This window comes from Aphelocoma coerulescens, chromosome 4 (assembly GCF_041296385.1).
Source record: "Aphelocoma coerulescens isolate FSJ_1873_10779 chromosome 4, UR_Acoe_1.0, whole genome shotgun sequence".
Taxonomy (NCBI): Eukaryota; Metazoa; Chordata; class Aves; order Passeriformes; family Corvidae; genus Aphelocoma; species Aphelocoma coerulescens.
In genome coordinates, this window is record NC_091017.1 from 65,870,363 (window position 1) to 65,990,316 (window position 119,954).

General features: G+C 38.5%; 2 protein-coding genes across 11 annotated transcripts; one reads left to right on the top strand and one right to left on the bottom strand.

Moving 5' to 3' along the window:
• The first annotated feature begins 15,056 nt into the window (after nt 1-15,056).
• CLNK (cytokine dependent hematopoietic cell linker) lies at nt 15,057-71,850 on the top strand. Of its 8 annotated transcripts, none has more exons than XM_069014441.1 (19): nt 15,057-15,132; nt 19,643-19,691; nt 41,468-41,539; nt 42,515-42,564; nt 46,264-46,298; nt 48,716-48,875; nt 50,588-50,664; nt 50,961-51,006; nt 53,182-53,210; nt 53,558-53,577; nt 55,020-55,148; nt 58,118-58,145; nt 60,940-60,958; nt 61,979-62,042; nt 63,163-63,203; nt 65,598-65,731; nt 66,048-66,125; nt 66,257-66,412; nt 71,308-71,850. In XM_069014441.1, exons 2-19 carry the CDS (start codon nt 19,657-19,659, stop codon nt 71,437-71,439), a joined length of 1,305 nt encoding a protein of 434 aa, XP_068870542.1. In that variant the 5' UTR covers nt 15,057-15,132; nt 19,643-19,656; the 3' UTR covers nt 71,440-71,850. The 8 variants fall into 8 exon arrangements, with proteins under 8 accessions (XP_068870542.1, XP_068870543.1, XP_068870538.1 ...); XM_069014442.1 differs by having other exon boundaries at nt 71,311-71,850; XM_069014437.1 differs by lacking the exon at nt 71,308-71,850 and having other exon boundaries at nt 66,257-66,638.
• Nucleotides 71,851-72,553: 703 nt separating this feature from the next.
• Nucleotides 72,554-86,145, bottom strand: ZNF518B (zinc finger protein 518B). 3 transcript variants are annotated; one of them, XM_069014435.1, is made up of 2 exons: nt 85,982-86,145; nt 72,554-78,532 (listed from the first exon to the last, which is right to left on the bottom strand). In XM_069014435.1, the coding sequence occupies exon 2, from the start codon at nt 78,316-78,318 to the stop codon at nt 75,091-75,093; it is 3,228 nt and encodes a 1,075-aa protein (XP_068870536.1). In that variant the 5' UTR covers nt 78,319-78,532; nt 85,982-86,145; the 3' UTR covers nt 72,554-75,090. The 3 variants fall into 3 exon arrangements, with proteins under 3 accessions (XP_068870536.1, XP_068870537.1, XP_068870535.1); XM_069014436.1 differs by lacking the exon at nt 85,982-86,145 and adding an exon at nt 85,614-85,829; XM_069014434.1 differs by lacking the exon at nt 85,982-86,145 and adding an exon at nt 85,571-85,829.
• Between the last annotated feature and the right edge of the window lie 33,809 nt (nt 86,146-119,954).

Consider the following 119,954-nt stretch of genomic DNA (forward strand, 5'->3'; position numbering starts at 1 on the left):
GCATTAATAGGATAGACTAATTTAGGAACTACATGGCCAAACATGGCATTGATCATTGTATTGGTACAGACCTTGTCCAAAAAACTGTCAGGGTATTCCTGGAAAAATTAATTCCTGATGAGCCTCTAAGGCATTTTAGAAGGGGGTACTAGTTAGTGTGTTATATATGAACCTTTCAGTACTTTGAAATAATTATCAGCCATGAATTTGAGGCATGGATTTTTCAGGGAAAGAGTTAAATCTCTGTCCCAAAAAAATCAATATTAAATGTCATATGATAACCTGACCTTAGGCTTATCTATGCATCCCCTTATCCCTCTAACATAGGTCTAGCCTATACCTACACCTGGATCCAGGCCAGTTTTTTATCCATCATTAAAACTGGTATTTCCAGTATTTTTAATAGCTGTTGACTGTTAAAGTGTTTGTTTTCCACTAATGCCTGCTCTCTAATGGAAATAATTTAAGCTTTAAGCTTTTTCCAGTCTGGTTTTTAGCACATGAAAGCACGCTCAATTGTCAGTTTTCTTAACATAGATTTTAAAATAGAAAATAGCCAATATTTATTTGTAAATAATAAGAAGTTTACACCTAAGTCTGCCTTGCTTCTTCTACAAGTCCAATGCATCAGCTTTGGCAAGTATCAAAATGAGACAGCAGGATCAAAGAGTTCTGCACAGGTAGAGTCAGAGAAGTGCACCTTAAGACCCAGTTTTCTAACACTAAAGTCACTGATTAAACAGCAAATATAGTTTCTGAAAAACTGGAATCAGCTTCCACTACTATAAGGTACTTTTTCTGCAAAAACGTGGTGGTAGGAAGGAATGTCCTCATGAGAACATTGTGTCACTAGGGTGTAAGAAGCATAAAAGTACTTTTTTTCCCCATATATGAAAGCCAAAGTGAAAAAACAACCTTTAGGAATTACATGATCTCCTAATTACTCGATCAAGGGTTTTCCTTCTGGATTTACAATTTCCAGATGTTTCATGATTATAATGCCAGCCTAAATTCTGATTTGACATCAAAGGGAGAGAAAAAGAATGAATAATAAGTTTCAAAGGGAAGCAAAGGACAAAACATGTTTGTTGGAGAGTTCTTCATACATTTTTAAAAGCAATTATTGCTTTTAAATGTCACACAGACGTCCCTACAAAAGTGACTTCTCCCAAAGCATTGATACTTTGCACTCCCAGACTAGACCCTGAGTAAAATCACTCAGCTATTTATGTCTTCATTTTCCAGCTATAAGGCTCAGGAGGATAAGAGGTTTTCCAACTTCAAACCCCTTCAGTTACAGAATGTGCAACTGTTTAATTGGTTTATTCACAATTACTACAAGTTTACACAGTTTTGATCCTTTGAAAAGTTATATCTGGGCAAGTAAAGTTGCTTCATTTTCTTTGACCCAGCACACGCACTCTGAGTCAAGGACACCTGGAAAAAGAAGGCAGCTGAGGAGAAACCAATGGGAAGAAAGGGATACTCAGCACTCTGGTGGTATCAGATTCCAGAGTGATTTCTTGGAAAAAAACCCACCCTAAGCAATTCATCAATTTTTAACCAAGCTGGGCATATACTAACTCTCAAAATAAATAAATAAATGCATTAACATAAATAAATACATTTCGGAGCACTTCATTCTGTATTATCTTCTTTTACTTGGATAACAATATTAGATTTTGATAAAAATAACTGAATTTGGGATCTTTTGTACAAACATGTTTTTTACTAAGCCTTTCAGGGATAAAGCAATAACAATGTGTCACAGCTGCAAGGCACTTTTAGTCAGTACTCTTCCACAAATTCTCCCAAGACTTGTGTTTTTATAGTCACAGCAAGTTTTGGCATCTTCATTTTTTCTTTCTGTGCTCTGGCTTGACTTTGCTTCTCTCCAAATGCCCTCCAAATAAAAATAAAAAACATTCCACCTAAATAACTTCAACCTTTAAGTGATTATACATGTGCCTTTTTTTCTGTTTGGAAAATTTTATCTCATGAGTTCTGCAATCATAAGTTCAGAGCAGGGCCAGATCCTCACTCAGCCAGGCTTTTTTAAGATTTATTAGCTTAGTACTAATAAGTATTGAATTTATTTCCTGTTTTTTAAAGTACACTATTCTTTTACTCACTTTGAGCTTTCTAAAAAGAAACTGGATTTTAAAACACCTTTTTTACCTCAATATACCAGATGATCTTGAAGGTCGCTTCCAATCCAAACCATTCTGTGATTCTAGGATTCTAAAATAAATATATAATAAAAAAAATAATAATAATAGTAATAATACTTGCATATTTCAAAATTGCTTAATATTATGCCAAATATTATATATATAAATGGTTTTTTTAAATGTATTTGTCAGAGTTTTTTGTTGGTATTGAGTCATATTTAATGCAGTGCCAAAAAACCCTAATTTTTCTCTGTGATAAATTCTTTTATTCCTCTGCTTCCAGCAGGTCTCCGGGTAAATTTAAAGAGTTAAAAAATGGTAAAGACTGGTGATCTCCCTCCTATGAAGTGCAATATATGGCTTTACTTCTTCTGCCTTAGAGGATGAATTTGGGTCTCCAACATGTGTGTGTCCCCAGCACCTAAGCACTTCATAGCACTTCTCTGGTATTTTTTTCCCTCAGAAGCAGGTAGCTTATTCTTGTGAAACAGGATTTTTTCTTCCAATTTAAAAGAAGACAGCTTCTCCCTCCAACTGCTTTCTTCTTTGACACTGTTACACAAATTCTTTTCATCGATTTATATAACCTTCTAACTTTAACATTTGACTAAATTTAATCAAATGTATGTTGTCATATACACTTGTTCCTGTGACAGTTTTGTTTAGTTTAAATAACTCTTCTCTCCCTGTTACTTTCACTCCTAGTATGGAGAATCTCTCCCCAGACTTTGTTATACAAGCTGTTCCTGTTTATTTTCATCAAATATACATTTTGTTCACTTTCTCCTTACATTCTGCATTTCAATTTCTTATTTTCAGATAAGATTCTAGAAAACATTCTTGCTCCCCACTACTCTGCAACAAGACTTACTTAAGGACCTTTGCTGGGAAATAATTTAATGAGAAAGAAGAAGCTGAGCATTGTAATTCTTTTCTTTTGAATTTCTGAGAAAAACCAGACTTGATCACTCAAAAAACAAGCAGATAGTAATAGCAACACAAACACACCCACTTCCACCCTGGGCCATATTTTGGAAAGAACTGTCAATGATGGAGAAAAGTTATGGAAAGTTAAATCTTGTGGACATTGTGATAAAAAAATCCATAGTGAAACTGAGGATTCTCTAGAATGATAAAGTAATAATCCTCTATTTTCTATAGAAAGGTGAGCATTTTTGAAATCTTCTAGCCATAAACATGTAATCTGTGGTAAAGAAACTTTCTAGATTTTTCTTCCAAACAATGAAGACAAATAGACATCTCCTAAAAGGCTTTTTTATGCCCAGTTTGACATCTGTCTTCCTGTTTTACAAGCAACAAGTTATCTGCTTCACGTTAGTAGTTAAAGAGGTACTTAACTTTTCTGCTGAATGAGCAGCTATCAGGAAAAACAAATTGTTATCATATAGCCCACAGTTTGTAGGATAATATAATATGCCTAAAACTTTCCAGTGATGGTGCAGCATTGCACTCAAAGTTAATGAAATTTCATGTAAACACAAAGATGTGTCTGTGTGAAGAGTGATCTGAGACCAGGACCACAAACTCCAGGAATCTAGATCTATTACAGAATAATGCTCAAAAGAAGTTAATTTTCCCTGTGGTATTCAAATAGACTGAATGTGCAAGTATTTCTTGGTCAGCCTGAGTCCCATTCATGTACAACTAGTAAGAATGCTAAAGTTGAAAATTATTGTTTCCATATAATCTTTCTAGATACTTCTGTCTCTCCTGGGTGGGGGATATAGGTTGTTTCTATCCTTACTATTCATTTCATGTAAACTTATTTGGCAGCTTTGTGGGTGAAGGCATATCTGCATTAAAATATTTAAAATATTAGCTTTTTTAATCTACAACTCTTTGAATTTGTTCTCTATCAAATTTTCAATTAGTTGTCCCCCTTAAGTCAGGCTGCCAACAAGAAATTATTCCAGTACAGACACTCCTCAGCCAAAGGAATGCAAGACCATAAGGCTGGCTCAAAAGATCCTCATTATTTTCTGACAACTCCTTAGGAACTGTTGTTTGAAAATACTGTGAAATAGGTTCCATTTAAATAATGTAGAGGTGCCTGTAAATGCATCCTGATTCAAAGCAAAAGCAACAAAATGTCAAGGCTGGCTAATTTTAGTAGGGGTAAAATGGAATAGTTTTAAACTTATCTTTTCAGGTTTTTGTTTCCAGCTCTGCCTAGATCCATCCTTCATCCTCTTTTTCTCTCTCCAAACCTTTATTCCTGCTTATCCCTGTTCTTCTATTTAAAAAACACTAAGAGCAACCCCGCTGTAACCTCAGCTCCTCAGCTCCAGCTCTATGCTCAAGCCCCCACGCCACCCCTCCCTTTCTTGACGTCTACAAAGGCCCAGATGGGAGGATGCAGTAGGGGTCAGTACCTATGTAGGCAACCTCACTGGTCTTCAAATCTGGACATTCAAAGCAGCATTGCTAAATGAGGCCATTCAAGAGCTGAAGTACTTAGAACTATTTTGGGGGGTGGGGGGAAAACACATTCATTATTTATTCCAGGAGTGTTTGAATATATACATTTTTTTTAAGCATAGGCTTTATGTATTCATGCTTTTCCTCTGAGGGTTAGAAACATAATTCCCTTTTAAAGGAAAGCTGAATCTCACATAACCGTGTGATTTGGGGGCTATGGCCTGTTAGAGACAAATATAGTGTATTACAAGTCTCACCCATGAGAATTGGCAGAAGTGAGTGCAGTGCAATCATCATAACAGAATGTTTGGAAACAAATATATAAAATCAGAAAAAAATGGGACAAATATTTCTTCCAGTCTCAATTGTATAAAAGTTTGTTTATATGCAGTGTACAAGCCAAATCTAAGTTGGCATAGTCCCCGTAAGCCAGAATGAGGAAGAAAGGTCTAGACAAATATGAATAATACTTTTTAAGAACAAAAGCTTATCTGAATATCAATAAAAGTATTTCTCTTGAAGACAAGATAAACATTACTTCTTGTTTTATTTCTCTTATGTAATGTACCGTTAGTGATTATTTAGGTAGTTGTAGAAAGGGATTTTTAAAGAAAGAAGAATTAACATGTAAAAATGAATAAGAAATGTGAGGCTTTTCCATGCTTCTTTTCATAATAGAAAACATAGTCACACCATAAATTAATAATCACAAGCAATAACTTCTAAGAAATTGATAATCACAGTCTATGCATTTGTCTATAAGATGTTGTTTTTCTCAAAGTACTGAACCCAGTGATGCCTTATTGTCACACACAGCTAAGGAGTTTACTTTTTGGTGACTTCAGTATATTCGAACTAGGTTCCAGTTGAGAATCCCAACAAAATATATTACATTATGTGAAACAAATATATCCATTGTTTAAAAAATTCCAGCCACTTATAAAAATTATTATTTGAGTATCCAGAATCACAGTTTGGAAAAAATATACTGAAGAAAGTTGGTATTATCCAAATCAGTCCCTTGCATAAGCATAGCAGTAGTGGTGCAAAGCATTTACTGGAAGGCAGCCTGTGATCAGCCTTCCTCCAGCAATGCTGTTCATGGCTGTGAGTCAGTTCTCACGCTGCACACTATTTCAGAGAAATCTCCATAAAACCATATCTCTTAAAACACCTTCTCTTTTCTATTACTATTTCATTACAGGCACTTTTAGAAATTATTCTATATGCTTTTTGAAGTAACCATCTGCATTTAAGCTATATATGTACTGGTAAATTACAGTGCTGCTCATTGGTGTGTGCTCCTGACACACAATCATAAACACAATTAGTGGACACAATCATTCAATTCAAAGCATCAAAGTCCTAGAAAATATTTTCGATAAATTTGTCTCCTCAGTCACCTCGTGAGGTTCAGAAATTGCTTGTTATTTGTAAAGGGTTGGCTTTTGTTGGAGGATGGATTACACCTAGTCAGCAGGATGGACCATGTATACAATGAGAAGCATGTGCCAAGATGAAAACTGCTTTAGTAGCTGCCCAGAAGTGCCTTGAAGGATTAAATGTATAAAAGGAATATGAATAGCAAAATAAAAAGCTGAAACCACACATGTGACCTCAGCATAAAAAGACACGGACACACTTCCTTTTCTGGTTTACACTGAAAAACTAGTTCTCATTTGGTTTGCTAAACATTTTTTATCTCATTTAATATGATGGTAGGTGTTTTTGGCTTTTGTACTCCCATGTTAGAAAAGTGACCTTTTCTGTAGTATACAGGGCAGAATTATATACTGGAGATTAAAATAATTTAGAGATACACTTTAACATATTAGATATATAATGCAAATATTAGCAAAGCAAATATAGAGAAATAATAAATATACAAAGTTCACCTGTAGATTTGCTTGCAAAATAATGGGTACATTGTATAGAGCTAGAGCCCTAGAGGGATATGTCCTCTGCATATTATAGGAACATTATAGAAAAGTTAACATGGAAATGATTGTATGTAGCACTAACAGTACATAATAGACTCTGCCAACAGTGACAGGCTAATTAGAGGATCTGTCAATGGACAGCTATGGACTCGCATCCAGTGTTATTAAGACCAGTGCAAGCAATGTTGTATCTTCTCTGTTGTCCACAGATGAAGGATGTGAAAATGCAAAGGCAGTTCAAAGGAGAGCCAAAATAATGAACTAAGGCATAGGCAAAATAAACCCCATTATATGAGTCTTAAAGAGCTCAACTTGTAAAATACGTGCTTGATCATGAATACATGAAATAGTGGGAGGCCTTTGAACCTTGCTGACACTGACATAACGAGATCCAATAACTAGAAATGGAAATTAGGCAACTCAGTTTCAAAGTAGCTGAAATTTCACAAAAGATGAAATTTCAGAGAAATGAAACAGATTAAGTACTTTAACAATTTAGCTTTACTAACACCTTGAACCTGTAAAATGAGATTAGATACATTTCTCCAGAACAAAATTAATTCATCTTTTGGAAGAAATTCCTTGGCTTGTGATCATGGTTTGAAAGGAAGAATAAGACTGGAGAATCTTCCTGGTTTTGAACTCCTTGAATTGGATTAGTATCAGTCATGTCTTTTATTTCTGATCCCCAGGGAGACCAGGACTTGCATGCACATTCCCCACAAGCTCTGTAGTTCTGCCTTAAGATAAGGATTACAAATTTCATGCTTTGGGATTTTTCAAAATGCCTGTAAAGAATTGAAAGTAAATGTTTGGCCATGACACTTTTTGGTGCAGAGTGGGGCAAAGATTCTTATCTCTCTCGGAAGCAACAGAGCCTAGCTATGGGGAAGGGTAAGACATGGAGAAGTATCACCCTTCAAGCTTCCCAATTAGTATACTTTATAAATAAATTAATTAACTATTAATTTAAACTGATGTAGGGAAGTAAATTTCCTCTCCAGTGAGGATGGCATAAACACTCATTTTTCACAATTTTATAACTTAAGAAGAGTAATTCTGCTTTCTCCGTGTCCTTTTCACTCCAGAAAAATCAATTCATTGTTACATGTCATAAATATTTATCTTCCAAGTACCAAAGTCCTTGGTCTTGTATGCTATGTCTGATAATCTGTAATATAAAACAATATCAAACAAGTTCTCATGGACTACTAGTCTTTGACCTGATTAATTAAATTAATTTAAATTAATGTAAAAATCTTAAATATTGCATTTAACATTTGGCCAGTCAGTGTAAGCAAAAGGCGAAACACAATACTTACATATATATATATATGCAAATATGATTAATTGCCTAAATAGAGCAATTTTAATAACAGAATCTTCCTTTCCCTGGTGCTACTAAAATCAGAAGATCAGATTTCTGTATGTGCTATTACTAATCTATTTCTTATAATTTTTATATTCCTATTGCACTTAGAAACTCAGAGAAAACCAAGAAAAACATTTTAATGATTTCCTGCCTTGGCCCAAATAACTCAGTTATTTCTAAGGTGGATACTAAGGATTATTATAATACTTTGCCCATGTAAAAACAACTTTAAATTCATTTTAACCATGTAAAAATAATTTTCACCATTTTTGAAGAAATTTAGTATTCCAGCCCTCAAAGTTTAAAGAAAGTCTGTGACAGAAAAATGACATTTATATTACAGATATTTTTTTCTACTGGAAAAAATATCCATATTTTGAAGTTTTCTGCAAACTAAGGAGTCTCATAGATCTATAGGAGCTTAGACAACCTGAGCTGCAAGATTTCTGAGTGACTTCTAGAAGAATCTTGCCAGCTGTGACTCTGAAAAGTCCCCTCCTTGCAGAGTACTCCAGGGTCCTCCATTGTCCTAAGTCCCAGCTTCATTACAGAGTCTAGAAACAGGGAGATGTGACTCATGCTGAGTGGACTCCCAAAATTAATGGAAGTCTTACCTGAATCCCTCAGTTCCTTATCAGTCAAATTTGGATTATAGCATGCCTTCACCTCCCAAGGGGGCTGTGGAGATCTATTACTTAATGCTTATGAAGCACTCAGATGCCACAGCAATTATGCCACAGGAGAGCTGTCAAGTAAATACTCACTCTTCAAAGCAGGCCTCCAACAACATGAAACAAAAAGATGAGGGACAAAGTGAAGATCAAGGAAAGAATAAACTATTTCTGAGCAAATCCCACTCACAGTATGTATTTAGCAAGGCATCTTAATGCTTTCTGGTTTTTTTAATCTAAATAAGAAATTAAATTGCAAAAAGATAATCTGAATAATTTTGTGCGCACAGAAATTACAGCATTTCTTAATTCTGAGTACAGACTATGCAACTTCCAGAAAGCTCTTCTAAAGTTGAACTTTTGTATAATATCTCAGAGATTAAAATACATTGTTAGATGTAGTTTACCTTATATCTTTAATATCTTTCACACATCAAGTGATGTGTTCTACTTTCTATTTTTTATGTAAATGAGAATCTATTTGCTAAGCTCTACAGTGAACATCTGTTCACCAAGTAGTTTTATTAAGTGAAAGATGAGTTCTAGTAACTTGTTCCAGGAAATATGGCCAACCACAAAAAGGCTAAATTCAAAAAAGAGTACTTTTAAAAAGGATGAGCATATGCAGAGGTCTTCAAGTTTTTCAGCTTAGTGTGAGTTTTTACTGACTTCTCTATTTCTAAAATTGGTCAACTCACATTTGAACTTGTTCAATTCAAAGTAAAATTTTGAAGTACTCAGTCTTGGGTCAGACACAAACACGGGATATTTAATTCTAAAATTAAATGTTAGTCTTGCAAAAGAAAAGCATTGTCCAGAAATCAGTCTCACCTATTGACTTGTCTTTCTGAGCACATCATCAGCTAAGTGCTACCTCCAGTAGAAAACTGCTGAACAGGGGATGTGTGCAGGAACCCAGTGAGAGATAGAGTTCTCAACTAGACAGGTCAGCTCAGCTCATCAAGCATTACAGTTAACAAAGGAAAAGATAAGTGATTCTCTTTTCCACAGTATCTTGGCTTGGTTCCTGACTTGTGCTTCGTGTTGAGCTTTGAGCTTAGCACTGTCAGAAGGTCTGTTGTGCCACGGGTGGACAGTGCCTTTTGGACAGGCAGCAAGTCCTACTTAGCCCTTTTTTCCAGCTGCATGTCACATCAGAAGTCCAGTCCTCTTCAGGGTGGCAAAAAGTCCTTAGCCTTAGGATCAGTGTGATCCTCTGCACTGCAGAGGTTAATGCAGGATGAGAGCTGGGCATCTGTGATGGACAGTGTTAAATCAGTGCTATATTGGTAAAATATTGAATTTATGTTTTCAGTACTTGATACAGAGGTACACAACATACGGGTGGGCTAATTTTAACTGCTTGAAAACCCTCCATATGAAAACATTTCAGAGCTGACATAAGAAGCAAAACAATAACAACAAAAACAAGAAACCAACAAAAAAAATGTTAAAGAAATCATGCTTCTCCTCTCTGGAATTTGGAGTCCAAGTTGAATCTATTCTATGAAAATAGAAAGGACATAATATGACATGTAATGTCTGGGGAGTGCTATTGTGATTCTGAAACATAAATTAAAGAGAAGAGACAGGAAAGCAACTTCCCCAAAAGCTCAGTTGCTCCTTCATATACCAGTTGGATATAAGACACTGAATGTATCTCATCATATCAACTGAATTGGAAGAGGCCAAAATAAAGCAGAGGTTTGGGTGTTTTTTGAGGCAGAGGAATCAGTTGTGCTTTGCTGATCCTTTTGACAATCCCACATTAACACCAGGCAGCCCTGTGATAGGGTGAATTCTGCTCTGAAAGCATGCTCATGCTGTTGGGGAATTTCACAATATTTCACAAAGGTGTATTTGGGTTTACTTGAAATGTACTATTGAACCTTTCCCCAACCTCAAACTTGATTAAAGAGATATTCTTGCAATTTACACAAACTAAACAGAACACTCTTCTTCCACAAATGCATGATGTCAGCAACTTTTACCCAAACCCATATTTGATAACTCTGCTATTTAAACTCACAAGCTGAGTACAAAAAGCTACCTAAGTTGAAAGTAGCTAAGCTCATAATGATTTGTGCTGGTTTTAATTAGTATATTCTATAGGAAGCTGAACTGGAATAAAATATTAATAGATACTATTTTCATTGTTCAGCAGGCCTGATAGGTTTTTATTTCTTAAACAGTGCTAAAACTTTCATCTGATTTAAGTCACGCTTCTCCACAGCACAGTATGCAGATTTCAAAGCCTGTGTCTTTGGAAAAACAAAGTAAAATAAAACAAAACCCATGCAAATGAGCTTAATCAGCATAATATCAATGAAAACTTGATTTATTACCAGTCAAAACCTCTATCATTTGTTTCAGTAAATTTTTGTACCTCAAAGACACATTTTTGCTATATGCAAATATCATATTTCTAATTAACTTGGAGAAAAGGGGATACCTGAAATGGAAAAAAGACCAAAAATATTGATAAATTTGATCAAAATGTAATGTCCTATTCTAAAAATAGAAAAATTTATTTTGCCAAGAAAAATAATACTTAACTGCAACCTCACCTGATCAGTAATTAAGCAAAGGCTCCCATAAGGCTTCCCTGGAATTATGGCCTTTTAATTTAGCTTTGAAGAAGAATACATTTGGATTAAAAAGATATGTTCTAACCTCATTTATATTGACAGAGTTGATCTATTACTGTAGAGTCTGTGACCTTGATAACGCATAGAAATTTTAATATGGACATGATCTCAGTTCAAAAAATTGCAGAGGCACATTGTACACAGAGCTTCTCCATCAGATACACCAGCCTTATTTATATTAGCATTATTTACAGGAGGATTTGGCCTTGTAAGTGACACTGAGGAATGTATAAAAAGAAAATTCAGAAGTCAGCAAAATGCATTGTAAATAGGGAGGCATACTTTGCTTTTCAAAGCAGCATTACAGGCAAGAGAATGGTGAGAACAATCTATAAGCGATTGAAAAATAACCTTCCTAGAAAGGTTTAATTAAAATTTTGTAATGCTACAGGCACCTTATTATTGCTTCAGAGAACAGATGCAGAATATACATGTTCCACATATACTAGAAATTCCATTTTGAATAGGATTTATCCATAAAACTATCCATAATCAAAACATAACTCGGGGAAAAAAAGGATGGGCAAATGTTGTGGGTTTTTTCATTGTCCAAAACACAAGGACAATGTCTGTCTGACAGCATGTCATCTGTAGGGCACAAGCATAAATAGTGTATAAATAATAGGTCTTGCCCTGCCACTTACTAATTCCTTTCCCCGGCACAGGGCTTGGATGAACCCAGGTAAGACAGAAGGTTCCTGCTAAGCATTCATACTCATAAACATTTTTATAGCCTTTCACTGAAATTGGAAAAGCAAAAAGTTTTTATTCTGTTTATCTCAAAGCTGAGTTTATTCATCATTCAAATTGTGTTGTAAAAGCTGTCTTTCTGTGTTTACTTTCTCATCATAATTGTATTGTTAGAAAACAAATTTGGTGATTCTGGCATTTCATCCTGTTCTGGTGGCTACCTGTAGTATTTAAGAATGTAAGGGATATTCCCATGCTGTCATGACTGACAAGATAATTGACTAAAAAGAAAAATAGAAGATGTAAAAATTAATTGAAGTAAATTGGAGATGCGAATGTAAGGCATTTAATTATTCATCCAAGAACAAAAGGGGCTAAACAGAAAAGAGAACGTCCTGCAACACAGAAAAGTCAATATTCTCCAAACCATAAAAGGCAAAGTACAACCCATTCTTCTCTCTGCCTCACAGAGAAAAATTCTCTTTGTCTATTGAATTCATGAAAGGGCAATTCTATTGGCCCTATTAAGCCTCAGCTCTTCAGTATGGAAGGCCTGCAAGAGTGGCTTTGCCTGGGACAGGAAGCCTCCTCCCCACTACAAGAGAACTTGCAAGTCCAAGGCTGCCCAGAATGCTCATGTGCATTAAGCCTGTCCCACAGGCAGCCTGCAGCTCTACCAAGGCAGCCATGCAGATGGAAAGCTTGCAGGAGGTGAACCATGCTGTGTTTACATCTGTCCTGGGATACTGCACTTTCAGAGACACAAAGACATGGCCATTAGAGTCCCTCCACTGTAAACAAGACATTTTCTCAGAGTGAACAGCTTGGGAATTAAAGCACTAATGTACCATTTACTAAAGGCAAAGTACTATTGATGTTAACTATAAAGATAAAACAACTTTTTCTGAAGAAAAGAGAGTTTGAGGGAATTTAAATCTAATCATTTTGAGATGCTGAGAAATTTTCTAGGGAAGTAAGGTTTTTCAAATTCCCCTCATTGAAATAGGATGTCAGTGCTTATGGGTTTTAGCTTTTGTCAATGTCTGTTGCTGGAATAATGGTTACCAAAAGAAATTCTGAGACCGGTCACTCCACAGCAGTAGCATGTACCTTATTGTTCAGCCATAAAAAAGACACATATTTGTTGCAAACATTTTGCATGATCCATAATAATCATTAAGGAAGGTTTGTTCCCTTGGAAACAAAGAGTTCTTTTATAAATGGTACCTTTTTGAACTTTCTGAACTTAGTCTAACAAATGTTTAACTCCAAAAATTTCAAAACTGTTTCAAAATGGCTGAATTTTTCCCCCACTTTTTCCTCAGTTGAACTACTACTGGGTCCCAGTGGTAACAGAGTTTTCAAGTAGATTTAGATAAACTGAAATTATTTTTATCAACAACTTTTTACAAAGCAAGTAAGTCTCAGCAAAAGAATACCATAGTCATAGTCATAAACATAGCACAAAAACACTGTCCCTCAGAAACTGTCTCACAGCTCCAGAACTTTCTGCAGAAGTTTCTGTTCTGTAAAACATGAGCAAGAACAGACTTCTGGAACAAAACCAAAAGTCACATTACTGCTTCAGTCAGGTGAAACCCTGACCTGAACAGAAAGCCAGAGATGATGAGCTGCTGTGGTGGCACTTCTGCAATATACACTGCAAAAGTCCATCCTGCAATAGACAATACTGGCATCATCAGTGCATCAAAACTCTTCCTAAGAACTCCTGAAGTTACTCATCCTCAGCAAGATGGCAAGGACTGCACATAGCACAGCAATAAAAGAAAGAAAACTGCATTTTCAGGGGTGTTCTACAAAGAAAGCCGTAGTGTGCATCTTCGTTCTCTAAAACAACAATTCAGGAGAACAGTGGGACTCATGATGAGACCATTTTATGCTAAACTGGCACTCTGCAGTCTTACAGACAATAATCATAAATGTGTTCATCTGCCATTATGTAACATGGTTCCATGCAATATATTAATTATAATATTTTATTTATGCACGGAGTACTGTCAATGTTATGGCTTCAAATGTTTGCATTAAAAATCCCAAATAAAAATACAGCATGCTTTCCAACCACAGAAAAAGTATCAATTGGTTTATGGGTCATAGGCTGATCTGATCAAGAACTGAAAATACCTATTCCATTTTTGACTGATTTCCTGCATGGAAAGCAGATTGTCAGATAAAATACCCTTTTTTTCCTGAGAAACACAACAAGCCTGCAGAAAAACTACTGGAAGGGGGGTCAGCTTGCAGCAGAAGTATTTGTTTTGGAAATTCTATTAACAAGATTTATTGGGGCTATATTGTTAGTGCCCCATTCATGCTAGTTTCTGGGCTCTCTAAAATGCTGCCAATGCTCTTGTTCTGGGAAACCATTCCTGTGTACTATGGACTGATGTTTTCAGGATATACAGTTTTCTCCCACAGCAACATTGCCTTTTTCTACAAAATGCTATTATAGTAGAAAAAAAATATTTACTAAAGTATATTTTTTAGAAACCTCATATATTTTTTTCTATTTACATATTTACATGTCTTAAAATACAAGGAAAAACATTCATGTTCTCCACAGTAGTCCTATACATGGGTACAAAGATTTACTGAAACCCCTTGAAACCATGGTGTAAGAATAAGCACATTGTTCCCAAATTATTGATTTTGTTCTGAGAAACAGATAATAAAAATAGTTAAACATACCTTGAAATAATGTGTAAGCTCTTTGAAAAGCTTTAGAAGATGAGAAAATTTAAAATCAGGAGATATATTTTTTCCCCATTAAAATTAAGCCGCAGCCTATCAAAACAAAAAAATTTTCTCTGTGTTAACATTTGAAATTACTATTTCCACAGAGACAGAGCTGCTGAATATGGGTTAAGGTAGGCGAGAATGAGAGAGCATCTTGCCTGTCTTACTGCACTTTGAGGTATATTCTTAGAGCAGAAAGGCTGAATATCTACCAGCCTCACAGAGCTGATTGGTGCCTGGACTGTTGTGGCCATCCACAGGAAACTTACCAAAACCCCACAGAATATTTGTCCACTGGCACCATTTCAACCTACCAGTGCCTCTGACCTTCAGACAGCTTTGTTTTTGTGGAGCATATAGCAAGACTTGAAAGTTTGCTTTACAGAGGAAACCACCTGGGCATTGTGCTAGCTCCAAACCCACACACCGTGAAGGAAGACCTCTGTGAGTTGCCCTTGATTCTTCCTATGCTCTTCTGATTTTAAAAGGTTTCTGCTGAAGAGTTTTATCCAAGGGGATAATTTGTGTTCCACAGTCTGGTTTTGCTCCAGCAGATGCCTACTATGTCTTGAAACCTTGAATTTCATGGGATGAGGGTCCTAGAAATAGCCTGATGCCTTGGGTGGTAGCATAGAGCAAAACCTTGTGCCTGCCTTGTTTAACTGTTTTCTTCTCTAGTAAGAAAATCTATAGAGCCCCTATAAAGCAACTGTACTTTTTTTGCCTAATTCCACTGCATGTTTTTTCTGCATTGTTAATTATGTTTCTGGGTAAAAGTTCTGTATTAGAACTGCATTACAAAGTTACACTTAATAAACTGATGCAAATAGTTTCCTAAATAACTGTCTTTACAGCGAGCTTTGGCAGCTCCTATTAGAGATATATTTTGTTACTGTGAAGCTTCTGGTTGCATTTCTGGCAAGACTGGGAATCGAATTAGTGTGCTATTTAAATAAATTGAGCAACATGCTAATTATTGCCAGAAACAAATTAGTGAAACCAGATTGTATTCATTTAAATCAGATAAATAGGTACTTCTTCCTACAAGTAACTGTTGTTGCTGTAAAGACAGTCTGAAAAAATTTTTGACAATGCCTTTTGACAACTGCTTTTCACTTGCTGGTGAAATGACTGTTTTCATTTCTACCACTGTTCCCTATTGTACCGAATACAATTGGCCTGGTGCTGTAAAGAGCTTCAAAAGGAGATTGAGCAGCATAAAAATTAAGCTTCCCAAGAATTCCCACACCTTAACTGTAATCTCACAACTGATTTTCTGAACCAGGAATATAGTAGTGTCTATGGCAACTTCTAGCTGTTTCATTAAACTTTAATGTGAGAATACAGACGGCCAAACAAGAGAGGATAACCAGTGAAAAGTTTACACGATGCCTCTGCAGTGCCACAGTCTCTGCATGAAGATCTGGCTCCTGGCAGACATTTTTAGCTATTTATAGGTTGAGTTAATTATTTGCAGAACTGAAAACCAAACTCTTCAGTTCTTCCTTCTGTAGTACTTGACAAGGAATCTGGCTATGCTGTCAGCAGGATTTTCAAATCCAGTTTTCAAAGGTGTCTACATGGTTTTAGAAGTTTATATCCCATTTTCAGAAGCAAACCACTTGTTTGTTAACTCACACTTGATTGTGAGAAGATGCCTTTTTTTTCTGCAACAACTCCATGTAGGTTTTGTTTTGGTTGTTTCCTGTTGGATTGGGGTTTGTTTGGGGTTTGTTTGGGGTTTTTTAAGAAAATTTAAATGTCCTGAAGAACTTCATATTTTCTTCTTAGTGAAATAACAATGGCAAAAAAACCTTAAAACACTATCTAGGATGTACTGTCTTGCAAGTTGTTAATAGAACAAACTTGCACTAACTGTACAAATGAAAAGACAGGGACCTTCTTGGTTATAAAATGAAGCATTTTAAAATGCTCAGCATTTTAAAATACTGGGTCACCCCAAGGATACTGCAGGTTCCTCTGATTTTCTCCAGTCTGATGTTTGGACAAACAACTCATGAAATTTCCTGCAGGGGCCTGAAATTTGTTTGCATTGCACATCCCTCTTCTGAAAGTAAAAGCCCCAGGAAATCTGCTGCCTTTTGCGCAACAGAGCTAAACCAAAAGCAAAGCTACACATCTTCACTTTTCCCTGAGTCTCACTTTGAAATTTCATTTAACTAACAATAATTGAAAGGTTTTGATCATTTTTTATTGTTCTTGGCAAATAGTACTTGGCTGGATTTTTAACCGTGCTTCATATGTTGACTAGTCATTTTTTTAGACAGCACATAAAAGCTAATTCTCATTTTCTCATTACCCTTAGTTATGCTTTTTACAGACTCTTGGTGGCTTGGGGCCTTTTATTTTTCTTGCTTCTTTTTAAGTTGCATAGAAGCACCCCTTCTGAGCCTAGTTTATTGGAGACTGGAATATATTTTTTTTGTTATTTTGACTAAGATGGTCTTTTAAGGACAGGGGCATGATTGGCATGTGCCCTGCTTCAGTTTGCTTGGCAAGGGGCCTCTGTACCACAGCGATTTAGCCAAAAGAAACAGCCAATCTCCTTGACTCCTGCACAATGTGCTGCATGTTCCTGTGTTCCTGTGTTTGATGGGCAGAGGAAGAATGGCAGTGCAAAGCACATCATGAAGACCCAGCATTTTTGTTGTCTGCAAAAGATTTTTATGTTTTTTTTAGTCCTCCTTTTCTCCATGGAACATCTACATCTACAATCTGGGCCAAGTTTGCTAGTCTAAATGATTGCAAACCCTTTTCTTAATCAATAACAGACATGGTTGGTAATTTTACTAGTTGTATTTATTCCAAGGATTTTATTTCCAAAGGCCCCCATGCCCACAGTAAAGGCAGCCACCCAAATTCAGTAGGTGTAAAGTGCCAGAAAAGTGGCTTATCACAACACCTGTGATGAGGAACTTCGTATAGTGTTACTTCTGCACTCTGAGTGATTTCCAGCTAAGTTAAGTTACAAGAAATGAGGAAATATTTCTGTGATTCTGCTGAATAGGGTTCTCAGTTGAATCTGCTAATGTATCCAAAGTTTTCTTCCTACTGCATTTTACATCCCCACTACTGACAACTTCAGTCTTTTAATATTCTCAAATCAAACTTTAAAAAAATAAGGGGTCTTTTTTTCATGTGAGTTTTCTCTTTTCTTCCCCCTCTAACTTAGACCTTGTATTTTAAGATCCAATCTACATCAAAATGCCTATAAGTTTTCCAAAAAAGAGATTATTACATAACTATGTAATTATGAAATTCATAACAACTCACTCATTTGCAATACTGTGAGTTATTACAAGTTTACAGTTTAGCTCATGCCATCTTTGAATACTTTGAAATAAGTTTAACAAGTGCAAAGACCCGAAGAAAATGTTGGCCAAACTGCGTCATAAGGCATTTCACATTTGATAGCTAATTTTCAGGCGGCTTTCTTCAGAATATTAAGGACTTTTCAGATGATTGGAGCATAATGTTCAATATTTCAGGCAGGAAAAAATGGCTTTTATTCTTGTAGTATGTGGTAAGAGAAGTCAGCACTCTTTGGTGAACTTTTTAAAAAGAAGCTGTTTAGAGAAAAGTGCTGTTTCTTGCACATCTTCCAAAATTTTAACCATCTCTTAATTTTAAAAAGTAGTTAAGGAACTCTTTTTCTAAGATGTCCATCTGCTTCTACCAATACTGCTTACTGTAATTCACAAGCCATCATTGGCAATGTCCACTATCACAAACCCATTATTGTGATTTCAGAGAAAGAGCAACCTGCTCTAGAAATCTACCAAGAATACCACAAACACAGAGTAAATACAATCTGTACAGAATAACAGCAGGAGAAAATCAACTGTAGAAAAATAAACCAGTTTGGTTCACTACCAATACCATTCAGCAATAGCTAAAACTGGGTCAAAGTATTTTAAACTAAACTGAATGTGCACACTCATGGGTCTATAGAAAGCTTAATAATTTTTATCTGTGAATTTATGGCCAATTTTAAAAGAAAATGTAAAATAGAGTGAGGATAAGAGAAAGCTCAGAAACAGCCGGTTTGCAACATGCAGTTGCAAGTCCATGCCATTTGACAAGTTGCTGCACATTAGAAGAGCAGACAATAAGACTGTTTTTACTCTCACTGCAGTTATTAAGCTAAGAGAAAGTAATGGCAATGGACAGTGATAGAGACAGAGTAAATGGAAAAGTTATAAATTCCATTTTTATGTCTAAATTACGTGACTACTGATATTAGGAAATATCAGGCAGAGAAAAGCAGACAATTGGAAAATTGATTGAGTCATCAGCTTAAAAGTCTTTGCAATGCAAGAGCTGACAATTCTGAAACAGGTTTTAGAATTCTAGATTTCTTCAGCACAATGGTAAAACCAAACTTTTGAAAACTTTGTTTGTCTGACAATGTGTGTGTTTGTGTGTGTGTGTATGTGCATATTTTAATTCCCTCTTTTGTGACCAAGGAGTTTCACAGACCCATAATGTTTAGATTTGTTTTTCAGAGATACTTTTCGAAATTCGTGTTTGGCTTTTAAAATTTAAATTTCACTTCCCAAATTCTCATATAAACACAGATCTGTATGTACAAATTTCATTACTGATTGCACAGATGGTAATGGTAGAACAATGTGTACAATGAATGGAAATTTGTCCATGTATAAATGGAGATATCATTAAGGCCACTTTTAAAAACATGATCCTGCTAAACACTTTCTGACGCTGCTCATAGTAATTGTCACATCTTCAAACAGATTAACACCTGCCAAAACTGAAGCATTTTCTCCTTAGAGTAGAGGATAATTCAAGATAAGCTCTTTTCTAGTTTAGCAAAAATTATTCTGAAGAAAAAAAAAAGACAAAAAAGTACTGAAAATTAATACATCTAGATTTAAGTCCTTAAATAAACAGTATATTTATTCTTTCATCACAGACTCTTTTGAAGATATGCATTTCCCTGACTCAGGAATCATGAGCAAGGAGTAAGTACTGTACCTGAATGTTTGCCAACCTCTCTTTGGTACTCAATACTTAGTTGTATGTGCATCCAATTATTAATGTTCATTTTATTCTTCACTCATGCTAAAAGGCTAAATGGCAGGCTCACAGTCTTTCCACATCTTCTAATCTGTTACTGCCTTCTACTTTTGTCCTTCCTGAAACTGCCATGTCCTACTTTATCTCCTAGATCTCAAATCACCCCTCAAGGATGATTTCTGAAGGGTGACTTTATTTCCACTACACTTGCCTCTATACAAACCGAGTACAAACCTCTAAATACCAAGTACATTAACCTGATCTGACTTTCTAGGAGGGCATTTCAGGTTTTTAAAGAAGGCTGAAGAGCCATCAGCCCCATGCAAATCCTGCCAGTGCTGAGGGGTTCTGTGGGAGGAAATGAAGTCACAAAAAAATCACACATGAGCAACTAAGGATCTTCCAAAACCTGGGAAAAACAGATGTAGCACTCTAGAGTCAGCTTGTAGGAACTACAAGGGCAACAAAGCTGAGGCTTGATTTTGAATGCCAGTTAAAATACGTTGAATGCATGGCCAAACCCAAGGTCATATAGGGATTCAGTAGCACATCCTAGCAAGGAATGCAAGCTTTCCAAATCCCACTCAGATGTCCTTCACTGTGAAACACTGCCTCCTGTGTTTTTTTACAACTGGGGCCTTTGAACACAAAGTTTTTCAAAGCAGTGCCAGAGTCATATATTAGTGGATAGCTCTGAGAATATGTTTTAAATAATCTGGAGCCAATGGATTTTTTCCATGGGTAATAAATGGAATTTAAAATTATTATTGTGTCAAATTATCCCTAAAAATACTTCTCTTGTGTAAGCATTCAAAGTGAACAACTCATGTGGGAGATGGATTCAGTAACTTTTCACTTCATGTGTTTTTCTTCTCTTGCACACTTCTCCAAATTTATGTCTGCTTCTTGAAAAAATATTAAGAGAGAACTGAAAGGCAAAGACTGAAAGGGGCTTCTGTGTTTTCTGTTGAGATATTTTCCCCAAAGGAAACCTGATTGTCTAACAAGGTGACCCATCTTTCTTTTACTATGAGGCATCTTGCCTTTTACCCATAATGAGTACCTGAACTTCTGCTCAGGTTACCTCACACCACTTACACTGCTGTTGCAACATTGTACCATCTATGTAATCCCTTTTTCTTCATTTTAGGGTGGCTTTGCTTCTGTGTAGCATCACAAAATTACTGTCCATTTGCTGCTCTTAGCCATCCCCACCCTCTTCTCTGTAGCAAACATCTAAAGCACATTGACTCATACCAGCTGCCTGGGAGTGTATGTGTTGCATCAGGATTCAACAGCACACACAGAAAGGAAATACTCAGCATTGAAATATATTCCCTTTGCTGCAAACCAATTCAGTTATAAGGAACAGAGCAATTCATATGCTGCCAGGAATGTGTGTTTTATTTCAAAACATGTCTTAGGTAATTGAGAGCAATTACTAAAATTGACAAAGGGAAATAACTCCCCAAATCAGTCTTTTGTTTTAGATCCTTGTGTGTCAGACTTTAAAGCCTTACCTTCTTTCTCCTTTATATTTCTCCCTTTGACTGTCTTTCCACATTGCCTCTTCCCCATAGGTTTTTCCATGTTTCCTTCAGTGCTCCCAAATGATGGGAGCCACCACATAGGGCATTCCTTTAAACACAATTTAATTCCTTTGACAGATCCTCTGATTACTAATATGAAAAAGTATTTTTGACAGTTGGAAAGCTTTGATTTCATGCAATATGTAAGGGAACAAATCATGGAATGGTCGAGGTTGGAAAGTATCTCTGAAGGTTACCTCGTCCAGCCTCCCTGCTCAAGCAGGATCATCTAGAACAGGTTGTCCGGGGTTGTGTCCAGTTGAGTTCTAAATATCCTCATGGATAAAGACTATGAGAAAACTGTGCCAGTGTTTGACCACCCTCAGAGCAAGGAATTTTTTTTCTTGCATTTAAACAGAATTTACTGTATTTGTATGTGTCCATTGCCTCTTGTTCTGTCACTGCACACTACTGAGAAAAGCTTGGCTCTTTACTCCTTCCTGTCAGGTATTTATGAACATTGATAAAATCCCCCTCAAGCCTTCCCTTTTCAAGAGGGAACAGTACCAGGTCTCCCAGGCTCTCTTGGCATGAAAGATACTCTGGCCCCTTACTGGACTCACTCCAGCAAGTCCCTCTCTTTCTTTTGCTGGTTAGCCCCAAGTTCCATACTCAAGATGGGGCTTCACTGGTGCAGAGTCACTATCCTCAGCCTTGCTGGCAATACTGAGGATGCATCTGGCCTTCTTTGCTGCCTCATGCTCAGCTTGGTGTCCACCAGGACCCCTGGATCCTTCTCTGCCAAGCTGGTTTCCAGACTCAGCACAGATTGGTGAATGGAGTTGTTTCTTCCCATATACAGGAGTCTGCATTTCCCTTTCTTGAGTTTGTGAGTTCCCTCTCTGCCCATTTCTCCACCCTGTTGAGGTCCCTCTGAATGACAGTACAACTGACTACTGTATCAACCATTCCTCCAAGTTTTCCACCTCCTGAAATCTGGCTGAGGCTGCACTGTCACATGGGTCACTAACTGAGATATTAAACACTATTGGCCCCAGTATCAACCCCTGCAGTACACCACTAGTGACTGGCCTCCAGCTGGAGTTTGTGCCACTGATCACAACCCTTCAAGCCTGGATATTCAGCCAGTTTTCAATGCTCTTTACTGCCCACATGTCTAACTCACATTCATCTTGTCTATGAGGATGAATCATGCATGTATATGCCCATTCTATTATGACTTTTTCCTATTCTTTTCCCATTCTTCTAACATCACATTAGAAGGGATGTTATCACATCATGTACTTGCTTTAATGTCCCTTACATTCCCAGAGTGGGGCTGGGTGGAGCAATGCACCCTGTGATTGGGGTAGGGAGTGTGCAGTTCAGGGAACAGTAATTTTGCTTCAAGTATTGAATTTTGCTAATTTGTGGTTTTCGTCCAGGGGCACAACTACATTTCACTTTTTTCATGTGTTGGTTTCAGAGAAGAACTCAAATTCAGGGAACATAAAGGAGGCCATGTAATTTCCTGTTTGAAAGTTTGCAGAACCCTCAGGTTTTGCATGTCACAGAGGATACAACAGAAGCCACACTCTGGAAAATGTTATTTTTGGCAGCAGCAAGAGGTCACAGTTCGGGAAGGGGGTGAGGTTAGTGAGATTCCTTCAAGGTATGGCACTCTTTTGTTCAGACTTGGATCCATCAGTAGGGATCCCCTCACATTTCCACAGAGAGCAGGGGACCTGCAGCTTCTGCCTACCGTCCCAATGGGAATTATAAGGATCTGTGAAAACATTTTTTTTTTTCTGTAGAAAAGCTCAGCTTCTACTTCATTTTCTCTTGTGATTATTTTTAGGCACCCCAGACACTAAGAAAATTTCACTGCAGAAACATCCTACAGCTACCATGACCTATAAAGAAACAGCTAACTCAGCTTAAAGTAGTCAGCTTACTATTGAGAGTAACATACCAACAGCAGCTCACTGCTTGATGAAAGCAACCTTGGAGGATTTACCTCCATGAGCAGGAAAGGCTCTCAGTTCAAAACTAGCTCTAGCAGATTCATCTTGACTGAAGTCCCTCTAGTAATCCAATTGAAGACATGGAGGCAGGTTTTATGCATGAAGTCGAATTTGTGTGTGTGTAGGAGCACTGACAGAATAACCTAGTACAAAATTGTGTTCTGGCAGATGATGCCAGGCAGCTCTTTCCAGCAAAAGAAAAGTTTTGTGTACAATACCCAATATCAAGTCATTCTGTCTGAAAAATGGTACCTATGCTGCACTTGCAGATTTTTTTCTTCTTCAGAAGGGAGTGCTCAGGTTTAGCTAAATGAGAAGACTTCACTAATACCCATTTTATGAGCTATCACAAAAACACACTTCATTTTTAAGGAAGTTACACTTTCATGGGGTCCTGGACCTACAAACAAGAAGGGGCAAACACTAATTAGAAAATTAAGAACCATTTCTGAGGTCCTGACAGGTTTATATATACTTTGTTATAGCTTTTATAGGTGTCAAATACATAGACAGCTCTCCATCCAAGCTTATGCTTGTTTTTTAAACTGTGATCTTTGTGGGTCACTTCCATCATAGGATATTCTATGATTCCATGATTGATCAGTGGCAGGACTCACCCAGTGTGGGTCTCTAGTTTTGAATGCTTAATAAAATCCAAAAGAATGGCCATGTGTTAATTTAGACCATGACACCCATTCTGTAAATACAGAAATCCATTAATCAGTGAGTGAAATACTGGCAGCAAAACACATGCCTGTGGACCTGTGTGTAACTTTTGTGGGAAAATCCCATGTGTACAAAGTCACTTAGCATTTATCATATCACAGTTATAGTAAAATAATACAAAATAAGATATGCACATATTTTGTCTCCTATCATAAGAAAAATAAAGCCATTTATTCCCCTAACATGAAAATCTATTCAAATAACAGCTTTAAATCCATGGGCTTAAATTATGTTATAGTCAACATTCTCTTTCATGCTCAAGCAAAAGATATTCCCAAAATCTCTCAAAACCTTGCTGCAGTCAGTCATCTGGTATAAAAAGCAAAGCCATAACCCATTATTCCTGATATTTTTAACTAAGACCACAAATGAGAATAATATCTCATATGGAACGCTCTCTGTCCATCACAAAATAACACCAAAGAGCACAAACAACCTTTGTTGTTCACCCTTCCACATACTCTCACTCTTGGAGTGCAGTGCAGAAATGGGTTTAACAGAGTTTCTGGCACAGGGCACTCATCCTCCTTTCTGTTTTTTAATTTCATTTTCTCACAAAGCTGACCAGAGGGAAGGAACACGCAGCTGCAATTGCTCTCTTCAAGGTCTAATAACAGCCATGCAATATATCACTTTAAAATACATTTTTTTAAATGAACAAGTTGCCCTCGAGGCTGAGGACTGGTGAAATCTCCCATGCTAGATCAAACCACTGCTTTTGGTTTCAGCCACAGGCCCTGCTGTGACTGCTCCTTTGAAGTGCTCACAGGTAGGGGCAGCTCAGCAGAGAACGTCCTGCTGTGCTAAACCAAGGAGCTTGAACCCAGAGATCTTATTTTCTGCTTGTTCTGGAAAAAATCCTGCTGAGCTGCAGGCATAGGTATTCAAATAGGAGGGCTATAGGTACATTAGAAATATTGCAATTGATTAAATGACATTTTGCATGGGAAAGGAGCTCAGATTTAAGCCAGGGTCTTTGAGCCTAAGTGTAACATAGCTATAAACTGAATTTCAACCTGTATTTTAATGCTGGTGGCTTACTTTTGCTATGAGAGTGGGTTTTAACTACATCTGAGACTGAAGATGTGGTGTCACCTGCCTGTAAAATAGATACAGAGATATCTCTCTGCATTGAGAAACAACTCTTCAAGTTCCAACTAAGCTACAGCAAATTTAAGGGCAGCGTTTTAAGACAGTATGTTTCTTTGTCTGCAGAGAGGAGCTTCAGCCCCAGCTGTGAGTACTTCAAAGGCATAGATTCCACAGCTGGTACTAGAGCTCGAATTAAGATGCCAGCTTCAACATATGCTAGATTTTATGATCCAGAGTTTTTCATCATCAGTTTTATTAATGTATACATTTTAATAAATTGGAAGTCATCTATAACACTAATTTGCAATTTTAAATACAGCTACACTCGAAACTATTATTTAGATGAAGGAGACATTTTAGAATTTGTGAATTATTTACATTTTTCACAGGTTTTCCTTTTTAAAGGATCAGACATATACCTCCTGTAGTTTGGTAAGGTGCTGAAAGTAAGAATTGCCTTTATTAGCATGTCGAGGTAGAACTTTCCTATTATCAATCAAGGCCTCTGAAATATTTATACAGTATTCTGAGGAATGACTCCATAACCTAGCCAAGTACAATGTTCAAGCAACAAAAAGGCCAGTGCTACTACTTGGAAAGATGGCATTATTTCCTAGACTTTTTTCTGAAATAACTAAATCACTTCAAGCACACAGCTTGGCATGTGAAGGGAGAGTTTTTGCCACTCTGTAAGTGTGGCAAGGCAGGTAAGAACAAGCTCCTCATCACAGAGATGCTGTATCCAGGGGAAGCTTGGCTCACCCTGGGGTAAAGCACAGATTTCATAATACTGTTTAAAAAAAATCCCACTGATATACATGTAAATAGTATTTCCTAGATTAATCCACAGACCCCCCCCATCTTATCCCTGATCCACAGATAATGTGGTTCTGCCATTCTCCATCTCCTGAGTTTGGAATCTAAAGATAGGATTTAGAGGTGGGCAAGGGACACAATAGGAAAACCCCTTCTGGTCCATTGTCTACAAGGTGTATTGAGCCAACAGGACTGGAAAAGTATCTTAAGAACAGGCTTTTTGGGGGCTATCAATTCCATTTTTAGTCATGGGGTTTATTTCATCTGAAATGAAGCCTACTTTGAAGAGCTTGCCCTTTTAATGAAAAATCTAAGTCAATAATTTACAGCCTTGCTGTCAAAAAGGTCTCTTTAAAAAATCCTTAAGATTTTCTCAGTGAAATAGCTTTTTTCTCATTGACTGAATTATTTGATAAACAAGGCATTCTAGTGTATTTGGCTTTGTTTATATGTTTCCTCTCCTTCAAAATGAAATGAAAAAAGACAAAAATGTAGAGAATGAGATGAAATCAGGAGTAAAAGCTAAATTAAACTGGAGACAGCTCGAAGCTTCCTGAGATTCCTTTTCTGCATACTCATTACACCTCCCATTTCCTCCCTCCCTTCTCTAGGCAAGAAGCAACATTGCATTTTATTAGCCCACGATGAGAAGCAATACAATGTTTGCTATCTGGCCAGGCTGGAATTACTGTCAATTCAGCTGCTCTGTGCAAGAGACATTAAAGAGTATATCTTGTTCCATACTGGGGTTTACATTTTGTCTGCAGCTATGAAGCTTTTTCAGTCTTTTTAACAAGGACAGTACAATGTCTTTGGAGGGATTATATCGTTGCCCTTTTCTTACTGCAACTTAAAGTATAATAGAGAACCATGGAGTAACTATAATGCTGTAATTAACTGGAGTGGCTCTGCTGATGTTATTAACCATGAGCATATAATTCAAGTGGCTTCTAAATAGCCATAAAGCCCCAGGAGTGACATACAGCTCCATATTCACTTCATAACCATCTGTTATTATCAAAATATGTTGGATTTTCCAGTTTATGGTGAAAGTTTTAAAGTAAAGCCTGTGGGAAACACAAAAGGTGGAAAGGCTCTTAGATGTGAGAAAAAAGCACAGGGGGAGTAGGCAAAAATTATAACACATTTGTACTAAATATTAGTTTTATTTTACTGTATCAGGTCCAAGACATGCTTGTAATTCTTATTGTCCTTTTTTCTCCCCAATGCAATATTCTTTTTCATTCTAATTCTTCATTCTGAGCAATTTATGTACATCTGACATATTTGTAGCCTCCATTAGGGAGAAGTGGAAAACATACAGTTCAAAGCCATTATGACTTTCCCTGCCCTGTGGTGCAGAGCTCAGCTTGTGTGAGTTGTCATAGCTTTATTAAGGTCAACGTTCCAGCAACTAGTAGAGCATCTGATGCTCCTGTGGTTTTGATCTGAACACACTCACAATTTCCTTCCCATCTGCTTTCCTTTACATGCTAAACATTTCTATTTCAAAAAATGTGTTCTTAGAATTGCACCTTTTAATTCACACACAAGCACTTAAAAGTTTTTAAGGTGCATATGCCATCTCTGGCTTCTGGGAGCACAAGACAAGAACCATGGCTGGCAAAGCAGAGTTTTAGCAGGCATCAATCCTTAAGTTTTTGGCAAAGAATTTGAATTTCCTGATTTTTTTTTTTCTGCTTCTGTTATTATTATATGCAATATCATTCAAATTCTATTTTTAAAAATCAAATTTTCAGGACAAATTATTAAAAACATTAAATGGGTCACAAGGAGCTAATAACTCAAAGGAATCCAATAAGCTGGGCAAGGTGAACTTTACCCCTTCCCTTTATCAGTAGTCTGGCCAAATGTCTCAAGTACAGCCAAGCATCCATGAATCTCTGCCAGGCCACTGTAGCTGTGTGGAAAGAACTGGAGGCTGAGTTGAAAACAGTCAAGAGATGGGTGAATCCAGTTGTTGATGTGTGGGGTGGGGATGGGGTTATGGAGTACTGTTTAAATTTGGGACACAGTCAGATCTGGGACTGGAGTTTGAAACTAAAGTAACCAGAGCTTGTTTATTACAAGGCTCTGAAAGGCATTTGAGGTTGCGTGAATGCTGCTGCTGCTATGGACAAAGAACCTCTGTTGGTTTGAGGCTGTATTATAATTAGTACTAGAATAAGAGTTAGTGTAAAGCTGTCAGAGAGTAAGCAGTGAGAAGGCGGTTGTGTTGATGAATGACAGTGAGACCCATAGGGACAGCAAATGCACATTACCAAAGGTGACTTTATATATGTTTATGGTTTGTTGAGACACAGTAGTATCTGGAGCAGAGGTGAGGGAATTAAATGAGCATGAAGTGAATTTAATATGATGGTGGATTTGATCGGACTGGTAGAGCTCAGATAAAAACTCTCCCAAGAGATGCAGAGCCAGGACTCAAGGGAATTGATAGGACTGTCAGAGCAAGGGCTTTGCCAGGCACTGATAGCAAGATTCAGCACAGGATTCAGATCAGACAAACTCATGGCAGTGAGGCAGGGGCAAGGCTAACCTGGGAAGTCAGTTTGCTGGTCAGGGTTCTGGCCTTACCTAATGGGGGTAGTGAGGGTCGGACATAGCACTGTGATTGCTGGGCAGGATCAAAATCATGCTGGAAGTCCTTTGTGGACTGGGGTATCGATCAACAGGGTCCATGGACAGATGTGGACATGGCTGTGGCTGATCTGGAGTCTGGAACTTCTGTGAATTCATTGGGTAGGGTCTGACAGCCCTGTTGGACTGAAAAGGGGATCCTGGGCCAGGGCATTGGGCTGGGCCAGAGGCCCCAGGGGTGGGTGGTCAGAGCCTTTCAGGACTATTAGTGCTCTCAGGGTCCTGGCAGTAGATGATGAGCCACTGACCTATCTTTAATGTTCAGAATTGGGGTTGAGGCTAAAGGCATAGATTTATGAGATAGCTTTAAACGGCATCAGATGTACCCCACAGAATTAGGATGTGGGCTAACAACAGCAGTATGGTGGTTTGGTCTATGAAACGTTTCACTCAAGTACAGTTAAGGCTAAGTTCTACTCAGTGAATAAATAAATACAGTAGAAGGCACAGTTTATTTCTGGATCAGAATAGGCTAGGATAAGAGCTGTGAATAAGAGCTTTGCTGCCTGGTGGGTTAAAGCACAGCAATGGCTAAAAAAAATGAAGATGGCTTTCTTGAGTTTTTTACTTCTGGGCATGAACAGAAATATGTTGCAGATCAACCTAAAGCAAGGACAAAGGGCTTCCTTCAGAAAAATAGACGGGGTTTTGTGCATGTGTCAGTGGTCAATTCAGCATGGGCAAATACTGAAAATGGATCCCACTTCCAAAGAGGTTTTGATTGTAATTAACATTATCGATTGTTAGATATTACTAATATTATGTTTGAAGCTGAGACCAAAGTATTGGCTTTAGCAGTTCCAGTGATCTGTTGAACTAGATGGAAAATTTTCCAGTCTTTCACAGGACTTTTCTGAAGTCACCCCACTGGGCACGCCATCATAGTGAAGCTGGCTGAGTACAGCACCACTGATCCTGGCCTTGAAAGTAAATCAGCTGGTAGCATTTTGAACACCCTCAGGGACAACAGAGCCTGCACTGATACTGTGCCAATGGGTTTGCTGAAAGTATGAGGGCACTATATAGAGAGTGAAGAACCTCTGAGTCTGATGTCACTACAGCAAAAAAAAAATCACATTATGCAAAACATTCTATTTTAAAAAGCATGGTTTTAAACAAATACATTAATGCTCTCTTCAGTAGGAAAGGATGAAGTAACTCCCTAGACTCATCTAGCCTTCCTCCGGTGGTATCTTGAAAATACATTTTGTTGGGTTTTTTTACTGTAATAGATATTATAGAAACCTTAAAGACAACTGTATTACTGGACCGTGTTACAGGATTAATGGTGCAAAAATGTACTACAATGAACCAGGTCTCAGATTGTGAATTCATGTTTGTAAATTAAAATAATTTTCCCTTCTTCCAGTACATGCTCTCATTTGACAGCCTTTAAGTTTCTAAAGTGCTCCTCCCCTCTTGGTAGCATCCTGATGATGGTACCGGTGATATTGCAGAGAAAAGTACAAGACTTTTGCAGCCCTCCTTCTCCAACATGAAATTTCTGATCTGTCAAAAGAGAGTACCTCTGTGGCTATCACTGACATCTTGGCAGCAAGAAATTTTTAAAAAGACTTATTGACTCACATGAATACCAATGGAAAATCAAAATATTTTATTAACAGAAAGTATTTCCTTTGTAAAAGTGCATACACATACTGAACAAGGTATGGAATTCCTGGAGGAGGTTTGTCGTAATAGCCAAGGCAGAAGGAGATAAATGATGCCTTCCTTTTGACCTCTCCTGAACCTCTTTCTCTAGGTTCTGTCCCGTATTGTAATGGGAGAAAGAATACCAACAATGGTAATTTTGGACATATAAGTTATATTGAATGAAACTTTCATTTGGTGTAAATGGAGTAAGTTTGACTTAAAAACCCAGCATAACTCTTTTCAGCTTTCACCAAAGACACTGCTGAAGTATCTTTTTTCCTAAGTGGAGCCTACCAGTTCTCATTTGACTGACTTTCCCAGCGTGAGTTTCTATTTGCAGATATTTTGCACACACTTTCTTGACATTTAACCTTGCATTGTTTAATTTGGGACTGGAGGTCAGAGTTGGGTTTTGCTAGGCATATAATCTGAACAGTGGACACTAGGGATGGCATTATTTTAAGTGTCTTCTGTTTGTGTTGTCAAACTTTAGTTCATTTTGCTGAATCCCTAATTTGTTTGGAATGTACATCTACACATTAACATGTCCATACTAAAGTATTCTGCAGTATGCTAGAATAAGGGCATGCAGTAATGGTACCACTACTGAAAACGGCAAGTTGGACAAGCAGTTTGCTTACATTCCTGTTTTTTGACAAACTTCTATTGCAAAGAACAGCATTATAGGAATCTGATCAAACCCTTTGAAAGTTGGTGAGAATTTTCCCATAAACTTATTTGGTATTCATTACATTATGAATGAAATTGATGATGGAATGATGTAATATTAATTTTCTGCCATGAACTGCAGAAGTAGTAGAGGTGAAGGAGATTTTTTGAGAAGGTTGTGACATTAATTTAGTACTGTTGGTTTTTACCAAGTAGCCTGATCACTGTGCTCTCCCCAGATACAAAAGCAGTATGTTTGGCCTCTGCTCCTCTAAGCAGTATCTGATAGCAACTAAAGATGCAAGAAACAAATACAAGAATAAAAAATAAATTATTACAGTTAACTGGAAGAAATTAACTAGCCCAGTGTGGAGTCAAGTCCCATTCCCAGTCTAATTTCAAGATTGCTTCAAGCACACAGGATGGAAAACTGGAGGACTGTTCAAGTTTTATCATGTTCAAATCCCCAGGCATCACAGACAAACTTCACCTAACAAATTTGTGTTGATCCTTTATGAAAATCCCATTATTTACAAAATAGTTTGTTTGGGGTTCCTGGACTCTGTTTCTGTTGAATGGCCCTCAAGGACAGCAAAATTGAGACAAAGATTAAACACCAGGCTGCAGTTGAAAGTTGACAGATGATTTAAGAAACCTTTCCTAAAAGTAACATCGTGCTGCTTGTGAAACGTCTGGTTTTCATCTTTGCCAGCTACCAAAAAGTCAGGCACTTATTCACAAAGGCTTCAGAAACAACAAGGTCTATTCTCCTCCAGTCCCTCTTCTTTAGTAAGCTTTTCACACAGACACCCAGCCTTTCCCCTAAGAGCACGTCTGCTGCTGTCAGGCGGCGTGAACTGAAATCCCACGGAGCCACGAGACCAGACAGCTGGCAGTGCTGAGCAGGCATGCAGCCGTGACTTCTGCAGAATTTATACCTCCAGAGTGGGGCACAACTGTAGAAGAGTGGTCAAAAGCTAGAAGAGGGTTAGTCTGGGATTAGTCAGAACAGACATCTGATAATTGCAGTGTAGGACAGGGCAACATGAGCTTTTACGCCAAGATGGATAATTGAGAGAAGAAGGGAGAATTCTTCTGAAGTGGAGGACTTTTGGTGATTCTTTTAGATTTTCAGCGGCACTTAGATACAGCCAGGGAAAAACTACTCTTTTCAAACATGAATGCTGACACTGAGTCAACAGCAGGTTAATTCAACCATGTAATTTACATTTTAAGACCCAAATCTGAGTGATGTGAATGCTTAAATAAGCAAACATAACCTATTCAGCAAAGCCTCTTCACTTTCTCCCAAATGAAGCACTTCTTACATTTGATTTTTCAGTGTGAGTTCTACAGATGGCTAAATCAAGACATCAAAATATTTTGAAATTTACGTGTAATTAATAAATACAGTTTTCTAGTCAGAAATCCCCAGAAATAAACCAGAAACCACTGGTTTACTATTTGTTGTTCTCCCTGAAGAACTTTGTGTTTAGGAAATGCCAGTGGCTGTTTTCCTAAAAAGAAAAAAAAAAAAAACAATGAGGTAATTAAAAAAATGAAAAAATAATAAAATTAATTATTTTTGTTTGTGTTTTGCTGATGATTCAAAAACTCCATCCATATGCTTATAAATGAAAGAAGCAGCTACGAAGGTGCTTGCTTGCTTTCATTTTTACTTGGAAGAATTACCTCTATACTTACCTCTAATACAGCATGGAAACCACTCCTGTGAGAACACTTGGAGCAATCATTTTCATCCTCCTATAAACTGGATTTCATTGGCAACCTGTAAATACAGTGTGACACTAAGGATGTAGATATAGGTTTAGAGGACAGTAGCTATGAACTGAGTGCTTTAGTGTACCCTGCTCTTTTCACCAGATACATATTTCTCTCCAACCTTGGGCAGGGTAATTTTATTCTCCCTGGATACTGAAAGCCATATTTTAGGCTATATTCTATGTTTGAGAGGGAGGGATCAAGGACATTATTACATTTATATACAGATTAGTCCAGCTTGACTCAGATAGAGTGAAATTAAATTAAAAGCTGCTTACCTGCCAGCTCCTTCCTGTCAGCAGGCAGCAAGGAAGAATAGAAATGGCATTTTCTTCAAGTTCTACCTTGTTACTTACCTGTCATATGCAGTAGGTAGGCTCAGGTTGCTTTATGATTTGCTGTTGTAGAGAAGTGGCAAACCATTGTCATAATGGGAATAAGGAGGGAATTTTGATCCAGGCACTTAAACTCTAAGTCAAATGTTTGCTGAAAGAGTAGGTTTGCCTAGGGCTGTGGGGCAGACTGCCAGAGTCTGGCCTCTGGTATGTGCTAGAAAGAGCTATACACCTAATGACAACACCTCGAGCAGTGCTGAGTCTCACAGCACCCCTGAGGCTCTCTGGCGAGGAGCTGTAGCCAGCACTGCACCTGCTGAGACACAACATCATCTGCCTGACTTCTTGTTTGCTCCCAGGATGCTGCTCATCCCTGGAAAAGGGAGATAATAAACCTTCAGCTCTTCTGACCACTGAGGCTGGGATTCCTAGGTATTCCCTAGGTGAGAGGAAATAGCGGAAAACTAGAAGGCTTTGGCTTCATTTTTCACATGAAGCAGTCCCCAAAATGTCTGGCAGGTAGCAACTCAAAGATTCAAGGACTAGTGAGAGATTTAAGAAGTTAAAAATTTTTCCCTCTGCCTTCCCCAGGTGAATAGGGATTTGCACCCTTCATTACAAGATGCAGGGACAAAGATAAGCAATATATTCTGATGTATGAACTTAAAAACCAGTAAAAATAACTTGGTAGACACCAACACAGAAAGTCTGAAAACTGTACTGCTTATGAAAGGGACAAAAGAGAAAGTAATTTAAAATATATATATGAGCATTCGGAAAGACACGCACTGTAGGTAGAATTATCTTTACATGGCATGCTTTCAAATTCTGTGTGTTTTCTGAGACTGCTTTTGTTACAAGGATCCTAATGAAAAAGTAAAACACATTTGTTGCCCATTCATGCCTTTGCTCCTCATTCCAGAAGAAACCCTCTAGATGTGAAATATCTCACGGGTTTGCACAGAAGCTAGAGAATGTAAAAATGAGTGTAGCTGCAATGATGCAACCCTAAACCTCTACAAAGTGTTAATATCGTCCCAGGAACAGATTCAGATGAGGCATTGTAATACAATGACTTCAATTTCTATGATCACAAAGCACCAGTGCTTCAGAAGCATCTTTTTTTACTGTTATTTTGTGACTATAAAGCACTTCACCTGCACAAATTCCCTCAGTCATGTCCACTCAGTTTAGTACTTACCTGCTTGGACTGGAAAATGTGAAAATCCTGTCCACATGATAGATTTGGTTCTTTTGTAGTCTTACTCATCTTCTCATTGAATACATGATTTTCAGTGAGTTTAGCAAAACTTACTGAAAGACAATTTTTATTCATTCTTAATAAGCATTTCTATTTCAGTCCACTGCTTGCCTAATCTCTCTGCTCTATACTGTGCCATGGCAGAGCTGTTATTTTAGATAAGAAAGTGCTTGGCATAAGCAAGCACTGTAATATGAACAGTAATTACAGGTACCCAGGCCTCCCAGCAGCATTCATCCAAGTGCCAAATGTCTGTGGTTACCTTCCAGGTACCCACAGCCCCTGTCTCTCCTGACAGCATCACTTCAGCCAGACAGTCACTGCCTAACAATTTATCAGTAGTCCAAACTACAGGAACCTGACTAATTGGGGTTTTCCTGCAGTCCAGGAGTTGAACTGGATCATTCTTGTTAGTTCCTTCCAATATGATGTGGATTCTATAAAAGCAGGTTGGTCTCAAATGTATGGACTTGAGGTGAGAGATGCTTAAACAAGTACATATTATGAATGAAGCTGTGGTACTGCCTTGTGCAATGTACATACCAGTAAGGAAACATACAGGAAGGGTAATACAAGGAGGGGGAAGGATCACTGTGCATGCCACTTTATTCAGAGGCAAAATTGTCATGACACACCTCCCCAAGAAATCTTTGCCATGTGGTTCAGATTATATTGCAACATTTGGCTTGAAATGACCCATACTACTCTGTTGCTGTGTGAATATGTTTTATCTGATTGAGTACAAAAGTTGTGGGAAGAAAACCATGCCAAACACTGAATCTTTTCCAGGCATTTCTTTGCAAGGCGTGGTGTCATGCACAACAACAAAGACCAAACCTCAGTTTCGGAACAGCAATGGCTTAAAAGGAGAAGTCTCTTGTCAGTATTTGCAATTAAGACTGAGTTAAATATTTTCTCCTCTTGAAAGATTGCAAGCTTTTGACTTGAAACATGCCTTAGTAGAGTGTCAACCTTTGCTTCAACCACAATGGCCTACCATTTGTTCTCTTTTTCTCTCATTCCATGCAAAGTCACCTGGCTAGGGTTCATTACAGCTATTCCACATGAGATGATACTGTAATACAAATAAAAGTGTATTTTGTGTATCCTAAGTGTCAGCCTGAATACCTGTACTAACCAGTACTAGAGAAGTGGCATTCATAAAACATTCACCAGGGACTTGATTCCCTGATAAACTAGTTTCAATATCTTCTATGATTTTGTATGTGGAACTAGAGTACTGCATCCAGTTCTGGAGTCCCCAGCACAGGAAGGACATTGACCTGCTAGAGTGAGTCCGGATGAGGCAACCAAGATGATCAAAGGGCTGGAGTACTTCTCCCATGAGGAAAGGCTGAGAGGATTGGTATTGTTCAGCCTGGAGAAGAGAAGGCTTTGGGGTGGCCTAATTGCAGCCTTCCAGTATCCATGGGAGCCTACAAGAAAGACAGAAAGAGACTTTTTACAAGAGCATGTAGGAACAGGATGAGGAGAAATGGCTTCAAACTGAAAGAGACCAGGTTTAGATTAGATATTAGGAATAAATTTTTTAGTGTCAGTGTAGTGAGGCACTGAAATACACTGAGTATTTGTGGAAGTGTTCAGGGTCAGGCTGGATGGGGCCATGGGCATCCTGTTCTAGAGGAAGGTGTCCCTGCCCACGGCAGGTTGGTTGGAACTAGATCATCTTTAAGGTCCCTTCCAATCCAAGCCATTCTATGTTTATATGGTTCTTCCAAAGAGCTGGCACTTTGCAGCTTGTTACTGCAGTTTGGTACTACAGAAATGTTTCTATTCAACATTTCTAAAATCTGCATTTAACCAGAACAATAATTAATTGCTGTTCATAATACTTGTATTTCTGTGGGGTTATCTGAACTGATAGCGTGCTGATTGGTTTCTGTATTTACACATAGCATTTTAAAGGTTGCCAGGGAAACCTGGAGCACTCTTTTTGGAAGAAGAGAATCCAAATTAATTGTGCCAATCATGATTTCTAAGTAGCTTTGCAAGTGATCAGTTACATAATTTTGCTAAGATAATAGAGCCTTTAATATTTATTATTATGTTCCTGGCATTTACTTTAGGTAAAAAGAACAAGTCTCCTCCAACACGGCACACTTGGAGGACTATTGCAGTTTAAATGTGGTAATCAAAAGAGAATGTTTTATAGAGTATTTTTCGTAAGTCACGACAGCAAGTACAATGTTGTTATGGATGATTTTATTACTGATTCATAAAACTGACCTTTAAAAATTAAAAGAACAAAAAAGCTCCATTTTAGGGCAGTAGTTGGGATTATATAAAAGTGGTCAGGCCTTTGCCTTGGACCCGGACAATATTAATATGCCACTATCAAAACTGTGATCCTGAACCCCCTGTGATCTGCTGAAAGGTCAAATGGCTCTTCCCTGCCTTCCTGTAATCCCTACCTGCTGATGTGTCTGCAGCAGGCTACCCCTGGCTGGGGAAAGATGGAAAGCAAGTAAGGAAACTTGTAGGTTGAGATAGACACAGTTTAGTAAGCAAAGGAAAGAAAAAAACTGGAAACAAAACTAGTGATGTGAAGACAATCACTGAGAAGTGGCTGTCTTCCAAAATGAAAAAAAAACCTCACTTGTTTTTTTTTGCTGAGCACATGTTGTGCAGTGTGGGATATCCTCTGGGGTTAGCTGGGGTCGACTGTGCCAGCTTTGTCCACTTCCAGCCTCTGCCCACCCCCAGCCTACATGCTGGGAGGGCAGAACAGGAAAAAAAGAAAGCCTTGGTGCTGTGCAAGCACTGCTAAAAACAGCCAAAACACAGTGTGTTGTCAACAGTGCTCTGGTCACAGATCCACAGCACAGCACCCTACAGACTGCTCTCAGCACAGTTAACTCCATCCCAGCCAGAGCCAGTACAGCAAAAATATCTGACGTGTAGGGAGGTAACTGTGCCTCTCCAAAACTCTCACAGTGTCCTGCACATAGTAACAGCATTCAGGAACAGGAATATTTGGGCTCACCTTTAGAGAGATCCAAGCCCTCTTTGTGGATAGCACCCACAGGATGAGGACTGCAGGGTATTCTGGTGAGAAGCATTCATCACCTGCCCAGGCACCGTGCAGAAAACCTCCCCTCCTTCATGAGCACGTAAGCAAATTGTGAGGGAAGATCCAAGGGGTGTTGGTGCCCAGCTGGGGCACATGAGCCCACACTGGGTTCCTGTACATCTTTTCAATGGAGAACAAATATATAAGCAAGATACAGTAATGGTCACAGTACAAAGTTACATACCTTCTCTGACTGCTAGATTATTTCATACAAAAGATGGTGGATAGCTATCCCTCACTTTTCCTCAGAGGAAAGTGTCTGCCCGATGCTCCCAGCTGTGTAGTGCAAGCACTGGCTGCACCTCCTCTGCAGCCTGAGCAGCCACTAAGACTCATTTCAGGCAGCTGCTCTCTGCTAGCTGGCGGCAGCTCCCTGTTCAGCAAGCTTGAGATTTCAGACCCTGCTTTGAGGTGTCTAACTCAACAGACACCAGCCAAAGAAGTTCAGTCCAAGATCTGTAAAAGACCTATAGCCCTCTTGAGCAGCATCTGAAGGCCAGGCAGGATATACCCAGACACCCAAAACAGCAAGGCACACCTGTGTTCAGCCAACTTTGAAATCCAATCTTACCTTCAATAGTGACCTAGCCCAATCAAGCCAGGTTATAATCTCTCTTACAGTCAGGTATCATTTCCAAAAGTGAACTCTCTTCTATGCACTTCCCTAGAAGTTTCTGACAATGTTAATTGTTGTTAGATTTAAACTGTTTCAAAATGACTTCTGCCCTCCTGACTGCAGTTTTGCTCATTCCAGGCCACAGCAGAAGTGGCTAAGCCTCCTCCCAGCCCAAACCCTGCTATTAAGTAACAGCATCTACAGACATAGATGCGAAGAGACGACAAAATAAACAGTACAACACACTTTCAAACTACCATGTAACTGAAGGACCTTGTGATTGCCAAGTCCCCCGAAGTTCAATCACACTGACACATGCAGTGCATATACCACCTCTAGTAGCTGTTTCAGGAAACAGGATGGTTTCTGAATGAGAGCATCCCTTAATAGTCACCCTAGCAACAATTTATTCAGAAAAAAGATTTAAGCCATGGATTTATAAAATCAGAGTGTTAAATCTTTTGTTGTACTAAGTAACCCATAAAATATAATATTGACCTCTTTCAATAGTAGGAATTGAAAAGCAAAAATTAAATACAAATGTGGTTTTCTCTCCTCACAGGCCTGACAGGTGCCCACTTTTCAAACTAGGGACCGACTCCCTTCAGATGTCTACACTCAGCACAGAGTTCCATGCTCCATGTTTTATTCCTTTCCTTCCAGAAAAACTCCTTCTTCTTTCAGCTTGTTGTTTTGTCCCCATTTTTCAGTTGCAGGCAGCAATTTTCTCTTGGTTTATACATCCTTTGGACTGGGACTAATTTTACAATTGTGACTCATCTGTCACAGGAGGACTGTTCTATGATAGGAGCTCTCAAACATATCTGCAAAACCAAATATATATGATAGGACCTCTCAAATATTTCTGCAAAACCAAATAAATATGCAAATAACTATGAAAATAAGTAACAACAAAATCAAATAACCAAAATAATGTTTAAGCAATAAGCAATTGCTTCTGGATATTTTGGGCCAGATTAGGCGATTTACAGTCTGTCATGAAGAAGGATTTGACATGAATACTACATTGCCTTTGAAATGTAGTAACTGATTGAACAAAACATCAGGCAATATTGAAGTGTTACATTCAAAGCATTGCAGTCAAAGGAGAGCTAGTGAATATGAGCACTACTTTTCTTCTTGTTGGTTCACTGTTGAAACAGAAGAAAAGAGTGACAATCAAGATAAGAGGAACTGGACTTTTGTCTCTTTTAATCATCTGTACTTAGCCAACTTTCATTCCTAGTAAGTAAAACTTACCCTGGTAACAATCCCCTTAAATGCTGTGAAATAAATAAACTTTCAAACGGAGAATCTTAAAATTTCCCTGATAATTTCATGACTCTTGGAAATTTTAAGATCTTTGAAACAGACACTTTTATACAACCACTTTTATACAACCATAAATTAATCATAACTTATCACAACAGAACCCATCAAGATGAATTCAGTTGACTTTAATGTAAATGTAATTTTTGTTTCTGTAGGTGCTCCATTACAATTGCTCTGCATTTAAATATTAGTCAATCATCACTTCAAATGAAGTCTACCCTCACTTTTTCTCCCCAGTATAAGTTCTGGCCATACATAATGTGACTTGAATGTTGAGAGGAATGGGTATTGCTGCTCTGTCTGTGCCACTAGCCTGTACTATCACAAACACACAACTTAGGATTTCTTATCTGGTCAGTCAGATATGAGTATCATAAGCAGGAAAAGTTACAGAACATAACCAACTAAAAGAAATTCTACATTTTACTTAAGTAAAAAGAGGTGTAAGTGTCTTAAAGTACATTTTTTTAAAAAAATCCCACCCTTTTGCAGAAGGAAATAATGTTGCTGTAGCATTGACCAGAGAACACAGAAAATTCTGTGAAGGAAAGATGCTTTGGCCCTATAATTAGACTTGGGGATTTTAAAAATAGCATAGCTGTATTTTAAAGCAAAAATGGCAAAAAGGACTTCTTTTTAAGCAAGGTCAGGATTTTATTAACATAGAACATTCAAAAGGTGCTAAATATCCTCATGATCTCAGCCATGATAAGTTTCATGACAAATCCTGAGCCATTTATGCTACTAGTTACCAGTAACGTGTCTGTAGTTCTGATGGACTCATAGAGATATCAGTAAAACCTCAGTACTGCATCTCACACAGAGACAAAAGCTACCTAAACAGACTGAAATAGTTCCCTGCTGCAGGCAAAGGAGAACCTGCAGAAGGTCACTCTGCAGGTGCATGTTGGGAAATTTACCACAGGAAGGGGCAGGGAGAAATGAAGGAAATTCAAACACACAGAAATTATGTTCACTGTATGTATTATACTCATGCAACAGCCTTTTGCATTTGTAATACAGACTGCCTTGGGGAAGTTGGGAGAAGAGTTTTGAAAGGAATGAAGTTGTTCTTTTAAAAGATAAAAAAATTACACATCAATGATAAAGAGCATTGAGATGACAGAAATCAGTTACTTGTTCATATTCCACATGCTCCAGAGACATATCAATGCAGCACAGATTTAACCACTTAACCAAAATTCTCTATAGCTATAGCAACTGCTCAAGCATACCTCTCCTGCTAAATCCACAGCTGAAAATATGTTTATCTTGTCATTCTTCTAAAATTTGCATCTTTGCATTTGTGCCCTTTAGTATTTCCATAATAAACTAACATGACAGTTAGAAAAATTCATTAGCAACGTGTGCATTTAAATATTGATTAACATGGGGGGGGGGGTTGTTTGGTTGTTTGTTTCAAATAGGTTTTGGGGCATGTTTATAAAAAAAACCTGAAACCTGATTTGGCAACACTGATTATAGGATCTATGAATTTAAATGACTGAGTAGGACTAGGTCCAAAAGGACATGACCATCTTTTCATCTGTAGGAATTATTTATGAGATAATCCTAACTCTTTTTTCTGAAAACACTGAAATGTCTGGTAGTCAAAAGGTAAAAGTGAAAATCATCTCAGTTTTGGTTTCAAGGATTTATAGATCAGTATTATTTAACATGAGAAAGATAAGGAGCTCTAAGAGAGGCTCAAGAGCAATCAGAAGTAGAGAGGCCAAGAGGACCGAGCTCTGTTGTTTTGGTAGCTACACCACTGCTGTTTAGCAACTATTTTACCAGCAATAGAGATCTTGGATAGGTGCCCCTGGGTTTTAATTCTTCAGTTGAATTCAATAAGTACCCTATTCTAATGTAACCAAAACAGTGGCTGCAGGAATTCAGTTTCCAGCTTTTCATTCCCCTGCCAGGAAACTGTTTTTCTTTTTTCCCAAATAGCTGAAAATAAAAAAATCAGGAAAATATTCAGAGAATGAAAATGGTTGAGGTAGAGAAGAAGGTAATCATTTACATATGTGCATTGAAAAGTTTTGAAAATTAGTTTTGGAGCTCTGCTTGCGCTTGCATTTCTTCCCCACTCATTGTTGCTCTCTAACAGTTAACTTTGTTCAATTGTCAGAGCCAACAGGAAAACAGTAGAATATCACCCAGCAGATTCAAACAGCAGGAAAACAGCTTTGCCAAAAAATAAGTAAGTGAATAAACTACTTTTTAAGTCACTGATAAGTAATATAAATAAAAGTTTTATTATTGATGTGTCCATGCTATTATCACACAGCCTACTCTAGTACACTCTTATGTGGTTTACAGCCTGCTCACTGAACAGGAAACCACTCAGCTTCACCCTGTGCTCAAAAGCTGCTGCTAACTGAAATTATTTTGTAAGAGTGGGCTAGTTGGAACTCAGAGGTTTGTGTTGGTATTTCCCAAACTTTAGGCAATTCCAAGGGTGGATGCTTAGATGTAGATAAAATGAGTGTGTATTAATGCAGTCTTAATGTGATCCCTGGTCAAATCTTCATTACAAAATAACTTTTTATGTTGCTTCTGAATACTAAATAGTGCTACTGCAGAGATCCACAAATGTTGCTGGACAGGCTGATACAGAGCTATGGTCCAGTGGGTAAAGAGAGTCATGGTGAGAGAATCAACACCAGAGAAAGGGTTATATGGTTCTTCCACACCCAATACATCTCATATATTCTCTATGGGAGAGTAATACCAGGATGCAAGAATACCACAGCCGGACTAGAGGAAGTGTTATACTGAGTTGGCAGAATGGGAAGGGAGCCATGTGGAGTGGCACAGCTGCATGTGGAAAACGAGTTTTATCTCCTACCTCCCTAAGGAAACTCATCCCTCCAACAATACACTGAATATGCTAAAGCATCAAGAAGGCTGTTACAATATTTATGTCTAAAATGAATGTTTGCAAAATGAGTAGAGCTCTCTGCAACCAACTTGGAGCTGTAAGTGAACAAAAACGTAAGGTTTGACCCAAGATTTTTGAATTTCCAAATCTGCAAAGTCATTTCTCAAATGTAGATATTATCCTTGCAGTTTTCACTCATTAATTTAAACTAAACTCTTTGAGAAGTTTCATAGAATATTGGCAATTTCTATTATTTAATTAAGTGGATATTTTTCTCTTTTTTTATTTATTTAGATCTTGCCCAAACATACATGAAGTACTGAATCAGAATATACATCTGAAAGGTAAAATTCTTTCACTTCTAAAAAAGGAAGTACTATAGCATGTCTATTTAACCTACTTCTTACTCAGAGCTAGTAATAATCTGTGACAGATCTGAACATTTTAATATCATAAAAATTTTAAATGAATTGTAAGAAGAAATTAAAAGTAATGGATACCCACTAAGGGGATACCAAATAATGCAGAAAACAAAAAGGTGTTTACTTCCAGTGTGCCCCAAAAAATTTTTGGCTTCTTGATGGCATACACTGCAAAAAGCCATCAATAAGTTACTCTCTTGATGGGGACTGAAAACATTACTTTCTAGAAAGCAGCTGAGGGAACTTTCTTTTTCCCTCTGCTGCTACCTTTGAAGGTCTCTCCTCTTTTTGCTATTTGCTGTTCCAAAACAACAAGACAATGACACAGGATTTCTAAATCTGTTTCCATGACAGATTATGGTCTGTCAAGCAAGTAGCAAGCATGTGTTTAAGCTACATTAATTTCAAAAGTGAAACACTGCACTTAATTTAAATTGCTGGTAAATGACACCGTAGTTCACAACTGTAGCTGGGCTGAGACATTTAATGCAAAACATATAAAATTATCTAACTAAAAAGTGGCACAACTGGCCAGATAAATTTATTTGATGTACCATATGTTTATAGTGTTATGTGAAGTTTGCTTAAATGCATTCAATATCCATATAATATAGAAGATTTAGGGCTGGAAAAAGCAGTTCTGGGAAAAATAAAACCCAGCAATCTATCATCTAACTGCAAATCCTTTCTTTTCTGTGGATAGCTGGCCCTAGCACAAATGCCCACCATAACTGGTATTTATTCACATGCCTTTTTCTCATCTCTGAAGTGAAACCTGCCCAGTCTTTTACTTGGTACCCTAATTAAACCTATACTATTCAGGAAGTTTCTGCCTCTTTTTCTAGCCTCTCGGTAGGCTTGAGGAATATGTCTGTATACTTGAACAGGACAAGGTTTTCCACCATAATTTTGGGCAAGACAGTAAAAAAGTGACTCTGAAAATGTCTATGCAGTTCTTCCTTGAAGCATTTCCAGCTTCAGGCTTTTTTCTACTGAAGTGGTTAGGACACACCATGAGGATCACAAGGTTTATTAAATCACAGCCCACAATTCTTTATCACTTTCTGCCACTGGCTGAAACACCACAGTGACTGAAAAAATAACACTGTGCATTCATAGATTCAGGGAAGCCAATGGGAACAGATTTACCTTCTGCTTTCCCACATAAAGGGCTATGTTTTTGATGTTGGATTTTCATGTACAAATTCCTAACCTGTCACCTTTTTAAACAGAACTTTTTTAGGTCACCATGAAAAGCAGTCAAGGTTGCCACAAAATTCACACACTGTTTTATTCCCTTGCAAATTAAAGAGAAGATAATTTTTTCCATTTTGTCCTTTGACATCAGGCATTCTCTGTCCACTGGCAGAAACACACCCACATGTATGCCATAGGAATAAAGCACCTTCCTATTATTATAACTGATAGTCTCTATTTATTAATTTCACAGGCAATGCAGAAAAGCAACAAAACATTTTCAGACTGAATAAAATATGATCTTCCCCTAGATCTTGAGGACTGAAACCTGATTTGGCAACACTGATTATACTGTTGCCTACTCTAGCCAGTGCCAGCTCTAAATCTTTAGCTTGTAGTGGAAAAAAAATGATGCCAGAAGGTCCAGCTGATTGCAACTACCTGGCACAAAGATTCTGTCCTCTTTCATCCTTGTTCAACAGCCAGTGCAGCAATAGCCAGAAAATTTGAAGATGTCCCTGCTCATTGCAGGTGGGTTGGGCTAGATGATCTTTAAAGGCCCTTTCCAACCAAACTAGTCCATGACTCTATAATAAATTGGATGTTCCAGGGTAATAGATAGATAGATAGATAGAAAGAAAACAGCAGAAATAGTCTCCCCTTAGGTGTTAAGCCTCTGCAACAGTACCTCTTCTAACACCTGGACAGTGTGCAGCACTTCACATTCTGAAGGCCTGATATGTACAGCAAGGCTAACAGAGTGAAATATTCATCTTCATTATGAAAATTATATTCTTAAATAACAGGAAGAGTGGTTTCTAGCTGGTTTGCATTCCTCAGCTAGCACAGAGGAAATATTTGGACAGTGACCTTAGGTAGAGGGCACACCCACGGAAAAGCAGCACCAATGCTGCTCACTCCATTGGTCCAGTGCAAAGGAGGCCTAAGAAGAAAAGCAGAGGGAAGGCTGGAGTTCATCCCAACTCCAGTGATTCATGCATAACAGAAGAGATGATAAACTGACCTGGACATCAAATTGTATACTGATATTGGATAGCAATACATCACTCCAAATGCTTGTGTCAAACAGTCCCCTTTTAGCATTAAGCCATGAAATGCATGGGTAATAGCATTGATGTTTACCACTGTTATTCATTTTTTATTGTTGAGCATAAAACAGCCACTTTTTTTCTTTTTTTAGAAGTACAAAGGCTGAAAATTAAGACACTGCCTTTTTATTTTCATCCTGGCACCACCTTTAACTGGGTTTACTTCTGGTTTGCACCAGTATAACTAAACAGAAAATCAGACAAGTAGCTTGAACAAATAAGTTTCCTTCCCTCTCCCCCATGAATGATCCTCCATGCAGAGATTAAAGTACTACATATATTGAATAAATGAACATTCAATGCCATCTGCTGGGGTATACAAAAGTATGCAATACTAGGCTCAAAGAACCAGAGCGACAAATGCAAAGAGAGTGTTTAGGCAGAAACTTGCTTCTTCCAAAACACAGATGTAAGGGAGGGTTGTGGGATGCTGGCTGTCCTTTATACCCTTCTGCCCTGGAATACAATTCCTGGACAAGAAGTAGTTCTGGTTTTAACTCTCTCCTTAGCACAAAAGTGCTTCAGTGCAAAATTATCCCTTTCTTCTAAGCAGTACAGCATGATGTAATTGTTATTGATTGGTCTTGATAGAAGGACTTTCATGCTCTACTTTTGAAATCAGGCCATTATGTAGCCAGAGATGCAAGATTGTGAGGTTACAGGCAGCCTAAGAAAGGACTGAAACAGTCCAGAACAAGAGCACATACTGAGCAAGGTCATACCATGGATGTTTTGCATCAAGGAGTCACTGGATTAAATGTGTAAATCGGGTTAAGTGCAGAGCTTGGGAGTCTGTGTTCACCAGCTCTCTGGCTCTGTAGCTCATGCCCTCCTGGCTATACCAGAGACAACGTCCTGGGCAGACAGGCACCACTGAGAACAGCTTATAGCCTGAGAGCCGGAGTGTTCTCAGTTTGGGCATTGTCTTCTGCTACTAAAAGAACAAAACTTGTTTCTATTCACAGAGGGATTTCCAGACCAGGAGTCCCACAGCTCTCACAGTTCTGCATCAAGAAGCAAAACTCAGGGGAGAGAGAGGAGTGGAAGAACATCCTTCTTTGGGTGTTTTTGGTGGGCGGGCTTAGACACGCTCATGGTCATGAATTCCATTTCCACACAGCTACTTCCTCATGCATTGCATAGGTCCACAAACTCATGGGTGGACTGCTTCATGTCCTTTTTTCAATATCTTTAAAATGCTGTAAATAAATACTCTAAAATCTGTGGCTGGCAGATTTTTATTCCTTATATATTAGCTACTGTATAGTTTACTACAGAATGGGACCTGCTGACAGTTTTTCTCCATTTCATACAGAAAACAGAACTATTCCTGCTAACACCTATCATTCTGTAAGTACCACATGTTCTTCCTAAAATTTTACTTTTCTTTCACTTCCTGATGTATATTAATATCATCTTGGCTATAATACTAACAAAAAATGCAATCATCACTGGTTTTTAATGCAAAATAAGGCATGAAAATAGTGAAATATAGGTGAGAACTTCTAGTTTGTTTTAGTGGGATCTAGACTGGAGAAGTGACTCACTCACTCACCAATTCTCCACTTATGGGCTGAATCTAAAATACACCTTTATCATAAGATCAGGTGAAAATAACAGGAGTCAAGCTGAACAAGTATGTCAGTCATAAACCTCAAGGTTAAACATGTAAGTGATACAAATGAAAGCTGAAAAGCAAACAGTACACATTTCAATGTCTTTCTGTTTGTATCTGAAAGCTGGGCTTGAGTTTCAGTTCAGGCATACAAGAGTGTAAATACCTTTTAAATCACAGAAAGATGAAAATAAAGCACAGGTCTGTGTTCAATAAGCAAGTTGGGCAAATAAAGGATGACTAAAGAAGTTTGATGTAATCACTACTTTGACTGCTTCAGACTTCACAGAAAGATTAATAACAATCAGATGCAATATGGGATTAATACCAAATAGAAGGCAGCAACAGCACAAAGAAGAATGGGGAAAGAACGGTCAGGAGAATATTTACTTATGCTAAGACACTTAGGGAATTATTTAAGAAATTTCTGAGACATTAATTAATTATCTTTGGGAATTCTCCAATGAGTCCTGAATTCCTAAAAGGATGGAAAAGAACAGTGGTAACCACAATTTCTTCCAAGAAAGAAAGTAAATCCTAGGATTTATTTGGTACCTGGAGAGATTATTAACCATAGTCAATCTGAAAGCATCTTATGGAAAAAATAGGTCTGATTATGTAAAGAATTCTTAATGGGAACCTGAAGAACATCTCATCAACTCCTTAAACTAAAAGTAATTTCCTTTTCAATAGCTATATTAATACCATAATGAGAAAGAAAACAGTAAATGAGATATATCTTGATTTTTGTTAGGCTTCTGATATTTTCCAGAAGAGTCTCACAAGTAGACACCTGTAACCTGGTCTAGATGAAAATGCATGAAGTGTTTGCAAAACTGATTGAAAAAATACCCACTCTCAGCCTAGCTGACAGTAGTCTGCTACTGAACTGGAAATAGTTGTGCAGAGAAGAGCCTGAAAACCCAGGTACCCTGCAGGGGTCTGTCTAGGCTGTGGTGACATTTCTATGTACTGTCATAACCTCACCCTGCAACGTACTGTAAAGAACACTTCTTGGATGTGTACAGCTTGGAGAGAGTTCACAGGAAAGTAACACTGGGAATATGAGATTCAAAATCTTTTAAGTTGGTTGACAACTCAGGAAAGCTTTAAAGAAGCTTAGTGAGAAGACTAAAAGAAAATATAATTATAGGCATTAGCATCATAAAAGTTGAAATAAAGTGAGTAGTAATCAATTTTTTTAGTGTCTTTGGAGAGTAAAACAAATTGGTTTAAATTTTAGCACTCAAGAGAAAAAAGCATGAACTGAAAGGGCAGTTAACTGGTAGAAGAAGATACGTCAGGAAGCTATTGAGTCCCATTAGTAATGAGAATAAAACAAACATCAGGGAATAAATTTGAGAATAAAATAAATTTGAGAATAAAGAAAACATCAAGGGAGATCCAAGCTCATGGATGCACCTACATTGTTGGTAACACAATATTACTTCCAGAGGCATGGGGTACCCTCAGCTGAGCTCCCTTGGCAGCAATCTCAGCTCTGTGCTGAAGGAAGCCAGCAGTTATGTTCCAGTGAGTAACCAGTGAGGATGAAGGGTGGAGCAGTACTCCAGAACATAATCTGGAACAAACCTATATAAGTGTGTAGACACATCCAGAGACATCCTGAGTCACTCTCAGCACCATATTTCCATGGACTCCACTGTTTCTTATGTACTCGCTATCACATTCACTTGGACTGCGCATTTGCTAGCACAAATTCCCCAAAACACTGTATGTTTTTATTTTGAAGTGTGACATTTTTGATGAGCTAGTTAATATATTCTTGCAAGCAACATATGTAAACAGTCAGTACAATACAAATACCACATGGATAATATTATAATAAAAGATACTGTTTCAAAAGTCTGCAATGATCATATCATTAAACACTCTCATTATATTTTCAAGAGCAGAAAGGCAAAATTCAGAGAGATATTTAAACTGTCTCCAAAATGGCTATTTTGTGAATCTAAATTAAAAATCTGGGTCCTCAAACCACTTCCTCAACTACTTTCCAACCCTTCAGTTTCCATCAGAAAATTTCCCATGCTCCAAAATGTCTGATTATGGCAATCATATATTTCCACACTGAAATTAATCTTGAATTTAAAGTTATTTATATTATCTGTATATCTCTTCTTCTGTCCAGAGCAAGTACTTTACAATGAAGGGCATGAGTGACTTACAGTTTTCCTCCAAGTTATCTGAGGCGGAAGATGAGTATGAGACTGTAAATTCTTCCATGCTGGAGGCCATTCATTCTTTGAGAATCCTTCCTGCCAAACCTCTACAAGAATCTGAATATGCAGGTAACATTTTCTGTCTGTGAAAACTGAGCAAAACCTAGAGTTATATAGGAACAGTACAGACTTGGAGTTTTCACTCCAGATTTATTTTTTAAATTCAATGGTTCGACTGGAAAATAACACTGGTAGGCAGAAAGATGAGAAGAGCTTTGTCTGCTTCTTCATATTCAACAGTTACCCTGATTTTCATTGGATTATGCTTAATTAATAATTACACACTCTTTTTTAAATTTTAATACTACCTTCACAGGATAAATTCTATTATCCCATTCCACATGGAATGTGCAAAAAACCGGCTGATCAAACCCACAACCATTTCAGAAAATCTCACTGCTATTTAAGCCTAGAAACCTTTAAGATGGAAAACATATTAAAGAACACACTAAACTTGCCTCCAGATGATTATGTAGTATTCCTTCTAATGGTGTTCCCTGATGCTTTAAATAACAGTAATAAGCAATTACTTTGAGAGTATTTCTCAAGCATTCTTAACCTTGTAAGGTAGCTGCATTAATCACCTTTTGGTTTACTAAAGCCATTCTAAATCACATTTAATGCCTAAACATACAGAGCCAATTAATATCCTGTTTATGGAAGTGAAATCTCATCATAGCTGTGCATTTCTCCAACCCATTATAAATACTCTGGAGGTTTTAAGTCATTAAAAAACTGGGGGAGAGTCCTAGATGAGAAAGACTGGAAACCATAAACCAAAAATATCTGAAAATACAGGATCAATATATCTATGAAAGCTTGCTCCAGTTTACATCAAAGTCAGCAAAGACATTTTCTGCTGATTTTTTTGTGAGAGTTTGTTTGATGGCTTTTAAAGTGAGTAAGTTTATCAGTGTGTGAAAGGATCACAATCAGTCTGGACAACCAGATATTCTACATTCTATTCCAAGACTAATTTGTCCATTTAACTTGGAAATTGGAAGTGAATTCCAAATACAGTTTTTATCTTGGTTAGTAGTAAAAACGTCCAGTTAGCAATCAGAAGCTTTTGTTGTTTATGTAAGACTGTCATAAAATAGCCAAAAGACATAGTTTTGTTTTGTGATTTCAGATAAAGCACATTAAACAAAAAGCTGGTTTTTGCCTATTATCCCCAGTAACTATATTGTGGCAAGATACAAGAGTGAGGAAAGGACTGAAAATGTATTTCAAAAGGGTAAAATTCAATGCTAACATTTTTGTCATCTTTTCTAGATAAATACCAGTGCCCTTGAGATGTAAAATTAATGACTGACACATGCTAGCATACAACCTATGCATTTCTTTTTGATAGCCATGGATGCAGATTTTATTAAAAGCTAAAGTAAAAATTAAAATACTCCCCAGAGAATAAAACCCCTACAACCCTCACAAAACCAGAACAGCACGACAGCATTGACAAGAGCAAAGGTCCAAATGAAAAACAAATTCAGTAATCTAACCACAGTTAAGGTCAAATGTCTGCCTTAACTGTTTACCAGCTTATGAAGCCTTTTTTTTTAACCACAGTGAGCAGGTTAACCATAAAGCTATCACCAGGGTCATGCTATGTCCTCAATACAGCTGCTAAAATGGTGTTTAAGTTCTGAAAAAAAAAAAAAAAATACCATAAAAATGGGAAGACCTGACCTTAAAAACAAATTTTAAACATTAAAAGCCCTTCTTCTTCAAACATCATATAACTGAATTACTCAGGCTTGATTTTTCTTCCTCTTTTGCAGATAAACGTTGCTTAAGGCCTTCAGGTACCACTTCCCCAACAAGTGAGAACCCATCTCAGCCCCTTCAATGCTCAACTGTAAGTAGAGACACCAAACCTTATTCACAAACACATTTCCCCTTTTCTGTAATATCCCCCAAAGTGCAGTCTATTTAAAGTCTTAGACACATCCCATTCATTTGCACCAGGCCATCCAAGTTCCTGGAGCCGTTCCTGTTTCACTTTGCACAGATGCCCTCGCCTCTTGCTTTCACTCATTGACTGCTGGGGTTCTGCTAAGCCTTAGAGGCATCCAGTCAGGAGCAGCACTTTTCTACTGCCATAGCTTCAACAAGGATGGCTAACATCACATCTTTATTTTGGTTTGTTAACAGATTCGCACATTTGATCCAGAGGGGAGAGGAGTGCCAAATGTAAGAGGTATAATAAAAAAAAAAAATGTACCCATTTCTGCAAAAAAAAATAGTAATTGCTACTTCCATATTTGCCTTTTGTACACAGGCAGAGATTACACATGATAGAATAGACATGGTTTTCAGAACAGCAGCTGCTTTCCAAGACAATCATCCTGCAAATTTTGCAGTACTGTTTCAACTATCTGACATTGAAGTAATTCTTTACAGATGGAGATATACTTTATCTCAGGAGCTCCCTGTTCCTACAGGGGGAGGAAAAAAAGCCCTTCAGTTTAAATATCAGATTTTGCTTTTCACTGTATTATAAGGACATAAGGACCAGGGAGAATCCTATGTCTCCTGAACTCTTCCACTAGAAGGCTGCAAGATCCCTGCTATGCTTTACTTCTAATAATGTCAGGCTTTTTCACTCCCTATCCTTCTCAGACTTTTTGCATAAATATATATCATAAAGAATAATCGAATAACTATTTTTTAATAGTAATACCGACTTTAGCAATTCCCACTAGGGATTTACATCCTAGGGTACCTATCTACAGAGGCTGTCTGACAATGTTCACCTACTAGAATATGTTAATTGTGTGGTACATCACCTAGCATATGTTTTTTCTCTGCTGCTTTACCTTTAACCCTAACTTTGCTTCAATATCCTTTAATTCTGAGTCAAAAATGTACCTTCAATTTTTGTTCTGTTTTGTTTCTTGTGGTGAAATCAGAGACAGACTATTTTATGCTTCAAGAACTTAATGCAGTGTCCAAATATTAAATCCTCTGATTGACAGTTTTACTCAATTGCAAGATCGTTTTCAAAGTAGGTTTATATACACTTTTTTAATATTTAATTTACTTTGGATGTAGCAGTACATCATGAAGTCAGCTACTGAAGGATTAAATATCTGATTAGCTTTGAAATGAAATAGTATTTTTTATCTTACCATTTTCAAATCTTTGAACCATAAGGTGATATGGTCAAAAAGACTGCAATTACCAAGCCAAGAAAATATGATCCCTTTGTTTTTGCTGTAACAGCTGATTTTCAGAAATTATTATAATTTGATCAGCCAGAAAAATAACTCAAAGAATTCCATGTAAAACAGCTTTTGCTTTTTTCCCCTCTTATTTCATACTATAATGAAAACATAGAGACAAATATTCCTACAGATGATGAGAAAGTAAGCACTATATAGTTTGAAAATGAAAGGTTAGATTGATTCTTGTGAGCAAATCCCCAGGCAGCCTGGAAAGAAGCTGAATTGAGATAAATTCGAGTAAACCAGCTTCAAAATCTGCAGAAATCATAAGCAAGGACAGTTTGTCAGTTTATCTAAAGCTTCAAATTCCACCAGGATTTAGTAGGTTGGATTTACATGTCTCCATGTGATGTGTGCTGATGTGAAGACAAACCAAAGCCAGTACAGGAAGGTAAATTAAATTCTGGAGCTTGAGAATGCAACTGATACGTAATTTTAGCCATTCCTGAGTGAACAGTGCTTATAGAGGACAATATTATTTTTAGATAATAACTACACTGTTTTTAAATATAGCCTAACATTTTTTCTCATGTCCCATGCTATTAAGTGGCCTTGCCACAAGATGGCATAAATAGCACAGAAGACTTTTAGTCAGCAGTATTTTCTAGAAATGTTAAACGTTTAAGGAATCATTATTTTATTCAGAGCAATTTGTTATGGTTTACTTGAAGGAGAGCTTGAGATCTCCTTTGCATCTCCTTTGCATAAGTTAGGATTTCAGCATGTAGAATTTAGGAAAATATTTTCAATATCAAAATATAGTGAAAATAAAGTAAGATTTTTTTTATTAGCAAGATGTTAATTGAAATAATCAGACATACTTTGGTATATTTGAAAAAAAATAGATTTGACTTCTATTTCTATACAAAAATAAAAACAGACACAAAATGCATCCCTAACTTGATAAGCATATATATGTGTGTATATAAAGTCTCTGAAGAATATTTAAATTTATAATACTGGAATAAATATCACCCTCATATGTTTCATTCTGAAAGCCAGAGCAGAGTTCTGGAGGTAGAGCCAGGGAAGGGCAAGGAATGGAGTCGGACTGCCCATAATAACAACAATACCAGAATAAAACTGTAACTTCATTTGTGAATTATATGGGTAGCACTCTACTAAGAATTATTAACAATTGTTTTTAGGAGGAGGAATGAAAATGCATGGATACCAGGTAAGCAGAATCTCTCATCAATTAAAATTTTTACAGGTTATTTTGCCATTTAATAGACTTTTAAATGCAGGCTGCCATTTTACTAGCACTAACTAAAGGATGAGAGAACTCCTGTCTGCAGTCCTACATTATCTCCCTCACCTGCATTCACAGTTCATGAGGATGTCTTTTATTCCTCAGTGATTTTAAAACAGCATGTTAAAGCATGATGCTTTGTGCTGTAGAGCACATAAACCCTTTGACTCTTGACACAGGCATGTCTACTTAATCTAAACTCTTCACATTTGTCTGTAGCAAACCAAGGGGAAGAAAAGCTTACAAAGATTTTTGTTTCCTCTCTTTTCCAGGAGCCTACGCCTCCCCCACGGTAAGATCACATCCGAGATCACTTACCTGTGGTCCCCAGGGAACCCAGTGCTAATGAATGCTCCCATCCATCTGTACTGCTCATGGTAATGAGGTGACTGGAAGTGAGCCAGCATCCTTTCACTGCTGGCTCTCTTTGGACTTACAGGTTCTGATAGAGAACAAAACATGAGCTCTAAGTGTTCATAGCAGGAGCTCAGGCCTGCATCTTCAAAACCAACTTGGTTGTGCCTATGGACAAGTCAAAAGCCCAGAAATATTTAATCTGGTTCAACCCAGATATAAATTGCTGAGAAAAAAAAATATTCCATCAATTTGATTGATGCCTTAGGCTCTGTTCAATGTGACAATATTGACTTCATTCTCACTTAAATCAATATGCCAGCACTTTTTGCTAGACATCAAAATCATGTATAGAAATCAACTGGAATATTTCCACTTCCTCCCACAGAAGATAGACCAAGCTCTATTCCACAAATATATTTTTCTATGATATGCCCAAAAATAAAAACTAATCATTTCTTGATTTTGTCAACCTCAAATAATAACTACTATGATTAAAAAAAAACCCTTTCTAAAGGTCATCTAGGAATGACAAGTTTATTCGTCCATGCCTACACTGACTGCCCTAAAATCTATAAAGAATTTTAAAATATGATTAGCATTACATGTTCAGATTTGATTCTAAAACGTATAAAATGCTATAAAAGGGCAGTATAATTTCACAAATTCAAAACTGTAATAGTGCAGGAATAAGAACATTTTCAATCCATTATTCTACAAAACTTCACTATTTGTTTCTGTTTGTATTGTGGTGGCCAGAATGGTTCTTAATTCTCTCACCTGACTTAATTTGGGTATGTAGTCTGCAAACACTCAAGGCTCCCTCCCCAGGAGCCCACCACTGAAGGCAGTTCTGCCAGGTACCATGGATACACCTCCAGTTTTGTCCAGCCAACCTCTCCATGCTACAGCTTCCAGCTGTGTCTGCCTGGTCTCAGAGCATGAACAGGGCATGCCCACATCTGCCAGAAAACAGCAGGCCCAGGTTACCTGTGAGTTTTCTGGGATGAAGCACATTTTCTCCTGTGTGTCTGAAACTGCAGTGTGTTCCCTGGTTGGACCACATACACAGCCATACCCACCCAGAAATATCCACACTGCAGAGCTGTACTTGGCACACCCTCGTGAGGCACACAAAAGCAGTATTAAGCGCCACACAACATGGTGCAGTAATGTCTTGCAAATGTAGAATATTATCCAATATTACTATTGCTACTGAAGGGCCCTGAAGAGCTTCTGGACCTGAGCTTGGCTCAGCACAAATACATTGAAATACTCTCAGAAAATTCCAGTCTCTTACTTCTAGAACTTCCACTTACAACACAGTCCCTGCACCCCCTTTATTCCCTAATAGCTCTTTAAGTTCTTTGACTTCTCTAGGCCTCTGAAGATGCTGCCAAAGCAGTATCAGCCCCTTCCTCCAGAGCCAAGAATAAGCAGCCAGGTCTTTCACAAGAGGAACATGCTCAGCCAAGATCCCACCTTTCCAATATCAGCAAAAGTCACAAGGTACAGTACATTCCTCGTCTTCATTCCCTGAGAATCAAAACACTCTCCCTGGTCAAACCGCAAGATTTTACTTCCATTACACCTCTGCTTTTATTTAAGAAAGTCATTCTTTAAACAGCTGTGAATAATTGAGAGAAGTAGTATTTAGTGTAATATGACACTGGCATTTTTTAAAAAAAAAAAGAACTGACAAAATAATGGTAAAGAAGTAAAGGAGCAGAAAAGTAGGACTTTCATGAACACTTTGTTTAAGGTTTGTCCTATTTTTTTCTTTAACAACATTTAGCGATCTTGCAACCACTTTTAAGTAGAAAAATGCAATTTACTTAGGACAAGTAAATGGGGAAAGATGGGGAAATACACTGACTGCACCGGAGATACAGAAATACACTCCACATCCCAAGGACATTGCATTCAGCAAAAGAATGACTCATCTGTAGCCAGAAGTTTGGCTTCAGCCCAGGAGACTGATGAATCCAGAGTACAAATCACTTCTTGTCCTTTCCATCTTGCACTCCTCAGTCGCACAACACCCATGGTCATTCAGCATCCTGACATGGCAGTGAGGATAAGCCCCCTGAAGCACAAACCACTTGTGTCCAGTTGTATGACCCAGCACATGCTTATGCCAGGTTATGTCTGGTTACTTTTTCCACACAACATATACCTGGTCAGATGAGCACATACCTACCCTGCTCACTGCCACATAACCAGAAGTGCATGTACTCTTGTTGTGTGACCAAAATGCACATTCATAATGGAGGACAGTGCTGGACACATGCTGGGAAGAGGAAAGACAAAAATCCAGGGCCTACAGGGCATGATGCTCAAATGATTCTTGACAAAAACCTGTAACAACCAGAAGCTGTGTCAATTTTGTCCATCCTTCCTTAAATGACTTCAATTTCAGCTCAGCAGGATGGAATTTTGCTTCATTTTGCAGAGGTCACTACAAACCCCTCAGGGGGACAATAAGCTTATAAACCAAGGAAAAAATCTTTTCCTTAAAGTTAAGTATATACTTACTGAGTGAGCTCTTATTATGGGTTGTTGGGGTGGGTTTTCTCTCCTGAAGGTGCTTAAGTTTTCTCATGGATTAGGTTCCAAATGCTGTTGGTTGCTAAGACATTTTATTAATATGAAGTAGCTTCATATTCACATGCAAGACCGGACATAGAGCTGCAAAGTTCCAAATACCACAACTGATCCCCTCCCTTGGTAGGGCAGCACATAGATTGAAAGCTTTGTGAGAAATGTAATAATCCATGGTGCCAGCAGACATCAGAATGTAGAGCACTTGAATTTGAAAGGTCCTATTATAAAGCCAAATTCTGCAATATAAATACATGTCATATCTATTGTACTAGGGGTTTTTATCACATGAGTGAGACAGAAATGGTACAGACTAAGACCATGCATGATCTGGGAAGGCACTCAAGAAATTTCGCACACAAGCACTTCACTCAAAATATTTCTCATCCATCTTCAGTCCAGTTACAGCTTTGTAAGGAGAAAACATACATATGAGCTGCAGAGGGAAGGAGTATGGCACTACAGCTTACAGTCCTTTGCTAGACTGTAAGCAAAGCTGTCCAACCACAGATGTGATTTAGCAGGGCAAGTCCTGTTTTCCAACAAGATTTGGAAGACACATAAAATTTAACACATCATTATTTATACACTCTATAAATAGCTTCATAAAAAAAAAATAAGGAGGTGCAGGATCCTGGAATGTATCTTGGAAGCTTTGGTATGACTTAAACTTTTACATGCCCGTGGTAAGCAGGCCATGCAAGGGGCATGTCCCTTGGAGGTGGAGGCCAGTCCTGCAACCACACCTTTAATGTCACTGAACTTCACCATGCACCCAGTGTGCTGAATATGGGCTTTCACACTCTAAGCAAAGGCCCTGGAGACCAAGCTAGTAAATTGCAGAAGCTAACACAAAAGCTTCTGCAAACACAAAACAGTTCCTCTCCTTTCTCCTAGCCTTCCAGAAACTTTCTCCAAATAGATCATTCCCAAATTTCTTGCCTCAGGCCTCCATGCTGATTGATATTTCCAGCACAGACATGAGAAAGAGAGACCTTGTCACTGTTGAAAAATAGCTCCCAGGGCTTCCTATATCAGATCTTCCTTTTGTATTCTGACTGATTTAGCAAAATATCTCACTGTCATATTTTATCAGTCCAGGAGATAGGCTAAACAGGAACCAAATTTCAGAGCCTTCCAAAAACTACAAGATGCTTATTCACACCTTATGTTGCTAAATAACTGGTAAAATCTGGTCCCCTGTCTCTTTTATTATGAGATACATGCTGCTAAAAAGCATAAGCTTTCATCATAACCAGAACATCTAACAAAAGACGCCAGACTCAATACCTTGTCTATTTTTGGAGGGAGAATATTTCCTTACCAGGAAAGGATGATATTCCTGTTATCAGGCATATCAGGAGAAGGCAGAAAAATACCTTAACACCTACTTAATCAGGACCATGAGGAACATTCTCCACTCATCTTTCCCTAGTTTGCACCTCTTTCCTCTACACTTTCCATTCTGCCTCTGTGAGTGTTTCATTTTTGAAACTCTTCAGTCTTCAAGGAACTTACTTCCATTTATAGCTGACTCTGAAGTGTGTAATAAGACCTTTTGGCATGAGATGAAAAGTGTTGAAGTTGATACTCCTCTTTTTCCCCTCCTCCCAGTATAAATCCTTAACAAAGTTGTCTTTTACCATAATGAACTCAGTGGATGCTATTCTTTTTTTAAGGAAGTCCAAGATACTTCTCCTGAAAATAAGTCATGTAAAAAAATAACTAGCCTCTGAACTTCTCTAGCAGTAACAAAATCCTTCCCTTGTCAAGGGCTGTTAGTTTTCAGTGATGATGTAAGCAAAGTACTTAAGTACTCAAAGTGATTTTTATTTTAACATAATTAAATGGTTTGCATATTATTCTTTCTTTTCCAGACATTCATCTGTTAAGGAATCAAATAAAGTAAGTATTCGTCTTTGTATATATTAGGACCATAAAAGCCAAACACATTCCATGGCTACACAGCCCCTCTTGCAATAGTATTTTAGCCTATTAGGTAAAAAATACTGTAAGAATTATATTAGCTTTGGGTCATAAAAGTGTCCATCTTTAATGTGTGTTGCAATTTCAATACTGCTACTTTCTGAATGGGGTAAGTTCCTGAATTTGTTTGCAGAAATAAAAACACAGGTACAGTGCAAAGCCACCTGTCCAACTATCCACATAAAAGCACCTCTCATAACTGCCTGATGTGGGTGCCTGTGAAGAGGAGCAGCAGGAGACACTCTCCTTCAGACAAACAGAGCTTCCACATACATTTTCACAAGCAGAAAACTGAAATTAAAAGGTCAATAGAAGAGTGTAATAGCATTAATGTAATATAAATTCTTCAAATATAAGATGACCCATTTCAATACAAAACAAAAATGGGCTGGTTTTAAATCCAGTTTTAACAGCACCTGCTATCCCCCACCTCCCTTCTCCCTCTCCTTCCTGTTTCTGCTCAGACCAGTGAAGTAAAGCAGAGGAAATGGCTTTAGCAATAAAGGAATTTAGTTCTGACAAGTGGTTTCCTATAAAACTTAAGAGATACATTCCCTACAAACATGCAGACTGTTAAAGAATGTTTGGAAAATTTGGAGAGCGGTTATAATTTATAGCATCTTGTGCTTCTTACTGAATGTTTTAGCTCCTGCACTAATGTGGTCCTACTGAATTGATTTTAATTTTTTTTCTCATTAAAAGGAATAGAAGAAACTATGATAGTTAATTCAAACTGTTTCCTTCCACAGAAGGTTGTAGCACAAATCTATAGACTATTCGAGATCTAACTTTTAAATACATTGAGTTTTCCTTCTCCACAGCTCTGACTGTGAGGCTGCCCCAAACTTCACTCCTCTCAGAGTTAAAAAGTCTTTTAGTTTGAAAGATAGTTACAAAAACACGGCTTGATAGTAATATTGTAATTAACACATAATGTTAAAAAAATGAAATATTGGCAAGAAAGATGATATTTTAACAAAAAAACTTTGTCTTTTCCTGAATACTGACTCATTACAAACCAAAAACCTGCCCAAGAAAAAGAAATATCTTACAGCTGTAATTAATATTTCTGGATGGACACTGTACAGCTGCACAGACACCTCAGTTTTTAACAGGCTCTTAGTTAGGAGAAATATTGTGTCTTTCATGACATGGAAAAGATAAAATTTAATTTTGATCACTTCTCATTCATATAGATGTGATGACCTAAAAAGTTTCAGTGTGCCCTTGTCAGGGTTCCAGACACTGAAGAGTAGGTCAATAGCTTTGAGATAAGGACTGCCCTTCACCATAACCTAGACAGGCTGCAGGAAAGGGTACCGAGGAGTCTCTTGAAACTGGAAAGGACAAAGGAAAAATCCTGCCCAAGAATGAACTAAACCCTCTGGAGACTGAGGCTGAACATGAGCCACTAGTGATGGCCTTGATGGCCGTAAAAGCCAACAGCGTATCAAGCTGTGTCAACAGAAGCACTGCCAAGAGATCAAGGGAAGAGACTATTCCCTTTTACTCATCACTCATTAGACAACACCTGGAGTACTGCTCAAGGCTGAAGCTGACAGAGGGGAGAGGGTCAGCACAGGGCCACCAGGACAGCCAGGGCATGCAGTGCCTGCCCTGTGAAATGAGGCTGGTAGGGCTGGGCTCTCTTTCCCAGAGAGGGGACAGCCCTGGGAGAACCCAATAGCTGCCAGGCAGTGTCTGAGAGATGTTTGTCAAGAAGGCAGAGCGTGGCGCTCTACAGAGTGCACAATGGAAGTACAAGAGGCAACCATCTTGAAATGATGAAGGTTTCAACCAGAAATAGGGAAGAAAAATTAATGATGAGGGTATTGGAAGAGGTTTCCCAGAGAGGCTGTGAAATCTGCATTCTGGGAGGTTTGCAAGACCCAGCTGGTCAAAGCCCTGAGACCCCAGGTCTCATCTCACAGTTCTCTGGGCTTTAAGCAGGAGCTCAGGTTAGGATCTGCCTAGGTCTTGTCCAGCCTGAATAAGACTTCAAATTACTAAGTAATAGGTAAACATTATCGGGGAAGTAACTTATAAGGAAGGCTCAAAGTGCAACATCTACAAAGAATAAACTATTCTTCTCTAATATTTATGTATTATAGTCTTAGAGGCATCAAATTAACAAACAAAATAATTGCTATTCCCACCATTTTGCTGTGTGAATCAAAATAATACAGAAATACAGTGAAAGTTTAGGAGTCAAACTCCGGTCTTTAGAAAACTATCATTCTTATTTTTAACATAATATGCTGGATTAAGACTCTCCACACAGTGATTTTGAATGAAATATCTGCCATGACAGTAAAAATAATTGTACTGTCAGTTAAGGATCCTGAAAAAAAGTGACTGATTTTAATCTCTGGATAGTATCTCTCCAGTCAACCATAATCAATCTCTTGATTTAATACAAGATCAAGGAAGGAAAACCATATTGTAAGTTAAACTGACACACAATAGTCATCACGAAATGGTGATCTTTGCAGTAAACCATATTACACTTCACTTACACCCCTAAAAAGTGCAATTCTGATTGTTGCTAGTAGACTGAGACCAATATTCAGCCCAATTTTTTGACAAAGTTATCAGTTATTAATGATTGAATGTCTATAAATTATTTTAAAACTGGCAGGTAGGTGGGTCTGTTGGGGTAAAGTCAAGTTACAAATCCAAAGAAAAATATTTACTGTTTTATCATTTTATATAGGCACCTGGAAGAGAGCAAGGTCAGTATTCAATCATATTATAATAATTTGTTGTCTTTTATTTGTATTCCAAAACTAAAATAGTTGATCATTAAAATTCTAACTGAAGCAAGAGACATCCCCCAGGTGTACATCTGCTGAGAATGGAGAGAGTTAGAGAGACCTCAACAGTTGCTCATGAGCAGCAGAAAAAGGAAACTTAACTTGGTCTTAGCTACAGCTCTTTGGGGAGCCAGGTATCACATTTGTCCTAAGCAAATGTCTTAAGGCTTTGGGGAAAATAAGACGGTTGTGCCTAAAAATCCAAGAGGATATCCAAAAGAGATCTGCACAGAGGACATCACCCTTCTCTCAATCTTGGTGCTCTACCATTATTTGAGGGTGAGAATTTTTAAAGTTTTTTAAAAGCTTTAGGCTGTTAAAGCTAAAAAAAAAATAAAACCTCCCATGTTTTAAAAACATGTCAATTATTTAGATGTACATGCAGCTTTGAAAAAACGGCTTAAACCACTTGCTGTGTCCACATGCATGAAGGTCCATGAGAAATGTTATTCCAAAATATTTTGAAGACAGATACAGGTTACATGGCTTTTATGCTGTTTACACTTTGTGTTAGTGAGTTCGTAATTTCCTCTGGCATTTCCTTTTGTGGATTAAGGCATCATCTCCTGATTTTCAGCAAGAAATATTATCGACTGCATTAATAAATTCAATGCCTATCCTGTCCTATAAAAAGGATTTATGAACTCTCCACATACTTCAAGTTCAGCATTCTACATTATTTACTATTATCTTAAGCCATATTTGGCATCAGCAATCACTGTAATGTCCCCCATGTAACATTCAGTACTAGTCTAAATGTTTCCCACTGAAATCATTACCTGACTCATTCAAGCCAGACTGATTACAGCCCTTTAAGGTTTTCTATTGAACTGCCTCACCCTTGTGTATGAATATACTTAATTTATTTCACAGTAGTTGCTAGATACTGTCAGTTACAGTGAATAGGAAATAATAAGTTCTTATCCTTTTTACTAATAGTTACAAGTTTGAGGAAGAAACCTGAGGTATCTTTTCAAGCACAACAGAATCCTCCTGAAGCCAGGTAGGAATATAAGAATTTCATGAGTTTTTACTGGATGCTTAAAGGACTAAATATTCTGCTCTACAAAATTATACTTCACTATGCAACAACACCAAGATGATACCAATTCCTGATGCCATGCAGTGATATATTATGTTTTGCCCTGATGTATGACAAGAAACATCTTTGGGAATTGCTTTCAAGCTATTGTAATTGCAAAGCCAACTTTTATCTTTAACAGCATGCTGCTGTATTACATTTCTGCTGCTATTTCTGTGATAGGGAGTTAAATATACTGTATAAAGAAGAGTTGCTATCTCCAGCATCAGCATTTCCTCTCCCCCTCATTTTCTATTTTTATTTACAAAAGATACACACCTGGCTATTCAAAGGCCAATTATTCTTCCATAGAAATCTGCCATAGTTAGTCCTATTTTGCTTTTCTAACCTACACAAGTCTTTCTTTTCTAAATGTCTTTGATCTATTTTCTCCTGAAATATGCAACAAAAGCCAAGAATATAGGAGACAGCATAGGAAGTATATGAATGATCTAACATCTTCCAAACACAGAATCTCTCTGTAGCATTGTTTACAATAATGGCATTTCTCCAAGATAAAATTATTGTATGGAGTAAATATGATCATATTTGTGACCCCTAGTATTCTGCTTCTTCTTGTGCTCCTGTTATGTGAAGTTATTTGGTCAATGCTCTTCCCAGTGTAACACAAAAATACTAACTGGGCACTCAGGAGCAATCTAGAAAAGCAGAACAGGCAGGGAAGAACTGCTCCCTGGGTCTGCCTACAGAGGCACTGAGAATATCAGCTGAAATTAGCAGGGAACAAAAGCAAACTATGCTTCACTACACACGCAGTTAAAATGTGAACTCTTATGGAGAGTGAAAAAAAAAATGTATACAACTTGAAAAAGAGGCTTGTGAAAATAAGGGAAGAGAAATCTGTCAAACACACTGAATACAAAATTACCACCCAAAACCTGGGAAGGTCCAAAGCTACCATCAGTTAAAGGAAGGGGTATTCTGGGGAAGCACACAATCCATCGCTCTCTAATTTGAGTCTTACACTGCCACTAAAAGAAATATTTTTCTGACATTACTTTGATTCATTGCTTTTTCCTAGCCCTCTATCTACGTGGAGCTCTAAAAACATTTGCAGCTCAGGTAAGAACCAGAGATTGCTTTGAAAGCCAAACTAAACATGGAAAAATAAGAGTAAGAAACAGATTCAGGTTCCTATGCTTGCATGTCTGCAGAGGATTTTCAATACACTTCCTACTGTCCTTAATCACACAGCATACTTTTACTCTCCTGTAACTGCCTCTGCAAATGCCCTTTTTGATCAAAAGAACAAACCCCTAAGCTGAGCCAAGAACCTGTGAGTGCATAATACAAATTTATGGTAAAGCAAATACCATCAGGAAGAACATATGGACTGCATTATTTGTTCAGATCAAGTAGGACTCAAATTAACTTTGGTCACTGCCAGGCTAAACAAGCCCATCTTCCCCAGCTTTGTTTCACAGGCCCCATCTCCCAGATTCTGGTGGGCTCCCTCCATTGAGCTGCTTCCTTCTTGTCGTGGGTTCAATTCTAAACACTCTTCTCTGGATTCCTACTAAAAACCATTTTTTACATAATCCGTAAAGCTCATCTAGGTCTCTGTTTGCTGCTGCCACTTCAGACACTTCCTACCATCCCTACCAGGGCCCTTGATAATTCAGGCTCTCTGGGACAGCAGAGTATCCTTTTTCCTATCAATTCCTTGCCCTCCTGAAGCAAAAGGGAGAGAACAAACAAGTAGGGCTTCTCCTGCTACCCTACAATTGCCTTTAAAGTCTGTATTTGGCTTAAAAAGATATTTTAAGAATATTAATTTTATTAAATATTATTTCTTGACAAGCTGTTGTTAGCTCCATCTCAGCCAGACTTATTACATAAGCATTGCAAGAGAATTTTACCCTTCTTGTCCCACAGCTTAAGACACCAGAAAAAAAAAGATCTGCAAAACATACACAGCACAGCTCAAAAAACAACTATGGCCCTAGCAGTGGGGGGTCTCCTTAAAAAAAAAAAATTCTGGGGATAGCCACTAAAAATGCAATGTGAACAAAAATGCTAAAATCATGATCCAATAAGCTGAACAGTAACAATATTTCCCATTTTGACAACTCAAAGTGATTGCAGAAACAAAAGGTCGATGTCTGGTCTCAGGCCCTTTGAACAGTGGTTTCTTACTGAACAGTCTGATTGCCTGCTGAAGATCATGGCTGTCTGTCTACTGCTAGCAGTGGATCTTGTTTTAAAAACAAATGTAATGCAGTTATTAACCAGAATATGGTACAAATATAAATGGAACAGTAACATGCAATGAAAACCATTTCTCCTCTGTAAAAGAAAGTCTTCCAAGTAAAATTAGATATTGTCATATGCTACATACTGGCTTAACAATAATGAACTGATAAAGCATGAACAGATAAAGCACAATGAAATACCATCCTGACAAACAGCACTGTCTCTGGTGACAGTAACCAGGAGAAGATGGAAACCAATGATAACCACATTCTTCTCGTTTAAATGGACACTGGGTCATTTCTCCCACCAGCACTGCATGAAACAAAACTGTTTTCTCTTATACAGAAGAATCTGATGGTTTTTATCTTCAATTAGCAATTTTTCTCCATGTCACATATCTGAAAATTACATTTGATCTTTACATTGAAAGGAAGCCCTTGCTTTTCTCAGGCTGTTTCTGCTGCATCCTGATCAGTCAGCCCAAGCCTCCCATATTACACAACTTGTGTTCCTGACCCAACCCCTGCACTTCCTCAGCTCCACAGAGACCTGGCCTAGCTAGTAAAGGGCAGCCCTAAACCTACAGACAGCAAATCACATTTGCTTCAGGAGAAGGGTTTCAGCTATTCCAGGCCCCTGCATGGAGCAGGGGCACACAGCCAAAGACCAACACCTTCTCCTTAATGAGAGAGCAACCTCATGCTTTGGTCCTGAATTTGTTCATTGAAACAAGTTGCAGAGCAGACTGAAATCCATCAGCATGGCAGAACTTCTGAATCCTTTGAGGTTTCAACAGCTTGGCAGAAACAATGCTAGCTGGCAATGGAATAATGAGAGGCTTTAATATGATCCAACATAACAGCAACCAGGATGCAACACAAATAAAAGAGGCTCAAAAGGTGAAAATAGAACAGAACGAACCATTATCCTTGTTCCATATTTAGTATTTTATTTAGCATTTGCTGTTTTATTAACAGTTTATTATTTTGCTATGTGCACAATAGCCTGTCAGACTGAAGTCAATTAGAAACCATCAGGAAACTAATGTGTAAAATCTCTGGGGGCATTAATCTGAAATCACTGATGCTGCATTAGCACAAGACCACTCTTAACTGACAGCTCTGAATTTTAAAGGTTAATACCACAATACTCTACTTCTAAACTAAAAGTACTATTCTCAAAATTACTTAGTAAAACATAGTGTGAAATTAAATTATAACCTTAAAGAATGCAACTTTTTTCCTTCTGCATTTACTTTTACAGGTTCCACATTAAGTGTAGATAATTTGACAGTAAAGAAGCCACCACCTCCGACATCATATGCAGCATGCAAAAATAAATCAAAACATTTGCTTGCAGAACAGGAAATTCAATCTCTTACCCAACCCAGTGAAAAGGTAAAGACCAGCTTTGCTTCCTAAAAAGACAAGTTTTTAGGAAACAGGATTAACACGCTATGGCAGCACCCCTGACCCCCTCTGAAAGATGTAGGTATTCAGCACCCTTGAGAAAGTCCAATATGAGCTCTTGAAACCATGGATAAGAATTTAAATGTCTAATTTGATTAACACTTCCTAATCGGACTTCTCAATATAGATGCACTACCATTATATACTGTGCTGAATGTGCTTTAAATGCAGATTAGATACAATCTGGTTTTGCTTCTGCCAGTTGTTAATTTCTATACACTGATTATGCTATCTTAAAATTAAGGATTTAAACAAATGTGAATGGTACATTGGAGAATATGATCGCCATAAAGCAGAGAAGATACTGTTACAGAAAAACGTTGTAAGTACCATTTGTCTCAAAATCGGGGATGTAAACTCTTGGCGGAAAATTTCTGCCAACTGTCCACAATGGCTTACAAGTTTTGTTGTGAACTAACCATACAATCCATAATTTAAATCTGTATCATATAGGATGAGACATTCTTGGTTAGAGATTGTTCAAAGAAGTCAAAGGCTGAACCATATGTTTTGGCTGTTTATTATGGAAGGAGAGTATACAACATTAAAGTACGTTTTCTGGAAGAAAGCCAACAATACGCACTGGGAACAGGGCTCAGAGGAGAGAGTGTAAGTAAAATCCCATCTGTTGTTATAGTCTATAGCTTTTATGTTGGACTTCACAAGTTCTTAATAGCAAATATTAGTTACAAACTCTCCCACATAACAAACTTGGTGTTTCATTACAGTTTCTTTTACATTACAGTTTCTTTCAAGTATGTCTCAAGTTTCAAGAAGCTTCAACATAATAATTTAAAACCAAATTTTGCATACCATGCTCAAATTCAGATTTAAATCAATGTAAAAATTTCCTAAGTACTTAAAAATACTTCTACCTACTGTAAGTAACACCTGCAAAGTAAAAGGGAAAGAGAAGTTCTGCCTTTTCAGGTATACATACTATTTTAGCATATTTTTAAACTTGTGATAGTTTAAGCAGGCATTTTCAAATATATACAACTCCACATATCCGACAGCAGGACCTGGTGCTGTGAAGCAACAGAACAACAGTTTTCATGGCTATTCAGAAGCAATTAAATCATGTGGGTCCTCAGCAATCAGTCTTTCAGATATGGTAAACTTCAATTAGAAAATCCCTTTAGACTAGTGATGCCTTTTTATGTAATTAAATTCAATTATAGTCATGATAGGAGTCTAATTCTTACTCTACATATATGGTTAAATAATAAACACCATATCTGCAAGTCTTTCACACATGAAAAAATAAAACATTAAAACTGAAAGTAGACTCTATAAAAATGTGATAATTGCAAAATAAAAATCCAAGCAAACAAAAAAACCAAAACAACAAAAAACCAAACCAAAGCAAAAAACCCAAACAAGAAAACCCCCCTAAACTTAAAAGAATGCTCAGCTGCAGAGCAAAAAAGCAAAGCAACAACCTCCTATGGGTTATTAGTTATGTAAATCACTGACACAAATCCAACTCTGGTGAAGCAGCAGACTCTGTAGCTGAATCTTCAATTATATCCTTTTCATGAACACCAATACTTTTCAGAACTTACCTTTTGTATAGATAGACTTTAAAGAGACTGAAATCACAAATGACCCAGGCTGATTTAAGGCATTTGATGGGTCCAAAATTTATATTCGAATTTTTATTAGAAAATATGGGATAGGATTTCACAAGACAAACAAGGTTTACTGGCAAGTTGATCTTCAGAGGCATTGGTTTAATGACAAAGGCGGGAAAAAGTCCTTCATTATTCAAGCACAGTGAAACAGTTTTGGAAGCTGAATGGCAGCACAAAACAAGAACTGTCCTGGAGGTACCATCATCCTGGTGCTGCTGTAGTGACCATCAGTCTTCTGTAAAGCACTGGCAGCATTTCTCAACTGAACCTCCCAGATGATTTCCTGGAATTTAAGTACGATTTTGGAAAAAGCAAGTTTAGTTTTCCATGGTTCTTACATTGTTTAGTCTTCCTGTAATGGCTCTAATACAAATAGTGTCAGAACAGAAACAATGACAGAAATAAGGCACGCTACAGCATAATGTAGTATATGAGTGTGTTCTACACTACAGAATAAAGACATAGGACTAAATTTTCATCATGTTAACAGCTTTAACAATTAAGGTAACTGGAAAATTACTTGAACAGTACATGAACAATTTTTACTGAACTGAGAGGAAGGAGAACACAATCCCTCCCATCTCAGGAAATACCAAAATATATTACTTTATTGTTTGTTCCAACTTCTGCACAGACAGTACGTATCTTAAACAGTGGTCTGGACTGACAAGTCAAATTGCAAAGTATCAACTCCAAAATAAGGATTCCAAGCATCTAGTTAAAAACACACAGTCCATCCAAGGCTTGGCTCTACCAGGCCAAATCATGACTCCTTACCTTATGCCACCTTCTTTGAGGATTCTTTCTCTTTAACTCAAACCTTCCCATAGATCAAGCATGACAGAAAAAAATCAGAATTGCTTTGCTGGTCAACTAAGCGCTGTGCCAGGAATCACAAACATGGCAATCTTCCACTCCTATGTATTATTCTCAGCAGTAGACATGAAAATAGAACTGGGCACAAAGCACATGTGCAGTAATGAACAATCATTGCCCAGAAAAGCTTCCTCCATCTCAGGCAGTCTCAAAGGATTCCCCAAAAAGGCTCTTTCTTGAAAACCTGTCACCTAATTTTTGCAGCTCATCTAAGTTTTCTTTCCAAAGATGGTGAAAACACTTTGTAAGGCTGTGAATTACAGCAAATTGCTGCCTGTAATTTTCTAGTACCTGTTAAAATGCTTTCCAGAGCACTCTGCATTGTCCCTCCACAGGGATTACCTTTGTTACACCACATTTTGCAGTGCAGCCAGACCTAGCTGCTCTATCAAGACTAGCTGAATATTCCCTCTTCACCAGCCAAAGAGAAAGAAACCTAAATGCCAACAAGTATGTGCAGACCTATTACATTTCTCCCCAGTTGGTGATTTTATTCAGGGGTTTGGTCTTAACAGATTTTCTGCAGTATGTTTTCACTTTTGAATTAGTCTATTTTCATCCATTAAAACATGTTTTTCCTTACGCATAAATATAATTATTCTAAGTTTTCCCTACCTTATTGCAACTTTTGATTTTTACTAAACAGCATACAGGTTGCTAACATATTGTATCATCAAATAAGATTTTAAATTAACAGGTTTTTTTAAATGTATTTAACTCTCATGAGTGCTTCTATCATAAGCTCTCATGTAACCCTATAAGGCCATAAGGGGGAAAAAAACGGGTTGATCATCAGATTTTTATGGTAAAAGTAACTGAAGTTCCATGCAGCTAAATTAGTATCAAACTCTAATATAATAAATAGAAGGAGAAGGGTAAAAAAAATGAAAATCACTTACTCTCTTAGTGGAGGTACAACTTTTGCTAGCTATTTAGCCACAGATGTTCACACCTGCGTACGTATTTAACATACTATTCTGAGCTTTCTAAAGGCCAAATTACATAAAGCTATAAAGATGAGATCTCCAAATGAGGCATACATGGAATTCAGGAATTTACATTCAAAACTGCTACCCTGAGCACCCTTTACTTGGCTGTTGCCTTCCTCTACTCCAGACAATTTCACTATTAAAGATCCAGAGATCCCTGTAACACTGCCTTTTTTCATGTGCATAGTTCTTTTGAAGATGATGAAACACAAGCCTTCTTCACATTTAAAGCTGATCATGACACAAAATTTAAATTTTTTTTTTATCGCCTCTTCAAAATTAGATCTGCCACAAATAAATACATGTTTTAGCATGTCTGTAGAATCAGTCTCAACTCCCAATGCAGTAACTAAAAATGAAAAGCAGAAGTAGGCTACTCTTCAACTTGGTGCCTGTTCTACAAAGTTTAGAGCACAGCCCAATGTGTATCTCTGGATCTTCCTGTTCCAGCCACAGACACTTTCTCCATCCTCACCACTGCATTTGCAGCTACCTTTCATCTTCAAACTATCAGTCATACCAGTCACACCATTTCACTGGATTCATTTCCATATGAGCCACGTGGATTAGCTCCACCTACCTTCAGCAGCCACCATCCAAGCATATTAGGGAGCACTTCCACAATGCCTCCCCCACTGACAGTAGTTTTACCACCTTCCGAACACAATTCAGAACTACACCTTTCACAAGCAATCCTTGAGACCCCATTCCCATCTCCCCAGAACAGTCTGGAGACCTGCAGATAGAAAATTCCTATGAACAGTAGAGATTGGCTTACCTTTTAACTTCCCAACCAACAGAAAACATTAGAAAACAGGAAAAGAAGTGGTGCTGGCAAAGAGTTAATTAAGAATAAAAAAAGTAAGGATTACTTTCATACAGCATGAAATACAGACCAGTTTTGACTCAGTTTTCAGCAGCAGCAGTGACTCTGAACATAAGCAAAGACAAAACAGCAAAGTAGAACAAATGCATATGAGTAAAAATTATCAAAACCAAACTTTAAAAAATTACCATACTGGCTTTGAGATCAAATAATTTTCATCTTAATACAAGAACAGTTTCATCAACTCACACATTTAATCAGATTCTGTTGTTATAAACTAGGTGTGAATCAGGTAGGGGTGACAGACACTACCATGAGACACCACCAGGTGTACAATGAAGATCTATGCTCAGAGTAAATGTCATATAAGTATGTGATAAGTATTAGTGTCAAAGCAAGCTTTCATTACTGTGTGTGGTTCTGGTGGTTTAATACCAATGAGCCCAGAGAACAGCTCAAGAGGAAAACACTGATGAGGGCTTTGTGGTGTGATGAGAGCTTAGAAGTTACACACAGGGAAGAGAACTATTTAAACTGAAGGACTGCTAACCATTGGAATGGGATGTTTCCAGAGGACAGATGAGAATAAACACCTTGGATAGCTTTCTGTTGCTCTTTGATCAGATCAGCAACCTTGAACCAGACCTTTATCACTTCAGGAGTTGCTTGGAGGATCTCATTTTTTGGGGTGTGAGAGAAAAAGATGCTTCTTGCTCCATACTTCAAAAGTAATCTATAGCAACTGTCTCAATAAACTGAATGGGAAAATAAAGCATACATTTAATAAGGTACATTGAAACTTGCAGAGTAAAATATCATGAAAGTGAAACTCGTGGCAGGAAAAAGTTGGTAAGAATTTATAGTTGCTTAATCGTTTCAAGATCTATCATCACATCTGGCATCACAAGCTGTTATAGGTAATACTGCATTATCAGGGCTTAGACATGCTCCCTTTTTGCCCACAGGAGCTAGTTGCTTTGTCCTGCACAAGATACAGACACAAAAAAGAAATAGCAGGATCAAAATATGGTGCTTTTCCTTTTAGAATTGCTTCCATCTAATTCCACGCAAAATACTACCTATTTTTTAATACTGTTATTTGCAAGTCTTCTAATATTATAGATTAAACCATCTAGCAATTTCATTTTCAGTCACTGATTACTATCTTTCCCCCCCCAGCAGAAATTTAATTCTGTGGAAGAGATCATTGAATTCTACAAATCTGTTCCCATAACACTCATTGACGGAAGGGATCAGTCAGGAAACCACAGAGAACAATGCTACCTCACACATCCATTCCAGCCATCCTGATGTGTTCTGCCTTATTGTCAATGATTCATCTGTATAGATATAAATAGAACAGTTATTTAAATGTCTCAAGAATCAGATGAGCCTTCTGAGCAAGGAGCTCCCCAAAATATAATGAAGCATTCTACAGATCTACTCCATTTTTTGATTGTTGCATTTTCACTTTGAGGATAAAAGTAAAGAATATGTCCATGTATTAATTCCCAAGAAGGTGTTGAGGGAGACTCCTGGTATCTTGAGAATGACTGACCAATTTGCTTATCTTGCACTCTACCATCTAACTTAAGATGAAAATGAAACTCGCCATTGCTTACCTAAATGTCACTGAAACTCTGCTAAGTAACAACACCTAATAAAGTATACCACAGTCATTAAATAAATATTCTTGCTTTTAAAAATATACATGAAACACTGCATGTCAGAGTTCTCACTGTCTAAAAATTTCATGTGGTGTGCATATGTTTGCTCAACAAGTTGTGCTCAGCTGCCACTAGAGTTAGTGTCAGCTGAATCTTATAGGCATTGGAGATTATAAAGCTAGTTGTAATTATGTAAATTCTATTACTCAAAGAACACTCATTCTTTAGCTTAAGCAGATACTTGTATTCCATACCTGAGCCTTCAAACACTTACATAATAGAACCATTATGCAAACAGTCACTTTGAATTCATACCATGTGCAAATGTAGAGATAAAAATCATCAGTAGGAAGCATAGATGTATTTCAAAATCAGCAAGAAAACATGCTCCAGTGTGTATGAGCAAAGAACATAAGAATGTGAGTATTTTTCTAGGAAAAAACCACAGAAATATTTATTCATACAATTTGAGTTTTGGAAGCCTAGATAAGTTTGGTACGTATATAAAGGAAAAAAGGAAAATTTCGTATTTATATAAAGGGATTTTTTCTGCACAGCATCAATGATCTTCCTAACCACACTCAGAAGTTTGACTAGGTAAATGTAGTATAGCAAAAAAGAAACCTCAGTTACTTTATCCTTATAGAATAGAAACAAGAAGAATAAAACCACTCAAGCCCAAAACCACAACATTCCAACCCAATTTATGACATACTATGTAGTGGCACAAACTAGCTCTAAAAAAATTTAGCAGTTGATTGTTATTTTCTTGCAACCTTTTTATTTCTCAGTGCTGCATCAAAAGGGAAGAAAACATCCACTGTAAATTATTTCTCTCAAACTGATGAGACTGTTAAATGTGAAGGATTTCTATTATAATTTTATCCAATAATAAAAGTAATAAAACAGAAGCTGCTAAAAAAAAAAAGTAGAATTTAGCAGAGCTCATAAAAAAAAGCATGACATAATCTGCTTTAAAAATTTCATAACCACAATACAATTTAACTTACAAAAGGTTTTCACGTTGAAACCAAAAAAAATTATAAATTAAAAACCATAAAAACCCCAAGTCTTAACAATTTAAATAACAGATTATGGCAGTGACATACAGAGCTTTGCAGATGTTTACTAAAGTAAACAGTAAATTTGCTTACAGAAGACAAGCATTGCTAGTATACTTAAACCACCCAGAGTTTATAAAGCTGAGCAGCAACACCTCCCCCAGCACAGCTTTCATGAGCAATGTTCTGATTTTGCCAGTGACAACTCTTACAAAGCAAATTCAAAACTATTTATTTGGTAGCTTCACAGAAACAAAATTAATTCAATCAGTAACCTGGACCAAAGGAATTAAAACAAAAGAGGAATGCTAACCATGGGGTTTTTCGTATTTTCAGTATTTATTGTATATGATACACCAGAATTTTAAAATGGAAACTATTTTCACCATTGAAAATGCAAATAGCACTGTTAGGTTTGGCATCAAAGTATATGAAGTGAAAAAAAAAAAAAACCCTCTAGTGTACCCATCTAAAAAAATATAATTCCATTTGAATATAAAATGAGAACTGTCATTTCCTTATTATTGACAAAACAGGAAAAACAAAATTTGTTCTGTGGAATAGACTAGTCTGCTACAAATGATATAAAAATTTTCCATGCGTACATGACGAAAAAGATCTGACTTAAAGCACCAACTATCTGAAGGTTTTTAACACTGTATTGCAAAATTATGGGAAAGCAATAAGTGGTTTTGAAAATAAACCTCAGTCAGGTGTAGTTTTAAAATATTTACATTTCAATGTAGATATGATAAATATTTTATCAAAACAATGTATAATCTGCTGGAGTATATAAAAAAATATTTCCAGCTAAACTGTTTACAAAAATGCACCATCAGTGAAAAGAGTTAGGGACTACCAGTTTACCAGAGAAGTCCCAGTTCAAACATAGAACACACATCCAGCATTAGTCAGTATTGATTTTCATATTTCTAAAACTGTAACACATTTTTTCAATTGTATGTGCTTCAATATACTTCATTCTATATGATTCTAAAATGATTTAAAATTGACAAGATGAAGAGAAACATCCATAGCTCACATACAAAACAGTAACTTCAGTGTCATCCATCCCTCTTTTGTACTAAAAACTGTAATTTGGCCCTGATTTAGAGAAGTGTTTAAGCAACTGAGCAATGTTTACACTGCACTGAAGTACACATCAGACATAATCTGTAACTAGGCACATGCTTGTATCAATTTGAGGCCTACAAAAAATAAATTGTAACAACATCTAAATTCTTAAGCATGATGAAAGATTGCACTGAAAATCTGGTTCAACACTGTCAATGTAAAAGCTGTGCAACATGGCTTTTCACTTTGAAAAGTCTTCACCTTCAGCAAGTTCCCCCGTAAATAAGCTCACCAACTAGAGTTCTAACCAAATACTGAGTTCTGTAAATGCTTCTATCACACACAAGGTGGTAGAGGGTTTATGTTTGGCTAAGACTATTTCAGAACAGCCTTGTGGCCATAAAGAGAAGTGCTTTTCGCTATCAGCCCAAGCCTGATGGTGTCTCTGGCTTGATGATACAGAATCCTGACAGTGTTCTGCTGCCCCACATCTACACAATATAGTCTAGGTAAAGACTAAGTACTAAATAAAATTAAATTTTTTAGTGCTATCTGACCTAGCGGGAGTAACTGATTCCATAGATTTTTCATTTACACCCTTCTATCTCCTCTGAAGTCAGCAGAAGTGTTTTTATTTCACTGAAACAGAGCACTTGCATTTAAATTTTACTTTTTATGCGTAGTGCTTAATTTGCCACTAAACCCTATGACATACACTTGCTGTCCATGGAGGACCAAAGGTGCATTTCCATACAGATGTGCTCGATCTCTGAAACACCATGCTGCAATAAAGCAAACTAAATCCTGCTAAATTTACAAAGATCTCATCATCTAAGACTTTAATCCATACAGACCTAGCACAAACCACATAAAGCACAGTATCCTAAGGTAACAAGAAAGATGTTTGCATAGCAAATCTTCAAATTTCTCCTATGGAACAGATGAAGCTGACCTCCAGTATAAATTTCAAACACAAGAGTGCAAAGTAGTGCTTAATCCTCACTATCAGCTTCTCTATCTCTCTGTACCTCTACTCTCTTCTTCGCTTTGCTAACAGTAGAGGACTTTTGGCAAAATAAAGCAGTTATTTCAATCCTCCGTTCCAAGCAAGTTAGTGGCACTCACTAGAAAAACAAGAGAAACCTCCCCTAGTCTCTCACTTAATGTCTTTTTGCTTGAAGAGAAAGAACATCCCAACCCTTGGTTGCCTCTATTAAGTGCCTCTGTCCATGACTTATCCATTCTTCTTGGTCCATATATACTCTTCCACAAAACCAACACTTAAACAGACACTGAAGTGCTTCAGCTGGTGAACTTTCCACCACTTGGTAGTTGTTTTTATGGGTCTTTTTTAGCTTCATTTTTAGCATACTCTGCTTTTTTGCTTGGTTTCCCATCTCAACATTCTGAAGAGTAAGACGCTTTCGATAACGTTTGACACCAAGACAACTACTTGTCCTTTCTGACAGAACTACTTTCAGGACTTGACCTTTATACTTGTTGATAGTCTTCATGACATTAATTATCTCTGGTGAATCAACATCAGGATGGTTTAGTACCACAACTGGCTGGTTACGACGAGGGCATTTTATCAACTGATTTGTTTTCAGAGGAACAAGTCGCAGACGTCTTGCTGTCAACAGGCATGACATATCAGAACTTGAAGTGGTTTCCGACTGAGCTCTTGTTTTCCTCTTAGGAAGTTCTCTGAAGTTTGCTTGTTTTGCCTTATTTTTGGGACCTAGTTGACTTTTTGAATAGGGCTTGCTTTGCTTGCTGACATCACTGCTTTTCTGAAATGGTGCAGCAGTTTGCTTGCTGTTATTTTTGACACTTGCCTCTCGCTTTGGTCTTTGCCTGAGTGATATAGTTCGGGACTCAGCATTTGGCTCGCTCTGATTAGGCAAACATGGGAAATTACTGCTAAGTGTCTCAGAAACACTGACAGGGACCGGGCGAGGCAGAAACATTTCATTGCAATGCACAGGAGCTGATATTTCACTCCTGTTTTCTATTCCGTATGAGCTTTGACTGCTAGTAGCATTCAGCACTCTCAGCATTGTCCCTTTGGGGATAAACACTGGGGAAGCAACATGGGAATTTTTAGTTACCCTGTTTTTAGAAGTTCTTGCAAATGTAAAGAGCTGATCTTCACTGTGTTCTTCACTACTGATCACACTTCTTCCACCATGCACTTGAGACAAATTTGCAGGTTGTTCCACTTCAGTGGCACAAACAACTCTCTCACAGCTTGCTGAACTTTCTTGCGGCAAAAGCAACTTTTTATTAGAAGATTGACATCTCAAGGATTTCATGTTAGGTTCAGCAGCAGACATGAGCTGAGCAATCTTTCTACACAGCAATGTTGCTGATTTCTTCCTGTGTGTTGTGTCATCCCATCTGACATCCTCTGGAACATTTTCAGTCCCAGAGCTAAGAGAAAATACAGATGAAATAACAGGTCCTTCAAAAGGTTTGCCTTTATTTTCCATCTTCTGTAGTTCTAGTGATTCCAGAAGATGACTATTCTTTTGACTTATGGTTTCATCTCTCTTTACTTTGCTAAAGCCGAAAGTTATATCCTCAAAAGGTGGAGTTTTAGTAACATGAAAGTTTTTTCCTGCCTCAGAAGATGTAACAGGTTTTTTATGAAAACCCTTTCCAGCTAAATGTGCTTCGGTAGAGCTGACTGGTAGACTCCTACATTCTTTGTCAACCCTCTTCACACACAGTGTATCCTTTTCTTTATGGACTGCAGAAAAATTTTTGCCCTCCTGAGCAGCTTCTACTGAAATGTTCTTGGAACTTTTACCTTCAGAAACAGAAGCATATTTTGGACGGTATATATCCTCACCTTCTTCATAACAATACAGATCACAATGTAAATTATTTTTTCCATCTACTTTCCCCCTTGAGGATTTAAGATCACTTTTTTTTTCAGTACTGTTCATCACCAGAGATGGAGAACAAAGTTCTATAACACCTGAATGGACATCAATACCTTTCACCAAATGAAAGCATAATTTTGATGTGTCTTCCCTCTGTATAGATACAGAGCTACAGTCTGAGAGTTGAGAATAAGAATAAAAACATTCAGAATTCTTGTCATACGTACTATCCACATTAAGCTGGTTACTAACACTGGATAATTTGTTTACATTCACTTCCATGGTAAGTAACTCATTTTGAGACACAGATGTTTTTTTTATTTCTGCAGATCGTTCTGTACCTTGATTCTCAAGTTCTTCTTCAGCACAGTTCACAGACTTATAAGTTGCTTCTTTCATAGGAATTAGTTTAAGAACCAGCTGTTGCGCTCCATTCACTATTTTAAGCTCTACTATCTGAGCTAAACAGTTAGAAGGAACTACAAGTTCAGATGGTGCAATTACTGTTAAAGGCATCCCAGGTTGTAAAGGCTCTGTTTTTGGGGAATAAACCTCAACCTCCACACTTTGATTCTCACATACACTCATTTCAGATGGCTCCAATGTTGTCTTATCCTGGACTGATGATGTGTTTATGCTGCATTCTACATTTTGAGACGAGCAGACTGTTTTAGTTGGTTTACCTGGAATCTCACAAACCATATTTGAAGACAAATTTGAAAGTTCATCCTGGAAAGGAATTTTATTGTATTTCTGCTTTTTACATAAAGTGCTTTGACTCTGCTTCTTTTGCTTGTGGTTTATGAGAGTATTTGACAGCCGTTTTCTGGGTGTTTCATGTACTCTTCTCGTATGTTTAACTATATAGTCATGCCTAACAGCACCATATTCACAGTATTCACACTGATACGGAAAAGTTCCAGTGTGTTTCACCAAATGTCTCTGGAATTCTCCTTTGGTGTAGGATACATAACTACAGTGGGAACAAAGAAACTTAATTTCCTCATGTTGCCCTACATGCTTTTTATACTGTAAAGGATCCTTTGTTGAAAATCTGCATTTATCACAGTAGTATTTACCGGGCAGAAAATTTTTTACTTTAAATGTTTTCTGGGTTTTACTAGGGGTTTTTCTTTCACGTTTTTCATAGTTTGCAGCATTGGCACCCTCAGGAACAAAATCGAAAGCTGGTGGTTTAATATGACTGCACTTCTTGCAGATGAAATTTTTGTCTTCAGTCCACTCAAGCTTCTTATGCTTTTCTATATCTTGCACTGAAATTTTCTGAACACTTCTGCATTTTATACAGCTTATCAGTGACAACTTACTGTTCTCAGCCTCAGTTCCTTGGTAACAGCAGTTTTGGTCATCTGCCCCTTTTGATGGATTTGTTTTATCATCAGAAGATTGCTTTGGCGATGTAGTTAAGGAATTATTTTCATCATTAATTTGGCCAGGGTACAATCTTGGTAAAATTTCCCTCATTTTTTTCAACTGCATTTCAGAAGAAGCAACTCTGCACCAGTTTCATTAAACACAGCAGCAACAGACAGAATGTTTTCTTGGTATTAGTCTTGTGTATGTTGCTTATCAATCAATCAATCAGTCAATCATTCAGGCCAGCAATCTGCAGAATATAAGCTTTGGAAGAAATGATGTTCAAGCAACTGCATCTGTGTTATAGTCCATGTTCTTAGTCAATCAACTTGCAGCACTAAAGAATAAAAAGCAGAAGATTAAGTCAGTTACAATTCACTGATCATTGAAATACAATGAACTAATAATTGAACTATTAGTGGACTACAGCTGAATTACAGAGTGCAAGTCTACTGTTAATATACCACTGATTGTATTCTGCACATACAACCAATAACTCTAAAACATACCAAACCAAATAATCCTTTAACATTTGCTCGTATTCAAAATGTTTCCAAATTCATATAATTACCTGCTATGCATCAAAACCTAGAGTCCATGACATTTCTCCCATGTCATGAAAAATGTTGCACTTAAGAAATGTATTTATAAGCCAAACAAGATACTTGATAACAGCACTGAGCAGTAGAGTATGATTTCAGTTCAAATATAGCCCTCTACCCAGGACAAGATAACATGAAACACTGCAAGTGCCATTCATATGTGAATAGCAGGGAAACAGAATGTGGATACATTGGTTACTAGAAACACAGAACTATTCGTTTGTTCTTAAATAAAAGAATTTTTAAGTTAGCACGGAAATTCCTGACATACAGAAGGAAGTTCCTTTCTAATCAGTGCCAACGTTTCTGATACAAACAGTCTTGAACATTAATTCGTAACAAGATGTGATTTATGCTTCACATGTTCTCAAAGTAATGAAGTCAAAACAATCTGTGGCAGCAAAATTAATTACTTTCTCTTCTATTAATATCACAGTGTAATAGCTTGTATGTATGTGGACAAGCACATAAATAATTCACTTCATCCTAATAAAACAGAATGTCAATCAAGCAAAATAAACAATGCAACATAAGGAAGAGGGAGATCAGTAGTATCACTATAAAACACCACATTAACATATGCAATATATTTGGCCCACGGGTTCCAGCACTCTCTCTCTCTACTATATTTAACAGGAAGAAGATCTCAGCCTTTAAGCTTTTGTCAAGACTATGAGACCACTATTATTTGGAAAATAAACAACCAAATTATGCTTTTGAGACATACACGAAGTCCAATCAACACCTTTCTTATTCTAGCATCATTAGTTATGGACATACTGTTGCACACACTTGCAATCACAAACAGACTTGATAGCATGAGGTTATTTCTATTTTTCAATACACCCAACAAAAGGCTTCTGCTTCTGAAATTCAGATCCTCACCAACTCTACCTATAGAGATCAGGGCCTGATTTAGACTCCAAAAAGCATAGTGCTGAGTTCACTCAAGCACTTCCTATCACAATAACCTTACATTAATCAAGAAATTAAACTATGGTATTGGAAAGACATTGAGGTGCTCAAGTTAGTCCAGAGAAGGGCAACGGAGCTGGTGAAAGGTCTAGAGAGTAAATCTTATGAGGAGTGGCTGAGGGAGATGTGGAGCCTGGAGAAAAGGAAGCTCAGGAGAGACCTTATTGCTCTCTGTAACTACCTGAAAGGAGGCTGTAGCCAGGTGGGTGTTAGCCTCTTCTCAAGTGACAGAAAGAGAGGAAATTGCCTCAAGTTGCACCAGGGGACGTTTAGATTGAATATTAAGAAAAATTTCTTCACTGAAAGGGTTGTCAAGAATCGGAATAGGTTGCCTACAGAAGCGGTGGAGTTACCATCCCTGGAGATACAAAAAGACATGCAGACTCGGACTTAAGGATATGGTTTAGTGGTTGGTTTGGCTGGGTTACAGGTTGGACTTGATCTTGTAGGTCTTTTCCAGCCTAAATAATTCTGTGATCTCCCCAATAGCTTGAGAGGACTAAACATCTGATCCAAGATGGTTTTTCTGCATCTTATGGACTCACAGCGACCATATCCTGCACTGCATCAAAAGCATAGTAGCCAGCAGGTTGAGGGAGGCAATTCTGCCCCTCTACTCTGCTCTTTTGAGACCCCACCTGGAGTGCTGCTGCATCCAGCTCTGGGGCCCCCAACACAAAGATGATGTTTCGTGGCTCTCCTCTGGACCCATTCGAAGCTGATCACAGGGCTGGAGCACCTCTCCTATGAGGACAGGCTGAGAGAGTTGGGGTTGTTCAGCCTAAAGAGGTGGCTTCACAGAGACCTTATAGCACTTTCCAGTACTGAAAGGGAGCTTTCAAGAATACTGGAGAGGAACTTTTCACAAGGACATGCAGTGATAAGACAACAGGGAATGGCTTCGAGCTGAAGAAGGGTAGATTTAAATTAGATATTAGGAAGAAATTCACTACTGTGAGGGTGGTGAGGTACTGGAACAGGCTGCGCAATGAAGTTGTGGATGCCCCATCCCCAGCAGTGTTCAAGGCCAGGCTGGATGGAGCCCTGAGCAACCTGGTCTAGTGGAAAGTGCTCCTTCCCATGTCAGCAGGTTGAACTACATGACCTTTAAGGTCTCTTGCAACACAAACCACTCAGTGATTCCATGATCTCATGTTCCATCAATATCCCTAACTGCTATAGGAATGCTGCCCTAAAGATAGGGGTCTTCAAAGTATACTGATGTAACCACAAACAACAGTAAAAAAAAGTTAGAAAACTGGTTAGGGACAACATAACAAGCTTTTCACTCTTAAGCAGATGGATGGCTGTACACTAAAATTCCTTAGTGGGTAGTTCTAGGACTGTAGTAATCTCGTCTCATTGCAACGCAGACAGCTGTGAAAATATACACAATGCAGAAAAAAAATCAATGGCAGCCTTGCAGGAAGGAGGAAAGTATACATGACTGCTGTATCATGATCTGGAGAATTTTCTTTAAGCAATTCTAATGTGGATTACATTATGTGCTCTATTACCCCGATCCTAAAGAGGAAAGAAAAGCAAAACGTTTGTGGTAGTTCAGCTGGAACACCCCTTCCTGGCTACTGCAACACTTTCTAGACTTAAGATGAACCTACTGACACACAAGTGTGGTGGCAGGCCTACATTCAGGAGATCCACTGTTTTGTTTCAGGAGAAAGATGGTAAGAGATCTTGATAAGCTCAAGATCCAGAACCAAAGATGCTTTATGCATTTCTATACAGCCTTAAGAAAGAACTAATAAGGCATTTGAAAAGAAAAGGTGAAGCTAGATCAGTATTTGCCCTTTTCCGCTGTTAACATCTATCCATTAATACTGAAACTGCCCTCCATGTGAACTGACTGAAAGCTAAGTACAGAGAATTTATGCCATCAACATCCTTGACCACAGAAAAAAGTATTATAAACCCAGAGAATTTTCTTGTATTTTTTTAAACTCTGTAAATTTCACCTTTTGGAAGAACATGTAAAAAAATCCACAACCTTTTAAGGGGCAAGAAACACAGGCCAACACTTCCAGAACACTTCAATTTAACAGTCCTGGGCTTCTCAGTCCAAGACCATGCCAGAAAAACTTAACAGAGGTAATTCAAAGAACAGGCTAGCAATCCTTCCAAATTTTCCTAATTCCAACAGCTATACGTAGGAAAGTGGAAACAACTAGGTTTGCTGTGATTTAAGTCCAAAACCATGCTTTCATGCAGACTTGTGACAAATACCATGTTGCTAGAATGCAGGTTTCAGGTGTTGGTGTGTGCCTGTGCTCCACATGTGCAGAAGGTTGATCCCAGGCAGCAGCCAAGCACTCACAGAGCCGCTTGCTGGTGTCCCGCCCTCCCCTCCCTGAGTAGCACGGGGAGTGAAGTAGAGAAGAAGCACAAGAAAGTTTATGAGTCAGGACAAAGGCAGTTTAACAGAAAGAAAAAAGCACGGAGGTGACATAAGGGAAATCACTCACCACCTTCCACAAGCAAACCAATGCCCAGCCAGCCTGTGAGCAGCAGGCAGCCTGGAAGGCAACCCCCTCTGACCTTCTTCCTCTACTTCCAGATTTCTTGGCTGAGCATAGCATATGTATGATGTGAACTATCCTCCAGACCAATTCTGGTCAGCTGTCCCAGCTTTGTGCCCTCCCAATCTCTTGCCCACCCCATGCCTACTCACTAGAGTGAGATGGGGGAAGGGGGAAGAAAACCCTGACATTGTGCAAACATTGTTCAGCAACAACCGAAACACCAGCGTGTTATCAACACTGTTTTAGCCACAGATCCAAAACACAGCACTGTACAGGCTGCTTTCAAGAAATTTAACTCCATCCCAGCCAGACCCAGTGAAAGGTAAAAAAAGAACTAAATAACCAGTTGATGCCAAAGTAACATCTCTGCTGCCTTCCTAGCTAGTTTTTCACCATGTACCCTGAACACTGACCAGTTAATAACAAAGGTTTTTATACAACCAGCTCAAATTTATTCTTATTTTAGACTAAACAAGCCCAAAATTATACTGTCATTTCATGCCTGTATTAAAAAAAAAAAAAAAAAATTCTGGTTACTTCAGAAAACCGAGATCATCAATGTACACAGGAAGGTGAACATCACATATGTTTGCTCCATACCACTGGGGGAGGTGGGGAGGGGAGGAATTCCCCTAAAAATTTGTTTTTGTATTTGAAGGGTTGGCAGAAACATGCTACAGAAGATTTAATTAAAAGATAATTAGTTGATTTTTCAAGTTATAATCATACGCAGTGCACACAGACCAATCCAAAGACATCATTAAAGGAAGAACTCAAAGTCTACAAGGAGCCTCAATGGCAAACACAGGAACAGGATGGATTAAAAATGAAGTAAAGAGACACTAAGAGTGTCAAAATCAATTCTAGTCACTGTCTTTACAGGAATGAATTCAGAAAAAAAAATTAAAATATTCAGAAATACAATAAAGTATCTGAATTAGGAAACATTAAAAAATAGAGGCCCTTGTTTGGAAAAAAAAAATGCAAAAGCTTAGAAGCACATGGAAAAAAGACATCACAAGAAAGATAAACCAAATTTTCTCATTCACTCCTACCAAACACCTGCAATTCAGTGACATTAAAAGGTCAGGCATTCAATGAAACAAACATTTCCGCCTTTCACACAACACTATCATATCTTGAACTTCGCTGCTCAAGACACAAGAGATTAACAGATCCACAGAAATCAAAAGGCATTTCAAACTGTGGATATCCCATGTACATAAAGGTTAAAAAACAAAGACCCATTAAAACAAAGGAAAACAGGATGAAACATCCTCTGCAGGCTGACTATGCTAAATTCAACCAGTACAAGGGTTTTTGCACTGCAGTAGGTTACAAACCACTGATGTGGCCACTGTCAGACTGGAAACTTCTACTTACTTCAAATACATTGAAAATTTGTTCATCATTTCAAAGAAGAATATGTATATTCCATTCCTTTAGTTCAAACTATATGCTGCTATCAATGAAAAGGGTGTGATGAGCAGGATGCATTTAGCCTATGTGATCAAATAAATGTGCCCTTACTTCAGCAAAGCACACACCCCTCACACACAAAGATCACAGACTGCAGCCAACAATCAGAGTGTGCTTTGGTACTGAAAAGCCCATGTAAGTCATACCTAAGAAAAAGAAATTTAAACAGAATTGGAAGACACTGTGCACCACTGCATCAGGAGGATGCAGTGTGTAAAATTTGAGCCTCTATGAAAAATTTAAATCCCTGTGCACGCTTAAAATAACCTCGTCTGTATTTTACAAGAATATATATGTATATGCCATATACTGACCGTTTAATATCGATTATCTCTGTTCAGCAGAGTTAACTGTTCTACTGACCCAACTACACAGCTGGCAATTACTAGTCACTAATTTTAGACCTAATGACTGGGAGAGATCCAAAGTGCTTCACTCAAGTATTACATATTGTATTAATTAAAATAATTAATTTTGTATTAATAACAAGCAATTCAAATACAGCAAAGAAATTTTGTCTACAAGTATTTCTTCTTAAAAAGACATTTTGTTTGACAATAACAGCTAATCACACAGTCGTAACAGTTTTTGGTTTGTAGCTGAAATTCACATGAGGTTTTTCAAAGCAAAATGACCGAGGAATGACAATGCAGACAAGTAAGAAGATCAAGGACCATGCATCAAGTCTTTAGAGCACATTTTTATTAGAAATATACAGTTCTTTCACTCTACAGAAAAAAATCAATTACATTTAAAATATTTATTACTTATAAAGTCATGCAAAACACTGATTGAAAGGAAATCACTATTTTTTGAAGGCATAAGTGAAAAAATGTCTAATCTCCTAACGTTTTTTGGCATTGTATGGAGGCAGGTACATGTATGTACTATGCAGCATTCTACTGAAATGGAGGTCTGCTTCCCTGTGGCTCTAGGAACAAGGCCTAGCTTTATTTGTATCTGAAAGATATCTATTTCTGTCACATCATTGTGGTGTCTTGGTGGTCTTCCTGCAATAAGCTAAACAAGGCATTCCCAAGTAACTACCATATCAAAAGCAGTATTCTAGAGAGTGCTCAGAGACGTTTATAGAGTTGTTTATTATTACATGTATAATCAACTTTTTAAATCTGTGCTGCTCTTTCCATCATTTCACACAATTTACAACGATTTTCAAAGTTTCTGTATATCCAGAGCATACTGACTAGTATAAAGCATTACCCTACTCTCAAGCTCTAAGGCCTATAGGAAACACAGCAAGGAAGTATGGCACTGAGGAAAATGGGAGAGGGAAGAGTCCCATTAAAAGCACATATCCATCCCTCGATGCCCAGATCTCAAAGCACTCATGTAGGTGTTAAAATTGATTTCCACAGATTTCATTCCTTCTAAAATTAGCCACATACTATTTGTATGTGCAAGAAAAGAGCCTTGACTGTAACCACCTACTGCAGTAACAATGCACAACAGACTGCTAGAAAAATCCTGTAAAACACCATTAGTCTTCTTAAACATAAGCCAGACTTTTTAAATTAAATGTACATTGCAGGACACTTTGGCTACATCTACAATAATACTGGATCATTTATTTAGAAGAAAATCGGTTTATACGTCTAAATTATTTTAAGTGTCCAATGTAACACTTTACAATGATAGATTGTCTTGCAACAAAATTCAATATGGAATTCAATTAAGCCAATCTTATGCCCAAATACTCAAAAGAACCTCATTTGCACACAAAACACGGGATGTTCTATTTTGCTCATGAATACATTTACTAACCCGAGAGCTCCTTTTCTTCAGGAGGATGACCAAGACGACAAACCTGGCCAACAGCTTTAGTCCAGACGAGTCCAAAGCGGCCTGATGGCGTCCACGAGACAGCAAGCACCAAGGATCTCCTTTTCTTGGGCATCCAGCCCACGCACGCATCAGTGCTGCCGCCTCTCCGCAGAAGGGAGGCCTCCCTCGGCCGCTCGCTGCCCGTGTGCGGGGCCCGAGCGCGGCGCCGCGGGGGACGCGGTGCGGGGACGGCGCTGCGCGGGCCGCGCAACCTCCGCCCGCCGCCGCGCAGTGCCGCCGCCGGCCCGCAGGGGGCAGCACCGCCGCGCCCGCTCCGGCCCCGCGGTCCCGCGCGGGCGGGCAGGGCGGCGGCGGCGGCGGCGGCGGCGGCCGCGGGCCCGGGGGCCTTACCTGGCTCGGAGCGGGACGAGGGGGAGGAAGGAAGGGCCGCCTCCCTCGGCGCTGACCCCGCCAGCCGCCACCGCGCCCGTTGTCTCCGGACACACGAGAAGCGCAGCGCCGCCCCGCGTCCTGCGCGGCCGCTGCCGCCCCGCCCTGCGGCGCTTACCCCGGCAGGGAGGGCGGGCGAGCCCCCCGCCGCCGGCCCGGCCCGGCCCCCGCCCGCGCGGCGGCGGAACTGACCTCACGGCCGCCCCGCCCGCCGCGCGTAGAGCTCTACCGAGCCCCGCACCTGCCCCGCCTCAGCGCCCTGCGCGAGCCGCGCTGCCCGCGGAGCGGGCTGCGGAAGAGGGAACGCGGAGAGAGAGCCCTGGGCTGCGCTGTGTGCGGAGCTGCAGCCTCGGGTTGTTGGCCGCTGGCCGTCCCTCCACTCTGACACACCAGGCCAAAGGATGCGCCGTTGTTCCCAATAACCTCTCTACATCCTCGATTCCGTTGTGTTTTGCTAGAGTATGGTGTGGGCATACATTTCATGGCCATTGCTCAATGAAGTACTACAATGGTGTAGTAGTTGCGTATATTCAGATCCTTCCTGTGAAATCCGGATGTCTTTTGAAATAAGGTGTTCTTAGCAGAATTTGAAGGGAGAAAAAGAGGATTTGACTGACTGCACCTTGCCATATAAAGTACCTTTGATGTCACTTCAATATCAAATCACTTAAAAAGCAAACCATATCTAACGCAGGCCAGAAGTCTTGCCAAATGAGGTCTTTGAAATGAAGCTTTTTGGTACATGTCTTCAAAGTTGAACTCTGTGTTGCTGATTGCTCTGTTAGTATGGATTTTGTGTGATAAGCAAAACCAGTAACTTACATTTTCCAATCTGTTCTCTGCTGGAATGATTTGAGAGTGCTTGATCTTGTCTAGGCATGGACACACATCTTCAGGGATCTTGGATTTTGGGATAGGCTCTTCAGGTCACAGAAAAAGAAAAGGGAAAGCTATAGACAGGGAGGTCTGGGGGGAAAGAATCCTCTCAACTATGATTTTTTCAGTTCCAAAATGAGATGTTGCCCTCAAGGGTCTGTTACATCTTTAGATCAGCAGTGTAAGAACACACTCTTAATTGGCAATTTGGAACACCATCGTTTACTGAATATTTTTAAACTTATGAAGAAGGTCTTCTGGTTGATAGAGCCTGTTGGGATTTCTAGAAGGCTTTTGAGAAAGACTGTCAAAGAAGCTAAACAGTAATGGCATAAGACCGAGTATCTTGTTATGAATAGCTGGTTAAAGATGGAGTGAGTGTGTGGTCCTTGTAGCATAGATGATGGGTGCACTGCTGTATCAATCTCTGCTTGGACCTGTTCAACATACAAGTCACTTGAAAAGGGAGCTGGGCACTCAAGTGACAGCCTTCTAATACTAAGCTATTGAGGGTCCTAAGGGCAAAATCCCACTAAAGATCTGCAAAAGGACATTATGCAACTGGATAACTAGACAGTAAAAGGGCAGATTAGGTTTTGGATAAATAAAAGTGATGCACAGTGAGGAAAAACATCCTGACTTCAAATAAAAAGTCAACTCTAAGCTGACTAGTACTGTGCAAAAGGAGCAAAATCTTGGCCTGAGAAAAAGTTTCTGTGAAAATCTCACTTCAGTGCTTAATCAGTTCATAAAAATAAGCCTTATGTTGAGATTTGAAAAAGAACAGAGAACAAAGCAGTGTAATACTGCTGTATAAATGCATGATTTTACACATTTTAAAAGCTCTTTGAGTTTCTAAGTTCCCTCAGCTCAGGAAAGACAGAATAGTAGCGGAAAAGGTTCAATGAAAGGTAAAAAGGATGATCAAAGGTACTTTGCTCTCAACTTTCACATAAGGAACAGCTAGATGAGCTTCTGTCTGAAAAAAAAAAAAAAGATGACTGTTGATATAACAAAGGACTAAAAATTATGAGTGATCATTGTAATTGTGAGCAGTTACAGCTGGAAGCTGTGTGTGTGGATCCTATGAAATCCACCAGGGACAATTTGCAATTACTGACTGGTGTCAGCTATTCTGCAAAAATTATTACAGGGTGTTATGAAAATTTACTTCCCTAACTGTTATATCAGTCAGTGCTTGTAATACGAATATATATTCACTTTGTTACTGTGTATTAGCTCACATAATACAGTGAAATGGAATGAGTTAGTGGAATTTTACTGGAGACTTTGGGTTTGTTCATACTCAAGTAAAACAAACTAAAGGACAGCCCAGCCCTGGAAATAAGGACTTTGCTTCTTGGAAGCATAGAACTGTCCACCAAAGATAAAGGACACCCATGGACAGCCCAGATAAAGCCAGAATTCTAGCCACTCTAATATGTCTTTGAAACCCTTCCAGTGTTATCTGGCAAAACTGACCCCAGGGACATCTGGATCAATAGGCAAGCAGCAAGAATGCTGCAGAAATACAGTTGCCTGGAAAAATTTTACTGTGATTAGAAATCAGTAGTGTGGGTCTTAGTTATCAGTCAAATCATATTGTACTGGAGTGGTTGAAGGGTGTAAGAACCCAGTGTAAAACCACATTCAGGGTGACCCAGTTCGGCTGGGACACCTCATGCACATGAATAAATATTTACTCTTGTAATTCTATACTTTGTTTCCTGGTCTCTCTTGGTCAGCACCAATTGTTGCAAATTTTCATAAAAGTGAACTACACTGAGTAGATGGTTTTCTTCAAAGCCAGAAAAATTAGAAACATTCCTAAAATACAAGATTACAATATTTAACACAATAATTCGAGAAATAGTTTGCTAGCCAACAGGTTTTTTCACCTCATCTATCTGTATCTGAAAAAGTCCAGACTGCAATAAGTATACTTCAGATCAGTAAAATGGAATCAGTTATCTGATACTCAACACTGATTAAGCACTTTTACCTCTCTTTCTTAGATATATGTAGCTAGACAGCTCTGAGGTTTGAATGGCAATTTCGTCTAACAAATGCAAATAGATTATTTAGTATTTAAATAAGGCCAAACTAAACAATGTCATCCAGAAAAAGCTTTGTTATGGAAAGCTTGAGAGACAATTTGCATCTTCCTGTGTTTTCCAGCTACATAAATTCAGACCCTCCCCTGCATTTTCTAACCTTGCGTTCACAGCGACTCAATTTCCCTTCCTTGTCACATGAACACTCTCTTCTTTGCAGACATGAGTGTGCCCTGATCAGATCAGATCACAGCACCTCTTTCTCACTTAGGCTCCAGCCCTGAACCGACTTAGTACACCAGAGAGGGAGTAACTCTCCTGCAGTTTCCACCTTATCTGTCCCCTTTGGTTTGCCATTTGCAAGCTGTCTTTCCTGACCTCCGAATTCGCAGCTCTTGTTTGGTCGTTTGTTCCCTCTCAATTTGTCCTGTGACTCAGCGACCCAAAGTGCTGGTTAGGCATTCGTGAGCTTTCCTGCTGAGGGTCCTGAAGAGAGGGTCAGCACTTAGTAATGCCAAGGCTTGTTACCCAAGTAGAAAACGCTGGTAGCAGGGCTGCTAATTGGCAAACAGAAGCAGCATCCAAGCAAGAAGCTTCTTTAACCTCTTGCATCCTTTGCAGCATTGCTGTCCATGAAACTGGTCCTGTCACATGCTGTGGGACACCCTCATACCAGGAATTCACCATGGCTCCTCAGCTTGTCCTGTTGCCATCCTGCATTCCTTTCCAATCTCTAACAAGATTATCTGATATGAAATGCTGATTGTTGCTTGTGGATCCATGAGAACCACAGGTAGACAGAATCACAGAATAACAGAATGACAGAATTACAGAATCACAGAATGGGTGAGACTGGGAAGGACCACACTGGGTCATCTGGTCCCACATCCCTGCTCAAGCAGGGTCATCCCAGAGCACGTTGCCCAGGATTGCATCCAGGTGGTTCTTGCAGATCTCCGATGAGGGAGACTCCACAACCTCTCTGTGAAATCTGTTCCACTGCTCCTGCACAGTAAAGAAGTTCTTCCTCAATACTCAGGTGCAATTTCCTGTGCATTAATTTCTCTCCATTGCCTCTTCTTCTATTGCTTGGCACCACTGGGAAGAGCCTGGCTCCATCCTCTTGATGACGCTTCCCTTCAGATACTTACAGATATTGGTGAGGTCTCTTGTCAGTTGTCTCTTCTTGAGGCTGAACAAGCCCAGCCCCTTCAGCTTTGAAGCTCAACTACAAAACTAAAAGAGCTGTGTTTGGAGAAGGTTGACAATAAAAGAAAATAAAGGGGGTGAGTAGATGAGCTACAAGATAAATCAGGTGCTCTATGTGCTTCTCTTGGAACAGTTTTGCTTTGTGTATTACTAAATTCACAAGCCCTTTTGCCACCAAAAACGTTGGCATAAATCAAACTCTTTAACACTATTTTTAGTGTTAGATTGCAGGCATTACTTTATTACAGCACTGGATGCGTGCCAGATCTTTCCCTGAACATGCATAAGCACTTTCAAAACTTTTCACTATTTGTACATTTCAGCAAACAATGAAATTAATGTTCACTGGCTATAATTTATATAATTCTCTTCATTAAATATTATTCTATCTTCTACTGGTTGTTGATTGATTTCTCTCTTCTCATGCTAGTTAGCCCACATTTTCAGTTTTTTGTCTTTTTTTCCAGATACAGAGGGTTTCAGTACAATTGTTGAAATGACTTTGTCAGTTTCTTCTTTATCTCAGGGTTCTGCAAAATGTCCTTGTGGTTCATAAATTCTGTCCAGTTTCAGCAATATATCTCTCCCCCAGGTGTGAGATCATTGAAGCATATCAAGGTTGGTTACAGCTGTTTTAGTGAAACTTAAAGTTTCAGTAATTTTCCCAAACTGTGTTCCCACTAGGGCAGCTTGTGGCAAACCCAAATTGACACATAGAGGTAACCAGGGTGATCACCAAGCCCCAGCTGAAATGCAAAGAGTGGATTTATTTCATTACCTCACAAACAACACCATGCAGCAAAGACACAGGCTCTGCCAGGCTTAGTTCATCCTGGGAAATAGAGGCACACGAGGACACGGGTTCTGTCAGACTTAGTTCATCCTAGCAGACCATGAGCATGGGCAGGGGCTCACTGCCTGCCCCAGTATATCAAAGGGCTTCACACATGCACAGTTTATCCCTAGGCTGTGCTTTCCTGATCTCTCCCTCTCCCAGCAGGAGGCTCAAGTGTGTGTGTTGAGAGTGTGTTATCCCTGCACAGGAACCCTGCTTCCTCAAAGCAGGTGGAGGGCAACACTAGGCATAATAAATGGAGTTTGCCCACACTGGCATCCTGAGCAGAACTATTCCCTCCTCACCAAATCTTCCAGTTTTAACCCTTTCCTCCCAGCACTTGCTAAATGCTGGCTACAATGACAGAGTGGAAAATTATACTGCTTATGAATAATTAATACAATTAATTAGAAAAATTAATTAAAACAATTAATTGGAAAAGTTATAGGGAAAGCTATATCATTTCCAGTTTTCCCCCCAAAAAAGTAAAAAATCCAATGTACTGGAAAACCTAAAAAAAACCAAAACCCAGCAGTGATAACCCAAGTTGAAAACGAAGAAGGGGGCTTTTTTGAGACAAACAGAATTTCTCTCTGAGCCATTGCAGTACCTTCATATAACAGCTTCTCCTGCCCTCTTTCAGGACATTGATAAAACTACAGCCAAGTGGATATGTTTTTTCACTCCATAGGCTGCAATAATGCAATCGGACAGTCTACTGAACTCAGGGAACGCACTTTGTACAGCTAAACTATGTTGGCTGGAACATTTTGGCTGCCAGGGTAAAAATATACTATTTTGTAAACATTCAGAGCACTTAGAGAAATGCAATCTTTGTTTTCCAAAATGTGCACACAATGGCAATAGTCAGTATTTAAAACAGCAACAGTAGAAGTTTCAGTTCTGAGTTTCCCAGCCCCGCTTATTGCAGGCTTGGACTTTGAAGGAACCGGCTGAGTTGCTGCTTTGCGTTTCTGCAGCTGTTCATTTGATGCTGTTTGATACATTCCCTCTTCAAGTGCCTGAGCAAAGTGCAGGTTTCTTGAGATACAGGTTGCTGCTGATGATCAGATCTCTTCCTCCTGCTGCTTTGCAGGATTGGAGGGCCTTAGAGCCACTGAGACTAGTCAGGAGGAGGTTGTACGTGACCATGTTCGCTTCTGCGTGCGCGTCTGTGCGGGCTCGGCGCGCCCGGCTCGCCGGTCTCTGCTGCCCTCCAGCGGCCGCCGCCCGCTCCGCCGCGGGCCCGTCTGCCCCGTCCCGCCTCGGGGAATCACACTCGGAGCCTCGCGGAGGACAAAACACACGTCTCTCGCGTTTTTCTGTCCTCTCTTGCCCCGACATTTCTAGTATTTCCACCTGCGTCCCCGTTTGTGCGTGACCTCCCCACCCCACAGATAGTGCCTCTGCTCCGCCCCAAAGCGCACAACATCCCAAGCCTCGCCCCCGTGTTCCTGAGCTACGTGGCAGCGCCTGTGCTGTCAACAAGCAAAACACGTTTGGGTGGGCTGCTAGCAAGCAATGAAGTGTGGCTACTTGGGTTAAGTTAGTGGCTCCTCCAACAAGCAACCAGATTTTACAGTCTTACAGGAAACACTCTCAGCTCATTTATCAAGTTGTTCGATTTGGGAAATAGATTTAAGCACAGGGGTGAAGGTTGTGGGTTGTGCAATCATATAAGCCTTGATCCTCTGGGAAGTCAGGTCAAGAGATGAAAGTCAAGATGAAGAAGAGAAGAGCCAGCTGAGAGTGTGGTCAGGGCAGAAACTGGAACGAGGTTGAGCCAGCGGAGACTGGAACTCCTGCAATGGCTTTTCAACAGACAGGCTGTGTGCAGTCATTAATCTGGGGGTAGCTTGGGCACTTTTTTGAAGGGCAGCAAGCAATGTTTACCTGCAAGAAAGAGACCAAAGCTGAGCTAGAGACCCTTCTGGCACTGTGTTCCCTGCCGGTGGCTGAGCTAAGAAAAGCCCGTGGGATAAGGGCCTGGGGACTGCGGCTGTCAGCCAGCACATCTCCAGTGGCAGCCCCCAGGAAGGAAGACAGTGGGGACTGGTGAGCATTCCAGTGTACCTTACAGCTGCCTAAAAGAAAATGGGGAGGAGATATGAGGTGAGTGAAAGCAAAATTAATATTCAATCAGTTAGCTTAAAACCACACCCAGTTGTCAGTCAGCAGTTGTCCCTCATCATTTATTTTTGTGGCTCGTAGCTATTCCTTAGAAATATTTGAAATTACCTAGGGACAGAATAACAGTCTTAGTCAAGCAGTAAAATGTGTTCATGGTAAAGATGTGGCCTGTAAACCAATACAGCAGGAGAAATCTGAGATAGTGTTGCATTTTACACAGAAATTAGAGAAATAGTGCTTAGCCAAATACCATTAACATGTCTTAATACTATCTTCAGGCCCTTCAGATTTCAAATTTCATTGCCTTAGACTTCTATAGGTATTGCAACTATTGCAAGAGGTTTTTCAGATAACTACCCATTCTGTGAAATTTTGTTTTGTCATCTATGATGAAATTAAAGACAAAACTATCCCTGTTAAATCTGTACATAGTTAAACCCTGTTAAAGCTATGGAGGTCTTAAATGACATTCTTTATTTAAAATAATTTTACTGTGTGACTTTTTCTAAAAGGATCTTAGTTTCATATTAAAGAAAATATTCAGTAATGATGTAAATCCAGACTGCTCAATGAGTGCCTTTTTCTTTAGAATAATGAGGAAGGGCAAAATAGGAGTTGGGGCCGTTTTTGGTTTTGTTTTTTCTCCAATAACTCAGAAATCCAAGTCATCATTATCTCTTGTGTTTTACTTTTGTATCTATGGACTATAATTCCTGAAGAAGTAAAGGTGAAGAATTAGAAGGAAATGTTTTTAATCGTTGTCAGTGTTCTAGAATTAGTAAATATGTGTTTCCATCAAGCCTGAGAACAGCATTTTCTTTCTGCTGCTTAACATCCCAAAGCACTGGAGCTGCTCTGTCATCACAGAGCACCATGAATGGCATGAGATGTGCTTTATGAAATATGAGCCCTTCAATACAACCCTGAGACATGATGTGGTATCAAAACTGCCTCATTTTGGATCAAAATTTAAGGGGCATCTTTTAATTTCTTAATTAATTTTCTTTAATTTGTCTTAGAAAGAGATGAGAAGATTAAAACTTTTTATAGCTCCTGGGTTACTTTTTTTCCCAAGCCTGTAGATGCTGTAAAGTATCTCTGACATCTGATAGTTAAGAGAGTCAATGCTGCACCCATACAATTTAAGAGAAGAGTGTAGTTTTTAGGACAATCTTCCAGCAAACCTATTACTCTAGAAGTTATTTCCCCATTTATCTTTTGATGCAAAAGAACATGAATTTTAGAAAATGCTGTAGAGTCACAAGTTTTCCATACTTAAGACACTTGGTTTTTAAGTTTCCTGCTGCTATGGCAGCTTTAGCAATAAATGCATTTTAAATACCCCTTTGATGAGTCACAAGTGTCTATTGCTCTCTTTGTGGTGAACTACCATTTCACTTCCATTCAAAGAGTCTCATTGCTCTTTTACATTAATCATTCACTCTCTCCAATCTGATTATTAAGGAATGAAGAGGCAATGTTTTATATTTGTGCAATCACAAAAGAAATCTTACCAAATTCCTTGATTTTCTGACACAGTCATAAGCATAGTGAGAGGAAACATTGCATCACATTACCAAGCAGCTCCAAAATGGAGCCAAAAAAGCCTTGGGTGCTCACATATCTGAAAGACAACTTTGTAAGCATCAGGTACAACACACTTAATACTATAAATGCCAGGTTATCATCCCTACTGTTTATCAGAAGAAAGATCTAATAAATAGTCACACTTGCTCCCTATACACTACATCTGTAGATATTTTTATTTTACATGTGTCCAGAAGAGAAGGATGATAATAAATCACTTGAGATGAGGCTAAAAAATAAGCCTTTTTAGTATAACCACTTTCCACCCCACATACTTAAAGTTAGTCTCTTCCCTTGGGAGCTTTAAACCTCTTTAGTTCTATAGACAGTCTCACAAGGCCAGAGATATCTGGTGATCTGTGGGAGCTTACACGAGTAATTGGGAAAATCTCTTAGGCTTCACCATTTAGCTGCCTATGACTGGTTTGATGGCATCAGTCTGGACAGTTCAGAGAACAACTCAGGTTGGAAGAAGAACTGTGCTGGCAGAATGTTAAACACCATGGGGGCTTCTGTTTAAGGACTGATATACCTCAAATTTTTTTGTGGGTTTTATAAGCTACATTGGAAGGAAATAGATAAAAACGGCTTGTGGTGGGGAAGGACTTAGATATATATGTATTCTGAATTTTTTTACACGTTTAGTCTTGTAATCACCACTGAAAAAAATGTGCACTGTTGTAGAAAGGATTTCTATTTTTAACTAAAAGTCAGTTAATTTACTTTGAGCAGATAATGGATGCAGGTAATCTTTTGAATACACCTAATGAGCTTATTTGGCTTTTTGAAGTCAATTTAGTGTCTCAACAGGCATCCTTAGTGATATTTTTAGTTGCAGTAAATAATTTCATAAAATAATGAGGTTTCCAACTGGGAATTTAGTCAAGTTAGAATTCCAAGACTAGAATACATTTCCTAGCAGCTGCGGATTGGAAACTATTCAACATAAAGGGAACCAACACAGTAAAATTCCAATGGATACACTCCTTATGCTGTTACTTTACCGTAGTGCATTTTAATCTGCACTATTATTGCTAAAACATGGCCTGGAGCTAAACAGATTAAATTTATTAAGTCCTTAAAATGAACTATTGTTCTACATAAGATCTGGAGTTTAGACTTGTTGATTTAAACATCCATTTTATTCTAGAAGCAAATTAATACTCTGTTTTCATATTATCAATGAGAGTTTTTTGGACTCCTGTTTAAAAAAAAATCTGAATGACCCCAAGACCCCATCTACCTCTTTAGCTACCAACAGAACTATAAAGCCCTTACCCAACCCACATCACTGACCTATTCAATAACACAAAGTGCTGCATAGATTGCTAGTGCCTTTAACTATATTTCTGCAAAACTAAAATTAAGAAGTGCAAATGGCTCCACTTTTCCATTGTAATGCAATTTTACCAATATTAAATTTACTTAATTCATATTCCTAATTTTTTATAACAAATATTTTTCTAGGCACTTCATAACGATTAGAAACATCATCATGTCTCTGTTCAATTCTGTGTTTAAAAGTCAGTCATTAATTGATCAAAACAAATTATGGATGTATGATCCATTCTTTTTATGCTCAGAAGTGAATTCCTTTCTCACTGTCATCTTTATTCCAAGTTTCAGAGGCAGGATTCAAAATCCACTACAGCTGATGGAAGTATTTCCATTGATTTTCACTGGGCTTTGGTCAAGCCCCAGATGTCAATGAACAAGCTGAAACTCATTGAATCACCTTGTTTACAGAAGTGATGAAGCAGGTCAAAATCCTCATTTAATCTCACAGTGCTAGATAGGCCGCTGATGAAAGGGCACACTAGCAAAAGGCAGATTTTAAAGAGACAGACCTGAAACAACCTGCTGTGCAAGTGTCATTTAATTACCTTAGCTCTCTGATCTTAATTTCTCTTGATACAACCTGCTACAAACTGAACATTTGAAAATAAACATAAGGCTATTTCTATTCCCTGTCTTTGTTTTCAATTACCTTTGATGTTGGCCAAATGGATGTATGTACACAATATTGTAGAGTGCAGTGGGAAGACCTGTAGGCTTGAAGGGAGTTCTACCCCATGGGTGAGACTATGTGGCCCTGTCAGACCACCCAGGGAAATCCTTGCCTCCAGCTGTTTCCCTCTGCCCAACAGCCCAGTGTCTTGTGTTGCCCTTTCCCCTCACAGACATCCTTCTAGGTTTGAAGTCAGCAGCAATTGAACTGTCTCTGCTTTTTCTTACTACCCCAACATGCACACATCTATCTTAAAAGTGCATGGTCAGTTGGATTATTACATAGGTTATGTAAAACTAAGTGACTTTTAAAAGTGAGGCACCAGTGTTCACTCTGCTAGCGGCCACATCAGTCATCATTTAATGAATCTGTTCAGAGGGGGAGTCTGAGTCTCCACATACAGAGGTGATGCTTGACATGGCCACCTAAAAACAGAGACTAGACAAAAATAAGAGAATAAAAGTAGGTATTTGTTTTAAGGGCCTTCAAAGGTACACCCTGGGCAGGCCAAAGGCTACACCCAAGATGGACCCTGGTTCCTGAGTTCTTCACACTTTTGTAAGTTTGGTTCTTTGCATATCAGGGTTAATTGTCAAATTGTAACTTCAGTTCATGATGTAATTACGCCAAATTTGTCCCCCTTTGGAGGCTTTTAGTTTACACATTTTGGGGCCTGGTGTCCTTGAGGAGCAAACCTAGAGAGGTTTGTTATATCTAACCAGCATGAGAGAACAGCAGCTAACAGGCCACATGAAACTTCAGAGTTACCCACTAAGCAGCACAGGATTTGAAAAATAAAAAAGTTAAAACTGAAGGCATCAGAGGAAGAGACTCCAAACTGCAGGATAAGCACAGCTGACAGCCAGCATATGAGTAAAGCAAAGCTGAATATGAAGCAGGCATTGCATGGCAGGCACACCAGTTCTGAAATGAGGAATAACAAAGGATGAAAAGTCAAGCTATTACCTTTGCACACCATTTCTAAAAGAAACCATAATTCTCACAAGTTCACAAACCTACATGAGACTTCAGGTGAGAGACCTTCTGTGAGAAACCATCACAGCTTTGTTGTCTCCAAATCAGTGACCATTTATGGCAGCTGTCAGTCCAGGAAGGTAACCCAAAACTTGGGATGGTAAATTCCTCTGAGGAATCTACTTCTGTGCTAAGGGTCAATATAGAAGCCTCATGTGGTTCTAGTTGATGTTCATCTCCAGGAATGTTACCATAACGTTTGCAAGTAGAAAGCATATTTGGTGGTATATTCATACTCCCAGTATGATCTTAAATTAACACTATCTTTCATGAGGAAAAGATCAAAAGTTCCTAAGGCCTCTGGTCCCTCCTAGCACCACACACACACAGAATCTTCTAATGCAAATATCATATCTGTCAGCACAAAAGAAGAAACTATTCATGTCAGTGTCAGTTACTAAATGTGTTTCTGTGTTTAGAATTCATGGTAATTTATTCTAATGATTTTTTTAAAGAATCTATACAAACTGTTTAAATTTCTATTTGTTCTCATATCAGCTGTTATACAAGATCAGGTCTAGACATATACAAGATAGGGTCTGCTGATTTTAGCAACTGAATGCTTGGATGCAAAATGAGCAGACTGACTCATGAATAAGCCTCTACAGAACGCCCACACATTACAATATTTTCCTCCATGCTACTGCAAGAACACAAAGAGGAAAAACAAACTCAATAAAAACCAAAATTAATTCTCTTGAGATTGTTTGAATCAGAATTTTAAGTGGCCTGAAAGCCTGAAAACAGTTAAATGGAAAAATATACTCGGTAGTGCTGTACACCTCCACTGGAGTACTGCAAGTATAGAAATGAGATATGGTCATAACAAAAAAAATCAATTCAAAAGCCTTTTTACTACCTCTTTAGTGTCTAATTGCACATACAATCTGAATCAGGTATAATATTGTTTCAGTGCATTGACTCTTATCCACAACCTCAGGACAGGAAATATCTGCTTTTTTCTTCTCCTCTCCCTATTTGGAATACTACGTGTTTTGCCTTCAAAATTGTTGACAGCCTTTTTCCCCAGAGAGGTTTCTTTAATGAATGTTTAGTACTATCCCCAAGCAGTTAATGGTGAATTTTTGGTCAGAACAGAAGGTGTTCATCATGGAAGAAGACAGGACAAAAAGGGGAAAAGCCTTTATTGCAATTTCCAGCTCTATGGCACTGATAGAAGAGAATCTTTTGCACATCCATATGCTTAAGGCGTTAATGCACAAGATAGTCAATGACAGGGGAATTAGTGTCAGTACAGAATGTTATACAGGTCTGCATTGCCTCAGATGCCTGAATCTAAAAAAATATTGCAGCATGACCAAGTGCAGTTTGTCAGATGATGACATAAGTTTTGTAAAAAGCAAGAATAAAGAAAATAGGGAAATTTGATACCTAGTAGATTCCACATGGAATCCACATGCTACTGAAGGAAAAGTAGATAGTTATGAAGGATTTTCAATGAGGAAACCAAAGTGGAAATAGAATAAAAGATGATAGATCTAACTTTCCAAAACAAACCACTTATGGAAATCTCTTAGTGGAAAAAAAAGTATAAGGACATTTATTTTTAAAAAAGAACTGCATATTGTCTAATGTAGAAATCTTAGGACTGTCTTGTGTGATGAAAACTTGGTTGAATTAAATATTTCTCTGCATATAAAGGGGGCATAGTAACCTTTTCTATTCAAATAAGGCATGGCTTTGAAGGAGAATTTAAATTGAGTAGTAGCCTGGAAGCTTTGATTTACATCAAATAATTGGATATGTACTTCCAACATGCAAAACAGGCAGCAGCTGAAAATGATCTGAAGCAAAACAAGATTTTCAAAATCATCACTGAATTATTTGGAACAAAGACCATGAGTATTGGGAGCAAAACCAGGAGTGAGAAAAGTATTAAAGTGCAGATGATTCACATAGAAACATCTTATATATAAAATAATAGCCTCTCTGACTGCTACTGGAATTGAGAATTTTATTACAATGTCAACTAGGTTGTCAAGTGCTCAGGTCAGAAAAATAAATCAAATGCTAGAAATTACAAAGAAAGGAATAGAGGGCAAAACAGGAAACATTATTTTTTTCCCTATATGAGCCCCATGTGCCTGCACCTTGGGTATTCTGGGATGTTATGACTCTTCTATTCCAGGGACTGGACTGGGGTCAGAGAAGGGCAGCAGGGATGATCAAAGTTGGGACCAGCTCTATGAGGAGCAAGTGCCAGCACGAGAAAGAAACTGCTGAGAAGGGAATACAATGGAGGCCTCTGCAGCCATTAACAACACAGAGAATAAATGAGAACAATTGCATTTTCAACAGTTCAAGAGACAGCAGTATTACACTCAAATAAAGCAAGCAGGCAGCAGATGCAGAAGAAGCAACAGGAGGTGATCTTCCACACAATGAGTAAATAAGCTATAAAAATTCTAGAGATATTGTTGTTCAATGCAAAAGTGTATATGGATTCAATAAGTGGTTGGGCAAATGCAAGAAGAAATATCCACAGGGGACTAAGTTAAGGGGCATCACTTTCTGAAAATACCACTACATGATCCCTGGGTTTTGTATTCTGCACAAGACATATGCTGGTGGTTGCTGCAGATTGGTGGGTTAGAAGGACCATTGGCTTAATGTGTCATTTTTATACTCTTAGGCTGCTGTAATTTTGTGCTTCTGTCTTAACAAATTTAGTTTGTATTGTGCATTAGGTTGATGCACAACACAAATTACCTTCCACCTGTCAAAAAGGAGGAGCATAAAGCAGCTGTTGCTAGGGATCTGTAAACTAGAATTAAATAACAAGTTATTGATAGTGATTTTACCGTCAAAAACAGCAGTAGGCATTTCTTACATAAAAGTGGGTTTGATGCCACACAAGCAGAAGGAATGTTACAGGTGATAAAACAAGATTGTGACTTAGAAATCCAAAGGCATTTGGGGTGCTTTAGCATATGGCAGTTGAAGTTACCCATTGATACTTGGCTCAGATTTCAGAAAACAGCATAATTACTTTATAAGTGTTATATAATATGAATACTTAGCATATCTTTATACATACTATCCCTCTAAAAAACAATTTCATAGTCCACGAGAACTGATCAAAAGCTTGGGACACTTCTGATGTTAGATAAGGTAGAAGCTTAGAGACAAGAATTTCATTAACTAAGCACAGAAATGAACAGCAGTGTAAGTACTCTTTAGGAAATTAAGCTATGAATAAAGTGAGAAAAGCTCAGTGAGAAGGTCTGACCAAAACTATCTTTCAGAAGTAGCAGCAGAATGACCAATGACTGAAAACAGTTAAGACAAAAAACCTGTAAAACTCACTCCTTTGATTTTACTGGGATTAAAGTGTGTCCTTCAAGTATTAGTGTTTCTCTGTATCTTCAGTAATTGAATTCAGTTTCTTGGCTGAACTGGTTTAGGGGAGGATTTACTGCTCATAGAGCCTGGCAGTGCTGCTCAGCAATCCTGCATTGATTGTTCCTCAGGACAATTACACTTCCTTTGCAAGGCTGTGGAGGCAGTAGGTGGCGGATGATGGATGTGGGCTGTATATTCAAAGGCTGATATAACCTCCTTAATGTCTGACTTAACATCTTGGACTTCTTCTAGCATTAACAGTCAGAGGTGGGGTCCTCCAGAAAGAGGTTTGGGAATTAAATTCCAATTTCACTACTTTGAATTTCTCTCTGGAGTGCTTATCTCTCTACACTGACTGTGCAGGGAGCTAAGGCACTGGGGCTTGCCATGCATTAGCTTAGCAAATTGAGCTTTGGGACACTACTGCCCTTTGAAGATCTGTCACTGCATGCCAGAAGCCTGTTGGCTTTTGCAGTAGCATCACAAAGCCCCCAAGAGTGCCAGAGAGGCCAAGAGCAGAGGCTCCAGCTTGGGTGGAAACACAAACCACAGAAGGTCAATGACTCATCGGTGCAGGAATGCAGCCTTGGGAAGAGCTGGTTTGGGGAGCCAGGCATTGCAAAGAGAGCAGAGATGTATCTAATGTATGTAAACCCTCCTGTACACAGTGACAACACAAGATAACAGCAAAGTGTAAATAGCAGACACAGTCCCTACTAGGGAACAAAGGAAGAGCAGAAATTGCTCCAGCATCCTCTCTTCCAGTAACAGAGGAGTAATGTCTGAGTAATGTCACTTCATCGTGGCTACCACCTCCCTCACCTTTTGTAATGATGGAGCACTTTCTGATTTGCCATCCCCTCCCTTTTGCTCCCAAGATCCAGCCATTTTATGTAAAGAGTTTTCCTTTATCAAATCCTCAGGTTAAGTAAATAAGTACGTTGAAGAGTAGTTTGTATCTTCCTGTTTTCTGCTTCTACTTTCCCACAAGACAGTGTGATTTATTACCCCAGTGGTTTATTATCAAACCAATGTGAAACAGAGTGCAACAGTTGTGATGGTGTGCGTGCATTGGAAATGTTTAACAGTTCAGCAGTGAAATTAAAATTATGACATGGCAAAGCGAACTGTGAAACTGCCTATTATATGAGACAAAGAAGAACCAATGACTCAATGAAGGTCACTAGTTCTTCCACAGTGTTTAAAAAAATGACACTTGGGCATACACAAAAAGTCACTTCCAAAGTAGATAACTGGATTCTACCTGTTTAATGTACAATACTTGGCAATAATGGTTGACCTGTGAAACTGTCTCTTTATTCTTTCATAGATGGAATATGCTCTAGATAGGACATCCCACTGCTGAGTGGACTGGCTTTTGTTTGTCTCCCTAAAAGGCTTCATATGTTTCAGGAAAAGTCTTCCAGATGAAGTAAAGTGAATCTTATTTCTTCTATATTTCCTCCTGTGTGACTATTCTGACAATAAAGCAGCTCCCATCGCCATTTCTTTAGTTATCTTCTTCATCAGGCACTCTGCCTGGTGTACACCTTGGAGCTTGCTGCATTTGAAGTTGTATTGTTATTGCCACACCTTTGAAAGATAGGGTCTGGAGTTCAGTCATCACAATGCAAGTATCACCCCAAAGGAGGTGCCTCCCACACTGTTCTCAGCCAAGTGCCATGATGCACTGCATGGGTGAATCTCATTTGCATGTTTGTATTGAGGATTCTGGTCAAATACACAAACTTCAGAGCTCACCAGGTACTGGCTGGAGAATGTTTACTTTTTCATTAATAACCAACATAATAGAACAATCAATTGCAGGATGTATCTGACAAAATAAGCTCTGTTGAAAGGGATGAGAAAGCCCTTAGTTTAGGGGAGAAGTGTCACAGCAGTCTCTAAGGATATTAGAGATGGAGAATTTCAAGAAAGAGACCAATAAAGGAATTTTTTTCTGATAAATGTAACCTTTGACATAAAACATGGATGAAGAGAGAAGTTTCTGATTGTGTGGGCCAGCATAGAACCTACAAGAGGCTGATTGCAGGTAAACTTAACGGGTTTGTTTGTTTGTTTTCTAATTTTGGTATAAAAAGAAAAAAGCACAGTTTTCTTTCTTTTTTCGCTGATGTTCTTTATAAACATTTGTAACTCTGTAGCTGTCCTGGCTGTTTGGGAAGTTGTAAATAAATACTTTCCACACCAGTTATCTTAACCTAAATCAAGTGAAACAGGATATCAACCTTTGGATAATATTACACAACTTTTGCCCTTAAAAGTAGGAAACTGAAATTTTCAATGAGGTCATTTTGTCTCAGCAGTCCCATTTTGTTTTGGGATATTCAGCTGGTAATAAGTTTTTTTCACAACAGCTGCTCAAGTCAGTTTGAGATCTAGGATCATATGAGTCAAGAAAGATATTTCTTCTGATGATTAGCTGAAGCTCTCTGGGCTAGTGTAACACACTGAGGACTGTGCCTGACACCCAGCAGTCCCCAGGGTATATCTAGCAGTTGTCACTTCTTCATACAGCTTAGCACGCTTTTTTCGTTAATTGTTAGAAAGCATTAAGAATTCCTCTCATGCCTTCTATCCAGTAATCATTATTATACTCATTACTGAGTTAATTGCAGTAAGCAGTCATGATTTTAATACTTATCCTGTCACCTGTTTAAAAGAAGTGCATATAAGCATTAAATAATACAGCTACTTAATAACAGCATTGGAAATGTAATTCAGATATCTAATGGAAATATACTACTCTCTAAGCTCACAATGTTAAAATGCAATAAGAAGCAGAATAAGCAATTGGAATGAAGGCAAAAAACTTGTTATGTTTTAATTAAGGAACAGTTCTTACAGCTCAAGTTAGACTAAAAGCATACAAAAGTATAAACCAAACTAAAACATCCCATTGCATCTTATTTTAGGTGGAAAATAAGCATATAAACAAAAGAACAGAGCATGTGCCTCAACCAGGGGTATATAAAAGAAAGATAATGGACAAAAGAAAAGAGAAAAAACCAATGTGTTATCTTGAAATGACAGTTGTCTCACATTTCTTAACGTAGAATGAGCTACCTCAGAACAGAAACAAAATCTAAGAAACATTACTGTTCGGGTGCTTTCTTCATGTTAAACCTTTTTTGCATCAGATGAGAAAGACTTCTTGGAAAAGAGACAGCTAAATAGGACTAAATTCTTCATATGCTTTATACTGAAGAAAAAAAAGAAGCAAAGTTCCAGTAGTTCATAAGAAGAATACAGTAATCCGTTATAAACTGCATGTTAATCATATGAAAAATATTTGAAAGGATTAAGGTCATATCCAGTCAATATGCAGCCAGATCCTCCTGGGTTTTACCTGGTAGATTGAGTAGCATAAATACAATTTTACAAATGAGTCCCAGGTCACACCCTGTTGAAAAACAGCAGGAGAAATGGTGCAGAGTGGGACAGGAGGATGCTCCATGCCTGCACCTCTGCCTGTGTCCTACTTCCACTCCAGGCTCTTTGGAGAACAGTGGCAGTCTGAACCCATGCTTTTGTTCTCTGCCCTCTCCTGTTTTTCTGGTTTTCCTGCTGTGCTGCCGCTCTGATGATGCTGCTCAGCCCTACTCCTGTCAGCACATGAGGGGGTTCCCAGAGCAGCACCCAGCAAACTCGTGGCGTGAGATGCAGTGCACTGAGTGTTAACAGAATCACTGGACCTTTTTGTTGTTGCTCCAGCTCTGCTACTTGCTAAAAGTTTCCTGCCAGTGATACACTGCAATAGTGAAGGGCTACAAATGTATTACAGCTGTCAGCCAGCTGTAAATAACAACCAGTTGCATTCAGTGCGTCAGACCTGTGCAAGAATAGAGCCTGAGGAATCTATTTTGTTTGGAATAGAACCAAACCCTAGCCATAATTCTGTCCAAATGATTAAACTGAAGCTGCAGTGCATTTGAAAAAGAAATTAGGATTTCTGTTGAAAAAAGGTTAAATATTGAAAACCTTCTTGATGAGGACAAAATGCCAAATAAATGTACATTTGCAGTCAGGACACAGCTGTGGAAAGTTGCCTCAATTTAAGTCACTGATGGAGGTGTGGGAAGTAAAACAGTGATTTCAGTTACTTCCCCAAAGAGGAAACTGGAATGAGAAGTTAATATAACAAGTCATTTGTTTACTCCCCAACTCCACTAAATACAGCTCAAGCATGATGATTTTTGCAAATGAAATTTGCAGATGATTGAAACAGTGAAAAGCAAATCTAAAAGTAGTGCAAAATGAAGCAGAAACAGAACACAGTGTGGAGAAGTGGTCAAGAAGATCCAGATAAGCATCACAACAACTCAAGTGGCAGCTGTAGCAGAGATCAGTTGATCGGTGGAGGCCAGAAATGTAACACTAAAGGGAGGTTGTTCCTTTGCCCAGAGATTTGTAGATACAGACTTCATATTGATAAGAGTTCTTGACAAAGCAATACAACTTTTAAGAGACACCATATGATATTTATCATGATTATAAAATGTAAACTGTAGAGGCTGATATTAGATTATTCTAACATTTATAAGATTTATATCATGCCTGAGCTACTTCTTTGTTACTTCGGGCAGGAAATGGGCTTGTCCTGGCAGCAGCAGGATGTGATGCATTAACAGCTGTACTAGAGCCTGCTAAAATAACAGCAAAGATTTTCAGATCCAATAGCTGTCCTTCCGTTACTCTTACAATGCTTTATTAAAAGTGCCAGCTGGAAACATCAACCATCTCCTTTGTTGCCAAATAATTACCAGCTTCAATAAAGACAGCAAGTTAAAACAAAAACTTGAATGGCCATTTCTGGCTAATGTCTATACCTAAATATCAATTTCTGCTATCAAAAGAGGACAAAGTCAAGGTAGAAGTTAGAGTATCATGGCCTTCACGTTTTATAGATGAAGTCCTTCATGAGTGTGTCTACACTATAGTTTAATTTTTCATTTGATGAATACTGAATTCTTTCATTTGTTGGCACCTTTGAACTTTGATGAAATGGAGATTTTGTGTAGAAAGAAGTAAATAACTGAGCAGAGGTGCCATTTTAACCTTAGTGGAAAATAGAAAGTTAAATGGGTCCATTTTGTTCTGAGCTTTGGCAAGAATTGAAATATATGTTCTTCCTTTCTTTAAAAACTTGCTTGGAGAAGTGCCATCAAATCAAATCTTTCTACATCATTCTTTACCAATAAATAAACATTTTCAGCATTTAATGCAGTTAACAAACAAGACCAGTTCCTCTAAACAGGAATTCAAGATGCCTTTTATTTTCCCAGACCACCTACCTCCAGCCCATCTGGAACCCATTCTGGTTCTGTCTTCTGGAAAGTTAATACAGTTATTGATTAGCCATTGCTTAAAATAGCACCATTTACGTGACAGTAGTAAGTGTCTTTTCACATAAGGTTAAACATTTGCATTAACTGATTTTTCAGAGTTACCCAAGATAAATTTATCCTTATTTTCTTGGATATGGCTGTTAGCTTAATTTTTTTTCTACAGTGCCCCAATTCTTCTGGAATCAACAACACTCAGAGGGTTCATTATACTGCAACACTCAGCAAAAATGCTGTAGAATTGTCCAGGATTTCAATTTATTCAAGGGCTGTATTTTAGTTCACAGTTACATCTGTGAATCTGACATTCACAAAATACAAATGGTGAGATTAGCATGCTTCTGAGCAGTGAAAGATAAGCTCTGTCTGACCTAAATCATTTCAGAATAGTAGAAGTTGATAGCACAATGTGAGTCTTTCCCTTTACGTGACTTACATCCTGTTTTCAAGTCCAGATTAGTCAGGGTGTCTCTATAGCCTTTGAAATCTAATACATGGCTTTTCATAGGACTGTGGGTGGATTTGGCTAGAAAACTTCTCTATGATAGATATTGTTATAGTGCAATTTTATTCTGAAACACACCAAAATTTTCTGCCTAGTATTCCTCCTCTTGTGGATCCCCGTTTGAGAGCCAGGAGTTATAAATTACTATGAGCCTTGCCAATAGTGTGTTTTATTCAAATATTTCATCAATTAAGGGGAATTTTCTTCAGATAATGTGAGGGATATGAAAGCTAGATCCCTTGTTAGACTGCTTTTTAAACAATTTCCTTGCAAGTCTCAAGGCAATGAACTGATGCTTCCTGTATGTCACTTTACTCTCTATTTTCGGCATAGAAATGAAACCTGAATTGCATATATTAGTATCAGGAAGAATCAAAAATGTTGAAGCTGTGGGAAACTAAAATACCAAATTTGAGATCCACCAGCTGGTTTTTCCACAGATGACAATGCAGCCTAGTTCAGAGCTATTTTCTAAAAGCTCATCCTGCCATTCCTGTAGATAAAAATAATTTATGCACTGGACTTGTAGCAGATTTCTTGTAAATGGCCTGAATAATAATCACTCTTGGGACAATATTTCTGCTTATATTATCCTTGTGTGCCATGGGTTGATTTCTCAGCATTGCAGTTCTTGTATTTGTGTGGTTGTTTACTCACCTTCCCTTTAGCAGAAAGGGAATGATCATATGCTGTGGCCTCAATATGACACAGGCAGAGCATGTTTCAAAAACCACATGCATAATCTTTGTGGAGAACTCACACATGCTGCTACAAGGCACAGAAAGCTTGTTTCTTGCTAAATGTCATTTTCTTCTCCCACAGGGCAGAAATAGAGAGGCAGAAGACAGGAAAAGAATCACAAGCAGCTGAAGCCCTCTCCTACATCCTTTTCCATTATTTTGCCATGCCAGAGGCAGGTAGCTGACCTATGTGAGTAGGTGACCTAAGCTCTGGAAGATTAATTGGCCAGATGACTTTCACAGACCTTGACTATGCAGATGGTATGATCAACTGGAAGAACATTGGAAATACTTGAACATTTGAGTCCAGATTGCCCTGTGAGGTGGTCTCCTCTTTCCATTACATCTCCTGAGATGAAACCAATTTCATGCAGGGCAACATCACTTGCCAAGGCCTGCAGTCCTGCCCTCTTGGGCAGCATTTGCACCCCTTGGCTGCTACTGCCTCTGGATCAAGACTGAGCTGCCATACATGTCCCTTGGCTGTACCACGTATGGCTATGGCTTAGGTGGTAAAATGATCAGGGGGTGTTGCTGTCTGCTGAGAGCAAGTAAACAACTGCTGAAACACCATCTCAGTGCATCTTGTGCCTATGTTCAAAATGGCAATTGGTTTAGTGTCAGTATTGCATGAAGGATGTGGATGAGAGCAGAGTTCAAAGCTCCCCAAAATGTGTGGCGAAAAAGCACAAGAGGGAACAATGCTCTGTCAAGTTACCCAAGCTTTTTGAGAGAATAATTAAAATTTTTATTGATCCTTTGTCCTTGTGAGACCCCTGAACATGGACCACAATTTCTTAAAACTATATGTCTGTCTTTTTGCAGCCTTTTTAAACTTCACAAGTATCTGTCAGTCCCTCCATGAGCCTCAGCTCATCAGGACTTGCCATTAAAAAAGCATTATTGGGCAAATCCCCTTTTGGTTCTGTGACCAGAGAACACAGAGGGAAATTTCCCCCAGCTCAACGCTGGCAGGGAGCATCTCAGAGCAGTGCAGGTAGCTCACACACATGGATGGCAACACTGGCAAGCAGTGTCTGAAAAATGAGCTCCCCTCTCTGCAGAAGGGCTTCAGCCTCGTCCGAGGGGGTGGGCACAGTGGTTGCTGATGCTTGGTACAAAAGCAAAACCCTGAAACCAGGCTCGTGTATGTATGGGGTGATTATTCACTTTCTCTCCTAGGACACTTAGGGCTGGAACAGCATCAGACAACATTTAGTACAGACAGCCGTGAGCCTGCATCTTAGTGGGCTATACAAAATTAAAAGTTTCTTTTGCCATTTCTCTGGCAAACACTTGCATTTATTACGTAAGGAAAACTGCCTTGGCATCTTGAGTGTGAGAGTTGTTAATTTTACAGAACAATCCCTTAATGGGCAGGAACTCAAATATAAGCACATACTGCTGGATCTGTTGCACCTCCCTGAGAATGTACACTAACATCTGTGCCAAATATTCTTGAAAAAAGAATTGGTTGGTTTCAGGGTTTAAAATACTGATAGTAACACATGCAAATTTAAAGCAGGCTGTGCAATCTTGTCACTGGGACTCTATGCACAGGAATCCTGGCAATTGTTTACCTCTCCTACGGGCTTGTTGATGTACTTGAGCAGATCACTTCATTGCTGGTCCTGTGTCACCCCCAAGAATGCCTGAACTGTTGTTAGATATCACCAGAAAAAGGAGCAGTGACAGGTATCTTAATTCTGAAAATACTGCGCCAAGAAATCATATATCCTTCTAGGAATTAGAAATGTACCTGATTAGAGTGCCTCAGAGACAACTAATCCTGTGCATCAAAACATATCTCCAAATCTCAAGTTGAAAGTCTCAAAAATAACTCATGGAGGTAATAATTATTCTGCATATGGTAGAGATTTGACCGACGAAAATAATACAGTGAAAAAAATCCCATTAAAATACAAAAAAAAATGCTAAGCAGAAAAACTCCTTTTGTACTATTTCTATTCTCTTCATGACAGAAATATGTTGTACGCCCAAGTGTCACATGGGGATAAAAAGACTGAACTCCTCCAAAGTTCTTTAGGGTATCTTTCAAAAATTAAACATGCATAGAGTTTTGTAATTTCTGATCACACCTCAGTACACAGACAAGTACAGACATGAATTAATCTACCCATGAAATTCAATAACATGTTTACATGTTTGAGAATGTGAGTCATCAAAACAAACAGTAAATATATGCTTAGAAAGTAATTATAGCTACTGTTGTTTTGACTGAAAATGAAACCAGTCTTGCAGTCACCTACTGCTCTTACTGAAGCAGGGAAGAGTAAGAACGTAAACAAACTGGCTTAAACACTGTAGTCTTGAAAACATTAGTAAATAAGCAAATGGGAGAAAATACTGAATCAACTGTATAGAGATGAAAACCCTCAATGGATATTATAGAGAGAGATATAGATGCACAGTTATATCATTATATAGAGAGATACAGATGACCAGATGTAATCAAATCAAACCTCTTTAGCAAATAGAGAACTCATACATAATCACATCTATAATCTCAAATATAATCCATACAACTACAGAAAAGGGATTTGCTTATGAAGAGTACCACATTTTGCTACTTATTCATGGTTTGAACAGGGGATGGATGAAATGGAGCATGACATAATTCCAGAACCTGTCACAATAATGGCAAATCTACAGTTAGACCTTCAAGCCTCCTTGAGACAGGCATAGAGACATGCAAGTGTGAGCCAACACTAACCTTGGAGTTCTGTGGTGGCTCTAATCTAAGAGTTGACCATAAAAAAAGGATATGACATAACCCTGCTACTTTGGCACCTCAGTAATTCAACTTGCTCCTCAGGTTAGATTTTTGATGATCAACAATGTTTTTTGGCACTTCTGGTCCCAAAAATACCATTCTTGTTTTGCTGAATTAACAAAACAGAGGCTACCCAATAAATCAGACCAGTGATGTGCAGTATTGCTCTATAAATCAGCAGTTATGTTCCTGGATTATCTTGTAGGCATCTGCAAAAGACAATAAAGAGAAAATAAATACATTTTCAGGCTTAAATCGCCTTCAAATGACTCTCAAGTGCTGGAAGAAAATATTTATAAGCTTGTTAATTGAAAATGGTGCAGATGTTAGAAGGAGATTTCACCATAAGACAGCTCTGAAAGACCAAATGAAAACTGGAAAGAGGGATTGTAGTGTTCTGTACATCCTTAGAGACATTACACTAGCTTGATGTTAAAGTTGTTAAGGACTACACTACAGGGTACCACATCTCCAAAACAGGCAATAGATTATCCATGGACATCATCTCTAATTGTCCTGAATACAACCATTGACTGCAGTAAGCAGTTGGCAATTATAACTGGGATTAATGACTGTGAAGTTATGACCATATTCCTCTTCCAATTAATGCTGCTCTATGACAGGAAAGATGCATTTTTTACATGCTCTAGTGGTTAATGTGAGAGATGGCTGGGGAGTCCAAATACGTATGCTTCGAATTCAGTCATTTTTGGATCAGAGGCTAGTAGCTAAATTGCATCTTGCTCCACATTGCTCCTGAATAATAATATGAATTGGGACTCTGGACAACTCATTAGGACACAGATGAGCTATGTTTAAAATATTGAAGAAAGAACTTGTATTACCTTCTACTCTTTGCTTAGAAATATTTGAATATTTTCATGTATGAAGTTAGGGCTACTTAGGAAGACAAAAACTGCTGTTGTAGCAATATCTCTTTCTGCTCATCTCTTGTGACAGCAGCTGTCTCAGTGACTGTTTATTATCCCAGACTCCTCAGGATTAATAAGCCAGTTCCTTATTCTGTCTCTTAAACTTTAGGTTTTTACACCCAAAGACTGTAAGCTGAAACAACACTGTGGTGTTTGCGAAATGTCTTGTTCCCAGCAAGCGTGCAGGAACAGGAAGTGCCTACATTGGCCTTCAATTCTTCACTTTGTGTTTCACACCTGTCACCTGTGTGCCACCACCAGCTGAGATTTTGTTAAGTTTGTATGGGGAAGGAAAAGTATTGTGGGCAGCCCAAGTGACCATACTGGCTGGATGAGTTCCCTTCCATTTTTGTATGGGAGATACCTGGCATCTCCAGAGATGAAAAATTCCTAAGTGAAAAAGACAGTCAGAAACTCCGCACTTTTTGAAGAACACCTGTCTCCACTGAATTGGTCTTTTGCCCTTCCAGAGTTGTGTCCAAAACATGAAACTTAGAACATGGCATCATGAAAGAAAGAAGTGGCAGTGGTTTAGAGATTTCAGTTATGGAATACTCTCCAGCGAAATATACACAACGTTCTTGTGCAGCTTTTATCTTAGAATTATCAACCCTAATATAATTAATGCCCAAAGAACTAATTAATCTGTCATTCCTCTTCTGTATGACAATGCAAAACCCCTCTCCCTGTGGGTCAGTATGCAGGATTCTTGCCACATAACCATTTTTCCCCAGATAAAACAAAAGCATTTTCCTCCCCATGTTGATCACTGATTTCTTTGCAAATAAATCATAATGTCCACCCTAGCAGTGGGTTTCTGGACATGCACTAAAAAAGGCCCCAAAGGAGTAACAGTGTTTGTGACTGGCCAACTACTCCTTTGATAAGCATTAGGTCCACCTAGTTTATTATTTTCAGGATCAGGGAAGAATTATTCTCATCCACTCCCTTCCTCCTCTAGCAGATTGGTCTGAGCATCAGGATTTCATCCTTCAGGAAGTAGGGAGGGATAGAGAGATGGAGTTTCTTCTTGTTACTGCAGTGCTGCTGCTTTGCATAAGGTAAAAGAGCTTGGGGCTGTGACTGACTTTATGAGATACTTGGAAATTCCACTGTAATTCATTGGATTGTAAGATTTCAGGCCTTTCTATTGTCTGTCACTAGTCTGCTAGTAGTGGTTTCTGTATGGATAATTTCCCTCCAACACCCTTGTAAACTTGTCTGTTTTCTGTGTTATTTTTTAAGGAAATAAAATGTAATGCAGGAAGAACCTAATGAAGTTTGTGACCGTTGTTGGGCCTACTGTTCCTTATTTTATTTTAAAATTTTAGATTTTTCTTGATCCAGATAGGATGAGAATGCACTTATAATTAATTCTGGATGTCAGCAGACAAGAGTATAAGGAATTCCAGTGACTGGATTTTTTTTCCAAATAATACAGGACTTCAAAACTAACTGCTGTATAGCAAAAGGCAAGTTTGATTTGTCTACAGAGCAAAGAATCTCTGCCACAACTATTTCCATCAAATAATTCCAGACTGCTATTTCTTCAATGTAAGCCCATCTGCAAATACTGTGACTAATGAACTAGAGCAATTGTGTTTGAGGAAAGTTCTATTACCTGACAATTTTGTGGACAGTTTGTTCCACCTCTTCACTATTTGTCTCCACCCATAAGCAAGACACAAATGATAATTTCAAAGCCTCAAAAATAGACAATCTTTATTTTCACATTGTGTACCAGTTTATATAATCTGGCAAATCTTCTGTGTCTGTAAATAAAAATGCTCAGAAAAGGTAAGGAAGGGAAGACCATGTCTTTCTTCCTTGCATAGTTCTGGGAACGTTTGGCACTGGGAGACCATTTGTCTGTCCTTTTCTCAAAATACATACTTTTTCTTTTTCTAAATAGTCAATGACTGTTTACACAGTTCAGAGAGTTTGTATATAGTGGCAGAAAAAGACAATAATCTGCTACAAGAATGAGGGTATGTATGAAGGTGTGCTAACACACAATTCAGGCATTTCATTGCATTCATTCTCATATAACTCATCAAAAACCTATTCTTTTAAAGCCATTGTACTACTTTAAGGAGGAAAATAATTACAACTGTATGTCCAGTGTTCAAAAATACCAGTCATATCTCTGAAAGAAATTATACTATTGTGATCAGAAATCTGTATTTAATACAAAGAGTTATTTTTCTTTTCTATCCAGCTTTCCTTCTATTACTGACAGCATTTTAAAAAATCAGGATTATTTTAAGGCCCATCAAAAGCCTAATGGTTAAATCTTCTTACCTACCCTAGCAGATTAATGTCAGCTAAAGGGGCTAGGGTGACATAAGCATTGCTTCAGAAGCCTCTCTTCTCCCTGGGTAGACTCTCCTGGCTGAAGCATCCTGACAAACAGCCAGGATCCTGCCTCCTTAGTGTCTCCTTTCAGGGAAGGCATAGAGGGATCCAGCACAGAAACTAAAGAGTCTTTCTGAGGTGTCTTCAGGACATATGCCTCTGCTTTTGTGCCACCTTCCTTCCTAGCTTAAATAGCTCCTTTCTTCACCTGGGATGTTTCTACAAGTGTTCACAGAAGGAAAACAGATCTCCTTTAAACTTCCCCCTCCCCAGCTCTCTCAGTAGCCTCTCTCTTTCTCCAGTCCTTTTGAAACATCAGTGGTCCTGCCAGGACAGTCTTCAGGGAATCTCACCAGGCCCTCTCAGTGACATCTGTTTCAGCACTGCTGGAAATGCTTGTACTGGTACCTTCTGGAATTACATTCACCTTTTCCATGGCAGCTTAAAATGAGTGAGCAATACCTATCCTGTGATGAGGACATGTATCCAGCTTCTTCTTCTTCTCAGGTCCTTCTTTGTGTTTGCTTTACAATGGAACACCAACATGCTAGGAAGACTTGTATCTGCCAGACCCTGAGTACAAAACCTTGCCCTTTCATTCTGTGCTCTGAATTTCATGCCAGCTCTAGCTGTACAGTGGTCAACATTGTTTAGTTCTTCCTTTATGAAATTCTGCCCTCTTCTGTTTTGACAGTGCATCCAAATTCAATGCAATCAGGAATTTTCATTTTTAAGCACTTAATGAGTCAGAGTCATCAGAGAAGATTTCAAACAGGAGCAGTCCTGGGAATGATGCTCAAGGAGCTACCTTGGTCACTGTTGCTGATACATTCCTTTGCAACACAGCCCGCTGTTCCCTCCTTTCTCACCAGTTCCCCATCCATTCTCACACCAGTTCCCATCTGTGATGACCCACCAGCAAGGGGAAGGAGGCATCTAATCCACCCTGTGACTTAAAGCCAGCTTCTCTGGGGTCTATGCCATCTTCTATGCCTTAGTTAATACTTCTCCATAAAGTGCCTTTGGGCTACAGAAAGGCTACTAGGAGAGTTCTTGATTAATAAAACCTGACAGCATCCATTCATCTAAAATTTAAGGTCTTGTACAGAAATGTCAAGCACATTTCACAAAAGAAATTGGTTGATAACGCAGTGTTTACAGAAAGCCATATGACATTCATATGATTTCCTTTCCCTAGAAAACTGGGAATAGCTATCAGGACAGCCTGCTGCCATCTAGCCTGGTATCTATATTGCATTTTACCCTAATTTCCAGGTAGCTTCATGTCTTCATAATTATTCTTAAAATATGTACAAATTATTTATGTACTCCATGTGCTTCAAAATTTATTCACTTACTCTTGCTGCTGTAATTGTCCTAATTTGTGTGTTTTGTCAGGCTTCAAACTAAGGATGGTTTTCTGAATTAGTAGACTTTTTAGTGTTTCAAGAAAAATCCCCTCAGTGCTAGCACAACAGAGCAGGCAAACAAAAATTACCAGCTAAATTTTAGTTTATTTGTTTTAGCATTCAGGTCAATTAAGGAATAAAACTGATTAGGCTTGAAAGAATTTCTTTTGATCCACATTCATCGTGGCTAGTGCACACCATCCACCAGGCTGAGGGGAAGCAATATGGAATGTGACATGCAAAAGAAAAAGAAAACATTAAGTTTCATTGTAGAGATAGATAGCAGGCAATAAGGCAGGCATTTGAGTTTCTTTGTCCCTCTGAGTATGTCCAAACCTGCCTTTTTTCTTCCCAACATGGAATACAGACCCAAGGGTGATTCCAGGCTGTGGGGCACTGAGTTGACCCTCTGTTCTTCTCTGCAAGATCCAGTCAGGGCTCTATCCATCTCAGGAAGGGCTCTAACATTTTTTCTTGACATCATCAAAGACCCTGCTCATTCTGTGGCCAAGAGGAAATCCAAACTTAAACCTCTAAGACACCACAAGCACAGAGTTATGGTATTGTGTGGGTTCTGGCTGAAGTGAACTGCCTGTACAGCACAAGGCCTTCTCTTTCTCACACTGCCCCACAGCAAGGAGGTTGGGGGTGGGAAAGGGGTTAGGAGGGGATACAGCCAGGACATCTGACCCCAACTGACCCCAACTGGTCCCAGGAACATTCCATAACATCTGATGTCATGCTCAGCAGTGTGAGGTGGTGAGTTTTCTGAGGAGCTGTTGCTCAGGGGCTGGGTCAGCAGCAGTTGGTGGGAGGTGATTGCTTTTGCATCACTTTGGGGTATTTGGTTTGGTTTAGCCTCTTTTTTTTTTTTTTTTTTTTTTTTTTTTTCCCTTTACTTATTATACTGTATTTTATCTCAAAGCATGACTTTTCTCATTTCTACCATTCCAGTTTTTTCTCCTATTCCACTGAGAGCTGAGCAAGCAGCTCTGTGAGGCTGAGCTGACATCCAGGGTGAGCCCATCATAGTTCTTCTTGGCATCCAACACAGGGCACTAAGTGTTCAGTATAATAACAGATTCGATCAGAGCATGGTAGAGGAACCTAATTCTGCATCTCTTTAGCAGTTGCTGGTTGCAATATTGAGTTACCTGCTCTTGCCACTGACTTGTTTGTTCCCTTACGTGCTCCGTGCCACACTCCATGACTAGCTGTACATTAAATTTGAGAGTGTGTGAAAGGCTGGTTTTGGCTTTTGCAGTTTTCTATGCTGTGTATCATTCATTCACCAGCTTTGAGAGTAATCTGGTATTTGGGCCCAGCATTGCTGTCACCCCCATACCTTGGGCACCATCTCACAAAAACATTTAACAGCTATACCTTTTCCCTTTTTTAATTTGAGAGCTAATTTATGGTCAAGATGAAGAATGGCATCTTTCCCTTCTCCTGTGGTGAGATACCTTCTGCCTTCTTACAATTGCTCCTCAGTCCCTCCAGCATCGTTGGGTAATCAGAATGCACATACTGGTGTGTCTCAAGAACCTCTTCTGGCTTTTCCCAAGATACACCTATTTAGGAATTTCACATAGGAACATGTCCTGAAGCAGTACAGTCATGGGTAGCAAGGTGCATGGGAGAATATGGGCAGGTACCTGGAATGGTTTTCACCTTTGAGGGTGTGTCACGTCACCCCAAACACGTGTGGAAGGATGGAGAAATCTGATGTGCACCTCAAGGAGAATTAATCTTGGATGAAAGAAGCCATGACTTGAATTACATGGTGCCATTACTGTATGAGACTGTACATCACCATTAGCAGCAAAATATCTTGAGGTTAAAAAAGCTGGCTTGGTCTAAAATGAGCAGTGAGAAAACAGTGTATCAAAGAGTGAAGTCTACCTACAGAACCTGGCTTTTGAACACTCTTCTTTAAGCCAAACTGACTCCATGTCTGACCCATCAGAGCAGTGCTGTATTTTGGGTGTCTCACCTGTGCCTGGCCCTGCAATAAGAGCTCATGTGCAGCGGTGGGAATTGGCTGGCACTGGTGTGGAGCGAGGCAGGGCTGCTGGGGCTCCTCAGTCACTGTGTGCACACCCCTCTAAGAACAGAGAGTCAAACCCAGAAAAATAAAAGAACATGATTACAAACCTAATTCTCATATTTTTTTAAACCATCTGCCCAAAAGGAAGGCCACACCACCACCTGTCCATACAGAAAATCCGTCTGGATCAAGAAGAGATGCTTGTTTACATAATAAATGAGTTTGCATTGATTACACAGCTCTGTCCTTCTGTCTCTCTGTCCCACTTTTGCTCACAAGCCCATGCTATAATCCCACATGGAACACTCTCTGTCTGACCCAGGCCAGCCTAATGACACACTGGGCTGGTACGATAAGCACAATACATACATATTCTCTCATACAGAGTTTAACTCTGTGTTTACAGATGGTTTGATTTTTCACAGCAGTAACAGCATACACTGAGTACCTTATGTTTTCTGCATTTTTATAATGAGGAAAAAAGTTTAAAAAACAGTTCTGGAATGGAGAAAATGGAAGATATTAAATGCATCCTGATTCACACAATTGTTTCGAATTGAAGCTGCACACTCTTAACTGAGAGTGAGCTCCCTATTTTACACACTGTAAAGTCAGATTTGTTGTTCACAATTACTTACTATGGTCTAGCAAATAGCACGTACTGCTATGGGAATGCCACTCACCAGGCTGGGAAAGCCAGGATTTTATAATTAAGTTATAGCAACTAGTAAAGAAAACATTTCATTGTTTATTTACTTCTTTAATAGACATAGCACTAATATAATATTATAAACCTCTTTATTTATAATCAATTTATTATATGTACATATATATTGAATTCAGGCTCTTCTGCATCCATAGCTGTGTATGATGTTGACTTTCATGTCTGTTGATAAAATTTCTATTTTTTTCTAAACAAAACATATAAATAAAATAGTTTTCATCCAGTTTAATTTTCATTAAGCGCTGATTTATGAGGCATATTACAGGTACAAGCATGGTAACACAGGAATGATGCAACTAAATCAGAGTGTTTTATTTCAGTTTGTGATGGTGAAGTAAAAACTACATGCAAGCCTGTTTGAACATGATAAGAACAGGAACAAACATTCAGTCTGTGTTTTGCTGGAGATTGTCAGCATTTTATTGTTATGTGGCAGGCAAACCACTACAATGCAAGTGAGAACAGATGGGGAGAACACTAATGCTTTCCTAGACTGCAGAACACAACTGGACATTGTACTTCAGTTGTCACCAGGCTCCACCATCCATGTATGGTCTCACATTCAGCTGATAGGAAAAGTGATGAAAGATAGTGTTTTAATAAATTAAAATTACATCATTCATGCTGCAAGTGAGGAGCATCATCTTCCTTAATAAATCCGTGTCATCAGCTATGAGATTCAGATACAATTGAATCAATGGACAAGACACACCAAAGGACTTCACACAAACTTAGAGATATTTTAAATACAGGGGAGAGAGAGATCTCTCAGCTCCTTTACTGGAACACTTATAGAAGAAAAAACCAAACTTTTGAATTAAAAAATATTATTAAAGCAACAACTGTACAGTAGGATATTTATTCTGAAATTTGTTCTTAACATCTGCACTTGCATTCCCAATTGTCATCTCAACAGATCAAGATATGTCATCCTATGTATAAAAAAGGTTGCTTATGTATACATTGTAATAAAAAAATATATCTTGTATCTTAAAAAACTATAGCAATATGTAGCCAGATTTCTCACAAAGTAACTTGTGAAGCCTGGAAGTTAGGCTCATAAAAGAGACCGGAGTCAGAGCCAGCCCTGAAAAGCTTGCAGCCCTACAGATGGACATAGGTTAAGACCGGGAGATGCCAGTCAGAGATTCAAGCCTTTATACCAGTCCCTTGTTAAAGAACTGATAGTGTGTGAAGTTTATACAGTGTCTGACAGCTTCCCAGAAATACATTATCAAAGTATAACACTTTTTATGAAAGCTTTGAACCTCGGATGGCAGGTCTGGCTCTAAAAATACAGTGTGGAAGAAGTCCTGCAGAGAGGAATAAAGGAAGAAAACAACCTGGAGAAAAGACTGGAGACATTACTGGAGCAAGGGGAGCAACGTAACAGAGAAGATCAGACTGCTGATCGAGATGGAGCTACAAAGACCTTCAAGACAAAGATGAGACATTTAACGCGATTGAGGAAACAAGGAAAAAGGAGAAACAGTGGCAGGTGTTGGAGGGTGTTATGTTTTGAGTGATGGGGAGTGAAGAGTTCCCAGTGAGACTGCAAGGAAAGAAGTTATATCAAGGGAGGAAAGATATCTGAAAGACTGTGGGTACGGTTAAACTGTGTTTAAATGAGAGGAGGGAAGGAGCAGAAAGACTTTCGCAGCCAAGTCAGGAAGTAGAGGCGGGAGGAGCCTCCTTCGGTTAAAGTCTGAGTGACAGGATGGAGCTGTTGTCAACAGCGACGGATAAAGGCAGCAGCGAGAGGATTGAGGGCAAGAAATAAGAAGCTTGGTGTCACTATTGTGTTACACTAGAGCTGCCAGGGAGTCGTTCACTGCCATGCCAAGGATGTTCTGCAGCACAGCATTGGACACACAGCACGAAGACAGGAGTGGGTTCATGATTCCCCAGTGAAAAACTAATAACTGGAATAATTTTGAGAAATTCTCCAGGATTAACATGTGAAAT

What these genes read in the sequence shown, in the direction of transcription:
- CLNK (XM_069014437.1), top strand. Translation starts at nt 19,657, where the DNA reads ATGCATTTCCCTGACTCAGGAATCATGAGCAAGGA. An exon ending in ACAGCTTTGCCAAAAAATAA is followed by an intron (nt 41,540 to 42,514) that starts GTAAGTGAATAA and finishes TTATTTATTTAG; the next exon opens with ATCTTGCCCAAACATACATG. An exon ending in TTACCCAACCCAGTGAAAAG is followed by an intron (nt 65,732 to 66,047) that starts GTAAAGACCAGC and finishes CTTAAAATTAAG; the next exon opens with GATTTAAACAAATGTGAATG.
- ZNF518B (XM_069014435.1), bottom strand. Translation starts at nt 78,318, where the DNA reads ATGCAGTTGAAAAAAATGAGGGAAATTTTACCAAGATTGTACCCTGGC.